We start from the raw sequence: 119,691 nt of genomic DNA, 5'->3' as shown, positions 1-119,691 counted from the left end.
AGTTTAGAAACAGCAGGTGGATCAAAAAGAAGGAAACACAACAACAAACTACAACATCGGTCCCAGAAAGAATAAGAATGTATATGTCCACAGACTGTAAATATTACAGGAGGAAGCTTGAGTGTCGTCCCCCGTGTGTTCCTGCAGGGGGCGCTGGAGTCCCCCGTGTGTTCCTGTAGGGGGCGCTGGAGTCCCCTGTGTGTTCCTGCAGGGGGGCGCTGTCCTGCAGGGGGCCTGGAGTCCCCCGTGTGTCCCTGCAGGGGGCGCTGGAGTCCCCTGTGTGTTCCTGCAGGGGGGCGCTGGAGCCCCATGGATGGCGGTCTCCGTGCTGGAAATGCTGTCTCAGGCTAACTTTGAGTCAAGCTAACGACAGGCTGAGAGCTGAGGCGGGTTTTAAGCCTCCTGACAAACCGTTACACGGCGCCCACCTGTCAATCAGCTCAGCTCCGCCTTATTGTGAATTAAGCGTATCATTCTTTAAAATAGAGCTATTTAAAAAAATAACGCCCACACTGTGTGTCCATGAGGACAATAACTAATCAGACATGTTTCATGCTGTCAACATGATAATGCTGTACAAACGGCTTATTTGCCTGTCGTGTGTGACTTCCTGTGTTCCAGTCAGCCTCTAGTGGACACTCGATGAACTGCAGGATTTTGCACTTCCACATTGTCGTCTTTTTTCCAAACCGGAGGTTGCTGCTAGTTTAAGGGGCCCCTGGACATTTTTAGCCTGCATGGGGTCCAACAGGCTCTCGGTCTCCATTTAGGACATATGAACAACTTAAATGTCTCTGAAGAGATGCCTGAGGCTGCACAAAAACTATATCGGACATAAAAACACAGTTTGCTTGTTTTTTACTCAAAATGTTCTAGCATTTGAAGGAAGACTTAAATCTCTGTTTCAGTCTTTAAAATGGGACTTAAAATCTCTGAATTACTTCCATTTAACAATGATTAAAGCTCCCCATCTGTTTGTCTTTTAATTATTTTTACATTTAGGCCTATTTTATTTTTTGTATTGTTCTTTATTTGGTGATTTATTATTTTGTCCTCTCAATGTAATGCATGCTGCTTAGTGAAAGGTTCAATAGTTTTAATGTCTGTTTTGTTTTTGTCATTAAAAATAACGAATACAAATATCAAACCAATGTAAACATAGTAAGACCAATAGGTGTGTTTGCATGTTAAAGCATAATGTGAAGGATGAATCGTGTTTGCTGTCTTTGAGCCTGCAGCGCAGCTTCAGGCACCTTCCAGGTAGTGTGTGTGTGTGTGTGTGTGTGTGTGTGTGTGTGTGTGTGCGTGTGTGTGCGTGTGTGCGTGCGTGCGCGCGCGCGCGCGCGTGTGTGTGTGTTAATCTCCTGTTCAAACAGCGATCACAGTGAACAGCTGATCATTTCCTGCTGGAGCCCCTGCCAGGCTCTGCTCCATGGATGAATGACAGGGCGTCTTACCGAAGCTCTGCTCAGAGGCTCCACCTTTCCGAGCGGTCCAGTGACCTCAGCAGTGGGCAGGATTTCCAGGCTCTCCCTCTCTCTCTCTCTCTCTCAGAGCTCCGTGTGTTCCTGCTTCTATCCCAGGATCTATGCGGCTCCAGCCACAGCAAACACGGAGCGCGGGCAGCCGACAGAAACGCCTTTCTCCTGCAACACTGGATCTTTTTTCTACTTGCGCCTCCAATCGGAATAAATAACTGAGGAATGTGGAAATTACAGAATGCCCAACAGCGCTGGAAAGAGATTTAAACCCACCAAATACATCCCGGTGTCCACTGCTGCCACTCTCCTGGTGGGATCGACCACTTTATTTTTCGTTTTCACGTAAGTTTGCTTCGCTTTCTTCTCTCCTTCTGATTCGCTGCATTGCCGAGCTTCGGCACACCGTGAGTCCACAGATTACTCAGGCTGGAGTGGATTTGCAGCCTGAAGTTTGCATGGCTGGGTTCAGTCACTGTAGTGAGGAATAAGGTAGGTTGTGTTCCAACACACGTAGCCTCCATCTTTCCCGAAGGGGAACCTTGGAGCTGAAACGGTTTCAGAGCAGATCATTAAACCTGCAAGTCGAACTTCATTAAAACCAGGCAAGTTGTGCAAAGATCCGCTGCTGCTAGAGACCTCCAGTTGAGGCCTGGATACTCACTGTGCATTAAACAAGTGCCACAGGGAGTCCCGCACACTGGGGCCGGGATAGGTCCGGGGTCACAACCTTTCAAGAGGGCTAAGAGTCGTCCTGAAGTTACAGTTCTTATAGTGTGGCTGGCTGCTTTGGTGTTGACAGCTGACTTTGATTAGTTTGTTTCTTTAGAGTAGATTTATGTGATTGTTGGTCCATATCACACAGTCCTGCCTCTGTCAAACAGGTCTTTCCTCTGTCTAAAGCAGGCTGTAATCCAGTCCAGGTGCTCTGACAAGCAGGTGTCAGAGGTTCAGTCAGGATTATCAGACACCCCCCCCCCCCCTCCAGGTCACTCTGATGGATCTTCAGATTCTCATCAGTGAAATGAAACCATGTCAACCTTTCACCTGTGTCTCAGGGGTTGTTTAGTTTCCTACAGGCAGATCTCAGACTCGTTTACCTGTCTTGGTTTATACCTGCTGGACTTGCCTCCCCTCCTTTAGCTGAATGTTGTGTCACTGTCTGCAGAGTAATAGCTTTCACTTTGAGTATTTTAAAAGCATGCAGGGTCCGTCCACACGGGCTGTGATCGGCTCCTGACAGTGTTATAGAAAGGATCCCTGCAGCTGTTTCATTACTCTACTTAAAGCCTCCACACCCCAGGAGTTGATGGTAGTGTTGTAGTGCTTTGTGTGCAGGGGGCAACACATGAATGAGTTTGTTTTCTTTCAAATCACAGTGACCATGAGGAGAACTCAGAGATTTAAAATAAAAGTGTCCACTGAGACCGAGGCGAGCCGGCGACCTCCAAGAAGATCTGAGTCCAGATCTGTTTATTTCCATGTTTTAAATGGTGAAAGGTCCAACACTATAAAACACTAGCAGAGGAAGCTTTACCACTTAACCCCACTTCAACAATGTTTGAATGCAGAACACGTGTGAGTGGTCTCAGGTCTGAGACTGAAGGCAACGTGAGGCGTTCAAGGCCCACTTGGATTGAAGCTTTGCATAAACAAATGTCCTGATGTAGAATGCATTTTCCTTTCAGACATTTTCTTTGCGTATGGAGGAAGTGTGCTGCCCACAGCGGGTTGAACACAATGCTGTTTCTGTTTGTGTTGCTGGGCTCACTTTAAGGTTCACCTCAGCAGATGGTTCATGGCTGAGGATTAAGACCTCACTCTGCACATTTCCCTGTAAGAGGTCCACAGGATAGAGAAGCGTATAATGGAACCCCCCCCTCCCCCGGGGGGCGTGCACAACCAAACTAGGCCATGTTTGACACGCACACACACACACACACACACACACACACACACACACACACACACACACACACACACACACACACACACACACACACACAGACACACACACACACAGTGTGTCCATTATGTTGAACCCAGTCTAGCATTGTCTCCGCTGCACTGTAAAGCTGCACATTAACATCACACAACAGTTGGTCTTAAACCTTTTTATCTCAGATTTTACTGTTTGAGACTTTGTGTAGCCCGCTCAGACGTGGACATGTAAGGGTTAAACCTACAGAGCTATACTTGTCCATCATGAACAGTTCAGCAGACTGCCAGGGACACAGATCTTTTTTTATTCCTTGGCTTCAGTGTGTTAAAGTTCTCACTGATGTCAGCAGGCCACTTGGTGTCATACGGGCAACAGAGGATGAGCACACACACACACACACACACACACACACACACACACCCTGTCCACTGTGTTGGCTTACTGATGCCTGACAGTTTGTGTTTCCCAGAGATTGAATTAGAACACATTACAGAATATTTATATCTCCACAGCGTGAGCGCGACTCGTGGTTAAAAACACAGATGAAGCTTTTAGTCATGTTTAAAGCATCATAACATCATCCCAGCCTGATCTGTAACCACATTCTGTTTTTACAGTCCATGTTGTCTAAATTAGCCCCAGCACTGATACAGCCTGTCTGTTGAGCCAAGCCTCAGGATGCTTCACTGTGTGCCAGGTGAAGAACCTGTTTAGGAAACGGAGCTGCCAGGCTGGCCAGCATCATTAGCATGAGTGCTAATAGTTGATACTGTGGAGCGGGGAGGGATGAATATGAACGGGTCATGTAGAGAAAGGCCGGTGTTCAGCAGTGAGTGTTTCACCAGGCTGTAATCTGCAGCTTCCACATCTGTTTCCTCCTTTTCACAGTGTGTCCATTCAGTCAGACTTCATTCACTGCGCTCAGTGTTTTCATGCAGATGTTGAAATGTGGGAAGGCTCAAACATAGTTAGTCCTGTACATTCTGATCTCTCTTGGTGTCAGAAGCAGTCTGGTTTCGTAGTCTATGCAGTACTTCAGTGGGCCCTGGATATACATGTGCTCCTGTGAATGACTCCGTCTGTAGGGAGGTTCAGGATCCAGGTTCGGTCGGGTTATATGATGACGAGTTAGCTTCACTTAAAGCTGATCTTTTATCCTTCATAGTGTTACAACGCAGGAGACCATTACTCTCTGTGACATGTCAAACTTTGAATCTAAATAAACACACTTGTTTAATATGAGGAGTGTTTAGATCCAGCAGTCACACAGCGAGCCTGCACAAAGAGAGAACAGCAGCACGAGTGAGCCAGACTTCTCCTGCCATTACTGACCCAGCATATGTTAGCATCATGTCCTCATAATGTTCCCACCTTCAGGCAGATTCACATGTTATAAATCTGAGCTGTGTGCTTCTGTCTCTGTGACATGCTGTCTACCTGTCCTCGCGCCGCACACACGATGACCCTTCATCATCTTCACCGACACGAGCTCACCTGCTCGGGCCGAATATCCAGCCCGGCTTTTTCATAGAATCCATGTGGTTAAAGGGACAGGATATACTGAATGTGTCTCAGGTCGACCCGGTGCTGCAGACGAGTCTGCAGACAGACTGTGGTGGTTTATGGTTCATTTTCACTGGTCTATGGTTTACCACACGGCACGCTTCCAACCTGTGGGATAGTCACACACTCTGGAACAATCCTCTGCTCTTTACAGCCTTCATGGATAAGCTCTGTTTATTTTCCCCTGGCGTGTGTCCAGTAAAGGACGTCGGCCTATAACTTCAGAATGACAGATTTGTGCATACTGAGGAAACAACAGAAAGTGTATAATGGCAAACTGCCTCCTCCATTTCTCCGAAGAAACACGAGTTAATATGAATCCTGACCTACGAAAATGAACGCAGAGAAAAGTCTCCTGGAACAACCAGTAATGCCTCTGCAGACGCAGGATGTATACATACATGCATTTTACAGCCCTCTTGTTAAGGTTGAGTCAATATGCAGACACAGCAGGTAATACTGATTCAATGAACAGCTGTGTGAGGCCCATCACCTCATTTGAGATAAGCTGCGACAAAAAGCAAAGAAAAGAGAACAACACAGAAAATGTGATGCAGCCGTTGAATGACCTGCACGGAGATCGTAGCGGTCTGTACTCACTCCATGCACCGTGCTGCAGTCACAGGAAGTCCAGGTGAGAATATCCTGCTGCCTTCTCTCATCAGAAAAGATACTGGAGGTGTGGAAGGAGAAAGTTCAGCTGGTGGCGTTCACACATGCAGCTCCTCCTGCAGAGGGTTAGCTGTAATGGTGTCATGGTAAAGATGCTAATGCACATCGTTCATACTGGATGGGTTGAAAATGTCTAAATAGTTAAAGTCTCATCTCCAGCCGTGGAAACAGAGCAGCGTCTGTTGGACAGTGATGTGCTCAGATATTACATCTTAATATCAAACAGTGGCTGTTTGGACTGAAACTTTCCTCAGCTGTAAACTTTAAAACATCCGAGATACAAACGCTCAAAGCAGCCGTGACTGCAGTGACAGGGAGCGGCCATCAATCTGCCAGCTAAGGTATGTCCAGCTGTTGAGTCTCCTCAGAGGAGAGCTGGGGGGGGGGGGGGTCCAACAAGGTCCTCTAAAGACTCACCAATCTCTTACTGTAATCATGATGGGAGGATTGTCTTTGGAGATTTCCTCTTTTCCAAATAATGTCATATTATTAAATCATCTTATTTACAATCCTCTGATACTGATGTCATTATATACTGAGCTAACATGCTGACATGCTTACATGCTAATGTGCAGGACAGGTTTTTCCTGCATTCCTCTGAATGTTTAAACGGCACACATCTGTCTCTCTCTCTCTCTCTCTCTCTCTCTCTCTCTCTTTCTCTCTCTATCTGTCTCTCTCTCTCTCTCTCGCTGTCTCTCTCTCTCTCTCTCTCTCTCTCTTTCTCGCTGTCTCTCTCTCTCTCGCTCTCTCTCTCTCTCTCTCTCTCTCTCTCTCTAGTCCATCACGTCTCTTTGTTAACTCACAGCACGATCTTCTGACTCTGCGATCGTTTAATCCAACATGAAAAACTTTGAAACCATCAAGAAGATCCTGAATTCAGAGCTGAGCTTTAGTGCAGCAGCAGAAGAAGTTCTACTTCTGAGGACTGTAATCCTGACCTCTGACCTTGTCTTCCCTCGTTCAAGGTCAGATGTCTGGGCTGAAGGCCCCAACACATCCAGAGCACGCCGTACAGCTTGTTGCTTTGAATCGTGTGATCGCTTATTTCTACGGCGCAGCACGTCAACATTCATCTCGGAACACGTTTCGGGCATGTGAGAGCATGATGCTGGATCAGAGACAGACTGCAAGTCTGATCGTTTTTTAGCATTAGCTTACAGGAGCTAATGTCCTGTAGCTAAGGCAGAAAGCTGCGATCAGTAATCAGACATCGGGGGAGGTTGGGCAGCTGATCAGACTCTACATAGCAGTTACTAATGCAGGATTTATCCCTAACATCGATGTCGCTCTGCTCCGAGTTCCCTGCTTTATGGAAGAATTTATAATGTAACACTTTGTCACCTTCTTCCATGAAAACCCATTAACATGAATCATACTGTAATCTGTAGCAGCAGGATCTGAGTCATGTTGTTAGCATGATGTCCCAGCATATGTTTGATAGAAATCACTGCTTTCTAAAATTAGCATGTCCTCTTTCTGCCAAGTGCTGTGTGTGTATTTATTTATTTATTTAGCCGTGTTCTCTCTTCTAATACTGTGAATCTGATAAATCACATCTTGCCTCGGAGAAGAAGGAGATAAAGTCTTTGTCATCTCTGGATCAGTCGACTGTATTGTTTCCCTCTGCAGCTTGTGACTGTGTTCCTTTCCCTGCGTCTATTTAAAGTCCTTTTGGTTTCTCTGAAGCCATGACCTTCTGGAGCTCTTCTACTTGCCAAAAAAACTGAATTGTGCCTTGTGATGCCATAATCGAGCTAAATGGATCCATGTGGATTGGCTGAGCAGCAGTGTGGGGGCGAAAAGTGCGGGAAAGTGCAGCGAGGTGCTCCGAGTTTACTCGACTCCACCACAAAGAGAAGGAGCGGGGGCCGCCTGGAAGGTCTCTCCTTCAGGGAACATGTGGGATTAATTTAGACCTCCAGCCTCTCCCTCCTTGGGTGTCTCCACCCTGTTTCCCCCTCATGTTGTTCTGCCACAGGGACACCATGACTGGTCATAAGTAGAAACACAGCTGAAGGGACTTTCTGAGAGATCGAGGAGTTTGTAGAAAAAGAAGACGCACAGGCAGATACACAACGTTAAAAGGTCTTTGTGCCTTTGATGTAACATGAATACAGAGCTCCATCATCATCAAGACTTCTGACCACGACCTGCTGTTCTTCTCAGCTTGTCACTTCACTGTTCTGGCTCACTATCTTTAATCCTCGTTGTTTTACAGGCAACTATTTAAAGGTCACATGACCTCCTCCTCTTCAACCGTTCAAACAGGCTGTTTCTGTGTCTGTAGCTTTAAATATGTAAATGAGCTGTGTCTGACCACGCCCCCTCTCTGGAAGGGCTCGGGTGTACTCGCTGCTTTCTGGCTCCATGTCCTATTGTTTACGGTGAGAAGGCAGACTCAGAGGGCAGAACAAACACCTAGCTGTGGGAGTGTCACCCACCTGGGGGAGGGGCTACTGCCCTTTGTGATGTCATGAAGGGAACATCTCCAAACGGCCTGTTTCTGAAAAGTGGAGCAGGCAGAAGACGGAGAGGATGGACTTTTCTCATGATTGGAGGGTTTGGAGACAGACATGTCAGAGGAAGATGGAGTGTATTTTGCACGTCATGTAAAAGCGGCTGTATAATAAATAAAAAGTTGATTTTATAGGTCAGGGTCATGTTTTGGTTTGTTAGGCCCTCACCTCTCCCTCTGAGTAATCTCATCAGTTTCACTTCCACACTCAGCAGGGAGAAGACTCTTAAACCAGCTGCAGGCTGCTCGGTGACAAACGCTGGTCAGAGGAAGTGAAGAAGGTCGTCGAGGAATGAGCAGCCAAAAACAGCCCCATGTGTCTGTGATAGCAAGTTCACCAGATGTGTCAGTGTTTAAAGCGTGCTACCATTTTCAAGGTGATCTTTTCTTGAGACATATAACATGAAGATTTTATTCTTAAATTGAAGCTCCCATGTGTGGGATGCTGATATGATGGATGTGCTTGACGCGAGCGGTCATGTCTTTGAAGTTGTTGTTAAAGAGACAGCAGATAAAGGAAGTGTTAGGCAGTAGCATAAATAAACAAAGCTACGCTGAAGCTTTCACAGACTGACAGCAGGACAGTGAACACGAGGAGAATATGCAAACTTCTAAAAAGTAAAATATAATCTATGTTAAACATGGAGTATGTTTACTTGGACCTGCATCAGTTTTCAGAAACCAGATTTTCTAACCTAGAGAAGAAAACAGGTTAGCGTGATATGTGTACGCCTGTGCAGAGGCTGCATCAGTAAATCCAACATGCGTCTTCTTCTGGAGCGGCTGACACACCGAGTCGTATCTGAGACAGTTCAGATGAGAAAGCATCAACATGCGATCTTCACGAGGAGCGGGTCACGTCCTGAAGAAAGAGCAAGAAATCCACCTGTGCAAAGCTGATGCATTAAGCAGGATGCTGGTATTTCTCAGGATTCTACCTGTGCAGGCCTCACCTTTACCCCACATGTCACTCAGGAAGCACCATGAAGCCACATACAGCCTGGTGATGAGCATGAATCCCTTTATAACATCTTTATCACAGAGCTGATGTTTCAGGAGGAACGTGTGTGTGAACACAAACACACACATTTACTCGCTCTAACTATATTTGATCTTTTATTGTAGAGATGGGAAAGCACATAGAGTCTGAAATCAGGGATGGAGAGAAGGGGGAATAGCGTGCAGGAAAAAAGCCACGGGTTGGAATCGAACCCAGGCTGCCCGCTTGGAGGTCCGGTCTCCGTACATGGGGCGCGCACACTAACGAAGTGAACTTTCTTTATAGTGCCAGATCACAGCTGAAGTCTTTTCAGGATACCTTAGACCTCTGTGTCTTTCCCCCACACAGCTGTAAACCTCGGGCACACACACGTGGTTAAACAGCGTTACAGGATAGTCTCCCGTTGTGAGGACAGCCAGGTCCGGAGAAGATCCGGAGTACCTCCAGTACCTCGTTATCGGGTGTCCAGTGGGAGACCTGGATCTGACTAGCGGAGCTAGTTTCTCTGTGTTTGTACTCTTGATTTGTGTCAAGAAGTAAAAGACTAACTGTGATGTATTTCTTCCAAAGTCGGTCCATGACAGCGGCTGTGAGTTGTGACTCATGATGGCGTTGAAGGAAGCTGCTCCGCTCTCTGGAGTTCCTGTGACTCCTGTTTTCTTTGGAAGTTTTGTGTTATCAATTCCCAGCTGATCAAGTCATGGTTGCTCTTCTTTCCCACTGAAAGGCGGCGAGGTCAGGAGGCTCAAAAGATTCTTCACGTGTCACTCAGACACGACAGGAAGTCCCTGCAGCGCTCAGCCTGGTCGTCGTCTTTCTGTTATTCTGCAGGTTTAAAGACACGAGACGATCTGTGCAGCAGGAAGCTCTGATTAAAGGATTTATTATCCACATACACACACGTGGTGCGTGATCATGAAGTCATGCTCTGTAAAAATACAAACATGTTATCTGGACTGATGCTCATCACATCCAGACGTGATGAGCTGCTTCTAAAACCAGGCTGAACCTTGTGATGGTTTCAACCTGCAGACCTGGTGTCAGTCTACTTCCTGTTGGACAGGAAGTAGACTGACACCGGCGGTTAGCTTGTTAGCGTGTTTAATTATCAGCTTTTTCCAACAAATGTGATATTGTGTGTGTGGCTCCAGACAGGCTTTCATTTTAAAAGCAGCTCCTCCCACACTGAGCAGTTGTAATGGAGTTTCTATACTTTGACTCAAGGAATGACGTTGTGAACTTTGACCTCCACTGACTCTTCAGCTTGGCGTCCCAGTGAGGGCGCTCCGTCTTGTTTTTGTGTGTGTCATGTCTTGAGGGAAAACACTGAATCCATCCTGAGATCTCGTGTTAATCTATCTTGAGCTGAAGTTGAAATCCTCCGCAGACTTGAAATGACCCCGCGGTGTCCGTGCCGCCACGGCACAGCGCCTCCTCTCCGCCAAACTCTTAGTTTGAGTCTTAATCCCATCAGCACACGCCAGCCAGAGTTTTAATTCAGTGACCTAATGAGAAGTGACGGCACCCCGCCCCCATCCCGACCCGCCACCATGTGAACTCTCCGCAGTGTGAAGAACTGCTAACGTCCGGATTAAAAGCCAAACACGTCCAAATCCAGCTGATCCCTCAAAGTGTTTCACAGGTGTTCTCTGTGCCATGATCAGACTGAACAGCTGTTCATGTCACAGCCAACCTGGCTGCAGTTCCTCCACTGACCATTAGGGTCAGCCTCTCATCGTTACATGAACTTCATCCCAGCTCATCTAAGGGATCCATCCCTCCATCCATCCCTCCATCCATCCATCCATCCCTCCATCCATCCATCCATCCATCCATCCCTCCATCCCTCCATCCATCCATCCATCCATCCCTCCATCCCTCCATCCATCCATCCATCCATCCATCCCTCCATCCCTCCATCCATCCATCCATCCATCCATCCATCCCTCCATCCATCCATCCATCCATCCATCCATCCCTCCATCCCTCCATCCATCCATCCCTCCATCCCTCCATCCATCCATCCATCCCTCCATCCATCCATCCATCCCTCCATCCATCCATCCCTCCATCCCTCCATCCATCCATCCATCCCTCCATCCATCCATCCCTCCATCCATCCATCCATCCATCCATCCATCCATCCATCCATTATCAGCCTATCAGTGATATTTGACAGTTTTTAGCTGTTTTTTTTAATAGCTGATAAAATGTAATAATTCATAAGTGTGCTTCTGTGGCTCTGCTGCAGGTGTTCCCTCTCTCACCACTGTCTCTCACGTCATGTCCCTCGACCATCCTATTGGCCAGATGTCACATGACTGAGAGCTGTGTGCGGTCTGTGTCTTTTTCGATCTGTCTCAGAAGTAATACCCGATCAACACTGAAGCCTGCGTGCCGCCGAGGAGCGCAAAGACGGGAGCGGCCTGCAGCAGGAGGAGATTCTTGGTTTGAACGTTTAAACTGCAGTCTTCTGTTGGAGTCTATAATGTTAATGACAGAAAGTTCTGATGTCATGAACTATAAATAATCACCATCAGTGATGAAACAGCAGTGGACCTTCATGATTACGGCGTCCTCTCCTCCAGGTGTGTCCAGGAAGGACCGTGCTGCACGGCCTCACAGCTTCAGTAATGCAGCACTTCACCTCCTGATAACCTTCCCATGAGCACGCTCAGCGTCGCTGGATATCAGGCAGCAGAACCTGTGAATATCAATGAGTTAGTGTTATCGATCCTTACACAAGGCCATCCCTTCATTCATTTTACATTCTGGTGCCGCTCGCCCTCCTCTGCCGCATGTTGAGATGATGATGTCAGATCCCTCCTCCTATCAGCTGCGTGCACCTCTGCAGTGTGTCAGCGTGACGCCATGATGGAGTCTCAGTGCTCAGCGTGTGGATCTTCTCTCTGAGGCAGGTTAACGCTCCTCTGATAACAGCCTGTGGGTTCAGCCTGCCATGTCACATATATCTCCTCCCGCCTTAACCAAATCTTTCAGGGTTGCGGGGCTTATCTTGCGTGAAGCGCCGGCGTCCCTGGCTCCATAATGCGCCGGGTGCTGCGAGACGAGAATGCGTGCAGAATGACGTTAGCTCGTCTTCCCCGCAGACACATCTCCCTCGTATTTCTGTTCTCATTAGATTCTATGCAACGTGTTGATCAGTGTTACTGTGGGAGGTCTGTAAGCTGGTTCTTCTGACACTGTAGGAGACCCACAGGCAGTCTGACATTCATGTTTCTGATCAGTTTTGAGTCAAAGCTTCCCCGACACCGGAGGAGGAACAGAAGGGAACTGCTGAGTCGTCAGAAAGTCCAGCCGGCCCCGTGAGGCACAAACAATGTAAACAGCTGTCTCAACCCCCGAGCTCAAAGGAAGCACCCGGAGGAGCCTGACCTCAAGGTCCCTCACGTGTCAAGACCTGCAGAAAGACCTCCGAGTTGTTGTGTCTGGAGTCAGCCGTCCCTCAGTGTGTGTGTGTGTGTGTGTGTGTGTGTGTGTGTGTGTGTGTGTGTGTGTGTGTGTGTGTGTGTGTGTGTGTGTGTGTGTGTGTGTGTGTGTGTGTGTGTGTGTGTGTGTGTGTGTGTGTGTGTGTGTGTGTGTGTGTGTGTGTGTGTGTGTGTGTGTGTGTGTGTGTGTGTGTGTGTGGGTGTGTGTGTGTGTGTGTGTGTGTGGGTGTGGGTGTGGGGCAGCTGTCTGTAGAGTCTGCTTTCATGAGTCTCAGGTTGAGGTGTGAGGGCAGCTGGGACAGAGACACATAGCTGAGGCTGAAAAGACACAAACAAACAAACAGGAAGTTGTCAAAGTGAATCAGCTTCCTGCTTCTACTGTAGATTCCCACCAAGTGATATTTTTAGAGCAGCGCTGATTTGAATCGGAGCAGCAGTCTCACACCTCCAGGAGCCTGTGAGGATGTTGGTCATGTTGACTGAACGCAGCGTTTCTGTGAAATCTCAGCTTTTCACAGGACAGCGAAACAGACAGAGGCGTACCTGAACATATCTGAACGAACATGAAGAAATCGTTCGATCTCGGTGAAATGTGAAGCGAAACAGTTTAATACACATCTTTACACAGAGGGTGGAGAAAGATTTCCTCCCTACTCACAAGTTAAAATAAAAACAGTTTAACGGTTTAACACATGGATAAAGGACAAACAGCTCACCTTACCTTCACACACTCCCTAAGTTTGTGTGATGACCCCCCGGGGAGACAGCAGCCAGAAAGAGGGGCGGGTCTTCAGATGCCTCATTATTATACATTCATATGAGTGCATGTCTGCTGCTCTTCACACAGGAACACTGTAGTCTGCTTCTTACTAACAAGTGTTGTAATTGACCTTTGACCCCCTCCAGGGACAGCGGGGCTTTGGGGGTCGTGAGACGGAGAAGTGGAGATGTTTCTGATAAAGTGGTGAATTAAAGGTTTGGGATGCTCTGAAATAGATAATAAAAATAAGGAGACATGTTTGAGTCTGTGGATGGAAGTGGAGACGGTTTGCACATGAGATGGTGGTGATGACGAGGACAGTGGACACCAAACACAGTCCTTTAATCAGCCTTCTGAGTGACCCTGTGATCCACTGAGAGCAGCACATGATGCATATTAAACACAAGCAGACTTTGAAGTGTGTTTTAAGACGTGACACAAAGCAGGGCTCCATCTTTAGAATAACAAATGTGATCTCAAGACACTTCACAAGGAGAAAGGAGTCAACAGGTGTTGCAGCGATGGAAGCGGGCAGTGGAACTGCTTCAGATAGAAGTGATTGTACCCGAGCTAAAAAGCCTCTGCATGTTTCTAATAAACTCCAGCAGCAGAAAGCTGCTCAAACTAGGATCAATGTTGGAGATGAAACATGGAGAGAGGTTAGAACACAGAAAGCTTTACAGACCCATGCAGAGCTGGCTAAACACTGAAGCTACAGTGTCCACCACATACAGAGCTGGCTAAACACTGAAGCTACAGTGTCCACCACATGCAGAGCTGGCTAAACACTGAAGCTACAGTGTCCACCACATGCAGAGCTGGCTAAACACTGAAGCTACAGTGTCCACCACATGCAGAGCTGGCTAAACACTGAAGCTACAGTGTCCACCACATGCAGAGCTGGCTAAACACTGAAGCTACAGTGTCCACCACATGCAGAGCTTGCTAAACACTGAAGCTACAGTGTTCATCACATGCTGACCTGTGTAAGAGGAGGGGGGCTCTCAGCTCTCTGTGATGATTAAAGTTTAGACTGCAGTACTCATTTTAAACACTAGGGGCAGCTCTCTGTGATGATTACACACAGGGTCTGATTTACTAAGATCTCAATTAAAGAGTACTAAACTGCGTGTTCACTGCAGAAGTTTGCACGTTTGGCTTGTGGGCGTTTTGCAGGTGATTTACTAAGAACATTTGTGTGAATGACGTCAGGTGCAAACCTTGTGGAGGCGGTAGGATTTCTGTCAGGCTTTAACGTGTTCTACTGGTTTACGTCACAGAGAGTTTGGACAGAAAGCTGGACGACTGCAGGCGCAAAACAGATATTAGTTAGAGGCAAATGAACGTCCAGTATTTTCAAGTAATAGCAGATACGGCGTTTCTTTTAAACTATTATTGAAGCAAGATACAAAATAAAAGCATCCCATTTATGTTTCTGTCATTGAAACATGTTAACAGGTCTTTTATTGAGCCCATCTTGCTTCAGCTCTCAAGGAAGGCGGACGCCCGAGATGAAGCCAAATAAGCGCGTGAATGTATCGCTGCATAACCGGTCTCTTGTACCAACCTTGAATTTCCTTCGGGATCAATAAAGTATCTATCTATCTATCTATCTATCTATCTATCTATCTATCTATGTCTCCTCCTACCTGCAGCCTGCAGTGCGTAACACTGGGGCTCCTGGATTAGCACCTTCTTTAAAGGTGTTAAATTCAGACACCGTCACACCCACAGCAGTCTTTACCTGGCTTGGTAAATCACACTGTGTGTACTAACTTCACTTCTTTACATTTTCTCCTCCCAGTATTTTACACGCTGAGGCAGAAACGCCTCGTTTTGCATATTCATTAAGACTAACGTGCTAAATGAACAGGACGTGTTGTTTAGCTCAGATGACAGACTCAGTCCTCTCTGCACGCTGTTAGAACATCAGATAACATGCTTTTAGCTGCTAGTATCAAGTTTGCACGCACACACCTTTAGTAAATCAGGCCCATAGTATCCATTTTAAAGTTTTGTGGTCAGAGTTACAGACTGCTCCTTTAACAGAGCAGACTCATGTTGGACAGCTATCTGCTGACACTGTGGTGGTGAGCTTGTAAAGTGGAGATGCATCAAAGAAAGAGACAAACAGAGCAACAACAACCTCTTTGTGATCTTCTCTCCAAACGTCTCTGCGGTTTAAATCGAGTGTGACATGGCCTTTGAGTGAGCAGGAGCTGTCAGAACATGCTGATGCTATCCGCCTCTCAAGCAGACTGGCTCCATCCAGAGAGCTGCGTCGACCATAGCAGAGGCTGCTGCTGCTGCTGCTGCTGCCAAGACTCGTTTCAGCTCGGGGTGACGCCTCGGGGTGCGCTTAAAGAAGTCCAGACAGAACCAGCCGGGGTATTGATGGTCCCTCTCTCTCTCGTGGGTAATTCATGAAGCAGGACTCGTCTGAGGATGTATTCATTGATAAGTTCATGAAGGCATGAATGAATCCCACAGTTCATGTCCTTAAAACACTGACATGAGTTCATACTGTCTCTCCTGGAGCCTCGGTGGTGAAACACAGTGTCACTTTAAACAGCAGCTGTCCTGGCTCATTGTTGAGTATGAGAGAATAAAAGCAGCAGCTTGGTGCATTAAAGTGCTCTCTCTTGCATACATCATAAAATCACTGACACAGACGCAGCTCTCTCACATTAATGCTGAGGTTTGGATCAGGTGCTGATGTCCTTCCTGCTGTGCAGAGAAGATGTACTGAGGATGTTGTTGTTGTCATGCTGACCCAAAAAGTCTTTAAAGTTTCCCCAGTGAAGAGTTTGGAGCCAGTTCGGAGAAAACGAAGAATAAGAAGAGAATCTTTCACACATGTACAAACTTATTGTAAGCTTCCTGAAACGATCGGGATGAGCTGCATGTGGGAACTCTAGACTCCAAGAATTTCAAGTCCAAGTGATGTGATTGTGACTGCTGCATGCTGCAGAGAGTGTCTGCATGTGACCACGGCCAGACTAGAAATCATCCTCACAAAGACGGGGCAACATGTCGTCTGCACGATGTTCGATTCCTCCACTCGTGATCTTTTAGTTCTCCAGTTCCAGAAACTGATCCTGTGTGAGACATACATGGGATGGTCTCGTGCTGGGAGGAACATGTTGAGTGCATGTGTGACAACATGGCTAACGATGACCATGATGATGGCTGTGTGTTTTTACAGTGTGTCAGCGTCGACGATAATTGACATTTAATTTGTGTGTAGACGAACAAGTGAACGTTATTAGTTGTTTGCAAAAAGGTGCAAACTGACGCTCATCTGTCACATTCCCTCCAGCTGAGAGAGGAACCACTTCATCCCTCTGTGACAAGCCACACACACACACACACACACACACACACACACACACACACACACACACACACACACACACACACACACACACACACACACACACACACACACACACACACACACACACACACACACACACAGGCTTTCTGCCAGAAGCTTGTCAGTCTGTAACTGGTCTTTAGCCACTTTCAGACTCTCCTCTTCTGTCAAACACCGTTACAGAGACTGACGTGACCTCAGCTGCTTCACGCTCCTCCAGTGGACGAGCGAAAGGAAAACACAGAGCGAGGCTTTGATTTCCGTCTGTTAGTAAACCACTTTAGAGGTCCGACTGCACAGAACAAATCATTACTTCTTCTCACACGCTCGCAGAGGAAGAGGGCGGCTGCTGTCCTCATCTGGCCTCATGCATACAGACCCTTAATGCATGAGAAGTGTGTTTACTGCTCCGTCGCTAGCGACGTGCGCTACTGCTTTACATTCAGAGTGTGTCTGAGAGAGAGAGAGTCAGCGACAAGGGCTGCCATTCAACCACTTGACTGAGCTCATTTACTATCTGCTCTCCGCATTGCCTGACTAAGTGGTGACTGAGGGAGGCCTATTTTTAACTCCCCTGCTGTAAGTGGAGCAGAGTGCTCGCTCGTTTCAGTGGTTACACGGCTAACGAGCAGGCAGGTGTCAATCAGTCACCCTGGACACATATTAGATGTCGTTTATTTTCATTTCTCCTCCTTTTTTCTTCTCTTCTTTTTATTCTCCACCAACAACTGGATACAGAATTAGTTCTGAAATTGAGCCGACAGCGTGGCACTCTGGAGTCGACACTCTGACATAAACGGTGCTGTCCACAGCACTTTAACTGTGCGGTAAGATTCATGGATCTCAGGAGCATTTACCTGAGCTGGCTGCCTGCCAACTTTTATCTTCAATCCATATCTAGAGGAACTTTCTGTGTGTACAAACCTCATGAGTGAAACTCGTCCTGATAAATACTCATCTTCATCCAACTGAAGAGCAAACATGAATACACCTTAGTATCGTAGAACTCTTGGCTAATTCCCTCACAGTATTTTTTTCCGTGTTCACAGAGTTCTTCCTGCATAAGGTCAGAGCTCCAGGTGATCATCGGTCGGCTTATAATGCCTGGCTTAGGCTTTGACCTGTGTCTATTGGAAATGAATGGAACAGATGGGGGGGGGGCTTAAGTGGAGGACTGATTGTGCTGATGACACCTGTGCTGATGACACCTGTGCTTCAGACGCGTGCTTCGTGCTTGGATTCACAACTCTGATCCTGTTCTGTTGAGATCAGATCAGTCTGGTTCCAGATGGCCATAATGAGCTGATGTCAAAATGCACCAGTGTATCAAAGTGTTTGGCTCCAAACAGCCGTCACTGAGGTAAGGTGATAAAAGGCATCTCGACTCATGAAGTCTGCATTTAAACTACTACAACATCCCCATGATGCATTTAAACTACTACAACATCTCCATGATGCATTTAGACTACAACATGCCCATGATGTATTTAAACTACAACATCCCCATGATGTATTTAAACTACTACAACATCCCCATGATGCATTTAGACTACAACATGCCCATGATGCATTTAAACTACTACAACATCCCCATGATGCATTTAAACTACTACAACATCCCCATGATGTATTTAAACTACTACAACATCCCCATGATGCATTTAAACTACAACATCCCCATGATGCATTTAAACTACTACAACATCCCCATGATGCATTTAAACTACAACATCCCCATGATGCATTTAAACTACAACATCCCCATGACGTATTTAAACTACAACATCCCCATGTTGCATTTAAACTACAACATGCCCATGATGCATTTAAACTACAACATCCCCATGATGCATTTAAACTACAACATGCCCATGATGCATTTAAACTACATCAGCCCCATGATGCATTTAAACTACAACATCCCCATGATGCATTTAAACTACAACATCCCCATGTTGCATTTAAACTACAACATGCCCATGATGCATTTAAACTACAACATGCCCATGATGCATTTAAACTACAACATGCCCATGATGCATTTAAACTACAACATCCCCATGATGCATTTAAACTACAACATCCCCATGATGCATTTAAACTACAACATCCCCATGATGTATTTAAACTACAACATGTATTTAAACTACAACACACTACTCCACACTACCGGACTTTCTCCAGTTTGTAAGCTGTCCCACCAGGAAGAACAGGACAATAGACCTCCTGTATGCAAACGTGAAGGACGCCTACACTGCCACCCCCCTACCACCTCTGGGTAAGTCCGACCACAACCTGGTCCTACTAAAGCCACAGTACAAAACTATGATCCAGAGACAACCGATAACTACTCGCACCTTCAGAAAGTGGTCTCCTGAGGCAGAGGAGGCGCTCAGAGACTGTTTTGAGACCACTGACTGGAGTGCCCTACAAGAGACCCATGGTGATGACATTGAGGGGGTCACACACTGCACAACTGACTACATGAACTTCTGTATGGACGTTGTGGTTCCCACTAAAACTGTGCGCTGCTTCCCGAATAACAAGCCCTGGATCACCAGCGATGTCAAGGAGATCCTTAACAGGAAGAAAAGGGCATTCAAGGAGGGAGACCAGGCAGAGCTGAAGCGTGTGCAGGGGGAACTCAAGGTCAGACTCCGAGAGGCAAAGGAGGAGTACAGAAGGAAAGTAGAACAGAAGCTGCAGCAGAACAACATGAGAGAGGTCTGGGAGGGCATGAAGACCATCACAGGCTGCAAAAAGAAAAACAACAACGCAGAAGACGGGGACCCTGAGAGAGCAAACCAGCTCAACTTGTTTTTTAACAGGTTCGACAGCCCCGTCGCTGCAGCCAGTGCCTGTCCCCCCAGCACCCCTCTACACACCCCCTCCCCCCTCTCACTCACCCCAACACCTCCACCAGAACAGATACAACCTCCAGTGACAATCCATCCCCCCTCCCCCCCACCATCACCAGAGACCAGGTGAGCAAGGAGCTGAAGAGACTCCGCCCCAGGAAGGCAGCAGGCCCAGACAAGGTGTGTCCCAGGATGCTAAAGGCCTGCTCTGCTGAGCTGGGGGAGCCACTTCAGCATATCTTCAACATGAGCCTGTGGCTCGGGAAGGTTCCTGTGCTCTGGAAGACCTCGTGCCTCACCCCTGTCCCCAAGAAGAAAAACCCCAGTGAGCCAGGCGACTTCAGACCAATTGCTCTGACATCCCACGTTATGAAGACCTTCGAACGGCTGCTGCTCCAACACCTCAGACCCCAGGTACAACACGCACAGGATCCCCTGCAGTTTGCATACCAGGCAAAGGTGGGCGTGGACGATGCCATCCTCTATCTTCTACACAGGGCTTACTCTCATCTGGACAAAGGGAGCAGTGTGATGAGAATCATGTTCTTTGATTTCTCAAGCGCTTTCGACACCATCCATCCCCTCCTACTGAGAGACAAGCTGACCAAGATGAGGGTGGACTCACACCTGGTGAGGTGGATCACGGACTACCTCACAGAGAGACCACAGTACGTCAGACTGAAGGACTGCACATCTGAGACTGTGGTCAGCAGCACCGGAGCACCACAGGGGACCGTGCTCTCCCCTGTCCTGTTCACCCTGTACACCTCTGACTTCCAGTATAACTCTGAGCTCTGCCACATGCAGAAATACTCGGACGACACTGCGATAGTTGCTTGTGTCAGGGATGGGCAGGAGGAGGAGTACAGGAGCCTGATCGAGGACTTTGTGACGTGGTGCAGTGACAACCATCTGCAGCTAAACACCTCCAAGACCAAGGAGATGGTAGTGGACTTCCGAAGGAACAAACCACATCTAGAACCTGTTTCCATCGGCGGGGTCGACGTGGAGGTGGTCAGGACCTACGGGTACCTGGGGCTGCAGCTGGATGACAAGCTGGACTGGTCGCCTAACATGGACACTGCCTGCAGGAAGGGACAGAGTCGTCTGTACTTCCTGAGAAGGCTGGGGTCCTTCAACATCTGCAAAAAGCTGCTGCAGATGTTCTACCAGTCTGTGGTGTCCAGCGTCCTCTTCTACGCAGTGGTGTGCTGGGGAGGAAGCTGCGAGAAGAGGGACGCAGCACGCCTGGACAGACTGGTGAGGAGGGCCGGCTCTGTGGTGGGCACAGAGCTGGACTCACTGGTGACAGTGGTAGAGAGAAGGTCTCTGGACAAAATGCTCTCCATCATGGACAACACACACCACCCTCTACACAGCACCTTCACCAGGCAGAGGAGCATGTTCAGCGACAGACTGCTGTCACAGCCGTGCTCCACGGACAGGCTCAAGAACTCTTTTGTCCCCCTGGCCATCAGATTGTACAACACCTCACTGTCACGGCAGGGAAGAAGCACACGGTGAACCCTGAACTCTTTTTTTCTTTTCACTTTTTTCTCATTCCTCATCTGCACTGCTGACCTCAGAGTCAGCCTCCAGTTGGACACTTTAATGCATATTGATAGTCACCTTACTGAGCACTGGTCACTCTAAAGATAATCACCCTAATCATGTCTGGTTTCATCCTACTGTTGTGTTTAGCTACATCTGTAATGGTTGACATGATCACCCTAATTAGGTCAAGTTTCACTCTATTGTCTTCAACACTTAATGCTAATCTGCTCCTCAATAGTTGGGTACTTAATGATAATCACCCAAATCACTCCTGGTTTCAGCTTATTGTCTAGGACACTTAATGCTAATCACTGCTCCTTTAAGTTGGTGAGCCAATTTACATTCCTGCATTGACTGTTTAACGACTGTACTCACACCTCTGGCATAAGCTCAAACACCTCTGTACATGCACATGTAACTAGTTTCTAGAAGGTCAGCACTTTGTTTCTAAGGCTCTTTAACTGTTTACAGGTCTCTTTTAACCAACACATGTTTTTCTCTCCTCACAGGTTATGTACATATGCTATATAAGTTTTAAGTCTAATTGCTAATGCTAACTGCACAGGTTTAACATATAATTATACAGAGGGGAGGGGGGACAGCGGGTGTGTATTGTAACTAATGTCTTGTGTCCTGCCTGTCTGTATACTGCTACTGGATGCCTTGAATTTCCCTCGGGATCAATAAAGTATCTATCTATCTATCTATCTATCTATCTATCTATCTATCTATCTATCTATCTATCTATCTATCTATCTATCTATCTATCTATCTATCTATCTATCTATCTATCTATCTATCTATCTATCTATCTATCTATCTATCTATCTATCTATCTATCTATCTATCTATCTATCTATCTATCTATCTATCTATCTATCTATCTATCTATCTATCTATCTATCTATCTATCTATCTATCTATCTATCTATCTATCTATCTATCTATCTATCTATCTATCTATCTATCTATCTATCTATCTATCTATCTATCTATCTATCTATCTATCTATCTATCTATCTATCTATCTCATCCCCATGATGCATTTAAACTACAACATCCCCATGATGCATTTAAACTACAACATGCCGATGATGCATTTAAACTACAACATGATACATTTGATGTTATGATTACAAATTGCATCTGTTAAGAAGGAATACTGAAGTAGTCAAAGTCGTATTTTGATCCCTGGGAAGATTTCTGAAAACCTCTTTAAAGTTGGCACACTATTATTACCAATCAGTTAAAATCCTCTCTGCTGAGTCACAGCGGACCACGCTGAAAGTACCAGTACCCCTAATGCATAATGTTGGTAGTCTATCAATTAAGGACATTTCACTGTGAGGGAGCTCTGACACAGCACTGCTTGAATCAATCTGAATTTTGCAAACTTCTTCATTGCTGAGTCCTGCTGTGGTTCACAGGACTTAATGTGTCTCAGCCCTCTCTTGCTCGCTTGCTGCTCTTCTCTTTGATGCCAGGCCCTAATGAGGCTCACAATATGCCACAGCTGGCACAGTCTTAACACCGGACTCTGACTCAGGATGTCAAGCCTCAGCTAGCAGACCTAGCGTGCACAGCTGCCCCTGTGCAGAGTGTTATTTTTGTGTTTTGCCCATAATATAATGATGATGAATTATTCAGATATGACAGCTTAAAACGTACACCTATAGCCACCAGTGGAAACTTAAGTCATTAAAGCATGCTGTTACGGCACATAGACACAAGGCTTCAATGAACCCTGAGCTGAACATCTCACCCGGCACATGGACTGTTACCCTAACCCTAACCCCTCCGGCCTTCAGTTTAGACATTCCAAGGTCAACAATGAACTTTCATACTGATCAATGACTAAGTCATTTCTTTGTCTTTGCCTAAAGATATTTCCAGCATGGCGTCTGCTGTAAATAATCCCCTGGAGCCCCCTGCAGGAACAGATGGGTGACTTCACACTTTACATTTGTTGGTGTGAACGCAAACAGACACAATTTCACTCAGACTTCACCGGGAGTGTGAGCTGATGTGAGAACAAGATATTCTCAGGAGAATTCACCTCGAGCCAGTAGGAGGGTGGTGACGTTTATATCATGTGACTGGAGTCGGTGCATAGACTGCAAGTTACCACTACGACGACGATGCGCACAGTAAAACGTCCGCATTACATTTTCTGTTCGTCAGCATCCTGTTCCTGTTCATGTGTGAACATCCAGGTCAGGAGAATCTCTGGAGCAGGCCTCCTGGAATTATCGAGATATCAGATGTGGAAACGGCTTTAATTAGATACTTTACCATCAGTTTCCACTGGCAAGTGTTGATAACTGTTCAAGCATCTCATGGGAGTATCTGGAGCTCTGCGGTCGGCTTAGGAAGGACAACCGTTCAGGACAACAGGCTGAAGATGCTCACATCTGCCGTATAGCTCATGCCTGATCATTCCCACACACACACACACACACACACGTCTCGTCAGTGGCTGTTTATCATGTATAAACTGCGTCTCCTGGAATAAACAGTGGCAGCTGCAGAAAGTCGACCCTGCTCAGTTTAGACGAGGTGGAAGAGTAAACAGCAGCAGCTTGTTGAAACATTTAGTCCCATATGAAGGACATCATCTTTGCTGTCACAGTCAGACCCGTTTGAAATGAGTCTGTAGTCCTGCTGCTGTTACATTGAGTCCAGTGTTTCTATTAAAACTGCTTCTTGATTGCTGGCAGTCACTCTTGGAGACTTTCCACATATAACCTCTCTGTATTTATGAATGCACAAAGACTGATCCTTTGGTGAAAAGAAGGACTCTCACTGAACTCTGAGTGTGTTTCATCGCTTTTCAGCAGCACGTGGTCACCTGCAATCTAGCGTGAAACCTCCTCCACATGGGAACAAGTCACGGGCATCAGCTCGGTGTCTTTTCTCTCCTCTTTGAAAAGGTCAAACGTTTGCCGTCATGTGAGTGGTGTCAGCAGGCTCCAAACACAGCTCTTGTGGAGGCTTTATTGGAGTGATCCCCCAGGGCAGAGGTGAGCCTGGAGGGGGAGAGAGGAGCAGTGTCAGCGTTAAGAAGAACGTATTGTTGGCTTTGTAAACTCTGAATATGTGCGTTTAGACTCAAAGTTGTGCTGACAGCTGTTCCACTGTGAGTCCGCTCAAACATGCACAGGAGGGATTTCAAAGAATGCAGCAGCTCGCTCTGAAAAGGTGTGAAGTCATGGCCTGACAGTGAATGACTAATCTGTGCAGGACGCCTGGCTCCCTTTAACAGCTGTTACATCAGCACGATGCTTTATATATAATACAACACTGCTGCATCCATCTTTCACTTGACCAATAAGAATGAGCGGCATCATGAAGCCACTGAGAGTGAGCTCGTGTGCTCTTTACACACCTGAGGATGAAGGAGGTGTCCATGTTTGTATTCTATAACAACAACAACAATCGTCCTCCAGCTGACCGAGAGTCCACACGCCTGTTTCATGTTTTCAGCTTTCAGCAGAAACTTTTATTTCACAACAAATATCTCAGATTAAAGAAGAAATCATGTTAATTAAACAAGACTTTCAGCTCGTCTCCTCCTCTTCCTCCTCCTCCTCTCCCTCCTCCTCCTCCTCCTCCTCTCCCTCCTCCTCCTCTTCCTCCTCTCCCTCCTCCTCTTCCTCCTCCTCCTCCTCTTCCTCCCCCTCCTTTTCCTCCTCTTCCTCATCTCCCTCCTCTTCCTCTTCTTCTTCTTCCTCCTCTTCCTCCTCTCCCTCTTCCTCCTCCTCTCCCTCTTCCTCCTCTCCCTCCTCCTCTTCCTCCCCCTCTTCCTCCTCCTCTTCCTCCTCTCCCTCCTCCTCCTCCTCCTCTTCCTCCTCCTCCTCCTCTCCCTCCTCCTCCTCCTCCTCTTCCCCCTCCTCCTCCTCTTCCTCCTCTCCCTCCTCCTCTTCCACCTCCTCCTCCTCTTCCTCCCCCTCCTTTTCCTCCTCTTCCTCATCTCCCTCCTCTTCCTCTTCTTCTTCTTCCTCCTCTTCCTCCTCTCCCTCTTCCTCCTCCTCTCCCTCTTCCTCCTCTCCCTCCTCCTCTCCCTCTCCCTCCTCCCCCTCTTCCTCCTCTCCCTCCTCCTCCTCTTCCTCCTCCTCCTCCTCCTCCTCCTCTCCCTCCTCCTCCTCCTCCTCCTCTTCCTCCTCCTCTCCTTCCTCCTCTTCCTCTTCCTCATCTCCCTCCTCTTCCTCTTCTTCTTCTTCCTCCTCTTCCTCCTCTGCCTCTTCCTCCTCTCCCTCCTCCTCCTCTTCCTCCTTCTCTTCCTCCCCCTCTTCCTCCTCCTCTCCCTCCTCTTCCTCCTCTTCCTCCTCCTCCTCTCCCTCCTCCTCCTCCTCCTCTCCCTCCTCTCCCTCCTCTTCCTCCTCCTCCTCTCCCTCCTCTTCCTCCTCTTCCTCTCCCTCCTCTCCCTCCTCTTCCTCCTCTTCCTCCTCTCCCTCCTCTTCCTCCTCCTCCTCTCCCTCCTCCTCCTCTAGGCGTTCCTCTCAGCAGTGGACACGCCCGCCTACATAGAGCTGTTGTCCTGTCTATTGTTTCGGTTGCCTAGGTTACCACCTTTCAGTCATTTTCAGCTGTAAGGTGAAGCGTGAATCGATCACAGTTTGACCAGCTGAGCTGTGAATAAGACTGAACTGAAATCAACCTGAGATTTAATCCTGCCGTCCACTTTGAAACAATCTTTAACTTTTAATGGTTTCAATCAGCCAATCAGCGCTCTCCTGATCTGAAGCCCAGACCGACCCTGCAGTCCGTGTGTCCCTGCAGTCCGTGTGTCCCTGCAGTCCGTGTGTCTCAGTGTGGATTCACACTCCAGTGAATGCTCCCTCTCACAGCAGTCTGCACTGATGTTCATCATCAGTCCATGTTTGTACTGTAGTTAGAGGTGGGACTGTTATCGTGTCCCGGACCCGCTCCCGTCCTGCAGGGCCTCTGTGAGAGGAGGCTCTCGTGTCTGTACACTTCTAAAGGCAGACAGACGAGTACATACCGTCGACTGGCACTTTAGAAGTCCGACTGAAATAGAACAACTTCCTCGTACATTTTGCAGCTATAAATATTTCACAGCCTTCGATGGAAAACTCTTTTGTCTTTGTTCTGCTCAGTTGCAGCGAGACGCCTCTCTGCTGGGCCGAGCGACGGCTGAGACGGCGGCAGCGCTGGGCATTTTGGCGAGCGTTTATTTATAAGAGGTGAGTTTAGTGCTGCAGCCGGAGAAGAAGGGAGGGGCGTCCAGAGGCGTGCTGATCGCTCCTCCAGACGAGGACAGATGGTGTCACTGTTTGGACGCAGAGGACGCTAGGATAATGTTTTAGGCCGTGATAAAGACCAACAACACAGCCTGTAAGTTATATCCATGTCTGCTAATAACAAGCTGGATCAGTGTCAGAGTCGTCGTCTAGCAACCAGGAGGTCGAGGGTTCGATCCCCCTGCAGCCACACGTCGATGCGACCTGCATGCTTTCAGTAGTCTGTTTCATACATTAAAACTGTTTTCAGCTTTGCAGTGAGATCAGGGTGATACCAAACATTTCACCTTGGTTTCTTCTTTAACAGTTTGAGAGTTCTGCGAGTCGTTGTGCTCGCCCGTGATGCCGCCGCGTCGGGCTGATGTTCCTCCGCCCGCCGGCATCAGGAGCAGAGTGTGTGGGCAGCTGGAGAGAACACACACACGATGCTGTGTGTGTTTCATGAAGCCTTACAGGACAACAGAGTCCCTGTTCAGAGCCCTGCACAGACCACACCCCTTTACCTTCTTAAACAGGGTTTCCTGATGACATATTCAGGGGCAGATGTGTGATATGAAGGCATGATAAACAACATGATAAGACAAGTGTCATTAAACATATTTATGACCAGGTCAGAGCGGCTCCATGTAGGGAGCCTGTAGTCCTCCCAGCAGGTCTCGCTGCAAGTCATTGCGTGCAGAACCTGGTGGTCTCTTCACCCGGCCTCATTAACTTAACGGTCCCAGTAAAGGTCTACAGCTCTGACACGGTCCCAGTAAAGGTCTACAGCTCTGACACGGTCCCAGTAAAGGTCTACAGCTCTGACACGGTCCCAGTAAAGGTCTACAGCTCTGACACGGTCCCAGTAAAGGTCTACAGCTGTGACACGGTCCCAGTAAAGGTCTACAGCTCTGACACGGTCCCAGTAAAGGTCTACAGCTCTGACACAGTCCCAGTAAAGGTCTACAGCTCTGACACGGTCCCAGTAAAGGTCTACAGCTCTGACACGGTCCCAGTAAAGGTCTACAGCTCTGACACGGTCCCAGTAAAGGTCTACAGCTCTGACACAGTCCCAGTAAAGGTCTACAGCTCTGACACGGTCCCAGTAAAGGTCTACAGCTCTGACACGGTCCCAGTAAAGGTCTACAGCTCTGACACGGTCCCAGTAAAGGTCTACAGCTCTGACACGGTCCCAGTAAAGGCCTACAGCTCTGACACGGTCCCAGTAAAGTCTGTGGACTTGAGACGAAGAGAGTCTCTGGTTAAGCCTTAGCAGAACTGTGTTTTGATTGACGTGAGTGAGTCAGCAGCTGATGGGTGAAAGAGTTCTGGTTCTGTTCAGAAACAGAAATAAAAGCACCAAATGAGGCAGTGAAGAGTTTTCATTCAGTTTGACAAAGTGAAAGAAATGAAGACTTTAATGGTTTTACTGGTGGGGAGACCTCCCACCTCTCCGTCCTACCTGCTGCTGTCCTCACATTTTCCACTGTGGGCTGAACTCATAGAGCCTCCATTCATGAACTGTGTGTGTGTGTGTGTGTCTGAGTGTGTGTGTGTGTGTGTGTGTGTGTCTGAGTGTGTGTGTGTGTGTGTGTGTGTGTGTGTGTGTGTGTGTGTGTGTGTGTGTGTGTGTGTGTGTGTGTGTGTGTGTGTGTGTGTGTGTGTGTGTGTGTGTGTGTGTGTGTGTGTGTGTGTGTGTGTGTGTGTGTGTGTGTCTGAGTGTGTCTGAGTGTGTGTGTGTGTATGTGTGTGTATGATGTGTTCTTGATCCTGGTCCGTCTCTCTACTTGAAAACAAACAGGATGAGTTCATGTTCCTGCTTTCTGGCCAAAGCAGATTTAATTAGAGGATTATTTCTCTGATTTACGGGTTCAGTCTCGTTGCATTCAGCAGGTTTTCAGAGCTCCTGTTCTGTCTGCAGAGACGCAGCAGCACAGTATTAATTGTTCCCCTGTCCGCCAGAGCACTCGTCTCATGGTCGAAGCATTAATCATACAGAGAGAGGGCTACAATCACATGAAAGCATGAAAGCAATGTGTCAGAGCAGGTACATGTTTGGACTCCTGTGCTGGAGAGATGTGTGTTCTCCCACACACACACACACACACACACACACATACAAACACACACACACACACACACACACACACACACACACACACACACACACACACACACACACACACACACACACACACACACATACACACACACACATATACACACACACATACACACACACACACACGCACACACACACATACACACGCACACACACACACACACACACACACACATACACGCACACACACACACACACACACACACACACACACACACATTGGCTGCCTTTCACTGTTACAGATCAGATGAAAAATTTATCTCCTCTTAGGAAAGCTTCATTCGTATGACAGACGTTGTTGTGTCATGTATGTGGCGTTGCATGTGTGTAAACCTGTGAACAGTCAGCGTGCTGCCTCTCTGCTGTAAACCACCTGACACCTCAGGGAGGTTATATATCCCTGATTCAATCTCCTTCAATCTGCTGCAAAATGAATTGATTTGTTGTGAGCTCTGCCAGGAGGGAGGTGGGACGAGTCAGATGAAATGTTTGGCGTTGTCTTCACAGTGTGCAGCACACCTCAGAGTGGAGAACACAGGAGTTCAACACCCAGAAGGTGGAGAGGAGTTATTTGATGTGTGCTGCTGACAACATGAAGAGCTTCCTGTGAGGGAGGGGAAGAACGCACAGCAAGAGGGAGTCAGGAAAGAGTTAAACATAATACCAGGGTTCAGTGCCGCCTCCTTTTGACTGACCGTATGCTTGGCAAGACCGGAGGAAGGAGGAGGAAAGGTAAAGGACGCGAGGAAGTGAAAGTTTTGGCCTGGAGATGATTTCTTCAGAGAGAGGATCAGAACCTGTCCTCTGCACCCTGCTGTATTAAACAGTGTCTGCCATCACTCGTGTGTTTAGCAGCCTCTACCATCAGTGTGTGAATGTGTATGAATGGATGAGTTAATACTGATGGACTCTTTACTCTGCAGCAGCCTCTAGATCACGATTATTACTTATGATCACTCATTGATCTGCATTACATGCATTTATTGATCATTGACACTCTGAACACTTGATGATCACATGATCACAGGAAGTCGATTGTGTCACATGACATGTGATTAATAGGCGGTCCTAGTACACACTGTTAGACAGCATTAACCAGACGCACAGATTCAGACATGACATAAGTTGCCTCGCTCTGCTGTTATCAGGTTTTCACACAATATGGACTCAGCAATCTAACACACTGTAGTTTAATCCTCATCTGTCTGTGTGTTTCATTTATCATTAGCTGCACACAAACAGACATTATGCAGAAGTATACAGAGTGTGATTTAAATGCATGGAGAGAGGAACAAGCTCTGTATCTGCAGGTCTTCTTTAGATCCACATGTGGAAACAATCCTCATGGTTCACAGCTGATCAGAAACATCCACAACACACTCCCTTTATTAGGACGTATGTCCTGATTCAGAAAGCCGTACTGGATCTGCTGTGTCATGGTCTTCATGTGGAGTCTTCACTCTGTGAGTCAGTCACAGGCGAGACGTGTTTCTGTTCCTGAAATCTTTAAAAAGAGCTTCAGGTGAGCTGAAACATGATGAAGAACGTCGAGCACAATATGATAGTTTCAGACCGGGGTAATGACCTGCAAAGGTTCTGTGCAAGCTGCAGTGTAGAAGAACAAAGCCAGTTCCTCGAGTGTCCACCAGGGGCGGGCTTCAGAAGCACAGGACGTCACGCAGCAAACTGACTGTGTTCTCTTCAAGGAGGGAGACGTCTCACTACAGCAGCTCAGACAGTGTGTTCACATATTTCACCTGGACGCTCACAGCTCCGTCAGCCTCTTCTCCACTCGGCCATCTCCAAAGTCTTTGAGTGGGGAAAACAAGTCGTGGCTCAGTGAGACTCCAGGAGAAACAGCGTGGACACTAAGTGCTGCCAAGTCATGATGGCTGCTTCACCACACTCACTTTGTGTTTTGGATTAAAAAATGATTCTGCCTTCATAGATTTCCAGCCGTCCCTCACAGATGGTTCTTTGAACTTTTGGACACTCGGTTTAAAGAGAGATTTTATGGACTGCTCTTCATAGAACCATATGAGTGAAAGAAGCTTCTTCTGTATTTAATATCCAAAGAGACAATTCTGTCCGCTGTCTCCGTCCTGACAGAAATACCTGTGTTTCAGGAGGACTGGACAGATAATGAACTGTACAGCACAGACTGTATAAAGACAACACAACACCTCCCCTGAAGTGAAGCCAAATCACCATCACCATCATAAGCAGCTACACACTCATGTTTCACACAGTAAGTCTTAAACAGTCAAACGCTCACGGTGGATTTACCAGGTCACCAAAAGAAAGGCAGGAACACGCGTCACTCTGAGAAGCACTCACGCATTGTGTCACAACAAAAGACAGACAGAGAGTCATATTCAGAAAGGTCGTGATTGTGTTCCTGTGAAAAGCTGTCTCACGAGAGGAGCTCCAGGGTTTGTCCCCTTTAACGACAGCGCACATTAGGACATATGTCTCCTCCTCCCTCACAGCGATAGGTGGAGGGATCTTTCAAGGCTGAAGACCGACCCCACTGGCTCTTACAAGAAAGGGTTTTTCATTACAGCTTTGCAAACAGCGCCTTGAGCCGCTCTGTCAGCACGATAGGAGGAAAACTTGGTGGTATTGAAAATGAGACAAATTGGTTTTTGGCCCAGGGGGGAAATTATAATTAGCAGTGCTCAGACTGCTTTCAGTTAGCAGTGCTCTGCTTTTGCTGTGACGATCCTGAAGGGTGCCATCAATCCGTCCTGTCAAAGCCAGACTCGCAGCACCTTGTCCCGTCAGTCAGTGTGGCCAGGTGCTGCACAGCCTGACGGGCCTCTCCTTATTCAAGTGGCCTTGAGGTCAAAGAAAACAAAGAGAGTCTAAAGTCAGTCTCTGCTCCCTCCTGCTCCTCTGACTTCAGTCCTTTTCTGTCATCTGTTGCCTTAGCACTCCGTGTGACCTTTCCCACAGATCTTTCCTCCGTCTAGGATCAAGGAAAAGTCCGCTCTCTGCTGCTCCAATTATTCCTCTCCTCGCAGAGCATAGATACTTACTGCTTAAATGAGCTGCTGTGATCTGTCCCTGTGCTCACTGTCGCTCTAAATATAACTTCTTCCCGTCCTCTCCTGCATTATAAACTAATCCTAACTTTACTAAACTTAGTTTTCAGAACTTCGATGCAGCATTTATGATATTCTCTGGATGTCAAATTGTCCAAAGAAAGGCCGATGCTGGGCACACGTCAAAAACCAAGCCGCTCAACTTGGACCGACCGGCGGCGGTCTCCGTGGTGCGTCATATCCTTTACAAGCAGTGACCCCTCCCCCGCCTTCAGAGTTAAAGTGCAGTTCCATGAGTGTCCACTGGGGGCTGGATCCTTCAGTCTTAGTTCTCTCTGCTTCCTGTTGTAAGTCGTCTGGATGTTGAGAGTGGTGAAAGTGAAACGACTCGTTAAAGTTTGTTGAGCTGGAGGACGCCGGGCCGCTCTGCAGTGTTTTCCATTGTAAATATGAGAAGCGTGTTTTTGTGTGGTCATGCTGGTTTAAGGCTCTGCAGTGTTAATGGGTGATGGTGATACAGGAGTGAAGTCTCTGGTCCCCCTCCTTCGACCGTCCCGTAGAGCAGGAGCATGGTTTGGATTCCAAAGGCTGGATTGGAGAGGATTTGGTGCTTTAAATAGAAGCACCTGTTCATCTGGGATTAGTGGGAAGCAGAGCTCTATTTTGGTCCAGCGGAGATGTTTGCCCATCACGCCTCGGGTCCGAATCAGTGCGGGGTGTGAAGCAGGTTTGTGGGTTTAGGGAAGCCAATCAGCTGCCTGGGATTTAAACGCTCTCTGACTTACAGTCCAGGCTAAAAGCTTTTTAACAACGTGCAGCTGGTTCAGTGAAAGGATGTGTTGGGCTTCATGAGGCTGCGTCAGTGCAGATGAATAATCACAGCAGGTGAAAACACTCAGTGAAGGCAACACTGAGACATTTTGACAGAAAGAGATTGGTGAGCAAACACGCGGCTCCAGATAGAACAAGGAGTGCACACAGTCACTTAACACAATGTCACATCGTGTCTGTTAACCAGCGCTAAACTTGAATTACATAAAGGACCAGTCAGAACTGGTGAAGGAGTGACGTCTCTGTGAGGACCAGCAGGTACATACCACCACGAGGAGCGCTTCTAATCTCACCACCAAACTTTGATAAGCACAATCACAAAATGTGAAGATCTTCACTGACACTCTCTTTTAAGGCTTGGTATTTAATATTTCCACTTCTCACCCATGGTGGCTGATAGATACGACCTAAATACATGTCAGGGATTATTTTTGTTTCTGTACAGTGGGACATCTTCTGGGTTCAATCCTCAGCTCCTGCAGACGTGTCCCGTGTTTCCTTGGGGGACGAAGCTGAAGTCCATTCAGCGTCCTGGTGAAGAGACGGATGACCTCAGTGTTTGGATGCTGTGTGCACCTGCATACACACCTGTAGTCTTCTCTCTCTTTAAGCTGCTCCTGCTTGTGTAAAGGTTCAGGGTGTGCAGCTCCTGCAGTGCTGACAGCCTGATGGGTCAGACATCTGGACCTAACCTAAACCATACAGCATGCACATCATGTAACTGAGTAACACAGCTGCATCTCCATCCACTGTTTCTTTAAATATCTGGCTCTGGTTGTTTTCGGAGTATTCGTTGGCCCCACCCAGCCGACTCCAGGGGACTTTTTTTTTCTTCTGGCTTCAAACAGACGAAATCACAGATGACTCGACTCCACCTATAATTGGGTCAGCATGTGTATTTATAGACAGAATCTGTTTTTCCAATACTTTGAACGCAGAACAGAGCTCGTTGCACTAAACAGCCTGAATTGTGCTCCACAAGTAAACACAGACTATTACCAGCTTCTGCCTTTCCTACCTTGTGAAAGCTCTTTTTAAAGCTCACTGTGGTCGCAGCTCATGATGAAGCTGCAACACTCAAATGATCAGTGTTGGTTTCTGTTGCTTTGCACAGCTCAGAGTGAATAAATGTGAGTCCCTCTCACCTTCTCCAAACACACGCCCTGACCCAACCCACATTAATTTAATTCAGCTGACAGTTCACTTAAGGATTCACTTCACAACCCGCTAATGAAATCTCACACCCACAATGTGAACTTGTTGTCATTGTAAAAGCCTAACTCTCCTCTTATTGAATCAGTGGTGACCTGACATCAGCGTTTATCCCCGCATATGGCTCGAGAGCGGCTCCTGCTGCTCACACAGAAAGACTACCCCCCCCCCCCCCATCCCTAAGAGGATCAGACCTTACATATTGCTCCACAATTTCATTAAGGGTCACAATTCGCAGGGCTGTCAGCGCCATCATAATAAACTCCCCAGTGCAGTCGGAGCAGATGGAAGGACCCAAGCACAGCGAGGAGCAGCAGGCGATAAACGTCTGCAGCTTCTTATGATACTCACAAGTGCATTCAGAGGAACATGTGAACAAGACCAGAGTCCATTTAGTGCTCGAGAGCAGGGGGGCGTGTCACTCAGTAACACTGTAATCTATCATGCTGTTTTAGAGTGCGGCGTTTTCCATCCTTTCACTCTGAAGACGTGGAAATACAGCAGTGGTGCTAGTGACAGCTCTTGGTTTAAATTCTGGAGCCATCCGAGACAAGACTGAGTTTAGGATTCTGAGTCGAGACCTTCATGAAGAGGTCTGGAGATCCTGAGCACGTCAAAAGTCAGCTGAGGACTTCAACATGGAATAATGGGTTGAAGCTCATTGCCTCCATTTTTAGTGCGGCTCTTGTATCTGCTATCCCTCTTATGTTACACTCTGCTGTTTTTAAATGCTCCATTGGAAAGAATGGGGAGCTGTTTTTTGGGGGGGGTGTTGGAGCTGAAACTGTCCCCCATCAGGCCTATATTTAAGTCTGTCCCCCTACATCCAGTTAGCCAAGTTAGCCAGGCTCGCTGGTTGCAGGTGAATCGTCTCTTGATGTCAAAGCACATAATGAAAACACTTAATCTGCTGTAATATCAGCGACATAACAGTTCAGTGTTAGCTTGAATGTGCCCAGTCATGTATGAGCCGTTAGCTGCTCAGTGCTGGAGCTACAAGGCCTGCATTGAAGACAGGTCACCCCAGTTTGCTGACCCTCCCACCCTCCGTCTGTCCCCCGCTTTGTTCCCGAGTTCCCAACAGCGGTGGGACTCTGCCAGCCTCTGTGCATTCAAAGACTCATTGTCTGAGAAATCAATGGGACTGTTTGTTCCCTGTGCAGCGTGTAGGACCTGGAGCCCCCCTGGAGCCCCCCGTCCGTATCATGGACGTGTCATGATCGCAAGCAGTGCTTGCACAAACAGTGAATCCTGAACCCTGCAGCTAGCAGGAGGAAACATGAACTATGACAGAGCTGCCATGCATCTTCTCCTCAGAGGTTTAGCATCCTGCTTCTTCTCTCAGAGTCTGAGTGCTCATCCATCCAATGTCGTTTGTGCATACACTTCCATTTTGTGTATGAATGATTTTAAATTAAGCTCTATGTGTTCATGCATTAAAGTGAGCAAGCTCCGCCTCCCTGCAGTCCCCCAGCTGATCGAGAACCCTTCCCTGAATGGATAGAAAATCCCCTTTTGACAATATACAATTAAGATTCCTGCAGATGTGAAGGGGCCACTGATGAGTTCCTTCAGAAAGGAGAGAGGGTGGGAGGCGTTGAGACGGAGATGAAGGAGGAGGAAGAGGAGGAGGGGGGGGAGCTCCTCGGGGAGGTTTAGTGAAAACACCTGCGTCAGCTTCAGGGCTCATGATGGATGAAGAGGAACAAGTGAGGGAAAGGAAGAAGGGAGGGAGACGCAGCGTGTCTGAGCCTGAAGTGAAGGACGAGTTGGACTCGTGTGAATCTCTGTCTCCAGCCTGTGCAGCGCGGACACAAAGGCAGCGGGGACGGCCTTCTGTCATGTTAAATATCTGCAGTAAAGGAAGGAGATTCTTTTCAAACCACACAAAATTGATTTTCTTTTTCTCCCCTGAATTGCTTCTAAAGTCAAAAGTCTGCTTCAGTTTAATTTAATGTTCCTGCTTCAATCTGTGCAGCTCAGTTAGGACTCACTGTTCAGTTGATTGGATTTTGAATTGCTGCAGTTTTGCCATCAATCAACCTTTACAACATTCACTCAGTTTTAAAAGACTGCACAGAAAACACATTGACCTGCTTTTAAAGGAAAACCTTTAAATAAGGTCAAACACATTTCTTAAAAAGCCTGAGAGACCTGAGCGTGTCTTTACATCGAGACCGAGAGCTCGCTCACCTGACCGCTAACAGGACGTGTCTTATGGTCACAGAGACGATGTGCATCGTTGCCATGGTAACGCTGGATGTTACATCAAAGACGGCAGATCAATGAACTCTCGCATGCTTAAACATGAAGCAGATGTGTAGCACTTCAGTTTATTTTGTTGGGGGGGGGCTTTTACAACTTTATTTATAGTGAATTGGGTCAGAAATCAGGGAGAGGGAGAGTTGGGAACAACATTCAGGAAAACAGCCACAGGTCGGATTCAAACCCGGGCAGTGAACTCGTAGGACCACAGCTTCTGTATACAGGGCGTGCACTAACCACAGCGCCCCCTGGAGCCCTTCATGTGGTATCTTACAATAACGGCCTGGATTTTACGTTTTCTAAAATAAAGTCTCTTTCACCTGCCTTAATCAAAATAATGAGACTGAATAACGATGACAGATAATCTATAAATAAGTGTGAGCCCTCCTGCAGTGTGGTCAGTGTTAAAGGAATCAGTTAAATAGATGTTCCATCCTGCAGGGGGCAGCGTTCATCCTCCTGATGTCTGCCAGTGTGTCTTCTTCTTTTCACAGCCAGCAGACTGAGGGAGGTTTCCCACTGTCATTTCAAAGCGTGCACATTTTAAGCCTCAGCTTTGATTTAAAGTGTGCCCCCTGCTGGCCTGGAGCCCCAAACACTTTCCTGCCTTGCTTATTGACCAGCAGTTCTTGAACCTGAGGCTGAATGAATCAGATGAGCTGTGTATGTACTAAGCTTCAGACTTACATCAAGCAGTGCTCACAGAGGCCGATGATCCCCGGCTTTAGCATCAAACTCTGAACCACACATACTCCCCCACAGTTATACTATACTATAAACCACACATACTCCCCCATAGTTATACTATACTATAAACCACACATACTCCCCCACAGGTATACTATACTATAAACCACACATACTCCCCCATAGTTATACTATAATATAAACCACACATACTCCCCCACAGGTATACTATACTATAAACCACACATACTCCCCCACAGGTATACTATACTATAAACCACACATACTCCCCCACAGTTATACTATACTATAAACCACACATACTCCCCCATAGTTATACTATACTATAAACCACACATACTCCCCCACAGGTATACTATACTATAAACCACACATACTCCCCCACAGTTATACTATACTATAAACCACACATACTCCCCCACAGTTATACTATGTTATACTATAAACCACACATACTCCCCCACAGGTATACTATACTATAAACCACACATACTCCCCCACAGGTATACTATACTATAAACCACACATACTCCCCCACAGGTATACTATACTATAAACCACACATACTCCCCCACAGTTATACTATACTATAAACCACACATACTCCCCCATAGTTATACTATACTATAAACCACACATACTCCCCCACAGGTATACTATACTATAAACCACACATACTCCCCCATAGTTATACTATAATATAAACCACACATACTCCCCCACAGGTATACTATACTATAAACCACACATACTCCCCCACAGTTATACTATGTTATACTATAAACCACACATACTCCCCCACAGTTATACTATACTATAAACCACACATACTCCCCCACAGGTATACTATACTATACTATAAACCACACATACTCCCCCACAGGTATACTATACTATAAACCACACATACTCCCCCATAGTTATACTATACTATAAACCACACATACTCCCCCACAGTTATACTATGTTATACTATAAACCACACATACTCCCCCACAGTTATACTATACTATAAACCACACATACTCCCCCACAGGTATACTATACTATAAACCACACATACTCCCCATAGTTATACTATACTATAAACCACACATACTCCCCCACAGGTATACTATACTATAAACCACACATACTCCCCCATAGTTATACTATACTATAAACCACACATACTCCCCCACAGGTATACTATACTATAAACCACACATACTCCCCCACAGGTATACTATACTATAAACCACACATACTCCCCATAGTTATACTATACTATAAACCACACATACTCCCCCACAGGTATACTATACTATAAACCACACATACTCCCCCATAGTTATACTATACTATAAACCACACATACTCCCCCACAGTTATACTATGTTATACTATAAACCACACATACTCCCCCACAGTTATACTATGTTATACTATAAACCACACATACTCCCCCACAGTTATACTATACTATAAACCACACATACTCCCCCCCAGTTATACTATGTTATACTATAAACCACACATACTCCCCCACAGTTATACTATACTATAAACCACACATACTCCCCCACAGTTATACTATGTTATACTATAAACCACACATACTCCCCCACAGTTATACTATGTTATACTATAAACCACACATACTCCCCCACAGTTATACTATGTTATACTATAAACCACACATACTCCCCCACAGTTATACTATGTTATACTATAAACCACACATACTCCCACACAGTTATACTATACTATAAACCACACATACTCCCCCACAGTTATACTATACTATGTGTGTGTGTGTGTGTGCGTGTGTGCGTGTGTGCGTGTGTGCGTGTGTGCGTGTGTGCGTGTGTGCGTGCGTGCGTGCGTGCGTGCGTGTGTGCGTGTGTGCGTGTGTGCGTGTGTGCGTGTGTGCGTGTGTGCGTGTGTGCGTGCGTGCTTGCATTAAACTGATTGATGAACTCTTCATTAGGCTGATGGGCTCTGCAGGAGCAGACGGGCGACAGAAGAGGATTTTAAAATAAAGCAGAATGTTTGACAGACCGGCTGTGACGGCACTTTATCCTGACTCTGCAGACTTTAAAGAGATCAGACTTCATGCAGCAACATGTGTGTAATAAGTCGTGCTTAGCAGGGTTTAGCTGTGGCCACTTAGCGATGATTTGTGGAGAGGTGTGAGAGTGTTGTTCTGTAAATATGACCAGCAACAGAAGGCAGCTCATCCCAGAGTGAGTGCCAGCGCTGCCCTGCAGAGAGGCAACATGAGTGTACAGTGCATGGTGTGTGTAGGAAACCTCTATACAACATGATCACTCACCATCACTGTATCCTGATGAGAGTCTGCAGCAGACTGAGAGCACACAGGTTTTAGTCAAGAGTAGCTTGGTGACTGTTTGTGTGATTTTGTGCCCGTTCAGTCCTCGCTGCAGCTCGGCTTCCTGTCAGGAAGTAAGAGGAGAATTGGAGTGAGCTCACCGGGGTGGATGGAGCCGCCTGCAGATGCTGCTGCAGATAACGAGTCCTTACTGTGTCGGAGAGAGTCGTCAGGGTCAGCTATGTTGAAGGTTCACAGTCCATTAAGAGAGTGTGTGTGTGTGTGTGTGTGTGTGTGTGTGTGTGTGTGTGTGTGTGTGTGTGTGTGTGTGTGTGTGTGTGTGTGTGTGTGTGTGTGTGTGTGTGTGTGTGTGTGTGTGTGTGTGTGTGTGTGTGTGTGTGTGTGTGTGTGTGTGTGTGTGTGTGTGTGTGTGTGTGTGTGTGTGTGTGTGTGTGTGTGAGCATATGAACTGTGAGTCAGCCTTAAACAAGAAGCAGGGACTTCAGCTCTTAAAGCTCATTTAAAGTCGGGCTTGTATGTGAAAGCACGATCTTGAACTGGTTTCAGGTTATCTTAAATCAAAGCCTCTCATTAGCACTGCTGGGATGACTCAATAAATACTTGGCCCTGAATGTTAATAAATGTAAAAACCTGGTTGTTAATTTCACTCTGTGATCTGTGGATTCGCTCAGAGAGTTGAAGTAAAGTTCTTCTTGTTTGTGGTGGAGATTCAGATGAACTGTCAGAGCTGTACGGTTGTCAGATGAACATTAGTTCAGTGTGGGTCCCTGATGTCTGATCCATATTCCTCACGGTGTAGCTCATTGTCCAGTCCTCGGAGCAACAGCAGCTTCCTCAGAGAGCTTTTGTTCCGGCACGTTCTCTTCAGTGTGTACTGATGAGCTCTCCATCTGTTTTAATCTGTTCAGCTGCAAAAAGACGTCATGTTATCCACAACTGTTTCCTGCTTTGCTGCACAACCCGGTTCCAAACGGCTCCGAGTGGGAGGAGTCTGTTTGTCGACTGGTCGCTTACAGGCAGACTTCGAAACTGATCCCTTTGGTACCTGATGCTACAACACGCACTGTTTAATCTCAATCTACAGCTGGAGAATCTCATCACATCTAAACCCGTTTCACATTTTAAATACTCTGTTAAACAGCCTGTTGGCTGCAGCACTGTACCAGCAGGACACATGGCCCCGCCCTGTCCATGCACACTTAAAGAGCCCGTGCACTAATCCTGTATTTCCTTCAAAGTTCACTTCAGTCACTTTAAAGACCCCGACACACCAAGCAGACGTCAACGGTGACGAAGGCCGCAAAGAGGCGACGGCCAACCGCCACGCACGTTCTGCACGTGTGAGAGGAAATAACCCTCCACGCCAGCAGGGGGCATTTTCACAGCGCTGTCCGTGTAGCAGGTACCTTGATCTTTCAGTGGAAGTATTTACCTCTTTACTTCAGAGCATTCAGATCACACTCACTTTGTACAGTGTCTCCACAGTGACTTTCATACTGAGCTAAACTGGGAGTGTGGGAGTTCACACTTATTCCCAGGATCTGTTTACCTGAAGCCCACTGAAGGACTCTGCCTGCATGTGGCCTCTGACAGTCTCGAGTCTCCGAGGTCCTGACGGTGGCCTCACATGCAGCCCGCTGTGGGCGGAGCTTGGAATGTGTGGGAGCGCCCTCCAGCTTTCTGCAGCATTGCTGTCTCTCTGTCCGTATCAGCCCGGCAACTGAGTCTAATCCCAGCGGGCCAAACGTCCCCTCAGTGTTTCATAGAGCTGATTTAACGCTGGCAGAGCGTCACTCACACACACACACACACAAAAAAAAACACACACACACATACACACACACACACACACTCACACACAGACGCTGAGGGGCCACAAACACTGACTGGACTTCCCCAGCCTCCTTTAGTCCCTCTGAGCTGGTTCCCACTTTCCCAGGGAGCACATGTTCCATCGCCCACGCAGCACCTGTGTTAGCAAACACACACCCATGTGTGAGTGAGTGAGTGAGTGAGTGAGTGAGTGAGTGAGTGAGTGAGTGTGTGTGTGTATTAGTCTGTGTGAGTGTGTGTGTATTAGTCTGTGTGTGTGTGTGTGTGTGTGTGTGTGTGTGTGTGTGTGTGTGTGTGTGTGTGTGTGTATTAGTCTGTGTGAGTGTGTGTATTAGTCTGTGTGTGTGTGTGTGTGTATTAGTCTGTGTGTGTGTGTGTGTGTATTAGTCTGTGTGTGTGAAGCTCTGGTTCTCTGGACTGGTGCTGAGGGACTTTGTGGCCCCTGCAGGCTCATTGAGGGGCCTCCACATGATCAGAGTCTGAATGTGACCAGCAGAGAGAGGCAGCACGCTTGGTGACCACGTGAAGCCATGTGTGTGTGTCAGCACGTCGTCATGGTAACGGTGCCTCCCTGATGTTTGAGTCTGATGATTTTCAGTCGGCCAGAGGTTGGCGATATATTCAGTTAATTTAGCGTTGGAATGAAACGGTGTATTAGAGCCTCACACACACGGAGCCGCGGGGCGTTTAGCATCAGTGCTCGGGGGATTTATTTACAGCGTGCTGCCTCGGCTGTTTGTGATGGAGGGAAACAGAAAGCTTCCCTGCTTTTCTCTCTCTGCAGACAACTAAAGCCAGTTATGAGTGTGTGGACGCAGAGAGGGCAGAGCGCAGGGCCGAGGCATTTTACCTCATAATGCAATAATGCAAATGTCTGTGAGCTGAAGAGCAGAGCCTGCAGCTGCTCAGGTTTCTTCTCCTGCTCTGAGTTTGTTCATGAATATTTAAACACTTTTTCAAAAGTTTCCCTCAAATTGAAAATGTTTGTTTTTGATGCTGTTTTTAAATGTTTAAAAGAGTTCACTGTGCGACAGCCTGTAGACCAACAGACTGTCAACACCAGAGAACAACACTTCACACATACAGCTCCTCCTGGAAACATGTGAAAGCTCTGAGTTTACTCCAACAGAGAGCTGAAACCTTCCACTCACATTTTAACTTTAAAAGGAATTTTATAGATTTATGGTCCTCAATTAGACAAAGAATACATCTTTCTGTTCTGTATCCATACATGCTTCAAGGGGACGCAGCTGTCATCAGCCGAGGGGGCGGAGCCACACCCTGTTAATCCACGGCTCACGTAGACAGACAACCATTCAAACTCACCTTCACATCTACGGGAAATTTACTAATGAACTAAACAATTCTCAGTGTGTCCCGAACACCCGGCAGCGTTCTTTGGACTGCAGTCGCCATTTTAAACGCCAAATGTCAGAGTCACACATTGACCCTTTAAATATGCAAAAATCTAAACTTCTGAACATCCACAAGTGAAACCTTTCAAGCAGCACTCCAAAACCAAAAAGTCTCAGCGAGCACGTAAAGAAGCTTTGTGTTTTCAGTCCTGGATGTGTGAAAGGAAATCATGTCTCTGTGCTGTTTGCTGATCAATAACTGATGGAGCAGACGTGATGCTCAGTGAGAGCGGCTCTGCCTCGGAGCGATGGAAGCGCCTGCTGCTGCCGGCGTTTCTCTGCAGAATACTAAACGTAACGTGTAAACGCAGGATCTCAGGGACGTGGGCGCGTCGGGTTTGGCGGGTCCCAGGGGAGTCCGAGCGCACTGATGCTGCTCTTCATGGATCCTGTGTTAGACACTGTGAGTGAGACATGCACCCGGGGACAAACAGAAGGACACACTGCAGGACGGGGACACGCACGTCTGGATGTGAGGCTCCATTGGGCTAACTGGACTGCTGTCTTCGTGATTGATGGACGCGTGTCTGACTCCATGACAGCAGGGGGCGATAGAACAAACAATCTTTCTGGCAGCAAACGCCAACTGGCAGAGGACCGCTGCATGGCCACGCCCCTTTTTTCCACCAATCCTGGCATCCTGTGGAAACATAACCAGAGAGCCTATGAGCAGTGATGCCCTCCACATGCAGCGCCTCGCCCCCGCTCTTCTTCACTCAAACAACAGATTAGACTTGAAAGGCGACAAATGAAGCAGCTGCACATCTGAGCAGCTCGAGGAGCTCCGGGCGTGTGTCCTGTCTCCAGCAGGAAGACGGCGTTCTGTGAGAGACGTGATTGATGGACACAGCCCGACTTAAAACAGTGCCAACGAGACCTGTGCTGTGACCTTTAAAAGCTCCATCATTAAACAGCTGATTATTCTCACAGAGCGCTCTGTGTGTGTGTGTGTGTGTGTGTGCGTGTGGTGCGTGTGCGTGTGTGTATTATATGATTTCTTAAGGCTGGATATCAGATGCAGCGTCGTTGTAATCCGACAATGAGACGAGATCCGCAGGAGGAGAAAGATACAGACGGGGAATGCTGCTGCTCTAAAAGCTGCTAATTAAAGAAATAAAACTCAAATAACTCAAATGTTGGATTTTGACGGCTCGGTTCTGGTGAACTTACAAAGAGAGACAATGATTGAAGCTGCATCAGTCTGATTGGTTTTTCTTTCCCTCCTCCTCTGTGTCATGATTTAGAGGGAGGGAGAGGTTAGAGAGCAGCACACTGTGGAGGATTATCCATGTGTGTTATTTAACAGCTGCTCCTTTTTAAAGACCACTGAGGACGTCTTTCATCAGCCCGGTTACGTGACTGCACCTCATTGTCTCAGCTGCCTGAGCTACGGGGCCTCAGCACCATCATTTGTCTTCACCAAAGTCTGTGGTCTTTCCCAGTCTGCTCCCACGCTGTCTCCCTCCTGAACCAGTCTCTCGTTTTCTCACTCCTCTCCTCCTCCTCTGTGTTTGACTGGATCACAGAACCACACGACCCGATGACAGGCCACTGGGATTCTGTCCAACAGAGGAGCTTCTTCTGTGATTCTCTGAGGTCCACTCGCTGTGATGACGCAGCATGTTGAGAACAGACCTTCTCTGGTCCAAACAAATCCGGACCATTCAGGACCAGAATCTATACATCGTTATTTGATTAAAGCATAGACGGATCATTTCACCAAACATGAAATCATTTCCTGTTGATTGTCTGCATCTCTGTTTGTTCACCAGTATTGTTTGTCATAGATCTTACAGCTTCCTGTCATGTGACATCAAATACAGTTGTCCTACATAATGAGAATAAAGGCAATGCCCTGCACCGAGCTGTGGACCAGTGCAGACTGGTTTCCAGAGTCCACTTCATCACCTCTCTGCTCTGTCTCTGAATAATTCACCAAAGCGGAGAGGAGTGGGAGACATGATCTGGACTGAAGATGATCTGGAGCACTGGTGGCAGGAAATTGACTTTTTGACGTCGGAATGAGCTGGAGCAGCATCTTTTGTGTGCGGGCGAGTGAGGGCCAGAGCTGAGTGACAGGGCCTCTCTCTAAAGCACCTTCCTCTCTCTCTTTATTAATTCATAGATGCACTTTGCCCTGAGGCCGGTTTTTCATCTCCAGAGGAACCAGACAAACAGCTGGCCTTTATTATGGCGCACCAGCAAACATACTGTGTCTGGACGTTTGCGTCCAGCTGATTGGACGGGCTGGAAGGGCTGATTGGGTTGACTCAGTTATTTGTTGAAGCCAGTGGAGAAGGTCAGTCTGATAAGTGTTTATGTTTCCAGCCGAACAGGAAGTGGTTTGTCAGGTCGGGATGTTTGTCATGGTTATTGGTAGAGCTGAAGTCAGAGGGGGCGCTTAAAGAGGACATATAGACCTTTCCTTCTCTTCAAACAGCGCCCCCTGTGGTCTAAATGAAGCATCAGTGTTTCTGAGCTTTGGTCCAAATATAACATGAATGAAGCAGCAGAGGATGTGACCCTGTAGAAACCAGCTCTCAATGAACACTCCGTTTGGTGTGTGTGTCTCTTTAAATAAGCCCCGCCCCCTGAGCTTTCCCAGCAGACATCACTCCTCTGTAGGGAGAATAAAAATGGCAGACCTGCTCAAAAGTTTTGCTGGAGTCTGGAGGTGGAGTCCATGAGAGGAGACACCAGGGGAGAGGAGTGACCCACTGTGACATCACAAGGAGGGCACCTGTGAAACGGAGCATTTCTCTCTGTGTTGTCAGACTTCTGCAGACACAAACTAAGGACTGGATGGATTCACATGTTGGGGTCAACAGACACTCATATGTTCAAAAACACTAAAAGTGGATTTTTCATCATAGTTTCCTCTTGTCAGGAAACAGAGTAAATCCTGACATCAGCAGCTCTGTTCCTTTAAAGTCAAATGAGTTTCTCCTCCTCCCTCCAGAGCGCATTAATGTTTGTTATTCACAGACACCATGAGTACAAGTGTTGACTCTTCTAACGTCTGTCTTTAATATCCATTAGATGGTGCTGAATGCTAACGTGTCCCTTTATCTGTGTCTCCAGGTGTCCCTGGTTAACAAAGGCGATCTCTCCCGCTGTGCCCGTCTACAATGGCCTCGTCTTCCTCTTCGTCTTGGCCAACTTCAGCATGGCAACCTTCATGGACCCTGGTGTTTATCCACGAGGTTAGTGTGTGTGTGTGTGTGTGTGTGTGTGTGTCTTCATGGTGTCCATCCTGCTCCGTCTGTGTTCCTTCATAATGATTGAATTTGTCCTCTGGGATGTTTCTAACGTGCTCGTAAACGATGAGCACCTGTCGGAGACGAGCGCCTCTGATAATCATTATGGGTTATAAAGCGCAGGTTATCTGACCTTCTGCTTTATAGTCTGTCGGGGGATTACTTTCTTTGAGCTCTTATATTATATATGACACAGATGGCAGAGCCAGCAGTAAACTATATTAACTGTGATCACTGACATCTGCCTGGAAAATCACCGCCATCGTCCACATTGTAAAACTGAGAATGAAAAGCTTTAAAGGAGCTATAATAATAATAATAATAATAATAATAATAATTAGAATTATAATAATAATAATAATAATTAATAATAATGTAAACTATTCAGTCACTGACAACTGCAGATGTGATTTATCGACCTTTTTCCTTTTTGGGGGAAATATGAGGAAATAGATCAGAGAAATGACTGTGGCTCATAAAGCTTCATGGAGGGAGAAATAACTCAAGGGGGGTCTTTAAGTAATGTTACGCTGAAAAGAAGCCAGCTGCTTGGTGAACATGATTCAACAGATCTGTGTGTGTTCACATGATGTTCCTCCTCTCTCATTATCTTTGCTCCTGAGACTTTACTGCAGAGCAGATGCAGGAAGGACTTCTCCTTTGTGTTCCTCTCGTTCTGTTGTCCACACTTCCTCGCCGCTGAGGTGGCGGTCGGAGCACGCCGTACATGAAGGAGGTCCGATGGTGGTGTCTGGACGTCAGGCGACAAAGAAGAAACAGATAGATGACATGCAGCCCAGGGCCCGCGGGTCAGAACCGACCGGCTGGGATTAGGACAGCTGCTCATGTTAGCTGCTGCTACAGGCTAACGGCGGTCAATTAGATCACTGATCATGTTTTAAAGGTCAGATTAATCCGAGTGTTTCTTTAAGTTCTGATCGAGTCAGCTGGAAGACGAGGAGCAGCTCGTTTTCTGATCATGTAGAGCGCAGCTGGGCATGTGACATCACGTTACCCCGGGCAACAGCATCAACAAGTTAAGTGAAGGTCAAAGGTCCCGACACAGGCTGAGCTCACCATGTGTGACCTGTGCTGTCAGACAGGAAGTGAAGACAATCAACAGACTGCAGACTGTACTTCCGGGTCGGGTCGGTACCCTCGGCACCCCAAGGTTGGGAAGGGTACCAAACTATCTGGACCATGAAAGTAGACCTGACGGGTGTAACGTGTTCTGAGCGTGTAGTGGGAACCTGACAGGCAGAGACATGTTGTTGTTGTTGTTGTTGCTGTTGTTGTTGTTGTTGTTGTTGTTGTTGCCTCACAGCTCTCTGAGTCGAGCCTCATCGCGGGCTCAGACAGAGGCAGAGGTTTGAGTTTCACCTCTGAGCGACCTTGTGAAAGCAAACAGCAACATGTGTTAAACATGAGTCAGAGTGTTCTTCAGTAATCACTGCTCATGTTAGAGACGTTCCTTCCTCTCAGTGCCGACAGCTCACGGCGGGGGAGCGTCATTTAAGATGCTGCGCTGTTCTTCATGTCAGCTGACTCATAAATCAGAACCTCCTCTCTGTTAGCCACCGCTAAAAACATGTGTCTCCGTTTTGTCTCTGTGTTGTCTCTGTGTTGTCTCCGTTTTGTCTCTGTGTTGTCTCTGTGTTGTCTCTGTGTTGTCTCTGTGTTGTCTCCGTGTTGTCTCCGTGTTGTCTCTGTGTTGTCTCCGTGTTGTCTCCGTATTGTCTCTGTGTTGTCTCTGTGTTGTCTCTGTGTTGTCTCCGTGTTGTCTCTGTGTTGTCTCTGTCTTGTCTCCATTTTGTCTCTGTGTTGTCTCCGTTTTGTCTCTGTCTTGTCTCCGTGTTGTCTCCGTGTTGTCTCTGTGTTGTCTCTGTATTGTCTCTGTGTTGTCTCCGTGTTGTCTCTGTGTTGTCTCCGTGTTGTCTCTGTGTTGTCTCTGTGTTGTCTCCGTGTTGTCTCCGTGTTGTCTCCGTGTTGTCTCTGTGTTGTCTCCGTGTTGTCTCCGTGTTGTCTCTGTGTTGTCTCCGTGTTGTCTCCTCAGCGGATGAAGACGAGGACAAGGACGATGATTTCCGAGCGCCGCTCTACAAGAACGTGGAGATCAAGGGCATCCAGGTCCGGATGAAGTGGTGCGCCACCTGTCACTTCTACAGGCCGCCGCGCTGCTCACACTGCAGCGTGTGTGACAACTGTGTGGAGGTATGTGTGTGTGTGTGTGTGTGTGTGTGTGTGTGTTCTCTGATGCTGTTCTGTTGGAGGAACATGACTGACTTCCTGCTTTCAGGTTATTATGAGCATCAGTATCCTGCAGCTTTAATGCTCTTATCTGTCTTAGCTTTCCAAACATAATATTCAACATTTAAATCCACACCAGGAGATGAGCACAGCTTTAATAAGACCTGGTCCCGCCTCTGTCCTCAGGACTTCGACCATCACTGTCCCTGGGTCAACAACTGCATAGGACGGAGGAACTATCGCTACTTCTTCCTCTTCCTGCTGTCGCTGAGTGTGCACATGCTGGGAGTGTTCTCCTTCGGCCTCCTCTTCGTCCTCCACCACCGAGAGAGGCTGGCAGCGCTGCACGCCACCGTCACGTATCCTTCACGCTCCGCTGCAGAACCTTTAAAAGCTGTGATGTTTGAAGTGTGTGCACGGAGTGGTAGCTTGAGTCCTTTATGACGACCTCCCTCTTCTGCTGTTGTGGATCCTGACCTTTCTCTCCAGGCTGGTGGTGATGTGCATCGCCGGGCTTTTCTTTATTCCAGTCATGGGACTCACAGGTTTCCATATGGTGCTGGTAGCTCGAGGCAGAACCACCAATGAGCAGGTGAGGAGTGCATGCTGTTTGATCGGCCCTCTGTGTGTGTGTGTGTGTGACTCTAAACGAGGCGTTGTGATCCTCAGGTGACGGGCAAGTTCCGCGGAGGAGTAAATCCCTTCACCAGGGGTTGCTGTGGCAACGTGGAGTACGTCTTATGCAGTCCCCTGGCGCCGAGGTAAGATGCTTTACTCCCCTGCACGTGTGTGTGTGTACAGTAGACACACACACACACACACACACGCTGCAGCGCCTCTGAACAAGAACACAGGCAGCAGTGTGATGGTGCACAGTCCTGCTACCTCAGACGAAACAAGAGTCAGTTTCACAACCACCATGGAGCAGTGCCATCAGACAGCGGCCCGATGGAGCCTGCTGGACCTCATGAATGAACTGAAACCAGCAGCAGTCATTTAGCAACACGGTTTATTTGAGGGGAAATAAAGCAGCTGTTTAATGATGACGACATGAAGTCCCACTGATACGCTGCTTCCTGTCTCTCTGAGTCTTCATGGGATTAAAGCTTTAACTCTGTCATGACTCTGTTTCTGCAGCTCTGTGCTGAACATCTCTTCTGTCGCTCGTGTTCTCGTGCAGGTACACACTGGACCCCAGGAAAAAGGCCCATGTTAAAGTCCAGCCCCCCTTTATCAGACCTGACCTGTCAGACCGACAGATCACCATCAAGGTCTCCGACAACGGGATCCACAGCACCATCATCCGCTCCAAGGTCAGTGCGGTGATACGCCGTCATTGGAGCGACCTCTCTCTGCAGCTGTGCAGCTCTAAAATAGACATCATGAGGAGGGCGTCTTCTCCGGGTCCGAGCGCGCTCCGTAAAAATCTTTCCGCTTCTGAGAAAGGTGTCGCCGGCGCCCGTTTCCAAACGTACGATATTCCACGGGTCTTGTACCCTGATCCTCTTTGCTCCCTCCGTGTCTGATTGGGTGAAAAACGATCTCACATATAAAGCATGCAGTGAAAAGTTACGGTGTTGGTCGCACTGTCAACAGACTGTTGTCATGGAGACTGGACTGGCGTGTCACGCTTTCCTTCTCGGCGCACAAAAGCTTCATTCAAGCAGCTCTGAGCGCACAGCAAGCGTCTTTCTGCCCGTAAAAGACACGTGTGACGTCCCAGGCTGGTCGCTTCACCAGACACGAGAAACAGGTTTCAGGGTTTCACACTCGTTAGAGAGGCAGCGATGAGCCGATCACTGAAAGATAATCATGTCCCTTAATCATGTACATAATCATGTGAGCGATCAACTGTAATAAAGACGAGACAGAAGTCTCAGCCGTCAAGGAGCCAGGCGGACTCAGACTTCCAGAGAGTCTTGGTGAGGTGCAGTCTTCCCTGATTTACCCACAATTCATTGCACTCTATAGGGCTTTTAAAAGGTAGAAGGTTCCTGTACTGTTTGACTGTGTGATTCCCTTCAGTGCTTTGTGTCTGAGACGAGTCCACCTGCATGTGTCTGCACCCTGCAGTGAACCTGTGTCTGCATGCTGTCGTGTTCCTGCTGAGGTCAGCGTCTCATGATGACACAGTTTATTCACAATCAACGACTCCAAAGCAACAATGACACGCCTGTACTAAAGTGAGCATCAGTGGTGACATTCACTGTTTTCATCACGGAGTCCAATCACTCGTTCGCCTGCAAAGACTGAAACACTTGCATACCTCTTGCCCCGACATCAGGTAGTTGCACTTCCTTCTGTCTCGCCTGGAATTGCATTGTGGGTCATGTAGGAGGCAGGTGAAGACAAAGGTCAATGTGTGCAATAAAGAGGATGAAGTCCAACATTTCTTTCCCCCTTCATCAGCCAATGAAAAGAAGACATGTAATGTTTAACAGCCTGCTCTCCTCCCTTACAGTCCAAAAGCAGCCTGGACGGCCTGGACGAGAAAGAAACCCAGCCGCCTCTGCCGCCCAAAGCTGACAGGTACAACCAGCTGAAGAACCAGCTGACCTCCAGTGAAGGTAAGTTCTGCTGTCAGTCATCCTCGCTCCCCTCTCGACACAAAGACTCCCTCTGTCCCAGTGTGGGACTTGGTGCTAGCTTAGCGTCCCGCTCAGTGGTCTTTTTATCCGTGCTGAGCTGAAGAAAGGGCCTGATCGAGGAGGAGAGAGTCCAGAGTGAGTCCCCACCTTTAGAGAGGTGACCTGTGAGGGCTCTGTCAGGGACGAGGTCCGCCTCAAAACACAGAACAAGCTAGCTAAACCGTGTCGCTGCTGTCAGTCAGACGTTATACATACGTGTTCCTTAAACAGCACGCTCCCTTCAGAGCATGTCTAAAGTCAGGGAGTGAACATGTTCTGCTCATCAAGGAGCACTACTGCCGCCTGCTGGCTCTTTGACAGTACTGCATGGTTTGGACAGATCTTTGATACAGAGACTGAATAAAAGATGGTTTAGGTGAGCTAGTCGCGGATGTGTTGTTGATCAGGGTGAGCACAGATGCACTGTTTTAAACTCCTTCAGATTCTTCTCTCTGGAAGAACAAACCCGCCCGAGGTCCAAACAACTTGAAGTGAGCTTTGGTTCAGTGTTAGCTCCGGTGTTAACGGCTGTTTCCTTGTGTGTGTTAGCAGAGAGCGCCCTCTCTGGTAAGACTCATCCTTCCACTCCAGCTATGTACAAGTACAGGCCGTCGTTTGGCACCATGCCGAAAGTCCACTACCACACAGCAGGAGAGAAGGTGAGAACGGATCAGTGTGGATCTGTTAATGACGAGTCTACGTTTGTGACATCACTGAGATTTGACCTGTTCTGCTCCTCAGATTATCATGGCGGATGACCTGAAGACCTCGGCCATCATGGAGGAGGGTGTCCGTGGTCATGACTACCGGTCTGAGCCAAACCTGGACATGCCAGAGTACACCAACGCTCCCCTCCACCGCACCTTCCAGTCCTCCCCCCTCCAGCTGGACTCTGACGTCATCGGCTCCCGCTCGCTCAGCCTGAAGCAGGGTCACTGCCGGCCGGAGAAAAGCCAGCTCCCCGCCCTGCAGCCTCAGGCGCACACCTCCACCCCCTACAAGAGCGTCTTCTCCCCTGGCACGCTCTCCAACCGAAACGGCAGCCTGTCTTATGATAGTCTTCTCAACCCCAGCGTGTCACCTGCCACCGCCAGCGAGTGCATGGCCCACCGTGCTCTGCCCTCCAGGGGCTTCCACTCGCCGTACCTGCCCACCAAAATGTGCCACATCCGGGAGCCTGACATGCAGAGGCAGCAGGTGACACTCACCTACAGTCCGGTGCTGCCACCCAGAGGGATGGGTAGGCAGTCCCCCCACCTGAGGGACAGGGACCCCTCCCCGGTCCGCTATGACAACCTCTCCCAAACCATCATGGCCTCCATCCAGGAGCGCAAAGAAATAGAGGAGAGGGAGAAGCGCCAGATGCTGCGTGGGCGCTCCCAGACTCATATCTACGCCCAGGACTCTGGCGTTTTCGATGGGGGCTACGGTCTCACCCATAATGCTTGCTACCAAGATGGGTCCCGGTGCCCTGCTTCCAGGGGCCCCACACCCCCAGCCTACGGAGGCTCCAGGGACAACCTGATGGGAGTCGGGCTGAGCTACGGGCAACGAACCCCCGTGTTGCGCCATGCCGGCTCCACGTTAGGCCGAGCACCAAGGACTTCATCCACCTCCCTGCACACTGACCACAGTAGCTCCAACAGTAGCCACAGCAGGGCCACCTGCCCGGATGGCCCTTATTTCTCCCCGACCCACCAGCCCCGGTCTCCCGCCATGCCCCGGTCCCCCTCTTACTCCCACCAGAAACTCTCCTACATCAGTGCCCATGAGAGGACCGACTCGCCTCGCCTGGCGGGCCCAAGGTACGAGTCTTAACCTCCCCGAGGGGCCTGCATGTGCCGGACAGGGAGGGAACTGAGCGTAGTCCCGCTGCGGTCCTGGACTCGTCCTAACCGAGGTGTAGCGTGACGGGGGATTCTGCATGTTCTGTTTTATAAGTTTACTTTTCCTGTAAAATATCATTTTTTTGTATAACTTCATGAAGGTCAGAAGAATAAAGTTGTGACTCCTCTCATCTCCTTTTCTTTTGCATGCCTTGCACCTGCTCGCTAACACCGATTTCCTAACAAATCAAATCTCTGCACGCCTCTCGTCTGCATGTGGCCACGCCCCTTCAACTCGGTCTTCTTAGTGTCTCTGCTCTTTGTGGTTGAATTATGGTTTTTTTTCTCTCTTCCACCTCAGAGAGGCCATGAAAGTAAACGGGCAGATGGACGGCCACCCCAGTGCCCAGGGTGCCCCCCTCAGCCCCAGTCGCCATAGTAACGTCAAAAAGGTGACGGGCGTCGGAGGCACTACGTATGAGATATCAGTGTGAGAAGACACTCGGCATCCACGTCCCATGACGACAGCCAACCTGCGACAAAGAGACCGTCCGCTCTCACATTTCTCCAGCCAATCAGGGGCACGTAACACTTCCTGTTTGGGAGCTATTGTCCAATCACAGGGTCTGTCTGTTTGTATAGGGCGGTTTGTTTTGAGTTGATCCTGCTGACTTTTTGCGGCCGTCCAATCAGATTGTCAATATTGTTACTGTCGTCTTATCAGCTGTGGTCACGACGTTGTTCTGGTTGTAACATGAAAAAAACAACAAAAAAAAACCTCTGGACAGGAGGGCTGAAATTAACACCACAGAAGAAGAATGAAAGGCACCGGACGCTTTACTTCGGACTGTTTCAGTGGAGTTGTACAGATTTCATAAAGTGAGAGAGGAAGTTCAGCTCTAATGTCTGCTGGTTGAATTTAAAGTTCTTTGATTAGATGAAAGTCTCCGTCTGAGGTCCTCCTGACCCTGGACGGACCGCTGAAACAGCGAGCTGAACGCCCTCTGTGTTCACGTTAAAACAAACGGCTGGTCCAGTGGAGTGAAGGACAACCGCTCGTCCACTCATCGTAGTGTCCTTTTTTTATTTGGTTTGATTCCTTTTTATAAACCCATCAGTTTAACCAAATGTTTGATACATGGTTTTTATACACCCAGTGAAGACGCTTTGTAGTTCAAATACGAGAGTGAAAAACAAACAGGTTGTTCTGTGTGAAGTGTCCATCCCTTAACGACGGGGCGGGGCCAACGTGTGCGGTGACCTCACGAAGCCCGAACACGCCGGCTCAGTCGGTCTGCAGCAGCTGTCTGGAACAGCTCAAACCTGACTGATGGTCAAAGTGTGAAGAAGAGGGAGGAGTTTATCTGAATATATTTAGACCCTCACATAACGAATGAACCATCGTTGCCTTTCAGAGGAGAAGCTCGTGTTTCAGCTCCACATGTTGGAGAGTCCGATTTAAAAAAACGTGAATGGAAAGGTCTGGAAGAGAAGTCAGGGTCGAAGGTGACACATTATTTGTCTTGATCATAAACTTTAAGTTTCCATTCCCTCCGAGTGTGGCGGTGGCTCGGCTGTAGGCGGAGCTGGCTGTAGTTCAACGTGTCACCCAGCTGCCTTAGCGTGATGGTTGAAGAAGCTGTCTGTTGTCATGACGACGCTGTGGTTTTTACAGGGCTACCTTACTGGAACATCTTGAAACACGTGAACGAGCTGCTGAGTCGCCCCCCCGGTCCACCACGACTTTCTCACCTTCAGTTTGAACACACGCCACGGCTCTATCGATGTCATTCCTCTCTGTGTGGGGGGGGGGGCCTCGCTGCAGGTCAGGGGTCACTCCTGACAGTCGACGATGAATCGGTTCAATCAGCAACCAGCTGAGACAATGAAATGTGTCAGAGAAATAACAAATATACGTGATGTACATGCACTCCTATTTTTGTGAAGAGGAAGTGTTTCCCAACTGAGAGTCAATAAAAGTTTCAAACTCCTCCACTGGACTCGTTTTTATTGGCTGTCTTTAAAAGCTGACATTTGTACATGCAGTGAAAACGCCACTTTGTAGCGTGTCCCACAATGCAAAGTCTGCAGAAGAAGCGTTCAGCCGATGGATCCGAGCATACATAGACCATCATGCATTGCAGTTCAGAGGAAGTGGAGTTTGACTCGCCTGCTCGCAGACGGACGAGAGGAGCGACCAGCGTGAACGTCACTCTGACGTCACCAGACCGGACGCCGTCTTCTAAACGAAAGGAGCAGATAAATCACTTATTAAAAATGTTCTTTTATGTGAAAATAAAGTCAGGGGTGCGTTCAGATCGTCCCTCCTATCCACCTTCACTCAGCCATGATAAGAGCCGTGCGTTTGTTCGATGGATAGAACAGAGAATACTTGAGAGAAGAAGACAGGAACGAACTAGGAGAGATGTTTTAATGGTAAATAATGAAGAATGTTCTGACTCTACATTATACTCATCTGCTTCAGACTATTTCTTTTCTTTAAAGTATTAAACTTCATATTCCTCAAATTGATTTCGACTTAAAGGAAATCTGTGACTCATTAACATCAAGCAGTGTGAGACAGCGTTAAAACAGGGACTTTTATACTATTAAAGATTTATTGTTTAATGCTCTAAAAGAATGAAAATAGTGCTGTTACATCACCTTGTTACCTAAACCTGGCTGAGACCAATAACTTTATTGAATGTAGATTACAAATTATTCACTGCCGTTCTTGCTAACAGGTCTATACACAACTTTAGGTTGACCTTGAATTCCTGAGAGAGAGATTTAATATTAAAGAAATAACTGTGTTTTGTGATGGTCTATTTTTTTTTATTGTAAATTTACAAAAATCTTTTGGGGTTCACTTCAACATTAGATTTCTACAAAAGACTTAAAATCTCTAACTTTAGAATATTACAAAAAAATAAAATGTGGTATTTTAATGGAAGACAAAAAGAAGAGGAGAATGTATCATGTAATCATTATCTTAACCAAACTATATATACATTAATGCAGATTTCTAAAAGTCAAACCACGCTCCTTTATTTTTATGAATAAATTAACACATTTCAAAAAATCCATTATAAAGATTAGAACTGAACAAGCTGCTGAAATAACTCAAAGTTTAAAGTCATTGCTTCCAACTTAGACGTCTGAGTTTCATGTTGTATATTTTACTGTTCATGTTTATTTAGTCATGTTAAGTCAAGCTCGGTCTGTAACATACGGTGTAAATTGTGATTCTTGTAATCGTCAGATTTTGATTATAAATATAGTTGAGAAAAAAAGGGAAGGTGGCTCAGTGCTTCCTTTATAACCTCCTTTAGGAAACACTGGAGCATCCTTTAGGAAAGGAGATAAGAAAGTGCCGACCCACAATTCATTGCGGCTCATCCGACCCATATCGGAGCGTTCAGGAAAACTAAGGATCTGTCAGAGGAGACATGTGGAGACAATCTGCATATTGATTTGACTTCTAATTATTTACTTTGTGTTTATTTCATTTCTGTTTATTGTGTGAAGAAGGTGAACATTTATACATTCTTGTATCATGTTTGTGGAGATGATTTGATGTTATTTGATGAAGATACAAAGGGACGCAGATCATAGAGGTTAGCTCTGTAATGATTTATAATATAATTAAATAATATAATTATAATTTGTAATAATTTACAAATTGTAATAATTGACCTTAGCTTTAAACGATCTTAAATCCAGAGTTTAACTGTGAACGTGATGTTATAAAACCATCACAGTGAAGTTTCCTGGTGTCTAATAAAACCTTTTATTGTTATTCACACCACGTGGTTTTTAGGATTATTTCACCTGTAAGAAGGCTCAAACATTTTTACATCAGCTTTTTGTAAACTTCATTTTCTGTAAACTGTAGTTCCACCACGACAGACTCACGTCACTCATCGTGAGTCTCTTCACACCTTTCCTCAGTCCTTTATGAAGTCTCCTAACACCTTTCCTAAGTCCTTTATGAAGTCTCCTAACACCTTTCCTAAGTCCTTCATGAAGTCTCCTAACACCTTTCCTAAGTCCTTTATAAAGTCTAACACCTTTCCTAAGTCCTTTATAAAGTCTAACACCTTTCCTTAGTCCTTTATGAAGTCTCCTAACACCTTTCACTAAGTTCTTCATGAAGTCTCCTAACACCTTTCACTAAGTCCTTCATGAAGTCTCCTAACACCTTTCCTAAGTCCTTTATAAAGTCTAACACCTTTCCTAAGTCCTTTATAAAGTCTAACACCTTTCCTTAGTCCTTTATGAAGTCTCCTAACACCTTTCACTAAGTCCTTCATGAAGTCTCCTAACACCTTTCCTTAGTACTTTATGAAGTCTCCTAACACCTTTCCTTAGTCCTTTATAAAGTCTCCTAACACCTTTCCTAAGTCCTTTATAAAGTCTCCTAACACCTTTCCTAAGTCCTTTATAAAGTCTCCTAACACCTTTCATTAAGTCCTTTATAAAGTCTCCTAACACCTTTCATTAAGTCCTTTATAAAGTCTCCTAACACCTTTCCTAAGTCCTTTATAAAGTCTCCTAACACCTTTCATTAAGTCCTTTATAAAGTCTCCTAACACCTTTCACTAAGTCCTTCATGAAGTCTCCTAACACCTTTCCTAAGTCCTTTATAAAGTCTAACACCTTTCCATAGTACTTTATGAAGTCTCCTAACACCTTTCACTAAGTCCTTCATGAAGTCTCCTAACACCTTTCCTTAGTACTTTATGAAGTCTCCTAACACCTTTCCTAAGTCCTTTATGAAGTCTCCTAACACCTTTCCTAAGTCCTTCATGAAGTCTCCTAACACCTTTCCTAAGTCCTTTATAAAGTCTAACACCTTTCCTAAGTCCTTCATGAAGTCTCCTAACACCTTTCCTGAGTCCTTTATGAAGTCTAACACCTTTCCTTAGTACTTTATAAAGTCTCCTAACACCTTTCCTTAGTCCTTTATGAAGTCTCCTAACACCTTTCCTAAGTCCTTTATAAAGTCTAACACCTTTCCTAAGTCCTTTATAAAGTCTCCTAACACCTTTCCTTAGTCCTTTATGAAGTCTCCTAACACCTTTCATTAAGTCCTTTATAAAGTCTCCTAACACCTTTCCTAAGTCCTTTATAAAGTCTCCTAACACCTTTCATTAAGTCCTTTATAAAGTCTCCTAACACCTTTCATTAAGTCCTTTATAAAGTCTCCTAACACCTTTCCTAAGTCCTTTATAAAGTCTCCTAACACCTTTCATTAAGTCCTTTATAAAGTCTCCTAACACCTTTCCTAAGTCCTTTATAAAGTCTCCTAACACCTTTCATTAAGTCCTTTATAAAGTCTCCTAACACCTTTCACTAAGTCCTTCATGAAGTCTCCTAACACCTTTCCTAAGTCCTTTATAAAGTCTAACACCTTTCCTTAGTACTTTATGAAGTCTCCTAACACCTTTCCTTAGTCCTTTATGAAGTCTAACACCTTTCCTTAGTACTTTATGAAGTCTCCTAACACCTTTCCTTAGTCCTTTATGAAGTCTCCTAACACCTTTCACTAAGTCCTTCATGAAGTCTCCTAACACCTTTCCTTAGTACTTTATGAAGTCTCCTAACACCTTTCCTTAGTCCTTTATAAAGTCTCCTAACACCTTTCCTAAGTCCTTTATAAAGTCTCCTAACACCTTTCATTAAGTCCTTTATAAAGTCTCCTAACACCTTTCATTAAGTCCTTTATAAAGTCTCCTAACACCTTTCATTAAGTCCTTCATGAAGTCTCCTAACACCTTTCATTAAGTCCTTTATAAAGTCTCCTAACACCTTTCATTAAGTCCTTTATGAAGTCTCCTAACACCTTTCCTAAGTCCTTTATAAAGTCTCCTAACACCTTTCATTAAGTCCTTTATGAAGTCTCCTAACACCTTTCCTAAGTCCTTTATAAAGTCTCCTAACACCTTTCCTAAGTCCTTTATAAAGTCTCCTAACACCTTTCATTAAGTCCTTTATAAAGTCTCCTAACCTTTCCTTAACGCTGTGATGTTTTCTCAGGGTTAAGGTAAAGCGGTTAGTGAAAGTAAAGAGGGCCAATCAAAACGCACTCTTTGAGTGCTTTAAATCAAAGGATATCTGGAGAGGTGCGAGGTCACTTCCTGTACTGCTGAGGTTCTCTTGAGCAAGGCACCAACTCCCTAGCAGCAGCAGATCTCTCCACTCTTGCGTGTGCACAAGTGCTGATAGTGTTTTTCTTATGAATGAACGAGCTGCATGTTTGAACACCTTCATTTACAAACCTTTCAGTGAGTCAGCGCTGCAGGACATGAGCTGGAAGAAACCTTTGAGTAAAGCTTGTGTCATTTCTCACGTCCAATCACAGCACGCTCTTCTAACTTTCATCACAAGTTGCCCTGGAAACAAAGAGGCGGGGCCTTTGTACATGAATAAAAAAAAGGTAGGTGTGGTCTTTGACAGCTTTTATTCCAAGGTGGAGGAAACATTTCAGATCATCTGAGTGCAAATGAAGCGGAACATTTCTTCCATATACACGTATTTACAGATGCACTTGGCTGAGCGTCAGAGGCAAGGTGAAGAAGTGAATGGGAGGAGAGGAGCGGGTGGTGAGCACACTCTGTTACAGATACTCCACATGCTGGGAATGTACGGATGTAAAGAAACCTTCTCTCTCTCTCGAGGGGCGGAGCCAAGCTGCTGAACCCTCGACTTTGGACCAAACTATTTTCAGATATTTAAAAAAAAAAAAAAAAAAAGCTAAGTGCATCTGATCTCCTGTCAATCAGCTGTGAGTGGAGGCTGCCAGCATGACTCTGATGACCCTGGAGCGGATCCCTCTTCTGCTTGGTTCCTCACAGAACTGATGACACCCGGAGACCGAGAAGGAGCTACGTCTACGAGGCGCCCACTCAAAGAGTGTCACCTTAAGGTGGAAGCATGGACAGGGTGCATAACGGCTTTGACTTTACAGTGAGGATGCACCCGCCTGTCCCCCCCTACAAACAAACCCTGCTTCAGAATAACAAAACAAAACGCCCAATGTGGGAATCATCACTATCACGAGCCTGTCCACAGTCGAGCTGGAGACGACCTGATGGTGCAGAGAGGGGGGGGGGGGGGGGCGTGATGGAGGGCGTCTGTCCCCCCCTCCCCCACAGTGGCATCAAGGACTTGTGATCTTGAGGCAAAACTGATAATAAAAAACTAATAATATGCAAGTGTCCAAATTCAGTTCATTTAGAGTCTATTGTAGAAAAAGGAAAAACTGATAAACTGGAGATCAGCAAAGCAAGTTCTTGGTTTTCAATTCTTCTCCTCGGCCTTCACCTCCTTTTTCTCCTCAGTCTCCTTCGTCACCTCCTCCTTCTTCCCTTCTGAAGCCTTATCTTTCACCGACAGTTCCTCCAGCTTCTCGGCCACTTTGTTAGCGCTGTCAGAGCCGCCTAGGGGGGGCAGAGCGAGGGGGGAGGTCAGCAGCAGGTTCAACAACGATCAAAAAACAACTACAAATAAACTACAATCATGGTGACAGTCTGTAATGTGACTGCACTGGTTCAGCTGAGCACGGTCTGACATCATGACCACGGCGTCACAGGTCACCGTGCTCTCACTGAACATAATGTAGCAGAACAGGAGAAGCACCAGCCAATCACATGAGGCCAGTCACTGTCATGTTCTGCGTGTTTGTGTAGCAGACAGAAAAAGTCCGAAGCTGGAGAGAGCAGCAAAGAACAGAGTGTGTCTGCACAGTGACGGCACGGGTCATTCAGGACGCCACGCTGCACGCCACAGAGCATTGTGTCTCACATCAGAGGAGCACGTACCTGTTCCCTCCAGAGACTTTTTGATATCCTCCTTGCACTCGTCGAACTTCACCCTGAACTTCTGAGCATCTGCAGACAGAACAGAGCGTTAGTGGTCGGGTCACCTCTGTGTCCCCGTCAAAACACCGCCTGGGGCGCCTTCAGAGTGTGGAAATACTCACTTTCTGCGTTTAAAAAACGGATCGCCAGGAGTTCAGGTTTGGGGCATTCATCGGCATAGTCCGCGAGTGTGTTCCACACCCACGCCCGGTCACTGCCGGCGTTGGGCTTCAGCTCCATGGTAGGAACGACTGGAGATCAAGAGACGGGGACTGGGTTACCATGACAACTCTCCCCTGGTTATCGTACACGGTCTGAAATAGAGTAATTTGGCGCCATGACTCACGGTGATGATTGGCACAAATCTTCAAGGTGCGGTCTCTCCTCATCAGGATGCGGATGGTGCCCTTCTCTCTGTGTTTCAGCAGCTTGATGTCGCCCGTCCCTCGCTCCTTCCACTCGGGCGGGTCGTTCTCAGAAGCAAAACGATAGAGTTTCGCCCGCCTGGGAAGACAGCATGAACAGGAAGCATCGCGGATGAAGACCCGGATCACATGGAGTCAAACCAACAAGTGTCTTTTTTAAACTCACATCTTGAAGAGCTCCTCCTCATCCTCCTCTAACGTCTTCACATCCTGCTCAGGCAGGGACACGATGGGCTCAAAGTGAGGGTCATGGTTGGTGTCCTCTGTGGTTTCGGCTGTGGAGGTCTCCTGCTCTTCCTGATCCTGAAAGAGAGGACAGTGGATAAATTAACCCCGACGATGTGCTTCCTGTTTGTGTGCTGCACCTGACCAGCAGGCGTCGTGTTGAATGGAGGGATTTAAGAGCTCATGGGTTAAGCTTTTTGTGAGGGAAACGAGCACCGCCGTCAGTAAATGGTTGTTGCTGAGTCGGGAATCTTTAGTTCTGTTCTGGGGAAAAAGGGGCAGATCGGCATGTGACCGGAATGTGACGATCTGCCTGTGAGCGGTCCTCGCGGATAGGCCAGGTTTGAAGGATCAACCTTGAACAGTGAATGTAGTTTATATATTCAACAAAACTTTATTAACAGATGAAACACGACAGTTAAAAGAGGCGCACCAGTCACAGTGGATTGTGGGCTGTGTAGTTTCTCATCATCATGCTTCATTGAACATTTTAAGTAGAAATAACTTTCCAGTGGTGTTTCCGTCCGGTCATCTAAAGACCTAACGTGTCATGAAGACAGACGCTGCTTCGATGAAGCCATGTGAATCTGCCCTGAAAATAATCGACGGTGAGATTACGGCGATTAGCGGTCTGAATGTTGCTATTCGTCGCGTCTTAGTTTCTGGACTCCAGAATTAAACGAGTCGAGTTTGTTTTTAATAAATCAAATGTTTAACTATTTAGAGTATCGAAGCAGCTGGTCGATTTAACACTTTGGCCTCGTGACTTTGTGAAACAGAGGAAGAAACAAAGAGGTAATCTATATTATTATTGATATATATCCAGAGAGATATATAGAATAATAATTATTAGTTAAAATAATTGTTTTTATCTAATCTAAACATTAAAAGCTGACAAATCAATGTGGCTTTATGTCTTCATCTTTAGTCCGTGTTATAAACTCACTTTAATTCCTTAAAGTTTTAATTAAACTCGTTTCCATGGTAACAGTGCATTTTTAGCGCCTTCCTTTAGCTTAAAAAAGCTACATGTTTGAGTTTGAACTACTGAATAATTAATAAAGTTAAAAACTATCTTTGATGACGATGTGTTAGCATTAATGGTTAAGCATTAATGTACACGCATTTAACTTTATAAATGTTAAGTTAATAAACTTTGTTTTTAATGTGGAGTCATCACGCTAGTTAGCAAGGCCTCTCACTAGCATGCTAACACGGAAGAACATCACTGTAACTTTAAAGACCAAACTTTACCCGGGACGAACTACAACACGTCGGGACTCACTACTTTAACTGAGAGACTCTCACTGGTTTAACTGGGAGACTTTCATCAGAACACCGGTTTAGTCCCTGGTCAGCCTGAAAGAGAGGCTAACAGCTAGGCTAGCTCCTGTTAGCATCTGCTGAGCTGCACAAAGAAACAGTCCTGAACTCTTTCATATAAACATCGGTTACCTGAAGTTTATAACTCACCTGTAACCTGTACTTTATAACTCACCTGTTACCCGTACTTTATACCTCACCTGTTCAAACTAAAGAGGACTAAGAGTTTGTCTTTACAGCTTCCTGCGCAGCTCCGGATGCTAACCTGCTAACATGCTGTGTGAGCTTTGAGGATGATTATAAGAAAGATAAACTTCACTTTTATTATTAATAAACATTAATATGGACACATCAGGGCCTGTTTATTTGTTAATAAATATGTATATAGTTTAAAAACACGTCGATCTGCCCCTTCACAGCTTCTTCAGCAACTTCAATAAATCTAAGACTTTTAAAACTCATCCGCTCTTAAATTCAGTCTTTAACTGGACTCTAATGATCCGGGTTATCTCAAACACGCCGCCTTACCTTCGGGTCTGCCATCGTCACCTAGATGTTTGTAGATTAAAGATGATGATGATGATTCAAAACCCGCTCCTCTGGTCGCCGCTTCACGTTCACTCACTTCCGGCTCTAGCTTTCGCGCGCCGAATTTCCCTACGTGAGACTGCGCGCCCGCTTCCGGTTAGAGGGACAGTGCGTTCACTGCAGTCACAGATAAACATTTATTAGTATTTAGTAGAAATAAATGTTTGTCACTTTGTTTTACAAAAATCAGATGTTTATATTTTCAAACTTGAAACTACAATTATACCGTATTTTGGTTGAATTTCACTATTCAAATGTTAATTTTAAACGTTATTCTAATGAGCTGGAGTAATCCTTAAAGACCAAAAGAAGGGGGGCTATCCCTAACCCTAGTGGATAACTTTGAAACCTGTAAATAAAGTGATAGGGACACAGAGACGTATCATTTTGGACCCTTTAAATAAAGTGTGACTACTTGGATGCTAAAACCCCCATAAAACCGAAACACAGAAAGAATGATTCAGTTTCCGTGTAGACCACCTGTGGAGGACAGTAGCACGCGCAGAGGGCAGTAGCACGCGCAGACACCCGACTATGTCAAAGAAGAAGAAGAAAGTTCACAGTTCGTTCATCCCCACACGTGGTTAAACAACATGGCGGCGCCCTGTTGACGGTGGAGAGGAGTGTAGTTTGAAATAAACGTGAACGGGTATGTTTGTTTATCATTTAAAATCAATGTAGCCCAGGACGTTATTAGACCGGAAACAGGAAACTGTCATAGTTTAAATAGACTTGACGACCTTGTTTTCTCTGGAAATTAGGAAAGAGAACATTTGCTTTGTTTAATGTTAATTAGCTCTTTATCCAAACTTAAAACATGTGTATGGTTTAAAGGGTATATATAAAGCATATACACCTTAACAGCGAACACAGAGGAAGGAAGAGTGACATGTTTTTAAAGTTTATTTTCACATTTTAAATGAATGAACGTTAAAGGGGAAACGTGAAGCAAAATCCACTTTCACAGTGTTTTTAAACATTTATGTGGGTAACCCGAGAGTATACAGACCCCCAACTTGTGAAATAAATCCATACAGTCCCTTGTTTGTGGTCTTCATGAGTCTGACCACACACTCTGTTTCTAATGTGCTCTCCTTGTGATGTCACAGTGGGACACTCCCCTCCACTGGTATCTCCTCTGATTAACTCCACTTCCAAACTAGAGCTCAACTATTGCACAGGTCAGCCATTTTTATTCTCACAAGTGAAGGAGTGATGTTTATGGGGAAACCTCAGAGGGCGGGGCTTCATTACATTTAAAGAGACACACTGCTTGATTCATGTTATATTTGGACCAAAGCTCAGATGTTGTATTTAAGGGACAGGGGGAGTGATTGGAAAGGTGGAAAATATTTCCTCTAAGACTGTCTCCTTACATTATAAATTAACTGTTTTCATCTGCCCTTTTTTTCTTTCAATGGAGAATTTTTTTTTTTTTTCCAGACAAAGATGGCGGATGTGAGTGATCCTCCTCCCTCAAAGGAGGGCACACCTGACCCCCCTCAGGAGGTGGCCCCTGACCCCCCTCAGGAGGGCACACCTGGCCCCCCTCAGGATGTGGCCCCTGACCCCCCTCAGGATGCTGTGAAGTCTGATGGGAAAGCTGAAGAGGGCGGCGAAGCGGCCTCTGACCCTAGCATGTACCGCTACATAAAAAACGACCTGTTCACATCTGAAATCTTCAAAGTGGAAATCCAGAATCTCCCCAAGTTTATCGGCTTCAACGACCTGAAGAAGTTCCTGTCCAAACATGGCCTCAACCCGCACAAAATCAAGCTGTTTGGAAAGCAGACCTTCGCCTTTGTCACCTTCAAGAACGAGGAGGAGAGAGACAAGGCGATGAAGATGGTTCACGGCATGCAGTGGAAGGGCCAGGTGCTGAGCGTCAGGCTGGCCAAACCTAAAGCAGATCCCATCCTGAGGAAGAGGAGGCAGGACGAGGGAGAGGGCGCTGCAGGCCAGCCGCCATCCAAGCGTGCAGAGGGAGGCGAGGAAGAGGAGGAGGCGCTCAGTGTGCAGATAGCAAACGTGGTGACTCCTCTGTGGAAGGTGCCGTACGAGGAGCAGCTGAGGAGGAAGGAGCAGCAGGTGGTGGGCGTGCTGCAGACGCTGGCAAAGTGAGTGTGCTCATCATTTGTGTCCTCCTCCAGAGCGTGCTCCAGAACTCTTATTTGGGGATCATGAGCTGAAACGTTTCTCTCCGGTTCTTTCAGAGAGATCGGCAGCACCAACAAAGCCATGTTGCCGTGGCTGTTTGCTCAGAAAGGAAAGTACAACCGAATGTGTTGTCCTCTCGAAGCGATCCGACCTTCTCCTACACTGGTACGATCTCAAAGATAAGACGCACTGCGGTCTAACGCTCGCATCACAACACTGAAGACATCTTCTGTTTGTACTTCTCCTCCTTCACTTCTTGCAGACTGAATACAGAAACAAGTGTGAGTTCCTCATTTCCGTGGGTGCAGACGGCGAGGATAAGACCATCGGGTTCCGCCTGGGGAAGTATAAGGGCGGCTCCTGTGCCGTGGTGGGGCCGGCTGACACCAGTCACGTGTCAGCAGAGGCGAAGAGAGTGGTGAGCCAGTTTGAGAAGTTCATCAGGTAAGTGTGCGTGTGTGTGCGCGTGCGTGCGTGTGTGCACGTGCATGCATGTGTCTCATTGAGTGTTGTTGTGCACGCAGGACGACGCCGTACTCTGTGTACAGTCCTGAAACGTATGAAGGACACTGGAAGCAGCTGACTGTGCGGACCACCAGGACCAAACAAGCCATGGCTGTAGCTTTCTTTAACCCACAGGTTGTCTGGATGGGTTTTTGTGTGAATAAAACTTCTGCAGATTTCTTCTGTTTCTTCTCTTTACTTGCTGTTTGACTTCCTAGAAACTTGAGGAAGAGGAGATCGAGTCTCTGAAGAGCTCCATGAGAGACTACTTCACAGACGGAGAGGGGAGGCACAGCGGAGTCACCTCTCTGTACTTTGTCAGAGAGGGTCAGAGGTAACACACTCTGCATGATAATGACTCTGTTTAAAAAGAACAGCTTTAAGTCGGCCTCCTCCCTCTCCAGGACTTCCCCTAACCTGGAGGATCTGCCCTGTGAGCTGGTGGCTGGAGAGAGCAGCATCCACGAGGAGCTCCTGGGTCTGAAGTTCAGGATTTCTCCTCATTCCTTCTTTCAGGTGAGAACAAACGGACCAGAGCTGATTCCAGAATGATCCGGCAGGACGCAGAGAGTCATATGTGTGTGTGTGTGTGTGTGTGTGTGTGACCCTGCAGGTGAACACGGGGGCTGCTGAGGTGCTGTACTCTGCAGTGGGGGAGTGGGCTCAGCTGGATCAGGACAGTACTGTCCTGGACGTGTGCTGTGGGACCGGGACCATCGGCATCTCTCTGGCAAAGGTGATCCTGATGACATCACCAGTCTGTTTGTGAAGCGTTCCAGCTGATAGTCGGGGTGGAGCGGATTGGTGCGTCGAGTTTGAACGATGGTTGTGTTTCTGTGTTAGCGGGTAAAGAAGGTGATTGGGATCGAGCTGTGTCAGGAAGCAGTGGAGGACGCCAAAGTCAACGCCAAAGTCAACGGTAAGAGACGGAATGATGAGCGCCAACCATCTGTGCATGGAACGTGTAAACGTTCAGTCTCAGTTTCACGCTGCGTCTGTATTTACAGGTCTGAGTAACGTGGAGTTTCACTGCGGTAAAGCGGAGGACGTGTTCCCAAACATCCTCAACGCTCTCGTGTCTCCAAACCTCACGGCCATCGTGGATCCACCGAGGGCCGGTCTACGTGAGCACACATTGGACCTGTGTGTCCGTCTTTTCTTTCACCTGTCACAAGTGGTGTCATGTCCCTGAACGGTCACTCTGTAAACCCCACAGATTCCAAAGTGGTGCTCGCCATCAGGAGGGCAGAACACCTGAAGCGACTGGTGTACGTGGCGTGCAACGCTAAAGCAGCCATGAACAACTTCATCGAGTGAGCGTTCATTTCTGCCTCTTTCACCGAGCGTACAGATAAGTTAGCATTCAGGTTCTCATGTTGGATCCTTTTCTGTCCTGTAGTCTGTGCAGAGCGCCGTCCAACAGGGTCCACGGCGCCCCGTTCCGTCCGGTGCGAGCCATGGCGGTGGATCTGTTCCCTCAGACCATGCATGTGGAGATGCTCCTGCTGCTGGAGAGAGTGGACTACACTTCCCAGCAGCAACCGGCCGCCGGCCTCCAAGGATGAAGCTGCAGCTTTCTTTAACGCCATCAACACGGCGAGCAGCCCGGGAAACAAGAACCTTCGGAGGTCAAGTCTCTGCCAGCACAACTCGTGTTAAAGGGCCAGCTCGCCAACATTTCCACGCTCCATGTTTTTCTCTTATTTCACGTCTTTGATGACCGTCATGTTTTGGACTTTTGATTTCTTATATTAAACACGTGGACTCGTTTCCTTCTGAAGGAACAGACGAGCGTCTTCAGTCTGATTATCTGTTTCATGCTTCTGGAAATAAACAAAACCTCTGTGGTCATTAGTCCAGACATCTTTATTTTGCATAACAAATATCACTTAAGTCATGAGCTCGGCTGAAATACAAACTTTATCTTCTAGGCAGCGACATGTAAAAGCAGGTTTTTATTCTCTTCTCACACAGACAAACACACAGCGAGGGAGGGGGGGGAGGGAGGGGGTTCTTAAAGCGCTCTACGACGTCACTCCAGCCTGGTCTGTTTATGTTCAGTAGGAAAAAAAAAACAGGACAAACACGTGACAGATTGCACAGCACTTCTCTATTTGTTCCAGAAACAAACGTCTCTATCAGACTGCATGGAAGCTTTGGTGCACGGGTTCATCAGCTCGCTGCACTCAGGCTTTAAAATACCTTCTACTCGTGGTCAGAAAAGAAGCCCGGGTCGAGCGAGTGAGACGACTCATCACGCGCGTGTGTACTTTAATACAAACTCATCAGGATTAAATGCTTCTTAGAGCCGAGCAGGCTCGCTTGCTCTTCCCTCTTAAAGGTTTTTTATTTTAGGTCCAATGTTCAACTCGGAGCCCTTCATGAAATCATCATGTAGCTGAAGACGTTGCTACAGAGCTACTCAAACATGTTAACTTGTTAGTACTTTATTAAACTTCTTAAAGTTTCCCCCTGAGCACAGTCCAGTACTCTGTGCTGAGGGGGGTTTAAAGAAAAGAAAAAGGCAAAAACGTCCTTCAACCAATCCTGTTCCAGCATCATGATCAGTCAACAGGAATAAGTGAGGGAAGCGAGACGACAGTTCTGATGAGCAGTGATCCCTTCACAACGCAGGGTTTGTGTTTTAAATCGTGCAAACCGAGTCAGCCACGGTCTGCTCTTAAGAAGAAAGAAAACTAAACGGCATACGTCATATTTATCAACCATAATATTCATGACACCAACTATTAAAATATCCATGAAGGTTAACGAGTCGTCCCTTTCACACAGTTTGTGCAGCGCGGCTGGAGGTCAGCGCGGCTGGTCGCAGTGATTCAGCAGAAACTAAAGAAGAAGAAGAAGCATGCATTGATCTGTTTGTTTGTCTGGTGCTGTGGAGAGGTAGACCGCCTTCACTTCCACCAGCTGAAAACAAACAGCTGTACGGGCGCACGCCACGCCTCTCTACATCGCTGTTAGACGTTCACTGATGCATAATTGAAGGAGGGGTGTTGGTGCGGGACGTCCAACAGAGACGAGGTTCTTCAGTGAGTCGGAGACTTAAACATCCACGGTGCAGAGGGGTTCGCTCCCCGGCTGGGCCGACTCCATGATGGTCATCTTGGGTTTCTTCCTGGTTTCCTCCTGCAGAATCAAAAACACAATCAGGACTTCAGTCCAGAAACAGAGTCGACACATTCAAGAAGAAGTCACACAAAAAGAGAGACAACGCTATCCACAGGTGAGAGGGACCCTACACTGGACCTTTACTGTGAACCAACAACCATCTGAGAATGTGAGCACAGAAACAAGCTTCATCCCAGCATCACCTCCACTTATTTAGAAAAGTATCCCATAAACAACCTGCAGATTCTTTACTTACCAAAATAAAAGTCTGGATTCAAACTAAAGTCTGGGCTTCTGTTAAATATTCTTTAGTGATGGATAAATGATGGAAAAGAATAAAAACAAACTCAACGTCTCCAACAGGAAACAAACATGTCAATTAAAGCGTGAAACGTCTTTCATCTGTTCACAGAATCAGATCTGAAGAACGCATTTCTGTGATGATATAAAGTCTCCTCCCCCCTCAGTGATGATAAAAAGACTCCTCCCCCTCTGTGATGATATAAAGACTCCTCCCCCCTCTGTGATGATAAAAAGACTCCTCCCCCTCTGTGATGATATAGACTTCTCCCCCCTCTGTGATGATATAAAGTCTCCTCCCCTTCTGTGATGATATAAAGACTCCTCCCCCCTCTGTGATGATAAAAAGACTCCTCCCCCCTCTGTGATGATAAAAAGACTCCTCCCCCCTCTGTGATGATATAAAGACTCCTCCCCCCTCTGTGATGATATAAAGTCTCCTCCCCCCTCGATGATATAAAGTCTCCTCCCCCCTCTGTGATGATATAAAGACTCCTCCCCCCTCTGTGATGATATAAAAACTCCTCCCCCCTCTGTGATGATATAAAGTCTCCTCCCCCCTCTGTGATGATATAAAGACTCCTCCCCCCTCTGTGATGATATAAAAACTCCTCCCCCCTCTGTGATGATATAAAGTCTCCTCCCCCCTCTGTGATGATATAAAGTCTCCTCCCCCCTCTGTGATGATATAAAGACTCCTCCCCCCTCTGTGATGATATAAAAACTCCTCCCCCCTCTGTGATGATATAAAGTCTCCTCCCCCCTCTGTGATGATATAAAGACTCCTCCCCCCTCTGTGATGATATAAAAACTCCTCCCCCCTCTGTGATGATATAAAGTCTCCTCCCCCCTCTGTGATGATATAAAGACTCCTCCCCCCTCTGTGATGATATAAAGACTCCTCCCCCCTCTGTGATGACATAAAGACTCCTCCCCCCTCTGTGATGATATAAAGACTCCTCCCCCCTCTGTGATGATATAAAGTCTCCTCCCCCCCTGTGATGATATAAAGTCTCCTCCCCCTCTGATCTAATATAAAGTCTCCTCCCCCCTCTGTGATGATATAAAGACTCCTCCCCCTCTGTGATGATATAAAGTCTCCTCCCCCTCTGATCTAATATGAAGTCTCCCCCCCTCTGATCTAATATAAAGTCTCCTCCCCCCTCTGTGATGATATAAAGTCTCTCACCCTCTGGGAGGCCAGCTTCTTCATCTCCTCCTGCAGCTTGTTCAGGATATGAAGGTTTGGTTTGTTCTTTTTGGCAAACTGCTGCAGCTCGATCACACTCTTGTCCGAGCTCTCCTGTGAAAGACGAGAACACGAAGGAGTCAGAAGTGTCTGAGGAGTATTTGACGCTGAAATACTACCTTTTGATTGGCTTAAAGTTCGACCTTAAAGGGGACATATTAAAAAATCCACTTGTAGTGTTTTTAAACATTTGTGTGTGTAACTGAGTCCAACAACCTAAAACATGTGAAATAAATCCAGGTCTTTGTGTTTGTGGTCTGTATAAGTCTGACAACACAGAGAAAAATGTTCTGTGTTAAATGTTCTCAGTTTGTGACATCACAGAGGGATTCTGGTTCCCATGGACTCCACCTCCAGACTACAGCTCAAATAATGCACAGGTCAGCCATTTTTATTCTCTCTACAGAGTGACGTCTACTGGGTAAACTCAGGGGGCGGGGCTTATTGCATTTAAAGAGACACACACACCAAACAGGGCGTTCATATAGAGCTGGTTTCTACAGGGTCACAAACCTCCTCTGCTGCTTGAGTCATGTTATATTTGGACCAAAGCTCAGAAACACTGATGCTTCATTTAGAGCACAGGGGTGTTGGTTTTAAAAGGTGGAGAATATGTCCCCTTTAATGTCAGTGCTGATCAGCTGAGTTTAAAACATCGGGCTCTTCACCTTCTTCACCATCTTGTTGCTTTCTCGGCCGTACATGCGCAGCAGCGAGCCCCAGTTCTTGACGTGGGGGTGAAGCATCTGTAAGATCTTCTGAGACGCGAGTTGTTTGCCCACCCGTTTGTTCTTACCTGTGGGGAAGAATCAAGACCGTGTCACAGAGGACTTAGCGGTCTGCCAGAGACACCATGATGTTAACCATGAGGGGCGTGGAGCACGACGGTCTACTTACACCAGCCTCGCACCGTGTGCTTCCCACACGACATCACGTATTCACTCTTCTGGTTTTTCCCAGGGATCACCTCGAACTTGATGCTGGTGTCTCCCATGCCATGGTTTCTATCGGAGACGGGAGAAAACAAAGACAGTCCTGTGATTGGCTGCCCTGAGACCCTTTCTGGGTCAATACATCAAAGGAGTTTTAAGAAACCCGGATTCCCCAGCTACCAGAGCCACTTCCTTTACGTGGTCCACACCAGGACCTGAACAGACCACCTTCCAGTTCCCAACCCACACAGGTCCCTACAGACTGAGCTCCTGCCGCCCCAGAACAGACCACTGCCATCTATAGTCCACGTTTCTCTGCAGAAACTGGGTGGAGTAAGGAAGACGAGGAGGCGTTGCATGGAGCCGTTTTATTCTTCAGTCTGAACCGGGGCGTTAGACTTCACAAAGCCAACATTTCACAGCTCCTGACTCGAGCTCCTCTTACCTCTTAAGGCACTCATGAAGGATCTGATATGGTGAGAGCAGTCCTGCTTTGTTGGTCAGCTCGTAAACCCTTGAGTCTTCTATACTGATGTGATTAAAATACTGTGGAGAGAACGACAGGACAAGGTTTGTGTGAGGAGGAACAACGAGGGCTGCAGGGTTTGAAGGCAGGAGGATGTGCAGACAGCGGACGCTTCTCTCTCTCTCTCTCTCTCTCTCTCTCTCTCTCTCGAGTCGAGGATACGAGTCAAAGAAAGCAGTACCTCCTGTTCATCGCCCTCCACAGGCTTCTCCTCAGACGTCTGCTTCACAAAGTCGGGGATGAGGATCTCCAGGGTGGCTCGAGCTGCAGGAAACAGAAGAACAGCATGTGAAACGTCTTTATTCATCGTGTAACCTTTGTGTTTCAATGACTCTAAACATGCCAGCGTCATGTAATGACGTTTGAGGATAAAAAGCTACGAGGCTACATTAGAGCATTGATTCTCAACTGGTGGGTCGGGGCCCAAAAGTGGGTTGTAGAGTTTCTTTCAGAGGGTCGATAGTGTGTCGCTAAGTCTGTGCAGAACTTCATTTTTTTCGATTTCGAGCGAGCACGGTGGACAAAGCGAGAGATCAGGAGGGAAAAGAACCAAAGATGGGACTCGAACCCCGGCCTCCCACTTTAAGGACCGAAGCCTCAGTACGTGGTTGTGACGCTTGGACCGGCTCTCTACATGACACTTCTGAGTAAAGAGAAAAAGTTACCCGCTTTATTCTTGGCCAGTTTTTTACTGCTGGCGGTTCCTGTGCCGTACGTCACTCCATCGATGATGACCGACGCTCCGAAGGGTTCACTTGGGTTCTCTGTGGGAACACAACGAGACTTCACCTAAGCGGTGCTCCTGATTGGACGAGACTCGTGCTCAGTATTTGTTTGGCTGGATGTAGAAAAGAAGAACTTACCACATTCAAAAAAGTTGTAAACGGGTCGAACCTTCAGGACACGCTGCATATATTCATGTAAGATACAAACTTCAGACTTCCCGTTTGGGTTGATGACAAACTCTGTGGAGAACAAAATAAATAAACAACGTTCATTGTATCAATGATTAACACCTTCTGCATGCGTCCTGAACCGTTACAGCCACGAACATGTCCAAGACGAGATTAAAGGCTACGACACAGAGCGACGTATTCACAGCGCCATCCAGGCAGCGCAACGCTCACTCCTGTTTGCTAACGCTATTAAAAACCTCACGAAGAAGAACAGCGCTAAAGAGATGCTAAGCTAAAGAGACTGTCTCAGCCTCAGGGTGGGAGAGGTCGAGCAGAGCGGGTCGACCACGGCGAGCAGAGCCAGTCGACCACGGCGAGCAGAGCGGGTCGACCACGGTTAGGCTGTGTGCGTTTCTGCAGGGGCCAATGACCCCGACGACATAAACCAGGCCTGAAGCGTCCCACCCCTCGTGGTGATAACCACCATGTGACTGCACTAGTGCCGTCACGTGTTGAATGTGACACGTTGGAACACGTCGGCTGGTTCTATAATGGGTCACAGCAGCAGGTTAGCGCGTCTCCATCTAAGCAGGCTGTTGCTGTCTGCAGAGACGCATCGTTACCCTCTTCATTTACTGAGGTCATGCACTGAGAGCGCCCCCTGCTGGATCACGCAGTCTGACTCAGCCCCGTTCAGATGCATCAGTGTTACCTTTCTTGGTGGGTGCATCCTGGACCGACAGTGTGATGAGTTTCTGGTTGGCAGGAAGGATGGGTCTCTCCGACTCGGCCTGCTTCCTCTTCATGTCTCTGTTGAACTGCCTCCGCTCAGCCCAGGTACGGAACTTCTTCACAGTCACTTGTTCAAAGTCAAAACATTTCTCCAGGTAAAGTCGAAACTCTTCCAGATCTGTGAGGAGGTTAAAGAGAGAGAGAGGTCAACGCACGCTAGTCGAGCTCTGAGCCTGCAGGGAAAGTTGTGACGTAAAGAGCTACAACCTGCGAGTCTCTGCACAGTGAATCTCTGCTAACAAGGAATTCTCCAGTTTTAACCGTTGGGTACGGCGTCCACGGTTCATGCATTGTAATTCTCTCTCGCTCAGATAAGTAAACTCCTGAGCCCAACACCTGGGAAGAGTCTGGGGCTTCAAACCTCCTGTTCTTAAATGCACATATAGCAAATAAATGCATCTAGACCAGGAAGCGTAGTGTTTTTGTTTTGTTTCATACAAACAAAACACTCGAACAGCCCGGCCCGTCACAACTGAAGCCGTAAAGTGAGGGACGCACTGAACGGTGGGCCGACCTCCTCTGGTCAGTTTATACTTCTTTAACTTTTTCAACAGGTGATTAAAGTGTCGAAAGGTAAGCTGCTCTGGCTCTCACCTACTGACTCGTCCTTGCACACCTCCACCTTGGCCTTGACTTGTCCTAAGGCTCCCTGGGCGGTGTCAAACGGATGGGTGTCTTTCCCCTGCAGGCTGTTATCAGGGGTTCCCTCTCCATCAGGGTCACCATCAGTCATACTGGGGGGGCGGGGGTCATCCTGCTCCTCTCCCGTAGCCTCCGACTTGCACTCTGTCTCGCCACCGTTGGCCTCCACCTCGACGGGCTGCTTGACTGGAGTGTCCTGTGAAATGGCCACCTCCCCGTTCAGCTCCCTTTCCTCCTGATCCTTCATTTTCTTGTAGTGAAGGCAAGGGATGCTGCTGGTAGGAGGGTCATGTTTCTGAAACAGAAACCACATCAAGGCGTTACAGTGACGATTTCCATCGTGTGCATCAAAGACTACAACGTGCAGTTTTGCGTGCGTTGTGTCGCTCTGTCAGTTCTGTTTGTCCGACAGTACGGATAGTCGAGCTCTCCTCCTGAGAGCACAGGTTCCTAACGCTTGGCTCTGCCCGACTGCGCTGGTCACTCGTTAACTTCATTATAGGACTCTTTCAATCAGAAGAGCATTTAACAAGGTTTACTCAGGGAATATTGTCCCACTGTTCTCTGTGAATCATGATGAGCTGATGTAATGACGGCCTGTGGGTCAGCATTGTATTCTGGTGTAATGGTCGCGGCGGTGTATAAGAGGATACAGTATGTACTAAAGGGGCAGCTGATACCCCGTTCTGCCCCTCACCCTGATACTGCCTGTTCCAAGGAAGTAGGGTCTGGACCAGGTGACCACCCTGGTCTCTCTGTGCAGGTAGACTGGAATGCCTGAGTTGTGGAATGTCATGATCCATCCATCAGGCAGCGGCTCAGTGGGTGGACGTCCCCGACCTGTTGGCGAGAAGAGTCTTTAGACCGTGATCATAAACACAGACAGAAAGGCTGCCAGGTTCCTGAGGTCAGTCTGTTTCATCTTCAAATTATACGTAAACTTAGGATGTGACTACACAGAATCCACCATCAGTTTGAACAATCCAACCCTGAAGCTCCACCACTCACTCTTCAGGACCGTCTTTATTTTGGTCATCATGGGCTGAACGCCACCTTCGCCGTCAGACGCATGATCACTGTCCCCGCCATATTTATCCTCTGATGGACGCATCTTTTTGGGGACCGGCATGCCCTCCTCGAGCAGAGCATCGACATCATTGTCAAACTCCTCCTGGAAGAGTCAGTGGTTAAGGCCGAGAGAGAAGGAGAGGTCACCAGTTTAAGGCAGCTGCCACGTTTCACACCGTGTCCTAACACGCCAGCGTCAGAGGTCGCTCATATCCACACTACATCTGTTAATATTTCCCCTTCTGTGAGTTTCTGTGTCCCACTAAAACATGTGGTGCTTTGATTTTGAAGCTGGACAAACAGAAGTGGGGGACTTTGTAATGACGAGGTATAGACATGTGAGACGAATGGATGGACAGTTCGTCCATGTCTAAAAAACAGCGTGGCACGCTTTCTAAATACGTCTCTTGTGGACTGTTGGGACTCTCAAACAGGGAACAATTATATCCGTCTGACCTGGTGTGAGACGCATCACGAGCTGTTAGGACACAGACTGAAAGTAAGGCAGTGAAGACAACAGCAAACACTTTGTAAGAAAACCAAAAACACTTCTGCCTACAAATAATGAAGCTGTAAAGACTCCTAATACTAAATATATACGTACGAATAATAATGAAGCTGTAAAGACTCCTAACACTAAATATATACGTACGAATAATAATGAAGCTGTAAAGACTCCTGATACTAAATATATACGTACGAATAATAATGAAGCTGTAAAGACTCGTAACACTAAATATATACGTACGAATAATAATGAAGCTGTAAAGACTCCTGACACTAAATTTATATGTACGAATAATAATGAAGCTGTAAAGACTCCTGATACTAAATATATACGTACGAATAATAATGAAGCTGTAAAGACTCCTGATACTAAATATATACGTACGAATAATAATGAAGCTGTAAAGACTCCTGATACTAAATATATACGTACGAATAATGATGAAGCTGTAAAGACTCGTAACACTAAATATATACGTACGAATAATAATGAAGCTGTAAAGACTCCTAACACTAAATATATACGTACGAATAATAATGAAGCTGTAAAGACTCGTAACACTAAATATATACGTACGAATAATAATGAAGCTGTAAAGACTCCTAACACTAAATATATACGTACGAATAATAATGAAGCTGTAAAGACTCGTAACACTAAATATATACGTACGAATAATAATGAAGCTGTAAAGACTCCTGATACTAAATATATACGTACGAATAATAATGAAGCTGTAAAGACTCGTAACACTAAATATATACGTACGAATAATAATGAAGCTGTAAAGACTCGTAACACTAAATATATACGTACGAATAATAATGAAGCTGTAAAGACTCATAATACTACATATTTACACATACACACATTAAATACTAACGAATACAAACAATGCAGGGAAGCATGACATAAAGCCAACGGACATCATGCTGTTGAAGCTTGCAGGTATTTGGACCACTCTTTATTCTTCTTTGAAATATTCTCTGTAATGTGTGAGCTTCACGAGGTGTACGTTGGAATGAACGGTGGATACTGCAGACAAAAGAGCATACATACCTCATACGAGTAAGTCACGTTCTCGTCGTCCGCTTGCTCCTGCTGAATTATGACCTCAGACTTAAAGCCGCTATGCTCCCCGTCGTCGGGATCCACGAAGTTCTCATAAAAGTCATCCAACTCATCCAGGACAGCAAACTCTACTTTACTCTCCTGGTCTACCTCAGCCTCCTCTGACCTTCTACCTGCCTTGTTCGCTGCTCCAGAGCTGCCTTCAGCGGCCTCGTGCTCGCTAGTCGAGTCGTGCAGCACACCGTTCAGGCTGTCCCCACTTCCTGTCTCCTGCCCCTCGCCTGTGTACAAAACCTTCCTGTCTTTGCTGCTGCTGCTGCTGCTGCTGCTGCTGCTTTCAGTGAAGCTCACCCTGATCTTTACATCTCTGAGCAGCTTGAGGTCTGGTAGAAACTTGGTGACTGGCGGGGCATGACGGGCTGTTCGGGGGCACGTCGGATTGGGACTGGCCTCATTCGAGAGGTGGCTACAGAAAGTAAGTGAGCCCATGCTGAGGGGCTGCTGCGGCTGGACTTCCCCATCCCCTGGGGTGTATGTGTATCCATCACCACCAGAGCTAACGTCCATTACCTCTGCGTCACTGGACGTTTGCAGGGGAGGTGGTGGAGGTGCTCCGCCCTCATGTTGGCCAAAATCATCAGGTGGCTCCAAGGGGAGAGGGGGTAAAACATCATCTATCTCCATCGACCCTGCGTCTCAAACTCCGACTTAAACAGACAACTAACTTACTCTAAAAGAATCTGAGCTGCTGAGAAACTTCACCTAAACCAAGAATGCATGCATGCAGAATCCCTGTAAAGACCACGTACCACGGCTGGAAATGCTAAGCTGACTACATTGTTCTTTTCATTAATGTAGACAGCTTTCAGAATCACTGTCTCAATTATTGGAAATCACAATGCATTCAGCTTAATACAGGATTGAGGTACTGATCATCCTTCACTGGACTCTTCTGGGAGCTGGGGAGGGGGGGGGGGAGGGGGGGGGGAGAGAGAGACAGACAGACAGAAAGAGGGGGAGAGGGAGACAGAGAGAGATGAAATGATGCAGCTAAAAACACTTCTACTCAAATCCACCTCTCTACAGAATCATCATCACACACACACGCACACACACGCACGCACACACCTGTCTGAAGAGGAGGAGACCTCAGATACACTTTTATCCTTCAGAGCATCAATTAATACAGTCTAGTAACCATGGCAACGCTAACTGCATAACCATGATGATGTCGTGTCACTCACTGTATAATACACTTCATGTCCTCATGAAGACATGTTAAAGACACTAAAGAAATAATAATGTCTGTTTGACTGCAGAGGAACATTAGCATCTCGGCTCCAGTACATCTTACATTAATGCACCGACCCTCTCTAAATAAAAAGGACAGGCAGTTAGACCCGAGCAGCAGCATGCAGGAAAAGGACACATGGTTGTGTCTGGGGATTTTTTAAGATGAAGCTAATTAATCTGAAGAGAGGAAGCTGAGCGGGCCCCCACATGCTAACGTGCTATCATGCTAACACATCTGTTAATATGTCAGCTGCTCTGAAATCAAACTCAGCTGCCGATTAACTTACCTATAATGTGACGCTGTCGTCTCCTCGTCTCCTTGATTGGCCTCCTAACCACCTTCCCTGATTATTTTATTCTCCACGCTCCGCCACACCGAGTCGCCGCTCCGCCATCTTGAAGAAATAAACCACAGCGGGCAATCTCAAGCCCCGCCCCCTCGATACCGGCATTTTACATGATTGAGCTATCCCTCGGCCAATCACCACACCCCCTTCCAACGCGTCATTTGGAATGATTCAGCCAATCAACACAGCGGGGCTCAACAGTTACCACCCACTTTTCAGGCTGCAATGAAGAAATGTAAATAAATAATTTTATTAAAAGCTGTTTTAATGCAGGTTACTAAGATTACACATATTAACACGTTAATATAATAATATATTGTTACGATATTATTTCAAATTATCGGAATAACAGAAACATTTTATATATAAATGTGTATTTATTTAGATTTTTACATATGCTGATCTTGTTTTGATTTACTGTGTGAATGAAATGTTCAAAGAGTATAAAGAATAATAAGCCTCGGCTTCATCCTACAGCCTTTGTTTGGTTTATTTTGTTTTGTTTTTTATTATTGTTTGTGTATGTTTTATGCTTTTGGTCAACAAGTGAAATAAAAATATTTACAGCGGTTACTCTTTATTGTCATTCAAACACTATGAGGTAAGTAGTATTTACAAAATAAGGAGAAGATGTAAATAGATATAAAAAGAAAAGCTATGTGTGAAATTACTTTACAGATAAATATATTGCATGTTTTTTTAAAGTATGTATTACTATGCAAACAACCTCCCAACAAAGAGCCAAAAGGAAAGTCACTGAATCTTCTGTTTGCTGAACATTATTTCCCCACTTCAAATCCTCCACCGGTGTTTCTCACCTTCTCATTTGGCAAATATTGTTTTTGTGTTGGATCCACAGAACGTGTTGTTCTGACGTTGTTCTCTTGAGGCTTGCACAGAGGCAGTAAAGCCTTTAAAATAATAAAAATAATGATAGAGTAACTTATTGAAGACATGTAGGTCATTGTGATTGGAGTAGTCCATTAAAGACAAGAATTATAAACATTTCCTAAATTTGTGATGATACCAAATACAGACATTAAGGGAGTCTTTGTGTGTTAGTCTACTCCAATCAACACGTGGAGACCATAAAGCTGCTTTTCTGTGGTAATGTATGTTAATGAGCAGGAGGCTAACCGGTAAAATCTTGTTTCCATTATGTGACCTCAGGATAAACTGAGACACAAGCTTTCAGCGCTGTGTAAAGTCATGTAACCTTGAACCTATAAACTCCTTCTAAAGCGAAAATCAGCAGAGAACACAGGCTTTGTTAAAATGTCAGAGTTTTATTGGAGTTAAACATCAGACTTTAGTGAAGTGGACACAGTCTGGAGCTGACCGTGTGTTCACATCAAACTGTGTGAAGTCTCACAGATGTCCACTCTCAGGAGCTCCAGGAGGAACGACGACTCAGGACGTCCTCTGAGAAATCAGAAACAAACGGTGAAAACACAACGGACTGAACGTTAATATGATTCTTTTTGTCATGTCATCAAAGATGTCGACATCATCCTTTAAAATGCAGCTGACTTACTTTGGGGACTGAAGCACAGGAGGCCTCTGCTCTCTGCCTCGTGGTCAGTCACCCCTTGCTCATCTCGCCAGCAAGAGCCTTTCTTCTTTGTTGTCATGGAAACGTCAGGATGTTCTCCTTTGAGCTCTGTAAAAAAAAAAAAATCAAACTTTAAAATATTGAACAAATAAATCCAGGAGGGAAAAAACGAGCGCCTTCGCATACAATGTGCAGTTTACAGAAGACGTTCATCCTATTTTAAATATTCAGATTAATCAAGTAAAAACACATTTCTCTTCTCTCTCTCTTTGTTTAAGCTTTTGGTTTCAGCAGCAGGATCAAACCTCAACATGCATCATCCAACATATGACTGAAGCTTTTCCACTGTGTCTGAGCGCTACAGCAGATTCGCTACCAAGCTCACACTCTGTGGGTGTCAATCAATCAATCAATCAATCTTTATTTATATAGCGTCAATTCATAACAGGCGTTATCTCAAGACACTTTACAAAAGCAGGTAAAGGACCTTACTGTTTGTCTGTTAACATTAACAAAAGGGCAGGTAACAAGACCATGCTCATTGTTATGTTTACAAAAAGCAGGTAAAGGACCTTACTTATGGCTATGTTACAAGAGCCCAGCTTAATCCGTCATGGCGTGGCAAGAAAAAACTTCCTTTTAACAGGCAGAAATCTTCAGCAGACCCGGGCTCATGACGGAACAGCCATCTGCTAAACTGTGCTGGGCTTGAAAATGGGATGGGGGAGATGGGACAAGATGCAGAAAGAAGAATAGGATGGGATAGGTTGGGGGGGGGGGGGGGGTCTGGGCAGGCCATCCTCAGGGGGAGGGGGGGGGTTGTTTGGGCAGGCCATCCTCACCAACAGTCCCAAGGAACCTAAGAGAGCTCAAGGAACCTAAGAGAGCTCAAAAGGAGAGGTTAGAATACAAAGATAGTGACAAGCTACTGCTTATCACTATAGACATATCTTATTACTATAAGGTGAGAAAGCTGGGAGAGAAAGAGGGAGAGAGAGATAAGAGATCCTGGTGCCAGTTCCCCCGGTAGTCTAAGCCTATAGCAGCATAACTATGAGCTGGTACTAAGCCAGCCCTAACTATAAGATTTATCAAAAAGAAAAGTTTTAAGTCTATTCTTAAAAGTACCTAGTGTGTCTGCCTCCCGGACCCCGACTGGTAGACGATTCCAAAGGAGCGGTGCCTGATAACTAAAGGCTCTACCTCCCATAGTACTTTTAGAGACTATAGGCACCACAAGCAGGCCTGCATTCTGGGAACGTAATGTTCTTGATGGATAGTACGGTACAATTAACTCTTTAAGATAGGATGGTGCCTGACCGTTTAGAGCTTTGTAGGTGAGAAGAAGGATTTTAAATTCTATTCTAGATTTTATAGGGAGCCAATGGAGAGAAGCCAATACAGGAGTAATGTGGTCCCTTTTCCTCGTTCTAGTAAGAACACGAGCTGCAGCGTTTTGGACGAGTTGGAGGGTCTTTAGAGATTTACCATAGCACCCTGCTAAAATAGAATTACAGTAATCCAACCTGGAGGTAACAAATGCATGAACTAATTTTTCAGCATCATGTTGTGACAGGATCTGCCTGATCTAAGAGATATTACGAAGGTGAAAATAAGCTGTCCTTGAAATTTGTTTAATGTAGGAATCAAAGGACATATCCTGATCAAACAGAACTCCTAGGTTCCTAACAGTGGTACTAGAGGCTACACTAATACTACTAAGGGCCGTCATATCGGCAGAGAAAGTCTCTCTAAGGTTCTTAGGACCAATCACTATAACTTCAGTCTTGTCTGAGTTGAGCAGTAAGAAGTTTCTGGTCATCCAGGTCCTGATGTCCTTGACGCAGGCTTCTAGTTTACGAAGCTGGTTGGTGTCTTCTGGCTTCATTGCTATGTAGAGCTGAGTATCGTCTGCATAGCAATGAAAGTTCATGGAGTGTTTTCTCATAATACTACCTAGAGGAAGCATATATAATGTAAATAAAATCGGACCAAGCACTGATCCTTGAGGCACTCCATGGCTAACTTTGGTGTACCAGTGATCAGCAGCAGATCAGAGGTCTATATTGCGAAGCAGGATTTGAGCTTAGCGGGGTCACTTCAGGGTTCACTCTGGGTTTTCAGTCCTACGAGGGTCGATGACTTTTTACCTGGGTACGTCACCACGGTAACTGATGCTGAACACCTGACCTGCTCCGGAGCAGGTTAAAGCTCCGCCCACTGACCAATCAGATCTTTAGATGGTGGAGCTCCTGGAGCTGATGGAGAGGGGGGAGGACACTTCATGTGTCCATCATGATTTGACATTAGACTATAGTCTGTTTAGTTATTGATGATGTTTCACTGATATCCTTCAACAGAGACTGAAGAAAGCTCCGGAACATTTTAGTTAAAGATGTAAAATAATGAATATGTTCTTGTGGCTTTGAATTGTATTTTCATTAAAGTTGAATGTGTGAATGTTTCAATACTAACGTTGGTTTATCAGCCCGTGCTGACATTAGCTTCCACAACCTTCCATCGTTTCCATGGTGAGCAAGAAAAACATTTTTCAGCTTTTATTCGAAGCAATGCTCAGTCGCCATCTTTAATTCCTAAAATAGTATACAAACAAACCAAAACATGTTTTTAAATCACAGACTGTGTTAACACATTACAAACATTTACACAATATGTACATTTCCCACCAATTTTTATTTTACACACAAATAAACTTGCATAAAGTCTTTAAATTAACTTCTCCCTTTACCCCACAGATCTTTACATTCAACAGTATGCATTATTTTCTGCATTAATTCTTTACTGTAAATGGCTATAAATGACAAAAAGACTAACGTACTCAGACCGTTTAGGCCAACATTGAAATGATGTCTCACCACCAAAGTAGTGAAGCCACAGTCTGCCTCTGGCCTGCAGCTCCTCCTCCATCAAGGCTCCTTAGAATCCAAACCAACAAGTACTGTCACTTTTTAAACGTTTCTTCTCCCAGAAAGAGTTCAGAAGATCACTTCTCCTAAAGTTCAACTCGTGTCAAATCCGAGTGCAGATGAGAAGCTGTGAAGTCACCACGAGTCCCGACGCCACCGTTCCGTTTCCATGACACTGAAGCAAGTTCGTCAGCAGGATTTGCTGAATTTAAATGGTATAATTATTATTTTTATTATTATTAGTAGTAGTAGTAGTATTAGTATTAAACCAAGCTACTTCAAATATTAGAAAGATTGGCAGCTGTTTCGCTTTTCTTTTATTTATGTTGGATTGTTATTAAAATATAGATAGGCTACCTCTCTAAATGCTAACTTATATTAAATAAAATGCTAACTTATATTAAATAATTACACTGTATTCTCGAGTCAACAGCTTTATTGTTTTATACCACATAGCAGCATGTTAATAACAGAATATCCAATAAATCAATCACGGAAACATGTTTTGCATAATTACAAAATAAACTACGTGTAGGCTAAAGGAACGTGTGTGTGTGTGTGTGTGTGTGTGTGTGTGTGTGTGTGTGTGTGTGTGTGTGTGTGTGTGTGTGTGTGTGTGTGTGTGTGTGTGTGTGTGTGTGTGTGTGTGTGTGTGTGGGAAACAACAGACTGACAGACAGAAATGAATGAATGCAGGATGTTTGTTTGCATTAAAGTGCACTAGAGTTTTATTAACAAACACGGTTAACCACGTGGAGGCTGCTGCACTTTGCTCGTCAGCATCCAGGCTCATATGTTGGAGAATGTTTCACTGTTTTTGTTTTTATAATTACAAAACAATGAATGGCCTGTTTTGTCTTCCTTTGTAGTGTACAGCCTTCTTCCTTTCTTTCCTTCGTTGGTTAATAAATAACACCTGTGGTATAATAATATATATATAATCTATTTATTAACGTTTTGTTGTATGCTGCAGTTTTTGTCCTGGGATGCTGCAGGATGACCCTCCCGCTCTGATTGGCTATAAGAGGAGTCTCAGAAGCCACTGTTTCACAGAGTTAGAGTTTACTCACGTCTTCAGGCACTATCAGTTATTATTATATCTCTGTCTATCTGCACAGTTCCCTGTGGAAGAGGCTGTCCATGTGCTCGCACATAGGCCTATAACAGACCTTAGCCCACTTTCATTTCCCCTGTGTAGGATCTGGAGCTGAACACAGAACAACATCTATCTATCTATCTATCTATCAATCATTCACACAATGCATGATTCCACCGTTTAGCTGCTCAGGGCCCCAGATCAATAAAGGGCCCCCAAGGGCTTACTAACTTTAGATCCACAGCAGTGACTCAGTTTGCAATGACAGTATCAGACCTCCCTAAGGGGGTCCCATCTGACAGCACTCAGTCAGGGACTTGATATTGCTGTAGACTTGTCCTTAATATGGAGGATGACACTCACAACACGTTTGTTCTTTGACGTGTTTAACCTTCTTTATATTTATAAAATGATCTTTACAGGTTCTTTACATTTATAGTTTCAAAATTCAGGGTCCGAACAGGATCTCTTATCACCACAACACAAATTAAACTTTCACGTGTGTCTAATGAAATGAAGTCGTTTCTCCGGAGCTAAAATGTCAAATCTCTGCTGCTCTTTCTTCTGAGCACAGCCTCCTTTCACAGCTCCCAGAGAGGCCAAACACTGATCACAACACGTGTTGTTAAGTGTGTTGGCACAGATCCTGATCTTTTTCAAGGGCCGGACACGTCGGGCTGAACGGCCATGTCTCTACTAACCACTAGGGGTCAGCATTCACCAACAAAAGAACGAACAGTTTCATGCTCTGCAGCTCCTGTATGTTCAGTTACATTCTGTAGTTTACAGGTGACATTGAGCACAACCATCATTGTGTTCGTTTTATCTCTGGGCCTTTACAGTTCAGCATGACAGACTTCTGAAAACACTGAATAAAAGGGTTTCTTCTGTTGCGTTTCTCGTTTTGATTGATTGGTTTGATGGTTTGTTTTTTGGGTATTCTTTATAGCTGACGATTTTTCAATCACGAGACTTAAAAAAAACACAATGGAAGAAGAGAAACAGGAATTGGATTCTGCTCGCTCTTGTGCCGCCCTAGAACTATGAGTCGTCTTAAAGCTTCAATGGGCTTCAGCTTTTAGAGTCTGCTAACTATTCAAAGCACTTTCACACCGCGCGGTCTCCCCCACACACTCACACACTGATGGTAGAGGCTGCTGCAGAGTAAAGAGACCATCAGTATTAACTCATCCATGTATACACATTCACACACTGATGGTACCTGACTTCTCACCTGTCACGTGAGTGGCCGCATATCCAGTAGCTCCGTCCCTGTTGTACACGTCGTGATATGTTATTTGTTTGTGTTGGCTCTGTGCCAACTTCTACTTTATAGTTTTTATAGTACACTTTCAGTGTATAACTTCATGAGGCAACGTACAGCAAAGACATCGAGCTGCTAGCGGTAGGTCTCCGTCCTTACTACATGCCGAGGGAGTTCTCTCACGCGATCATGGTTGCTGTTTACGTCCCACCCCGTGCACACGCCGAGACCGCGTGTGACGTCATCCACTCAAACATCTCGAGATTAAAAACGCTGCACCCTGATGCTTTCATTGCCATCTCAGGGGACTTTAACCATTGAACTAAAGTTACATTGAACTCCACACTACCGGACTTTCACCAGTTTGTAAGCTGTCCCACCAGGAAGAACAGGACAATAGACCTCCTGTATGCAAACGTGAAGGACGCCTACACTGCCACCCCCCTACCACCTCTGGGTAAGTCCGATCACAACCTGGTCCTACTAAAGCCACAGTACAAAACCATGATCCAGAGACAACCGATAACAACACGCACCTTCAGAAAGTGGTCTCCTGAGGCAGAGGAGGCTCTCAGAGACTGTTTTGAGACCACTGACTGGAGTGCCCTGCAAGAGACTCATGGTGATGACATTGAGGGGGTCACACACTGCACAACTGACTACATGAACTTCTGTATGGACGTTGTGGTTCCCACTAAAACTGTGCGCTGCTTCCCGAACAACAAGCCCTGGATCACCAGCGATGTCAAGGGGGTCCTTAACAGGAAGAAAAGGGCATTCAAGGAGGGAGACCAGGCAGAGCTGAAGCGTGTGCAGGGGGAACTCAAGGTCAGACTCCGAGAGGCAAAGGAGGAGTACAGAAGGAAGGTAGAGCAGAAGCTGCAGTAGAACAACATGAGGGAGGTCTGGGAGGGCATGAAAACCATCACAGGCTGCAAGAAGAAAAACAACAACGCAGAAGACGGGGACCCTGAGAGAGCAAACCAGCTCAACTTGTTTTTTAACAGGTTCGACAGCCCCGTCGCTGCAGCCAGTGCCTGTCCCCCCAGCACCCCTCTACACACACCCTCCCCCCCTCTCACTCCCCCCAACACCTCCACCAGGACAGACACAACCTCCAGTGACAATCCATCCCCCCTCCCCCCCACCATCACCAGAGACCAGGTGAGCAAGGAGCTGAAGAGACTCCGCCCCAGGCAGCCGGCCCAGACAAGGTGTGTCCCAGGATGCTAAAGGCCTGCTCTGCTGAGCTGGGGGAGCCACTTCAGCACATCTTCAACATGAGCCTTCGGCTTGGGAAGGTTCCTGTGCTCTGGAAGACCTCGTGCCTCACCCCGGTCCCCAAGAAGAAAAACCCCAGTGAGCCAGGCGACTTCAGACCAATCGCTCTGACATCCCACGTTATGAAGACCTTTGAACGGCTGCTGCTCCAACACCTCAGACCCCAGGTCCAACAGGCACAGGATCGCCTGCAGTTTGCATACCAGGCAAAGGTGGGCGTGGACGATGCCATCCTCTATCTTCTACACAGGGCTTACTCTCATCTGGACAAAGGGAGCAGCGTGATGAGAATCATGTTCTTTGATTTCTCAAGCGCCTTCGACACCATCCATCCCCTCCTACTGAGAGACCAGCTGACCGAGATGAGGGTGGACTCGTACCTGGTGAGGTGGATCACGGACTACCTCACAGAGAGACCACAGTACGTCAGACTGAAGGACTGCACATCTGACACTGTGGTCAGCAGCACCGGAGCACCACAGGGGACCGTGCTCTCCCCTGTCCTGTTCACCCTGTACACCTCTGACTTCCAGTATAACTCTGAGCTCTGCCACATGCAGAAATACTCGGACGACACTGCGATAGTTGCTTGTGTCAGGGATGGACAGGAGGAGGAGTACAGGAGCCTGATCGAGGACTTTGTGACGTGGTGCAGTGACAACCATCTGCAACTAAACACCTCCAAGACCAAGGAGATGGTTGCTGCAGAGTCCATCAGTGTTCACTAATCCATTCATACACACACTGATGGTAGAGGCTGCTTCAGTATTAACTCATCCATTCATACACATTCACACACTGATGGTAGAGGCTGCTTCAGTATTAACTCATCCATTCATACACATTCACACACTGATGGTAGAGGCTGCTTCAGTATTAACTCATCCATTCATACACATTATTCACAGCCTTCAAAGCAGTGGGAGCAACATGGGGTTTAGAGTCTTGCTCAAGGACACATTGGACATGTGGCTGCAGGAGCTGGGTATCGAACCCCCGACTTTAAGGTTGAGAGACGACCGACTCTACCACATAGCAGTTAAAACAAGCAAACAGAAGTTAATTAACCCGGCAGAGTCAGCTGTCTTATTTGCTCTGCAGCGTAGCTTCACTGCGTTTGAGTATTTACGTCCACAACAACAACAACAATAATAAAGGAAGCCATATGGGAGCGTCTGCATGATTGTTTTTATTGTCACACGGCTGAATGATTATTCCACAGTGGACCCAGATCCACGGTCTGAATCTATTTGCATATCAAAGTCCCTGCTGCAGCCAGTACTGAGCGTGTTGGAGAGCAGGGTTAAAATAATGACTCACCTGTGAGGTGGTTACAGTCATCACAAACACATCTTTGATGATTACTGTGACATTAAACCAAATGACACATGAGCCTGTAAAATACCCCGATGATTCTTACAGAGTGAAAAGATCATTAGCTGGATGTTATTATTGTTGCTGTATCATCACTTTTAAAGGAAAGAATGTGACAACAACAGGAATAAATTAGACACATGTTCCTCTACAGAATCAACAGTCTTTGGCAATCTGATAAATAAGCACACAGATTCAAACCATCTCAACCAATCAGAAGAAAGATGCTGCACTGATGTTTGTGAGGCTGCTGCACACGGGGCTCCATGTTCATGGAGCTGCTTCAGTGATGAGGAAGAGGAGCAGGAGAGGGAGGAGAGAAGAGAGGAGGAGGAGAGAAGAGAAGAGAGAGGAGGAGGAGAAAGTGAGAGGAGGAAAGAGGAGGAGGAGAGATGCGAGAGGAGGAAAGAGGAGGAAGAGAGGAGGAGGAGAGATGCGAGAGGAGGAAAGAGGAGGAAGAGAGGAGGAGGAGAGATGCGAGAGGAGGAGAGAGGAAGAGGAGAGAAGGAGGAGGAGAGAAGTGAGAGGAGGAGAGGAGAGAAGAGAGAGGAGGAGAGGAGAGAAGAGAGAGGAGGAAAGAGGAGAGGAGGAGAGAAGTGAGAGGAGGAAAGAGGAGGAGGAGAGATGCGAGAGGAGGAGAGAGGAGGAGGAGAGATGCGAGAGGAGGAAAGAGGAGGAAGAGAGGAGGAGAGAGGAGGAGGAGAGGAGGAGGAGAGATGCGAGAGGAGGAGAGAGGAGGAGGAGAGGAGGAGGAGGAGAGGAGGAGGAGGAGAGATGCGAGAGGAGGAGAGAGGAGGAGGAGAGGAGGAGGAGAGGATGGATGGGAGCTAATGTGATGCAGAAAGGCACAGAGTGGGTGAACTTCTCCAGGTGAACCTGTTCAGGTGTTCAGTCCTGCAGGGTGAACTGGAAGGAGCTGGTGCTCCACTTGCTGGTGTCACAGTTGAGCATGGTGCGCTCGGTGAAGGTCACATGACCTTCTGCGTCTATCAGGATGATGGTGTTGGTCCTACACAGACAAGGACACAAAGAAACATGAAGAAAGACGAAGAGAAGAGGAGCTGCACCAACATCCATCAGACCTTTCTACTGACTGCTGGAAGGACCAAACAAATGTAGTTCTTCAAGTTTCTCCTCCCTCTTCCTCCCTCTCCCTCCTTCCTCTCTTCCCTCCTCCTGCTCCTCCCTCTCTCTTCCCTCCTCCTCCTCCCTCTCACTCTCTCTCTCCTCCTCCTCTTGCTCCTCCCTCTCTCTCCTCCTCCCTCTCCTCTCTCTTCTCCTCCTCCTCCTGCTGAAACAAATCCTAATGTAACCTTACATCCCTCCTTTAGTGAGCTAACGAGACTTTAACCTGATGATGTCATGGCAGACTTGAACCTGATGATGTCATGGCAGACTTGAACCTGATGATGTCATGCCAGACTTGAACCTGATGATGTCATGGCAGACTTTAACCTGATGATGTCATGCCAGACTTGATCCTGATGATGTCATGCCAGACTTGATCCTGATGATGTCATGCCAGACTTGATCCTGATGATGTCATGCCAGACTTGATCCTGATGATGTCATGGCAGACTTGAACCTGATGATCTCATGCCAGACTTGAACCTGATGATCTCATGCCAGACTTGAACCTGATGATGTCATGCCAGACTTTATCCTGATGATGTCATGGCAGACTTTATCCTGATGATGTCATGGCAGACTTTAACCTGATGTCATGCCAGACTTTATCCTGATGATGTCATGCCAGACTTTATCCTGATGATGTCATGGCAGACTTGAACCTGATGATGTCATGGCAGACTTGAACCTGATGATGTCATGGCAGACTTGAACCTGATGATGTCATGGCAGACTTGAACCTGATGATGTCATGGCAGACTTGAACCTGATGATGTCATGGCAGACTTGAACCTGATGATGTCATGGCAGACTTGAACCTGATGATGTCAGGGCAGACTTTAACCTGATGATGTCAGGGCAGACTTTAACCTGATGATGTAATGGCAGACTTGAACCTGATGATGTCATGCCAGACTTGAACCTGATGATGTCATGCCAGACTTGAACCTGATGATGTCATGCCAGACTTGAACCTGATGATGTCATGCCAGACTTGAACCTGATGATGTCATGCCAGACTTGAACCTGATGATGTCATGCCAGACTTGAACCTGATGATGTCATGCCAGACTTGAACCTGATGATGTCATGCCAGACTTGAACCTGATGATGTCATGCCAGACTTGAACCTGATGATGTCATGGCAGACTTGAACCTGATGATGTCATGGCAGACTTGAACCTGATGATGTCATGGCAGACTTGAACCTGATGATGTCATGGCAGACTTGAACCTGATGATGTCATGGCAGACTTGAACCTGATGATGTCAGGGCAGACTTGAACCTGATGATGTCAGGGCAGACTTGAACCTGATGATGTCAGGGCAGACTTTAACCTGATGATGTCATGGCAGACTTGAACCTGATGATGTCATGCCAGACTTGAACCTGATGATGTCATGCCAGACTTGAACCTGATGATGTCATGCCAGACTTGAACCTGATGATGTCATGCCAGACTTGAACCTGATGATGTCATGCCAGACTTGAACCTGATGATGTCATGCCAGACTTGAACCTGATGATGTCATGCCAGACTTTAACCTAATGATGTCATGCCAGACTTTAACCTGATGATGTCATGCCAGACTTTAACCTGATGATGTCATGCCAGACTTTAACCTGATGATGTCATGCCAGACTTTAACCTGATGATGTCATGCCAGACTTGAACCTGATGATGTCATGCCAGACTTTAACCTGATGATGTCATACCAGACTTTAACCTGATGATGTCATGCCAGACTTTAACCTGATGATGTCATGCCAGACTTTATCCTGATGATGTCATGGCAGACTTGAACCTGATGATGTCATGGCAGACTTGAACCTGATGATGTCATGGCAGACTTGAACCTGATGATGTCATGCCAGACTTTAACCTGATGATGTCATGCCAGACTTTATCCTGATGATGTCATGGCAGACTTTATCCTGATGATGTCATGCCAGACTTTAACCTGATGATGTCATGCCAGACTTTAACCCTTGGTTGTTGTTGTTCAATAAAGCTACAAAGTTTGGACGCTCTGGCGTCGGCTGGATTGTTTGTTTGTATTTTAATTATATTCAATTCATATTTAACCTATAGATGATTAAAAGACTAAATCACAGAACGCCATGATGGCAGTATGGATAAGTTCAGTTGTTAATTGCAGATCCAGGTTTAGATCAGCTGCTCACAACGGTCGGATGAATTTACGGCATGTTTGACATTTCTTTATGACACACTTGGACAGTGAGAGCAAAGCCAGAAGACGACTTTAGGACCTTTTTATTTCCCGATTGTACCAGCACTAACTTGGCGGACAGCGTCACCATGGCAACAGCATGTTTAATTCGTCTTCCCCCTCCCATTAACAAAACAGTGAGATATGTAAACGAGCCGACTGCATGAAGGTGCAGTCACAGGAGCACACTGACCTTGTGCCATAATGAGGGGAGCGAACACACACCGCTGACAGAGCCTGGATCATGGTCTGGCTGTAACCGTCCCCCTGGCTCTCCTGAGCTGGATCAGGTGTGTTCCTGTTAAACACACAAGAAACCTGTTTGAGAGGCAGCTGATACTGTGTTCAGTATAAACAACACCTGCAGGGGTCCCTGGACCAGTCTGATAGAAACTCACAGCTCTCTGACTTTCTCAGGAACAAAAGCAGCTGTTTATACATAAACAGCTGCTGTTTGATAGTTTCTACACAAAGTGAAAGAAGCATTCACATATATCCAGATCATTTCACTGCTCTCTCCCTGTCAGACAGGAGGCGGGGCCTGAAGTAAAAAAGAAAGTACATGGAAGTAGGAGGCGAAGCAACAGAGTCCACTTCACGGCGTGAAGGTGTTTTCATGACTTACAGATCCTCATTGTTGAGGACGCCAAGCAGCTCTTGCACGAGTCCGTCACAGGTCAGCGACTGATCGTCGATGACGCTGGTGAAGTGTCGCTTTCCCTGCAGCAGTTTCCTCCACGGAGTGTCCAGCAACGAGTTACTCAAGCCGTACACTCCTGCTGACGGGCGCACGAGTGAAAAACAGAAACGTTAGTAAGAGTCTGTGAGACGTGTAACGCTGTAAGGTCACGCTCTGAAGAACGGGCCAGGGGCCAAGAGGAGAGGTGAGATGAACGGTTTCCACGGCGACCACATTCAAACACAGACCTGGTTTGAGATGGATGGGTTCAGGGCTGCCTCTGTTTCCATAGTAACACACCGTGTCCTGTTTGGCTCTGCATGGGACACATGAGAGATTTATTATAATACAAGCTTTGTCAGGAGTCCTTGAGCTCATGAAAACAATGATGATTAACAGCAGCGTTCCTGAGGGTCGGTTTGAGGAGGCATGAACACCGGGGAAAAACAGCGAGCAGCTGGGGTTAACCCCGTCCTATAGGAACAACAGGGAACACCTCCGACCAGCACGAACCCTGCAGTGACCGGGGGAGATGCTCCTCATTATTCAGCCTCCAAAATGTGTCTGACATCAGCCTGACATCAAGGGCATCAGTGACGGCTCTGCTCCAGCAGAGTGAATCATAAGTTCGGACCGAAGCCTTTGAAGCAGCCAGGGAATTATCTCTCCTTTATGTCCATTTTATGACAGCTGTAGCACGGGCATCAGTCACATCTGAAATGTGGTGCAACACTGCTCAATAATGTGGGACCTGAAAAGTTTCGCAGAGGAGAACGGACGAGAGAAGAGCGCAGAGTGTTACTGAAACTTTGAAAAGCTAACCTTTGGTGTGAGCCGTGACGGAAACACAAACAGACTTCTTAAATGATACAGGCTGAAATGTTTGATGCACCGTCCAAGTCAAAATGTAGATAGAACTGTAAATAGAGATTTAAAGTGAAGGGCGCCGTCACACGCCATGCTTCACTCCTGAAGTGCAGTTTGTTTGTGTGGGCGGGGTTTTCTCTCTTCATCTAAGTATGCTTACTGCTCAATAGATAGACGTTTGCATTGGGGATTTAAACATGCATGTGATTTGTCAGTGCGTCATCTTAAACATGCTGTCGCCTCCGTGCAGACGAGGTCATCAGCAGGGTTTACTCAGGATCTGCCGGAGCAGGAAGGACAATATGTGTCTCAGTCCAAACACGCTCTGATGTTGACTCTGCTGACAGAAGACGCTGCACATTGACAAGCAGATGGAACCTGAGGGGGGAAAGCTTCCTGTTCTGCACGAAGCAAACACACAGTCTGATCTGGTTTTAGTGGCCTGGAGTCAACAGAGACACTCACAGGGAGACAGCTCTATTTCTGCTAGCTGAACCTGGCTAAGCAATTGAGAGTCGTGTCAGGTGTGCAGTGGGCAGAGATGAGCGAACAGCAGGAGGTGAAGGCCAGCGGGCAGAGAGAGAGAGGAGGAGGAGATGTGATCAGTATGCTGGCTGCAAGGCGTCCTAATGAAGAGGCCTCGATGCTGGAGCTGCTCTCCCCAACGCCAGCTGTGGAGTGGTTGGATGAGTTTCCAACATCATCAGTTCACTGTGTGTGTGTGTGTGTGTGTGTGTGAGATTCCCGATGGCATTATCGCACGCTCACACACACACGCACGCACGCACGCACGCACGCACGCACGCACGCACGGGAACAGAACGCCTGTGAGATCACACGCTCATGAAGAGATGAAAGAGAAGTTCAAGCCCTCCATGTTAACTCAGAGTTCAACATGAACTCCTGCCCTCAACAACAATAAGTTTACAGGTGTGTGTGAAGGTGTGTGAAGGTGAGTGAAGGTGTGTGAAGGTGTGTGAAGGTGAGTGAAGGTGTGTGAAGGTGTGTGAAGGTGAGTGAAGGTGTGTGAAGGTGTGTGAAGGTGAGTGAAGGTGTGTGAAGGTGTGTGAAGGTGAGTGAAGGTGTGTGAAGGTGTGTGAAGGTGAGTGAAGGTGTGTGAAGGTGTGTGAAGGTGAGTGAAGGTGTGTGAAGGTGTGTGAAGGTGTGTGAAGGTGTGTGAAGGTGAGTGAAGGTGTGTGAAGGTGAGTGAAGGTGAGTGAAGGTGTGTGAAGGTGAGTGAAGGTGTGTGAAGGTGAGTGAAGGTGTGTGAAGGTGTGTGAAGGTGTGTGAAGGTGTGTGAAGGTGTGTGAAGGTGAGTGAAGGTGAGTGAAGGTGTGTGAAGGTGTGTGAAGGTGAGTGAAGGTGTGTGAAGGTGTGTGAAGGTGAGTGAAGGTGAGTGAAGGTGTGTGAAGGTGTGTGAAGGTGTGTGAAGGTGAGTGAAGGTGTGTGAAGGTGTGTGAAGGTGAGTGAAGGTGTGTGAAGGTGTGTGAAGGTGAGTGAAGGTGTGTGAAGGTGTGTGAAGGTGTGTGAAGGTGTGTGAAGGTGTGTGAAGGTGAGTGAAGGTGTGTGAAGGTGTGTGAAGGTGTGTGAAGGTGAGTGAAGGTGAGTGAAGGTGAGTGAAGGTGAGTGAAGGTGAGTGAAGGTGTGTGAAGGTGTGTGAAGGTGTGTGAAGGTGTGTGAAGGTGTGTGAAGGTGAGTGAAGGTGCAGCGTGTCAGGGGGAGGGGCATGAGCATAATTCAGTCATAGGAGGACGTGTATTTATAAAGCTAATAAAGCTAACACTGACTCACCTGTCAGTACTACTACTACTACCTCATGGTGAAATACTCACAAGTGTCTATCAATTGTCTGTCGTTCGTTATTTGTTGTCCAAAATGTCTTTAGTTAAGTTATCTGTTTTATAGTAATGTTTTTTATTACTAGTTTTTTAGTGCTCTTTTTATGCACTGCAGGTTTGCACTGGGGGTTGGGGGGGATTGCAATTTCATCTGTGCTGTATGTTTAACATGGAGCATATTTGACAAATAAACAACCTTGAACCTTGAGTATGTTACACAGGTGTCACTATAAGTGAAGGGCCGTCACTTTGGTGTGCTTTTGTCTTTGTCATGTAATTTGAACAGGAGGATTTTCATCACTCTTATCAAATCTTGACTTTGTTCAATACTTTCAGTTCGTATATATATGTATACCGTAAATTCCGGACTATAAGCCGCTACTTTTTTCTCACACTTCGAGCACTGCGGCTTCTACTCCGGTGCGGCTAATGCATGGATTTTTTATGGGGGACAATGAGCTTCTGCCGCAAAAACATTTGACTTCGTCACGTCGGATCTTAATATCAGTCATTTTGCGCTTCATGCACGCACCCTCATGATGGAAAACACACAGAGAAATACATTTGATGCAGCTTTCAAGTTAAAGGCGATCGACCTGGCTGTCAAAGAAGCTAACAGAGCTGCTGCACGTTAAGATGACACTGACAGCGACAACAGAGACTGAGGAAGTGAGTAATGAAGTCATTCTGAGGCAGTGAATGGATGGACTTTTTCTTGTGAATATATATATATATATATATATATATATATATATATATATATATATATACATCTTTTTCATCAGCCGTGTTACAGACACCGTCGGCTAGGCTTCGTATTGTAACGGTTCATGGTTCATGTTGTAAAGTCAGTAGTTGATAATGTGTTCATAATTCCGATTATGTGGAGAGTCAGTGAATGCACCAGCGAGAACGTGTTGAGTGGCTGTATGAGAGAACGCTGGGGGAGAGAGTTGGATTGTTACGGCAAGTTATGTGTTGCTCTCTGCTGTAAACGGCGTGGTCACGGCCGACAGTGATCGGGTTATTAAAAGTTATTATTTGAACGCTCTCGTCGTCCTTTAACGTCCGTACGGACGCTACAGTATTTGCGGATGTTACCGGTAGCCTACGTCTGTGTAAATAGCTCTTGTTATAGCGTGGACACCTGCGGCTTATAATCAAGTGCGGCTTATATATGTACAAATACATTTATTTACTTATTTTTAGCCGGTGCGGCTAATATCCAGGTGCGCTCAATAGTACGGAATTTACGGTATATATATATATATATATTTTTGTTTTCATAATATTAATTATATATTAACATTATATTATATTAATTACAATAACATAATAATATATTATTACTATCATTATATACATAATAATAATAACAATAATAATAATAATAATATTAAAAGAAATGGATTTCTTGAAAAATAAAATGAATAATGATTATAATAAATAAATAATTATATATACATACATATATAATATTTAATTAATATTATTAAATATATATAAATTATTTATAATAATATTTACATTATTACTATTATTATATTATTATTATAAATAAATAATAAAATAAAAGGATTTAGTGAAAAATGAGGGGAGGATTTGAAAAGGGTAATTTACTTCTGGAATCAAAGATCTTGAAAAAGTGGGCGGTCACTGTCGAGCTCTGTTAAAGGTCGACTACTCTCATTGGCTGCCATCAGACAACACAAGTAGAGCTGACAGTGATGCGTTAATATGTTTCAGCATACATGGGTCATGAGTCCAGAGTCCTCTTCCCCCATCAGGTCTTTGGTACCGGTGTGTTAGCGTCTGCGGGGGCCTGCAGCATGATTTGATTTTTCTCTGCTGAAACAGATGACCACGTCCAGCCCAGTCAGGCTGCTGGGTGAAACAGGAGAATAAATCCCTCTAACTTCTTAAAGCTGTGAGATTGTGTTTGTCTGAAAGCGTGCACATGAGCAGGAGCCTCTTTAGAAAACCTTAATGCCGGCTCCTCCACTTCGGTCCTGCGAGCACACAAGAGATGAGGACATACTCACAGCTGAACTCTTCTCTTCGTGACACTTTGTTACTCACTTGAACTCGGCTGTGATGAGGTTGAAGCCGTTGTACACGTGGCTTTCTGCCGACACCTTCCTGAGGTACGAGAGGCTGTCCTGGTCCTTGTCCATCAGGTAGTTGGAGACTAGAAACCCTGCAGATCAGAAACAGTTAAAGAAAGTTTCTCATGAGACCAGCATCTCCAGTGTTTGAGGAACTGAACACAAACGTGTCAGAGGTTTGATCTAAAGGAGCCGGCACGCCGCGGAGAGCGTCGTTTAATGTGTCCCGTCTGTCTTTTTTCACCCGACCTGACACGTCGACTCTGCGGTGGTCGGTCTGCTTGGCTCGTCACCTCAGAGAATCAGTGACGAAAGCAAGTAAACGACTTTTTAATCTCACATTATGCTCTATATATGACGAGTAAAGGGCGACAGCGGCGTGAAAATGTCACCTCGTGTCATAACCGTTCATCAGCACGCTTCTCCGTCCTCTTCCCGTTGGATTTTTGCGGTTGATTACAGACCAGCGCCGCCTGCTGTCGAGGAGTTATTTCCTCTCACGCGTGTGCAGAGCGTGCGTGGTGGTTGGCTGTCGACTGAGATCTTAACGGCGTGTTTTTGGCCGACACAACAGGTGTTGTGAGGCGACGCCACCGGCGGCCATCTTAGCCAGGAGCTCTGTAACGGTCTGTTTGGAGTGTCTGGTCCTCTACATTCAGTCAGTGTTTCTGAGACGGGCTGGTGGCGTGCTCACCTCTGCCCTGTGCGTCAGGGTTGGGATGTCCCTCCATGTAGTTGGTGATGGCGGCGAGCTTTCCCCGCTTGCTGATCCCCAGCCATGACCCTCCTTCTTTACCATACTCAAGGTCCAGGCCTGAAGAACACACATGGATCATGTCTTTATTCTGAACGCTTTCAACTCATTCACAACCCAACATCAGCAGTCAGTCCACGTTAAAGGGACGCTCCATGAAACAATGAGCTCATGTGCGTTTAGCAGCCAGTAAAGACATCCGGAGGAACAGCCGGACAACAACCAGATGTGTTGGATTAATAACTCCACAAGAACGCCGTCTCAACTCGTCTCCTCCAGCGCTCTCTGTCCTGCTGAGAGGTTCCACATGTTCCAGCACAGAGTTTTGTAATCTGGGTCAGATTATTGGGAAACTGAGAAAATGTTCAACTGGTAGACTTCCAACTAGACGAGGTCAACCAGACAGAAACATCTTCAAAACCGCAGAAGAAGAAGAAGAAGGAGGATTAGGAGTTTCCCCCACAATAACAACATTATGATTATTGATCTATCGTAGTGCTTCAAGGAAAGGAACAAATATTTAGATGTCTATCCCCGGCTCACGTCTGCCCTGAACACAAAGATGAGATCTGATTTTCCCTAATCTGATTCAAACCTCACATCCAGCTGGTTCTGAATCTGATTCAATCTGAACGTCTGGGTCACTTAAAACAACAAGAGAAGAACAGCAGGAATAAAACCAACATGGAGGAGCCGTGGAGGGTTTGTGCCAGACACTTCTCTGCCATCCATCCTGCTGTGTAACCTGTTACCATAGAAACCAATGTGGATCATACCACATCCATACAGACGGGCAGATCAGATATGGCCCCTTTAATCTGTGACATTCGGTCAGTTAGATCGGCGTCAGTCTGAACAAAGTCTCATGGTCTCAGTTAGTTTTGTCATGGTCTTCAACACTACCCCTTCAAGTGAATCTGGTTCTAGTTCAGAGCTGGTTGAACTTGAACCCGTCAGCTTTTCCACAGACAAGTGCTTTAAAAGAATCCCATCAGGACGTCACTGAGTACGCCTGATCTCCCTGAAACATTCAAACCCTCATGTTTGAATAAAGACCCTGAATGCTTTCTTTTTACCCTGACCCTGTACGTTTATTTGTTTATTTACCCTGACCCTGTATGTTTATTTATTTATTTACCCTGACCCTGTACGTTTATTTATTTATTTACCCTGACCCTGTACGTTTATTTATTTATTTACCCTGAACGTTTATTTATTTATTTACCCTGACCCTGTACGTTTATTTATTTACCCTGACCCTGTATGTTTATTTATTTACCCTGACCCTGTATGTTTATTTATTTATTTACCCTGACCCTGTATGTTTATTTATTTATTTACCCTGACCCTGTACGTTTATTTATTTATTTACCCTGACCCTGTACGTTTATTTATTTACCCTGACCCAGTATGTTTATTTATTTATTTACCCTGACCCTGTACGTTTATTTATTTATTTACCCTGACCTTGTACGTTTATTTATTTATTTACCCTGACCCTGTACGTTTATTTATTTATTTACCCTGACCCTGTACGTTTATTTATTTACCCTGACCCTGTATGTTTATTTATTTATTTACCCTGACCCTGTATGTTTATTTATTTACCCTGACCCTGTATGTTTATTTATTTATTTACCCTGACCCTGTATGTTTATTTATTTACCCTGACCCTGTACGTTTATTTATTTATTTACCCTGACCCTGTATGTTTATTTATTTATTTATTTACCCTGACCCTGTACGTTTATTTATTTATTTACCCTGACCCTGTACGTTTATTTATTTATTTACCCTGACCCTGTACGTTTATTTATTTATTTACCCTGAACGTTTATTTATTCATTTACCCTGACCCTGTATGTTTATTTATTTATTTACCCTGAACCTGTACGTTTATTTATTTATTTACCCTGACCCTGTACGTTTATTTATTTACCCTGACCCTGTACGTTTATTTATTTACCCTGACCCTATACGTTTATTTATTTATTTACCCTGACCCTGTACGTTTATTTATTTATTCACCCTGACCCTGTACGTTTATTTATTTACCCTGACCCTATACGTTTATTTATTTATTTACCCTGACCCTGTACGTTTATTTATTTACCCTGACCCTATACGTTTATTTATTTATTTACCCTGACCCTGTACGTTTATTTATTTATTCACCCTGACCCTGTACGTTTATTTCTTTATTCACCCTGACCCTGTACGTTTATTTATTTATTTATTTACCCTGACCCTGTACGTTTATTTATTTATTTACCCTGACCCTGTACGTTTATTTATTTATTTACCCTGACCCTGTACGTTTATTTATTTATTTACCCTGACCCTGTACGTTTATTTATTTATTTACCCTGAACGTTTATTTATTTATTTACCCTGACCCATTACTTTTTTTTTTTTAAACAATATTTTATTACATTTTAAATAAAAAAACAAAATAAGGAACCAGTCAGCACAAGATCCATCCAATCAAACATACAGATTGCAATAAAGAGAGACAAAGACAACAATCAGCACACATGGTCATCACATACCAACACATGGGTAACATTATTATCTATACTTTTTCCATTTCCTTCCCTGGTAACAAGATACAAATCAAGCATCAGTATCATTACATAGCTTATCGTTTACTTGTAAAAACAAAGGAAGAGCACCCCTGTTGTAGCAGACCAAGAAGGTCCTCAGGAAGATAACTAAGAAATGGTTGCCAAATTAGATAAAAAACGTTATCATTCCCCTTCAAGGAGGCTTTGAGGTGTTCAATGGGGAAAACTTGGAAAGTCTATTTGTACCATTGAGTAACCGAGGGAGGCTTCTCCTTTATCCACTGTACAAGAACACAGCGCCTTGCTAAGAGCAGAAGTGTTTCCAGTAAGGTCAAAGGTCACTGCCTCATAGGGATATTCAAAAGGAATAGGCCCGGATCTGTCTTTATTATTTTGAGTAGTATTAAATTAAATTATTAAAAAATTAAATTTATCTATTTAATTATTTTTTACCCTGACCCTGTACATTTACTTATTTATTTTTTACCCTGAACCATTACTTGTATTACCCTGACCCTGTACTTTTATTTATTTTTCACCATGACCCTGTATGTTTATTTTGTATTTATTTTTTACTCTGACCCTGTACATTTATTTTTTTATTTATCTACCCTAATGCTGTACGTTTATTTTTTATTCTGACCATGTACACTTTATTTTTTTACTCTGGCCCTGTGCGTTTATTTATTTTTTTTACTCTGGCCCTGTGTGTTTATTTATTTTTTTTACTCTGGCCCTGTGTGTTTATTTATTTATTTTATTTTTTACTCTGACCCTCTAATTAAATTTCTTTCCCTGTTTCACTTCCTAACTGGATATAGAAAAGTCTGCTGCTCTTCCTGGCGATCAATAAAGACAGGTCCACTTACCGGGACAGTGGTCTTCCTCCCCAGGGGTCTGAACAGAGAGCTATCATGATCCCACCGGGAGGTATAGCTTACTTCCCTCCTCATCATGTTACCCCCCCCCCCCCCAAGACAGAGCCATTTATTCTTGTCACATGGCATTAAAGCAGCCATCAATTAAAGGCCCACTACTGGAGTCCTGACCCCTCTATTACAGGGGGGGGGGGGGGGGGGGGGTGAACAACGAGGCTATCGCTGCGTTTCCTCCTTCAGCACAAAGACAGGATGATTGATTTCCCCCTCCTCGGCTTCTGTGTGTATCACTGAATAGAGTTACTGCAGGTTGGGAGGTAGAAAGACGTTTCTTCGTTGTCCTACACAGCTGAACAGTCTTACATAGAGCCTGTACTGTAACTGTTGTATTATTTACTGTTACAGAGGAACAGGAGGAGGCTTCAGAGGGAGGATGTGACTCTGATGTAGACAGACTCACCGCTGAGGATCTCATTGTTGGTCGCCCAGAAGTCTGCAGCTTTGGATGGCCTGTTGTAGAACTCGTCTCTGTTTGCAGCCAGAATCAGCCTGAGGAGAGGGAGGAAGCAGAGAGGAGTTACTGTTCACTCTCCATGTGACCCAACCAGCACTGAAAGAAGGAAACTTCACATGATTTCAGTCCAAGAAGGGACACACCTCCAGCTGAGGTAAAAAAAAAACAAACAAACATTGTATCGTGAAAGTGAATCGTTGAAAGTCCTGTGGTCCTCCCTGGGGGTCCTGCAGGTGGATCATGGTCTGACCTGTTTTCGTGGTCAAACAGGAGAGGAAATGTTGGCCATGTGGGAGTGTGACACCAAACCAGTAAGAACATTGTAATCAGCGACGCTCCATATCGTAGATCAGACACAGACGTTTGTCCTCCTGCCAGATGTGGTCGCTGTCGTCGGTGTTCCTTAATGGAGCGAGTTAGCACAGCTAGCGCTCTCCTGTCTGAAAGAAAGGTCACAGGTGGAGCAGTAACCATGCGTCACGTCTTCCCTGCTGACCAATGAAAATCAAGAAGCTGCCAGCTGAAAAGACGGTGCCATCAACAGCCCGTTCCCACCGAGCAGTCCGGTTCAGTCCGGTTCACTATGGTACACATTTCTTGGCGTTCCCGCTGTCAGAAGTTGGGAATGGTGACAAAAGGACTGATCTATAACTTCTTATTGTTTGGTACCCTGGTGCTGGAGAGCCCAGCGTACTGATGGGACCCTGAAGGGCGGAGCCAGACACACTGCAGTCTGTCCCGGGAGGCACGTCTTTTCAGGACCGCCCCCCCCCCCCGTGGACGACCTCGGAGGTTCAGACCTTTTCAGCGATCACTGATTGTTGTTTATTGCGTCACGTTCTTCTTCTTTGTTGAATTGATTGGCGGTCTAGTGATGAGGTACGACTGGCTGTCAAACGGGCTTTAGTGGACACAGAGCCTAACTGGGACAAAAGCTGTGATATGGATTCAAACAGTGGTAGTCCCCCTATTAATCCTTCAGGACGGGGAGCGTGGATCTTATTAGGAGCAAACAGAAGAGGGGGCTAATGATGGTCTGTTCCCACGGTGCTGTGTGACCCAACACGAGAGGGAATATCTGCTATCAGAGGAACCAGCTGCTGGGACACGTCTCCTCATCAGCTGATCGTCCCTAACACTGGGTCTCTCTGTGCTGGTGGGATGGATGTATGGGAGTGTAAACAGATCTCAGATATGGAAGCACAAAGTGCAGGTGGGGAAAGACTTCAGTCTGTGTGGTTTGAACATCACACGTCGCTCTGTAGTTGTCCTCAGGAGACGCTCCCAGGATGTCACCTGACAAATACTGAGGAAACAGAAATCCTCATGTGATTACTCCACAGTTCAGTCTGAAGATGACAATTAGACTTCCAACGGCAGACGACCTCTGGGCTCGTCAGATATCATTCACCCAGAGGCTGAATCCGCATAGACTGGATGACAGCAGCACATACACAGCATCACCCGCTGCTGACTGCTGGTCCCCTCCCTCCTCGTCCAGGTCTCTTTATACATACATGATATGAATACATGTAGAGAGACAGTCACTCGTCCCTTCACTGTCTGACTTAATGTTTGCAGCTTCGCTCCACACCAGTCCGTCCTGGAACAAGTCCAGATAGACCAGTTATTTCCCCCCCCGACTCTCCAACACATCCCTGACGCTTCATGATGCAAACTGAGGGAAATATTCACATCTCGCACTCACACGCTTTTTTATAGCTGCATCAAAAGAAATATGAATAACTCTGAAAAACCCAGGATGACTTAGAGCAGTAGAACATTTATAAAGAGCTCCAACGACGAGCTGACTGCGTCTCTGATCCTGGTCTTGATGGAGTTTTTGAGGTTAGCAGCACGACTTGTGTTCTCTCACGCTGCACGCCAACTGAGACTCAAAGGACGCGCTGACACGAGACAATCCGTACCAGGGCCGAACCTGCTCCTCCTTCAGGCACGGCGTGCTGGGATCAGGTTGGTACATCCCACGGACGGCCTTCATGGCGTTCCGTCTGGATCGGACTCACATGAGTATAAGAGCCGTCAAACACAAGTCCCTTTTCTTTGTCTTTTCAGAGTCTGTCTGTCCTGCAGGGACCAATGAGCTCGCCTTTCTCTTCCAGCCAATCAGCATGCAGGACAGACACGCTGACGAACTCATCAGTCCATGCTGCCGTGAGTCAGAGACCAACCGTCCTCCTGCAGGGACGATGAAGACATCTCTGAACCTTGTAAACTAAGGTCAGGACCGGTCAGTCCTGGAGCCCGGTTCAGAAGGTTTTAGATGAGGGTAGGAACATTTAAAGACTAATAAATAAAGTCAACAGGATGAAGATATTACACACACTCAAACAGAATCTCTAATGATAATCCCACCAGGAGTTTGTTCTGATGTTTCATGTTGAGCGGTTTCAGAGTCTCTTCTCTTCAGATGCATCTTCATGAAAATACGTTTGAGGTTTAATACCACTCCTCCAGTGTGGACCTGTGATATTATAATTCTGACTGAATATTAACGCAACATCAGCTCTGAGAAGCATCACACATAAACAACAACAACAACACTGTTTATGATGAATAGAACAAATGAAGGGTTCATCTCTTACCTGTAGGCATTTTTGGATGCAGGCCGGGGGTCAAACTTGAAGAAAATTATACACATGGATGAGTTTGAGGATTGATGACTGTGTTTGTTTGTTTGTTTGTTTACTCGATCCACATTTGGCTGAAGATTGTTGTTGTTTCTGACGAAGAGAAGAAAACAGAAAAAGACAAAAGTAAGAACCTTCAGGTTGAAGTCGGAGTGACAATCAGAGGAAGACTTTAAAGGAGCAGTCTGCAACTCTGCCCCTAGTGTTTAAAATGAGTACTGCAGTCTAAACTCTCATCACCACAGAGGGCTGCCCCCTCTCGGCCAGAAACCTCTCTCAGAAGAACTGGGATGCTGACGTGTAGTTCTGACTGCAGAGAAGACAAACGAGCCTCTCAGAGTTCATGCTATGAGCAAAGATTAACGCTTATTATTTGGGGAGGATTTAACAAAGCTAGATTCAGGACTTGGGGAGAAATCAAAGAGCCCTCGAAATCCAGAGAACAATGATTGAGTTCACATTCCCAGTGAAGCAGGATCACATGAGATCTCGAGGGATAAATCCCCCATGAGGACTGTGGATTTAAAGAGTCCTTGGTGTCCCCCTTTGCTCCTTGTCCTCTCTATGGGGGTACAAAGAGGACATTCTGGCTCCAAGAACCAAACCTTCCTTCTCCTCCACACCATCTTTACTCGTGTACAGCTTCCTGTTTGATGTCTATGGGTTGTTTACTACGGTCACTGAACTACACAGCTGAGATATTATCAAACATGTCTGACTCTGAGAAGCTCCGACTGATTATCACGACCGCCTAAAGACCAGTGAATGCACCTTTATCAAAAATCTCAGGTTCTTAATCACACTTTAAAAGCTGTTAATGGTGCGTTCATGTGCTGTCAGACAAATGAGCTGTATAAATGCACATGAACAGAAGCTGAAGAGGAATAAGATCAGCTGTTCAAACCAAACATATTCACACTAAATCAATAAATAATATCAATACAATGAATCAAACGACAGAACTCTGTTCTGAATGATGTTTCTCTGTCATGACGAAGATGATGATGAAGAAGGTGAAGATGATCAGGTGATGAAGGACTGATAAGTGCAGTGAAGGTGCAGTAAGTTCAAAGGTAACAAAGATAACACGAGCCATGAGCTGAGGCATGAGTCACGTGATGGACAATGATCATGTGACACGTAGTGACCATGAACTACCTGGTTACAGTTCACTAGTGACAGAGCTGCTATCTGTCTGTGGACATCAGACACGCGGCTAATGCTTCCGCTACCAGCCAGCTAGGTAGTGCAACTCGGTAACCATGGTAACGTGACTTACCTGAGCTGTTCCGCTCGAGGACACCCGCTGTATCTGCCTCGTGTCGCCAACTGTGTCCAGCTTCGTGTTTCTCTTTACCTTGTTGACATCTGAGAGGAAGGGTTCACTCCGCGTGAGCTCCATTTGTGTCGCGAGCCGTCCCAGTAGCCTTCAGGGCGGGGTTTAGTTCTTGTATCCGGGTCGTGTATTCCGCCCATCCCGGCGTATACGGTACTTAAAACCAGTGCACCTCGACCGAGCCGATAAAGTTCGCTCTGATTGGTCAGTTCACAAACGGTAAACCTTGACAGCAAACAGTAAGAAGTGTGCTTCCGGTGTGGTTAGTGAAGGTGATTTTCAGAATAAAAGCATTAACTGTAAACTGGTTAAACGTACTCTCGAGCCCCTGACAAGTCAGGTGTTTAAAAATGAGGCCGATGCGGAAGTGTGTATTATATGTTTAATCAAACGTTATGTGAATAAAACCATTTAAATTTAATTAAATTGTGTACACCGAGGGTGGCTGCAGGTGCTCACGTATCAGCAGAAATGAACAGGTTTATAGCCTGTAAACATGTCTGATTAGATATCTACACATACTGTACAGGGAGTGATCATCCGTTTTGATCTTTTTTTTTTTTTAGATTTATTTTTGGCCTTTATGCCTTTATTATAGAGGGAGGAAAGTGGACAGAGTCGGAAATCACAACCCGCATGGGTTTTCAGTGCTACGAGGGTCGATTACTTTTTACCTGGTTACATCACCATGGTAACTGATGCTGCACACCTAACCTGCTCCAGAGCAGGTTAAAGCTCCGCCCACTGACCAATCAGATCTTTAGATGGTGGAGCTCCTGGAGCTGATGGAGAGGGGGGAGGACACTTCATGTGTCCATCATGATTTGACATTAGACTATAGTCTGTTTAGTTATTGATGATGTTTCACTGATATCCTTCAACAGAGACTGAAGAAAGCTCCGGAACATTTTAGTTAAAGATGTAAAATAATGAATCTTTTCTTCTTTATGTTGAATGTGTCCATGCTGCTCTGTTTGTGATGGTCAGAGCTGCAGTTTAACTTCTAAAAGCTTTTCTCCATTTTAAAGAGTCAGAGCAGCACATTGAGTTCAGAGCAGAAACGAGTTATTAGAGTCAGTTCTAAGGGGAACAAACCATGGGACAAATACAAGCTGCACTTTTTACTCACACATTTTACTTTGTTTTGTCCTTCCTGCATTTGTTCCTGCAGCTGTGTCTCTCTGCAGCCTGTTTGTCTTAACTTATTTATCAGGTTGATAACCGGCATCGTAGGACTGATAATCATGATCTCGTATGTCAGAGTTTGTTAAACCAGATCACCCAAAGAGACCCTGGTTATGTTGAACTCTCTTCGTAGTATAGGCCTCAGGTCAGAGGTGGGACTTAAACTCAACTTGTCTGACTGTGGAGGGAAGGCTACATGCTCAAACTGTATAAAAAACATGTTTCATGAGGAAGGTGCAAAGGAGACACTCTGTCTCCTACACTAAAGAAACAACAGCAAAGCAAAGCATTTGTTGTGAATATATCTGCTGTGAATTGTTACTAATAAACATCTTTAGGACAGTTAATATGTCAGTTTAATTACATTTTTTAAAATGACTTTAAATTCTCATGACGAAACCTCTTGTTTTGTGATAACCTGAAGAGATTCGAGACATTAGTCCTGTCTAAGACAGCAGCCTAAAAGTTTGACTCAGAGCAAAACAAAGAAAGACAAATATGACTCAACACATCAGGAACTTTAAGCACAGAAACTACAGTCAGATGCCCCTTTTAAAATCTTCTCAGCCAACTAGATGCTTTAAGTTAAACTGACTCTGAGACTCAGAGTGAAACACATTGATCCCAGAGCTGCTGCTGTCAACAGGACACAAGCAGGCCAGAGCCCAACCAGGGACTTGTCACGAACAGAGGAGGAGACCCAAACGCTCGACTCAAGGGTAAATGCAGTTTCAAAAACCCATTTAATGAAGGCAGGGTTTGGTACATGGTTGTCAAAAAAATCCAGGCAAAAGTCCAAAAAACAGCAGGCAGAAAATCACAATCAAAAACACAACGGGGTCAGAATAGGAAGGCTAAACAGAAATAATGCTGGTAACGCTGCAACAAGAGACAAGACGAACTGGCAAGGAGTGAGGGGAAACACAGACACTATATACTGAAAGGGGGCGGAGTTAACAAGACACAGGTGAGACACATGGAAAGCTGATTGAATATATATAGGATATCTTTGATATCAAAGCTCGGTTTCCTGTACTAGTGAGGTCTTAGACTGCACTAGAGCACTAGTAGAACACTGAAATATACTAGTAAACTAGTAGAAAGAAGAAATTCCAACATGTTAACTAGTAAAGTAATAAACATCTACTAGTTAACTAGTATCACATATTTTGTCTACTAGTTAAATAGTAAGCTAGTTAAACTAGTTTGACTCTTTTTAACCTTACTAGTTCACTAGTAAGTCTCTAAATGTTTACTAGTTAACTAGTAAGACCCAAATGTCAACTCGTATCACTAGTGATGAAGTTACACATTTTACTTGTTTACTAGTAAGGTTCTAAATGTTCACTAGTTAACTATTGAGAGCAAAAAGGCAGCTAGCAACACTAGTTTAAGTCCCTTTAGTCTTACTAGTGAACTAGTAAGGTTCAAAATGGTTAACTAGTTATCTAGTAAGACCCGCAATGTCACTAGTTGCACTTGCAGGGCTCTTGGGATTACTAGTTAACTAGGACAGTTTTAAATTTTACAAGTAAATTAGTGAAAGCAAAAATGTATACTAGAAACACTTGTTTCAGTACATGCTAATGAGTGGGTGGGGTCGGAGCATATTCTAAACCTTACCATTGGTTCTCTATATAGACCTCCGCCAGCCAAAAAATTAACCCTTTGTAAGGAGCAAGTGCTGCTAAGCATCTGCTTCTTCCTTACTTAGCATAGAGACTAAAGCATGAACATTATATATAGAAAATTATATTTATAAAAAGCCTGAAATAAGATAGAAGACCATACTACAACTGTTCTATTTCCTTTTTTTATCCCATCATGAGTGTATTCACAGAAGAGTGATAAACGACAGCCCAAGGTGCAGTCTTTACTTCATATTATCAATGCTGTTCTTACAAAAGGAAAACAAATTTTAATCCGATAAAATTATGCACTTTGAAAAACTGGAACTTGATACAGAATTTTTTATATATGGTAAACTAAGAAAATTAAACGCATTCAAGATTAAATGTACGACAGGTCAGGAGTGAGCCAAGTTAAAGAGAAAAAAAATCTAGTGCTGATATAACTCAAGGTACTAGTCAGAGCTGGCCCTTTAAGGCTAGAAAAAACACAGGTTTTACATTGACCAGTCAAAACCCTTAGTGCCCCTCGTGGACTGCACGTTGACCTTTACAAGTTAACTAGCAAGGACTAAATGTCCAATAGTTACACTTGTAAAATGCATTCGGACTTTACTAGTAAAGTAATTATGTTTAAAAAAAACCCGTAGCTAGTTAAAGGGCATAATGTCTCTTGTACCACTTGTGTTAGTCTTATTGATCTTACTAGTTAACAAGTAAGAGCTAAATGTAAGTAAGTAAGTAAAAGTAAGTAAAATTTATTTATATAGCACTTTTCGCAGGCAGGGGCCACAAAGTGCTTCACAAACAGGGTTTAAAACATCACAAGCAACAAACAGACAGTACAGAGATCATAGCAGCCCTAAAAGAGACTAATTAAAAGCCTGGACAAATAAAAACGTCCCCAGTTGACTCTTGAAAGTGTCGGAGTCACATTGAACGAGCATTCAATAGGCCGACGTGGATTGATGTCTCGGAGGTAGTGTCCGTGTTGCGGAGCGGGACTGGACGCTAGTTGTACTTATCAAGGTTTTTTTGGCAGTACTAGTGAACTAGTTTGAGAAATTTTCCGTCACAAGTTAACTAGTAGTCAACAAATCAGGATACTAGTAGACATCTGTGTTCAACAAGTTAACAAGTAAAGTGTTTTGACTGCTATGGAAAGCCGATTGAGCATGTATTAGATATCTTTGATATCAAAGCTCGGTTTCCTGTACTAGTGAGGTCTTTGACTGCACTAGAACACTAGTAGAACACTGAAATATACTAGTAAACTAGTAGAAAGAAAAAATTCCAACATGTTAACTAGTAAGGTGATAAACGTCTACTAGTTAACTAGTAACATGTATTTTGTCTACTAGTTAACTAGTAAGCCTAAACATGTTTACTAGTTAACTAGTTAGAGCCAAGATGTCCACTAGTTAAACTAGTTTGACTCTTTTTAACCTTACTAGTTCACTAGCAAGTCTCTAAATGTTTACTAGTTAACTAGTAAGACCCAAATGTCAACTAGTATCACTAGTGATGAAGTTACACATTTTACTTGTTTACTAGTAAGGTTCTAAATGTTCACTAGTTAACTATTGAGAGCAAAAAGGCAGCTAGCAACACTAGTTTAAGTCCCTTTGGTCTTACTAGTGAACTAGTAAGGCTCAAAATGGTTAACTAGTTATCTAGTAAGACCCGCAATGTCACTAGTTGCACTTGCAGGGCTCTTGTTGGGATTACTACAAATGTCCAATAGTTACACTTGTAAAAGGCATTTGGACTTTACTAGTAAAGTAATTATGTTAAAAAAAACCTTAGCTAGTTAATTACTAAGGGCATAATGTCACCATTTTACTTGAGTTTCTTCATTGTTTGATTTAAGGTAAAAGTGCAACGTTACAAAGAGAAAAACAAAATACAGATAACAAATACTGTATATGTTTACAAAGTCTGAGCATTGCTATCTAACACAGAACATCATAAAAAATATTACTAAATAAACACTAAGCTACATGCTAGGGAAGCAGAGAGAAAACTGTTACCTCCTACAATTAGCATGAGCTAGCAAAGCACATGTGAGACTAAAACAACAAAAAGTTTTCTAACGTGAATTTTGTGTGTATATCTCAACAGTTTTATCATGAATTAAACATAAAACTTACAGACAAATGGTCTCCAAGCATGGAAGAAAACCCCTCTGCAGCAACATAGATCCTCTCTGTCTTTCTGACTGCTCCACTGCAGCTAGTAAACTAGAACAGTAAACATTGTTCTTACTAGTGTGACTAGTTGACATTTTAGCATTTACTAGTTGAGTAGTAAACATTTCTGAGCCTCACTAGTTAACTAGTAGGGTTTGAAAAACTCCAACTACTGTGACTTGGTGACAAAGTTTCTCTTACTAGTTACCGAGAACACTAAAACAATTCTTCACTAGTATAACTAGTTGATAATATGAGTTTAACTAGTTAACTAGTAATTATGTATGTCTTACTAGTTAACAAGTAAGATGAAGACATATCAACTAGTTAATTTGTTTAAATCATTTAAACCAACTAGTTAACTACTATGCAATATGTAAATGAGGTGGGTGGGATTATAACAAAATCCTGGGTCCTGATTTGATGTTTTTTATTTTTATTTTGAGAGCCTATTGGAAGCCTCAATCTTCACTTCTTTCCCACCTCCTCATCATTATTTTTTGCAACAAGTGATACTAGTGACATTTTAGATCAAACTAGTCTACTAGTAAAACATGTAAGAGTCACTAGTTAACTAGAAAGACTCGTAATGCGATCATAATCCAATGCTAGTGCAACTAGTGGGCATATGTTCTCTTACAACTTAACTTGTGAACATTTAGAGCCTCACTAGTTCACTAGTAGGACTCATAAAACCATCTCTAGTTTAACTAGATAACCTTTTAGCTTTTACTAGTAAACTTGTAAAAACTTTATATCCTAACTAGTTAACTAGTATGATCCATATTAACGAGTAAATATGTTTAGGCTTACTATTTAACTAGCAGACACAAAATATGTGATAGTTAACTAGTAGATGTTTATCACTTTACTAGTTAACATGTTGGAATTTCTTCTTTCTACTAGTTTACTAGTAAATATTTCAGTGTACTTGTGCTCTAGTGCAGTCAAAGACCTCACTAGTACAGGAAACCGAGCTTTGATATCAAAGATATCTAATATATGTTCAATCAGCTTTCCATAGAGACACATGAGGTAACCAGCAGAGTGGGAGACACTGGGGAAGGGCATGCAGCCAACAGACCTAAAGGAGACACAGGGTAAGAAACAAAGTAAAACACTAACACAAGACATGAGGGAAACAGAAATACAGTAAACCTGTGACAGGACTGAAACACTCATCTGACAGAACTCAGTGATGTTTCCAATGAAGAGAACTTAGATGTGTCACTTAAAGTTGCCTTTAGTGTCAGGTCGTTTTTGTTGTTGTTGTTTTTTAAATAATGGCCATGAATGCTAGTTGGAGGTGAATGTAGCTCAGCGCTTTGACTTCCTGTTTTAGAGTTAAGACAGTATACAATGTAAATGTATGTTTGTGCACACGAGGTTCACGAGTCTAATTAATCTGGACACACTCCTGCGTTCATTTAGAGGACCTCTTCTTACACAGTCTGTCATGACATCGTCTACAATGGCAACAGTTTAATGATCTATGTAAGTTCATGAATTTCTCATCTTTCTCTCACAGATCCTCCAGTCCAGAGAGAGAGGATGGATGGGGGCGGAGACACGGCGTGACGGACAGCAGCATGCAGTACTGAGGATGAGAGACACACAGGCTGCTCTGCCTTCATCCCAAACAAACGATGGACAAGATCATTAGTAGTTATTAACTGTAGTCTCCTTAAGAAGAGCAGAAATAACTTTCACATCAGTGAGTGAAGCAGCGAGCTGTGTGTGACTATCACAGACCGGAGAGGTTGGAACAGGGTTATCTGTCCCTGCAGCAGCAGCACCATCAGCAGCAGCAGCAGAGTTCATACACAACCACGTTCTCCAGCCGAGGCTCGGAGTACCTCACTGCACCCCGGGGAGTCTCTTCGCCTTCACAACACGAGGCTGAGCAGGACAAACGGAGGTAAGGTGCAAATCTGTGTAAATCCATGTGGTGTTTCTGTTGCTGTGGAGTTTTCGCCTGTGCCATTACAACTGAGGAGGAGGAGGAGGAGGGTGTGACAACAGTGTTCTTATAGCAATGTAATAATGTAAAGTGCAGGTGGAAATGATGAAACAAACGCTTACACTCCGGTCAGGTGAGTGCGCAGGTGTTCTGTCTTGATGCGTATTCATGCGCAAACACGGAGCCGCTGTGAGCAAACAGTCCGTGTTTTAAACCTGCTTCAGCAGGGAGAACTACATCGCATGCTGCTAAACTGTGGTGTTTTCTATGTGAGACGATGATTAATGGAGGTATTGTCATGTATTCACGATGTTGTTGTTGTTGGAAGCTCTTATCGCTAATGAATGCAGCGAGCGCGAGCCGCAACGAGCTGTCAATCATCTTCTCCGTACTCGTCCATTGTTTGGCCCCTCCTGTTTGTGAGTATGTTACCATGGAGAGTCTTCCGGTGGGTCTCCTCCATCACCTGATGATGAGCAGGGGGGCTGTCTCTGGCTGTTGTTGCTGCATTTTGCACAAAGCTTCACAACATGGATCTGAGAGACCGCTCACAGACTGGTCCTGTTCAGAACATGGATCTGAGAGACCGCTCACAGACTGGTCCTGTTCAGAACATGGATCTGAGAGACCGCTCACAGACTGGTCCTGTTCAGAACATGGATCTGAGAGACCGCTCACAGACTGGTCCTGATCAGATCATGGATCTGAGAGACTGCTCACAGACTGGTCCTGATCAGAACATGGATCTGAGAGACCGCTCACAGACTGGTCCTGTTCAGGAGGACAGGGACCAGTAAAGGGAACATGTTTAGTCCATGAAACCATCAGAACATGCCATCTCTGTCAGGGTTGGAAATAAAAAGTAAGAGGCATTAAAATGTTCAGGTCTATTCTTCATATAGTACCAAGAAAGAAACGAGTGAAAACGACTCAGTTTCATTTTTCTTTTTTATTGTTGTGGTCTGCAGATGATTGCTGAGTAACGTGTGTACAGTGTGTTGTTGTCTTCAGTCTTTAAGTCTCACTTGATCATGTGACCAGACTTACACAATGCAGTGCATGCTGTAGTTTGTTTGTTTGTCCCAGTTGGATTTGTGCCATGTCCTTTACTCAGGGATATCACTGACTTCAGTTGGTCTAAACGCTGCAGCTACACTCACATGACCACATGGTGCCCTTCCCGGCCGCGCTGCCTTGGCTACCGGTGAACTAAATGATTTTAAAATGACCAGGCCCCGAGCTACATGACTGTACTCATTCAGCAGGGGGCGCTTCTCGGGTCTGTTGGCAAACAGGGCGCTGAGAGTGTGTGCTGTCTGATGGGGCTCCATCAGGGAAGTTTCCTACTGTCACTGTGAAATGTGCCGCAGCGCCTCGGCTCAGAGCTGATGATCAGGGTTTACTGGTTGGTTTGAAGATAACGGGCTGACCGGGTGTAGCTGTGAAAGGACTTCCATGCTGAAAGGTTTTGTTGCTTGATGATGACCATGAGGATACTTAGAGTGTGTGCATGTTGGGAGGTGTGGAGGAAAACACAAACTAGTAAAAAGGGCTGAAGATGAGGAATCAGAGCGACACTGCAGAGCCTATACTTTATCTTTGTTCTGCCTGAAAGCTTCTGACGTTTCTGCCAACGTTGTGCAGCGATCACAAGTGAAGCAGACGATCAAAACACTCTCAGAGAGAGCGAGGGGGAAACCTTTTTTCACTTGATGCTTTTTCATGCCCGATCACTTCAAAGCTCATACGGTGGTGCCAGAGTTTTTTTGAATATCTTTATGTTTCTGTTGTTCTAGTTTGAATACTAACCTGCAGCCTTCATGTAAACTGGTTCATACCGGTGGTATTAGCTCAGGCCTCCTCGGATGCTTCCTCACTTGTACAGAATATGTTAAAGGCTCATTGGCTTTCAGAAAGCGAAGCTCTGCTGGAAAATATTTGCAACTCAAACACTGACTAGTCTCCGGACAGAAGCAGAATTTTCCACCTTTGAATGTGCTCATAAAACTGAAAAAATATAAAAAAGAAGCTGCGTGACCGCGGATAAACAGGAAGACTTCCCCTGAATACTAATGTCTGAAATCCTATTTTATCTGTTTCCTGCTTTACATGCTTCCCTCTGTGCAGGAGAAATGTACAACAACTTTCTCTTGTCCTCTGTTTTCTGTTCCTGAGGCAACAAGCTCGGTCGTTAAAATTCACTGCCATGATCACCAGTCAACAAGCTTAATTAATGTAAAAAATACAACTGCACACTCTGACTTATGTTATTGTTCATGGAGAAATGTGAAAGTCTCTTTTTCCCCTGCAGAGCTGACTCCAGCGGGGCCTGTTGTATCACCACTCCATGTTCTTAAAGGTTAAAGTCTAATTTTCTAATGGACCTGACAAGACCCGGGGTCAGCTTCAATCTCCCGAGCAGTTCATGCTTGGATGCACTGATTTATCTCGAAGTGTGATGCCTGAAGAAGATGTGGTAATCTGAACTATCAGCCCTGCAGCGCGTTGGCAGTTTGGATAGAAGAGAAGATGCTGGTTACTGTCAGGTCACGTTTCTGTCCCAAATCTGCAGGATCGGACACAACGTGTCATCATCAGAGCATGATGTCACTCCATCCGTTTCTCCTCTTTTCAGGAGGGGGGGGGGGCTGCAGCCTGTTTCTGCATGATGGGGAATGAAGCCCCTGTCAAACATCAATAATCATCCCCAACAATGAAAGCCACAGAGCCTGTTGTTGGTCGTTCTTGGTGGCGTATGAGAAAGGAGAAGAGAACAATAAGTCTGCATGCATTAATTGGTTTTGCAACTCGCTGAAATAACAGTTGCAATGCATTGCAATAGAGCAGGGGTAGTTAAAGGCAACAACATCAATAGGTGTATTTAATCCACACAGTGAGTGTTGCTTACAGAGGTCCTGTTTGTTTCACTGTGGATCATCCTCACTCATGATAATCTGCAGAGCGATAGACATGGAGCTAACTGTGATTGAATCAAACAGAAGGTCTCATGATGATGAATAATCACATCTTTCTGCAGAACAAGGCTCCACACTTCTTCTGGGCACACTCGCACTACACCCAGTTTTCCTGTCCTGTGCTGGAGCACGATTGCTGTCCCCCCATTGGACGGTTGGGTTATGCGGTCATGGCTCAGTGGTGGTGTTGGTCGAGGGTTTGATCCCCAGCTCCTGCAGCCACATGCAGGACATTTCACCCTGAATGGCTCCCACTTCTTCATTGGTAGCTTATGATTGTGTATGAATGGGATGAGCCACTTCTGATGTCAGGGTGTGAAGGGGTTAATTTAACATGCAGGGTTGGAGCGCTGTTCAAGCTCCCATCCCGCCTCTGGTCTGCTCCACGACTGACGCAGCCGGAGCATGGTTACGTGTCCGTAACGTGGTAATGCAACACGTGCAGTATGACAGGACACACGGACTCACAGATAAAAACGTCCCAGACTGCATAGTGTCGAACAACAAAGAGAACATGCCAGCTGACTTTATGTCTTATTTTGAGTCCGATAGAGTCAGTGCACTGTGGAGGAGCGCTGTGTTCCCCCTCCTCGACAGTCCCTCTTACATAAGCTGGAACACCTGCGTGGATGACTTGAGGTTTGCAGGGCCGTACAGGATGACGTCCTCACATTCACGTTTGCAGCCTTGACTGTTGAAGATGGCTTTTGCCTCTGCATGTAATTATATCAGTGGATGTGCTCCACATAAAATGATGTTAAATCTACCTCGTTATCGTTTCATGGTCAGTGTAGCATTTCATTAGTGAGTGAGCAACAGCAGTATTACACTGAAAGCTTATTGCTGTTTGTCAGTTTAATTAAAGCAGAATTAAATCCTTCACACCCTCGACTGCTTAATGCATGCGGTCGGAGGTGTGTTCAATATGCATACACACTTTCTAGTCACGTTCAATGGAGGATCACCTTACACGTAAATGATCTTATGTGACGCCTCAGTTCGGTGCTGTGAATCTACCGTGTGTTGGATCATACAGGAGAGCGAGCGCTGAGGCTCTACGAGGCTGACTGAAGAGGTCTGTGATAGCCATGGTTACAGGGCAGCCAGTCCGGACTCACACTGAATGGTCCTTTGTGAGACAGACACCTGCAGAGCTCGGCCTCCTGCTCCTGAAGTCATTAACATGCACCTCCAACCTCCCTGGCCTCCTCGCTGCCCGTCCCTCGGACTGCCCATCCTGGCCCCGCTCTGCTGTCTTGGCACCTGTTCTGCATCGCCCATCCTGCACAGGCTATAACTCATGTCTTTGTCAGGGAGCACGTCAGGCGGGACTGCAGAGATCTGTATCCACTGACTCCATCTGCACTTTAAATTTACAAGTTGTGTAAACGTAGGCAGTGTCTTTTGCTTTTTGCAGGAGATCCAGAAATTATGCAAAAAAAAAAAAGTTTGTATATTCAATCTTTTTTTTTTTTTGGCAGTTTCAAGGCAGAGAGCAGCATTTTACACATAACTCCAGTGTGTCCTGTGTGAATGTGTGTGTGAGTCCTGACTGTCTCCACTGAGGGAGAAGCTGGAGTCCTGCTGGCTGTGTTGTTGTCAGAGCTGTGTTTACATGGACGGGACGGCCGGCTCCTCCCCTTGTGTATAAAAGCTGTTTGAGTCAAGAAGAAGAAGAACATACTCACTGATTATTTGATGAAGAGTTTTTACATCATGGTTTAAATGTGTGTTATGTGAAGCTACGTGCTAACTAAAGTCTACAGTCAAATGCAGGGACAAAAGGACAAACAAAAGAAAAGTTTTGTCTGCCCGTGCGTTTAATGGCGCTAATGTATGGGGCGTTATATTGGCTAAGTCCTTCATGCAAACATGAGTGGAGAGGGGTTGGAGGTGTGTTTTGCTTTCATGCTGGAGCTAAAGGAAGACGTCTCCTTTTCCTGGTTTAAATGTTGTCTCCAATCTGAGTCCAAAGGAAAGATGGAACTTCATCTTCTATCTGGAGGACATATTTCAGTTAGCATGATGGGGAATGAAGCCCCCGTCTAGCATTTAAACGCTAGCCTGTTGATGAATGTGGTCTCAGTCAGTGCAGGGAATCTGCTGCTTGTTTGTTGAAACGAGGATGACATGTGTTATCTTATAATTCACTGAGACAGACAACAGCATCATCATGTGTTGAACATCAAAGATGATTTAGAAGCATCTGTTTTTGTGACTAAATATTATTGTCCTTTAAAAAAGAAACAACAGTGCTCCACTTCCTGGATGTGATGGAGCTCAGTTCAGATAATCGGGATGATTTTGCTTTATTCGTTCACCTTACAAAGAAACAACACTGGTTCAGCTCAGCCGGAGCTTCATGTTCTGAGGCTTCAGGCCTCGACACAGCGGTTGCTGGTTTGACTCCTGGTGCTGCTGCTGTTAGGTGTGCATCCTCCAGTCTCTCTCCAGTCACACTTCAGCGTTTCTTTCTGATAAATGCCCCAAAACACCCAATCTTCAGAAAATAACGTTAGCAACAGTAAATGAAGCCGTTAGCATGAATAACCTTCAGTTGTCCTCCTCTTTAGCCTTCTGCTCTGATGCCCTAGTTTTCATGAATGAGCTTCTTTTTAACTGACAAAGCAAATGTGAATTGTCCTGCTAATAGGCAAAAGTCCAACCTCAGACATGGCCTCTGGCTTCTCCCCATTACGTCTCTGTCACTTCCTCTAATGGCGGATCTGGGGCAGAAAGACTGTGCCTTCCTATCCTGCCTCGATGCGTGACACACTGCAGACGTAGTGGGGGCTCAAACTGGCAGTGTTTAAAGGACCTTACATGTGATGTGCAGTGTCCTGCTTTTTAAGGTGAGGTCACAGTGGACAGATGAATTCATGAAGAGTGGAAACCATTTCCTGCTCCACAGAAATATTTTCTTAAAGGAATATTGTGCGATTTTTGAACCAGTAAACATCGCCATTGAGCACCAGCATGAAACCAAAACAAGTGCTCTGCAGCCTCCGCTCTCCTCCAGTAACACACCTCCAACCCCCCGCAGGCTAATGTTAGCGCTCTGTACAACCACACAGCCAGAGGGACTCCCAACACGAACACATCTGAAGAGGACATACTTCATTTGTGCTATATTTATGAATCCTTTATTTATAAATGTTGCTCATTCTTCTTTTAACACTCAGACTGCACATCATGTAAGCATGTCGATATGCCTTTGCTCTATAATTATAGCTTTGATTTCTTCACTTACCATGTGAATTAGAATCTATGAGGGATTAACAAGACTTCTCCATACTCCCACCACAACTTTGTTTATATGACCGTAGATAATTTCAGTCTACACTTGGCTTGGTTAAACCATGACTCATATTCCCCGTAGCTTTCTTTTTTTTTCAGTCTGATGCTGCGTTTTGTCCTTAGAGCCCGGGTCGAGTGCACGCAGCTCCCTGCTGCCAGTGACGCTTCTGTCAAAATTGGTTTTGAATTAGATTTTCGCTGCATCATCTCTCGGCCTCATAGTTCACAACTCGGGTGTCGTTATTGGGGCAGGAGCTGGCCGGTGTTTTTGTTACATGCTGATAATCCACTCCCTTTTCTTACGCCCTGGCTGCATCACGGGACCGTCGTTAGAGCACTGATTGGATTCCTTTTTCTGAATATTCCTCAAACACATCTCTCCCCCTCCCTCTACATACTCTCTCTCCCTCTCTTTGCAAAGCAGTCACAGAGACCTGTGCTCAGTGGTCTCTAAAATCTGGATGTTTACCTGATAGCTTCAAACTGAGAGAGTGCCCAAACAGGAGCGTGGAAGTCTGCTCATCCGCCTGTCTGTCCAAATACTACAGTCCCCCTCCTCTGCTTCTCTCTCCACTCCCAGACTTGGGTCTTGAGGATTAACTCCGCCCTGTATACACTGGCCTGCCTTGATTATGTCCAGGGATAAGAGCTGCTTAATTGTAATCACTGGAGCTGTCCTGAGCACGGATCAGTTGAGGCCACACAGCAGACATAGAAATACAGTACAGCAGAGAAAAGCAACATTTGTGTTCCTGCTCAAAAACTCCCCGGCTGCCTTGAAAGTGACCACCGTACAAACTACCTTTACAAAGTATACACAGCATGCAGTCTGCTTTCACCAAGATACACGACAGTTTCAGAGCAGAGTACTGGGCCTTAGCTCTGATAGATGCTGCACATGTACCCGTTGCAGTTTGCAGAGCATTTATTTATGCTCTCTGAGCTGCTCAGTCGATGTGACCCGTCTCCAGCTGTGCAGAGGATTGTGGGTCAGAATAGCCAAAAAAGCACGCTGGCATAAATGTCGTGCAAAATTCACCCAGATGTTCAAGGACTTTCTGCTGCTTTTTAGTGTTGCTGTCGTCAAGACCACACTAACCAAGACCAAGACATACCAGAGACCAGAGAGCTCCCAGACTGAGACAAGACCAAGGCCATGAATATCACAGAAAAATCATCATCTCGTGTGCAGGCAGCGTGTCACCCACTTAGTCTGAGCAAATCTTCAAAACTAATAAAAATCAAACTACAAGAATTGCAGTTACTTTTTCTTTTAATTAGCGACATTAACCTTCAAATTCTCAGTTCTGACATGGAGAAGCAGTTCACAAGTTCGTCCAGTCAGAAACCGAGACAAGACTGAAGGACGACACAGTCTGATGATGGAGGCTGGGTGTCAGGTGGTTAAAGGACGACACAGTCTGATGATGGAGGCTGGGTGTCAGGTGGTTAAA

General features: G+C 45.8%; 5 protein-coding genes across 11 annotated transcripts in view; 2 read left to right on the top strand and 3 right to left on the bottom strand.

The window, feature by feature from the left end:
• The first annotated feature begins 1,578 nt into the window (after window positions 1-1,578).
• zdhhc8b (zDHHC palmitoyltransferase 8b) lies at window positions 1,579-54,078 on the top strand. Of its 3 annotated transcripts, none has more exons than XM_079363829.1 (11): window positions 1,579-1,823; window positions 45,254-45,375; window positions 47,483-47,640; window positions 47,863-48,035; window positions 48,166-48,268; window positions 48,346-48,437; window positions 48,857-48,989; window positions 50,138-50,243; window positions 50,856-50,962; window positions 51,045-52,108; window positions 52,491-54,078. In XM_079363829.1, exons 1-11 carry the CDS (start codon window positions 1,720-1,722, stop codon window positions 52,621-52,623), a joined length of 2,295 nt encoding a protein of 764 aa, XP_079219955.1. In that variant the 5' UTR covers window positions 1,579-1,719; the 3' UTR covers window positions 52,624-54,078. The 3 variants fall into 3 exon arrangements, with proteins under 3 accessions (XP_079219955.1, XP_079219954.1, XP_079219956.1); XM_079363828.1 differs by having other exon boundaries at window positions 50,853-50,962; XM_079363830.1 differs by lacking the exon at window positions 52,491-54,078 and having other exon boundaries at window positions 50,853-50,962; window positions 51,045-52,320.
• A 4,495-nt stretch (window positions 54,079-58,573) lies between these two features.
• On the bottom strand, window positions 58,574-62,644 carry ranbp1 (RAN binding protein 1). The gene is made up of 6 exons (XM_079347992.1): window positions 62,493-62,644; window positions 60,583-60,719; window positions 60,338-60,495; window positions 60,114-60,242; window positions 59,953-60,021; window positions 58,574-59,571 (listed from the first exon to the last, which is right to left on the bottom strand). Exons 1-6 carry the CDS (start codon window positions 62,505-62,507, stop codon window positions 59,432-59,434), a joined length of 648 nt encoding a protein of 215 aa, XP_079204118.1. The 5' UTR covers window positions 62,508-62,644; the 3' UTR covers window positions 58,574-59,431.
• Window positions 62,645-62,929: 285 nt separating this feature from the next.
• trmt2a (tRNA methyltransferase 2 homolog A) lies at window positions 62,930-67,067 on the top strand. Its single transcript, XM_079347978.1, has 12 exons — window positions 62,930-63,201; window positions 63,996-64,669; window positions 64,766-64,874; window positions 64,972-65,153; window positions 65,234-65,348; window positions 65,432-65,547; window positions 65,618-65,729; window positions 65,827-65,949; window positions 66,057-66,132; window positions 66,221-66,337; window positions 66,430-66,526; window positions 66,613-67,067. The coding sequence occupies exons 2-12, from the start codon at window positions 64,002-64,004 to the stop codon at window positions 66,776-66,778; spliced, it is 1,881 nt and encodes a 626-aa protein (XP_079204104.1). The 5' UTR covers window positions 62,930-63,201; window positions 63,996-64,001; the 3' UTR covers window positions 66,779-67,067.
• Window positions 67,059-78,078, bottom strand: dgcr8 (DGCR8 microprocessor complex subunit). Of its 2 annotated transcripts, XM_079347959.1 has the most exons (15): window positions 77,904-78,078; window positions 77,126-77,282; window positions 76,312-77,024; window positions 74,685-74,847; window positions 74,374-74,516; window positions 73,629-73,971; window positions 72,955-73,152; window positions 72,210-72,311; window positions 72,012-72,110; window positions 71,528-71,610; window positions 71,266-71,366; window positions 70,786-70,892; window positions 70,557-70,684; window positions 69,829-69,942; window positions 67,059-68,357 (listed from the first exon to the last, which is right to left on the bottom strand). In XM_079347959.1, the coding sequence occupies exons 3-15, from the start codon at window positions 77,005-77,007 to the stop codon at window positions 68,274-68,276; spliced, it is 2,361 nt and encodes a 786-aa protein (XP_079204085.1). In that variant the 5' UTR covers window positions 77,008-77,024; window positions 77,126-77,282; window positions 77,904-78,078; the 3' UTR covers window positions 67,059-68,273. The 2 variants fall into 2 exon arrangements, with proteins under 2 accessions (XP_079204085.1, XP_079204084.1); XM_079347958.1 differs by having other exon boundaries at window positions 76,312-77,282.
• Window positions 78,079-87,276: 9,198 nt separating this feature from the next.
• The window catches only part of tango2 (transport and golgi organization 2 homolog), a 43,509-nt gene continuing 11,094 nt past the window's right edge, over window positions 87,277-119,691 (bottom strand). Inside the window, exons 1-9 of one of the 4 annotated variants that reach the window (XM_079364187.1) lie at window positions 105,025-105,222; window positions 103,623-103,760; window positions 100,963-101,051; window positions 97,001-97,120; window positions 96,281-96,398; window positions 91,745-91,812; window positions 91,443-91,596; window positions 91,011-91,115; window positions 87,277-88,466 (exon numbers count right to left, since the gene is read on the bottom strand). In XM_079364187.1, coding sequence (XP_079220313.1) covers window positions 88,346-88,466; window positions 91,011-91,115; window positions 91,443-91,596; window positions 91,745-91,812; window positions 96,281-96,398; window positions 97,001-97,120; window positions 100,963-101,051; window positions 103,623-103,760; window positions 105,025-105,143 — 1,032 coding nt within the window. In that variant the 5' untranslated portion in view covers window positions 105,144-105,222 and the 3' untranslated portion in view covers window positions 87,277-88,345. Of the gene's footprint in view, window positions 88,467-91,010; window positions 91,116-91,442; window positions 91,597-91,744; window positions 91,813-96,280; window positions 96,399-97,000; window positions 97,121-100,962; window positions 101,052-103,622; window positions 103,761-104,946; window positions 105,223-119,691 lie in introns of those variants that run through there. The other 3 variants (XM_079364188.1, XM_079364190.1, XM_079364189.1) reach the window with 3 other exon arrangements.

Source organism: Symphodus melops, assembly GCF_947650265.1.
Source record: "Symphodus melops genome assembly, chromosome: 1".
Lineage (NCBI taxonomy): Eukaryota > Metazoa > Chordata > Actinopteri > Labriformes > Labridae > Symphodus > Symphodus melops.
Note: the sequence above shows the minus strand (reverse complement) of the source record. Positions and strands in the feature narration are given on the sequence as shown.

Bases quoted from the DNA above. Each gene is read 5' to 3' on its own strand.
- zdhhc8b (XM_079363828.1), top strand. From the start codon at position 1,720: ATGCCCAACAGCGCTGGAAAGAGATTTAAACCCACCAAATACATCCCG. The intron at 48,036-48,165 runs GTATCCTTCACG...CTTTCTCTCCAG, and splicing joins GCGCTGCACGCCACCGTCAC to GCTGGTGGTGATGTGCATCG. The intron at 48,269-48,345 runs GTGAGGAGTGCA...TGTGATCCTCAG, and splicing joins GCAGAACCACCAATGAGCAG to GTGACGGGCAAGTTCCGCGG.
- ranbp1 (XM_079347992.1), bottom strand. The intron at 60,022-60,113 runs GTGAGTATTTCC...TTCTGTCTGCAG, and splicing joins CCGTTTTTTAAACGCAGAAA to ATGCTCAGAAGTTCAGGGTG. The intron at 59,572-59,952 runs GTACGTGCTCCT...TGCCCCCCCTAG, and splicing joins AAAGTCTCTGGAGGGAACAG to GCGGCTCTGACAGCGCTAAC.
- trmt2a (XM_079347978.1), top strand. From the start codon at position 64,002: ATGGCGGATGTGAGTGATCCTCCTCCCTCAAAGGAGGGCACACCTGAC. The intron at 66,133-66,220 runs GTAAGAGACGGA...CTGTATTTACAG, and splicing joins AGTCAACGCCAAAGTCAACG to GTCTGAGTAACGTGGAGTTT. The intron at 66,338-66,429 runs GTGAGCACACAT...TAAACCCCACAG, and splicing joins TCCACCGAGGGCCGGTCTAC to ATTCCAAAGTGGTGCTCGCC.
- dgcr8 (XM_079347958.1), bottom strand. From the start codon at position 77,007: ATGGAGATAGATGATGTTTTACCCCCTCTCCCCTTGGAGCCACCTGAT. The intron at 73,972-74,373 runs GTGAGGGGCAGA...TTTCTGTTTCAG, and splicing joins TTGGAACAGGCAGTATCAGG to AAACATGACCCTCCTACCAG. The intron at 68,358-69,828 runs GTGAGAGACTTT...TTGATTCTGCAG, and splicing joins AGAAGCTGGCCTCCCAGAGG to GAGGAAACCAGGAAGAAACC.